Genomic DNA, 116644 nt, shown 5'->3' on the forward strand with positions numbered 1-116644 from the left:
CATGCTGCTGAAGGAGTACCAAATGTCCAGAGCCTGGAGATTCTCGAAACATTCTGAAACACATCAGCAGACCTCTGGTGCCACTTGGCCATTTCTCTTCTGACCTGAAAATGACAAGGCGTCAATTTTAGTGAACTCTAGGGAAAGGATGGGAGGACAAAAAGATAAGAACATTTTTGACCTCTCTGTGACATTTGCCTCATAGCCATATTCATCTTGAAATACATGTCTCTTGGTTTCCATGATGTCATAGAGCCAGTTCCTCTACTTGAAGCATATTTCTCGAGGATCCCTGGGTCCTCTTCCAGCCCCAAAATGTTGGTGTTCCGCCGAGGTCTTTCCTCCTCTCTCATTCTATCCTCTTCCTGGGCAATTGCACCTACTCGCATGTTGATGGTCTCCAAATTAATATTTTCAGCCCACGTGTCCTGCTCTCCACTGAACCGTTCCATAATGCCAAATACACATGTTAGAACTGCTGCTACGTTTATATTTGTCTTAATTTTGCTTTCTCTATCGAGAGGAATAGATATAGCTAGGGAGAGATTTTTTTCCCACCACATGTGAATTGATGTTTCCTTCAGCTTTTTATTATTTGCTATGTAATAAAGACAGGGTGCTTAGATATTTGTTTTGCTTCCTACTAGATATTCCTAGTTTAATTTTTACCGAGATCTCCATTGTGTCACTGCGTTTGTTCTCTCTTCTTTGTATATGGACTTATACAGAAGTTACGTATTTGAGGACCATTTGCAGGTATTTAGTCTTTGTAGAATGTTTATGTTTGTTGGTAGAGTCTTTAGAAAAATTTAGAAAAATTTTCTATAAAACTGATAAGGGCTGTCCTATTGGCCAAAACCAGAATAACGTGTCATTATTCTCTTGCGAATATGATTATTACTGGTGGGCCAGTGGCTGCTCGTTTAAGGGGCCTCCCGCATAATCATATTTGTTATCAGCATACCAACTTCATTAGCTTTTTTTTTTTTAACATCTTTATTGGAGTATAATTGCTTTACAATGGTGTGTTAGTTTCTGCTGTATAACAAAGTGAATCAGTTATACATATACATACGTTCCCATATGTCTTCCCTCTTGCGTCTCCCTCCCTCCCACCCTCCCTATCCCACCCCTCCAGGCTGTCACAAAGCACCGAGCCAATATCCCTGTGCCATGCGGCTGCTTCCCACTAGCTATCTACCTTACTACGTTTGTTAGTGTGTATATGTCCATGACTCTCTCTCGCCCTGTCACAGCTCACCCTTCCCCCTCCCCATATCCTCAAGTCCGTTCTCCAGTAGGTCTGCATCTTTATTCCTGTCTTACCCCTAGCTTCTTCATGACATTTTTTTTTCTTAAATTCCATATATATGTGTTAGCATACGGTATTTGTCTTTTTCTTTCTGACTTACTTCACTCTATGACAGACTCTAGGTCTATCCACCTCATTACAAATAGCTCAATTTCGTTTCTTTTTATGGCTGAGTAATATTCCATTGTATATATGTGCCACATCTTCTTTATCCATTCATCCAATGATGGGCACTTAGGTTGTTTCCATCTCCGGGCTATTGTAAATAGAGCTGCAGTGAACATTTTGGTACATGACTCTTTTTGAATTTTGGTTTTCTCAGGGTATATGCCCAGTAGTGGGATTGCTGGGTCATATGGTAGTTCTATTTGTAGTTTTTTAAGGAACCTCTATACTGTTCTCCATAGTGGCTGTACCAATTCACATTCCCACCAGCAGTGCAAGAGTGTTCCCTTTTCTCCACACCCTCTCCGGCATTTATTGTTTCTAGATTTTTTGATGATGGCCATTCTGACTGGTGTGAGATGATATCTCATCTCCCGCATAATCATATTTGTTATCAGCATACCAACTTCATTAGCTTTTTTTTATTAATCACCATTCTAAGCTAGTTGTTTACTCTCGTTTCCGAAAAGACCAGAAACTGAGGCACAGTTCTGTCTGGAATCCTGAACAAAAACTAAAGGCTACACTAGGGATGTCATGTACAGCATGGTGACTGTAGTTAATAATACTGTGTTGTATACTTGAAATTTGCTAAGAGAGTGGATCTTAAGTGCTTTCAACATATCAAAAAGCAAAACAAAGCAAAACAGTGATGGATGTATTAATTAACGTGATTGTATTTCACGTTCCACAATTGTATGTTAATTGGTATATGTATACTATTTCACATAGTATATATATACCAAACCATTAATCACACTGTATACCTTAAATATGTACATTTTATATTTGTCAGTTATCCTTCAGTAAAGCTGGAAGAACCCCTAAAGGATAAAAAAAAAAATCAGTCCTCCCACATTCCTCTGGGCCTCTTGGGATAGAAATATATTTCTACCCAGATTTCCATGTGGGGTGCTGAGACCCGTTAATCATACCAGGTCTAGCATCCCTGCCATATTTGGCCAATGTCCAAAATAGAGACCCCTCTTTTCCTGTCTTTCTATTCCCATACTGCCTGTGCTTCCTCTCCCGTGGCTCGTTTTCTGAGAGTTGTCTCTTTTCAAAATTATTCCCATGTTTCTACCTGGAACATCCCACTCCATGGGAAAAAAATTCCCCAAGTCTTCTTCAACCTGCTGTATCTGCTACACTGTCACCCGAATAATAGTTCAGAAATGCAAAGCTAATCATGCCATTCCACCGTCTGAGATCTCTTTATCTAGACAGGAAGAGTCCAAACCCCAAAGAAAGGCATACGAGATCCTTCTTAATTTGATCTCCACTGGTCTTATTTTTCGCATCCCTCTTCTTTGCTCCGGTCACACCAAGTTACCTGTAGTTTCTCTAATACACTACATTGTCTCTGCTCTCCTCTCGGCCTTAGCATGTGTTGTTCCTTGTGCCTGAAACGTGACCTCCCCATGGTTTGGTTATTTGTTCTTCCTAATTCAGCTCCAGTGTACTTCCTCTGTGAAGCATCCTTCTTCAGGCTGCTGGGAGCCCCTCTCTTGCCCTTCAGTAGCAACCTGTTGTCATCTTTGGCCTGAGTTGTCATGGCCAACACCCGTTATACTTTGTCTCCTTGAGGGTGGGGACTGTAACTTGTTCATCTCTTGCCCTAGACCCTGGTGAGTTCCTCCTTACCCTTCAATACCTTGCTCAAGTGTAATGCCCTCTGATGCCTCTGGGGAGTATTAGCTACCCCTCCTACACTGGCCTTCCAAAGCATCCCCTGCCTTCCTGGGCACGTACTAGACACCGTGTAAATGCTGAATGAAAGATTGAATTTATTTATGAAGATTCAGTGATTATCTGAAGATCACAGAACAATCCAGGAGTGGGGCTAGAATTAGCCATTCTTCTTTGCTTGGAGACAATTCTTTTGGGTTTATAAAAAGACCTAACCAGAAATCAACTCCAAAAATTAAAATTGCAGAGCAAGATGCAACTTAGTTCTTAAATGTAGCATGAAAGGAAGTAGTTTCTTTTTCCAAGTGTTATGTTCTTAATATATTTCCCCAAAAGAAGTCTGTTCTGCCCATATATGACTTCAGTTCTGGAAAATGCTTTGTGTCACCCTTACTGATCCCTTCCATAGTTCACCAGAAGCCAGTGTTCTGGCCTTTGAAAGTCTCATACGTGTTACTTTCTTCCAGAGGTTTAAGATCTGTTCTTTTTCTTACATAGCACCAGCATCACTTAGTTCAGCAGAAACAGAGGCCTAAGGCTAAGAAACGTAATCTAGCATGCTTGGAGTATTTGTTTGCTGGAATATACTGTTGAATAATGTATTACACCAACCTAGTGCTTTCCTACTCATCCTTCAATGCCCTGCTGAAGTACTATATCTCTGATCTCTTTGAGAACCTCAGTTACCTTTCTGCTGTGTCCTTCCAAAGCATTCTGTGCCCACCTGGGTGCATCCGTTGTATTCCCTATTGCATGTATGCCTGTCTACCATCCTCATTTAACTGTGAGCTCTTTGAAGACAGGGACTGGTCTTCATTCACCTCTCTTTGTATACCCCCTGTACCTGACACAGTACCTGGTACATACGAATGTTGGTGGCATGGAGATGAAAGGCAGGACAGTGATGTTCTTTGGAACATCCACATCAAACACTTTCCTTATATGGGGAGGTATGATTATTGGCACTGATTTCTCATCCGATAGGATAGCAGTCAGTGAAGGAGAGTCTTCCCTTCTTCTTCAGTCCCTCGTTTTGTAGCACCCTTCAATTTGTAATACACGTGCCCTGGTTCTGTAGTTATATTTTTATCTGTGTATTTAATATACATTTTATATACAGTATGCAGCCAGAGATGAAACCCACTGCTCAAGTCTATAATGTCCCTCAGAGCTGGGCGTTTATTTATCTCTTTACTCGCAGCACCTTACTGTTAAAGGGGAGTAGGTCTCTGCTTTGGTCTTAGGATTCTTTGAAATGAAAGTCAGCCAACAATCCACAAGAAGAAGGCATGTAACTGGTTTCTTTTCCTATAAAAAGCAATGTTAGGCTGACCTAAGATCTTCTCTTTTCCTCTCTTTATACAGCTGTGCATGAAGACCCTCATACAGACCCTCATTATAGACCCTCATAGTTAAGCTGGCCAGAAGAGTGTAGGGCATGTCTAAGAGACCTGCAGAAGGCCACCAAACCTGCTGGTGGTTGGCTGCCATGATTGTGAGTGCAGGGAATGTGTTGGGCTCAATCTTTTTTTTTTTTTTTTTTTTTTTTTGCCACACTGCACGGCTCATAGGATCTTAGTTCCCTGACCAGGGATTGAACCCCGGGCCCTCTGCAGTGAGAGCACAGAGTCTTAACCACTGGACCACCAGGGAATTACCCTAGGCTCAATCTTAAAGGAGAACGAACACTCTGAGATGACCATTGCTTGATACAGAATTATAATGGAGTTATATATATTTATTATAAACACCCAACTTTCCTTCCCTTTTTCTTCCCCCAAATGTTTGTCAAGCTGTGTTCTAGGCCACAGTCCCACCTCCACAGGAGTCATTGGGAACTCAGGCCTGCTGACTCGCGTTCCTTGCAACAAACCCTACTTCTGCTTTATCTGCAATTTTCCTACCGGGCTATCACGTCCTTCCTTTGAAGTGAGGGCTGGGCCCTGTGCTCTCAGCCTGGAGGCTTCTCCAGGCTCCAGAAAGACTTAGGTACCTGGCAGCCTTCTCTTTGTGTGTGCGGGTGAGCACTGGGGCAGCATAGCTGATCGAGTGCTGGAGGAGGGATCTGCTGCATGTCATGAGCCACGTCTTATAGAAGTGGACAGTGGCAGCTGAGTAACGGGCAGCAAGGAGAATGACTCACTCGGTGGATCTGACAGCTCGTAAGTGAAGAACTTACCTGGTACAGGAAAGCCATAGGGAAGCCAGCATGCTCGATTGTGAGGTCATCCTTCGGGCTTCTGGTTTCTAGAGGCATTTCATCGGGTGGATTACGATCTTTTCTTAGACCCATGGACAGTCTTTTTTTAAGACAAAAATAATCCTCTTTGGCGGCAGTAAGAGGTGGGGGTAGGAGATGGGGAATTCCTGCAGCTAAGGCTATGGCCAGCTGGATGTTTATCCCCTACCATTTGTGAAGTGGGATAGATGGAAATTGGGCCTGGTCACGTCCCGTTCTTCCTTCAGCATTTGAGGGAAGCCCTTTGTTTTTAATAGATAGTATTTCCTCATCCTTAACCATAGCCCCCAAATAAGATGCTGAGACACACGCTCAGCTCTTTTGTAAACTTAGGTTAAGGGGCAAAAGCTTGAAGAAGAGCTGCTGCATTTTGCACCAGCTCAAATTCTTTGACCTCCAGTTCTGGCAGGATGTCTTTTTTTTGCGGGGAGCGGGTAGCATATGAGTTTTGCTAAAATGATCTAAATTCCTAGTTTAGAGGGGGTAGCATATGAGCTTTGCTACAATGATCTAAATTCCTAGTTTAGAAATATGTAATGCTAAGATCTCAGTTGACCCCATGTAACTCTTCTCTTCAAATATTCAATGGGCACCTTCCCTATAGAAGGCCGATTTGGGTGTAGAACATTGAGAATAGAGCAAGTTCCTAGGACGATAAGCCATAAGGCGCATGTTGGAAAACGATGTCCAGACATCTCTCTGGTATACAAAAAGCCCTAGCAACTTTGGGAATTGAATTTTTAGGCTTGAGTTTGAGGGAATTTGTGGCTCTTTTGCCGGAGTGGATCAGGGAAGGGTATAATTATCACCCATGCATAGTAACAGCGAGCAGCTAGAACCCCAGAGACTCGAGATGTTGGTTTACCATATCCTGTTCACGTGGGCTGCTAGTCTGCATCTAATTTTTTCCATCTGACTGCTTCCAAGGATACTACATTCTCTTTTGAGAACTAGGAAATGTTCTATTACTAGGTTTTGCTTCCCTTTTCTTTTTTCCACACGTTTATTTGGGGCATCTTTTATTTTCTTTAACGCTTACAGAAATTTCTACCTCTGTTCTTTATGCATCTTATTTTCTCTTCTTAGAAGCATCAGTGTTGGAAATGAAAAGCTGAAACCTGTGATAATGCATCAGTTTGCAAATACAAACACAGGTCAGGTGATTGTTAGCATTTTCCTGGCATTGGCTCACGCAGCATACACAATACATTTAGAAGCTTAAGAAGTCATTCGAATGGGAACTATTTGCCCCCTATAATATATGCAGTGTATGAGGTCTGGATGCTGGGGTATACCTATCGATTACCTTATTTGCAACCTATTATTGAAATTTGCAACTATAATATGCTGGCTTATTGGATTTCATTACTGTGAAGTTCCTGCTACAAACAGTGGAAGCCACTCATAACAGAGAACAGGACTACAGCGGAACCGACCTCATTTGCTTGCGTGTGTGAGAGAGAGCATGAACGTATTCTGTGTGACCATGCCTTGTATGTGTGTCAGTAGTGAGCTATCTCTTGCAGGATCTAAGATTGAAATGAGGCGGCTGTAAAAAGAGCTAGTGCCTCCCTTACTTGTCCGGCTGCTTTTGCAAATCTGCCTAACAAGTAGCTCAGCAACTCCTGATCAAATGATCTTTGAAATGGCTTCCCTCCATTACACGCTGTAATGGTATCTCCCAGGCCAGGCTTTCTGAAACAGCACACCCCTGTCTCTGATAGCAGAGTTCCCTTGGTGAGTGCCCCAGAACAGACAAGCCCCAAAACAAGGGCATCTAAGAATTGGTCCTACCGGCCAACGAATCCTCTTGGAGTTCTGTCAGTAAATCTCCTAGCCTTGGGTCTTTGGATGAGACAAGCAGTTGAAATCGGTAAGTACCAGCCTGAAGTGGGTTGAAATGAAAAGGCTAGAACTGTCATATGAATATTCGGGGAGGATGAAAGTGCACATGTGAAGAGAGAGAATGTGTGTGTGTTTGTGGGTTTACTTGGGTCCGTATTGTAATGGTGTCATGGGAGGGGAATTGAGGAGAGTTCGAGATTCTGGTCTCAGTTCTTTCAATTATTTTGTGACCCTGGGGAAGTCGCTTCACCTCTATGCCTTGTTAATTCCTCACATGGAAAATGGGGATGGTGCTCCCTTCTTCACATGTTGGTGTCCGGCTCAAATAAGAGCAAGAGCTCAAATAAGCTCCTGGACACTATGAAGTCATATAGTAAAAAATGAGGTGTTGATAATCCGAGGGCAGCTGGCGTCTACGTGATGCCCAATTGCTTGGCAGTTAGACTAGTGCCAACATTTCCAAACGCCTTCTTAGCTCAGACCTGCTTGGAGTAGGCATGTAGGCTTATTCAACACCATGAAAAACTTACTCAGAGCTTCACCAAAGGCATAGAACTTATAGAGTTCCATTTCATTCCCTCACATGTGTATTTAATGCCTCCTGGGAACAAGGCACTGTACTAGGCAGTTTGAAAGCATTATAGTTATGACTGAGGGGTTCTTACCCTCAAGGAGCTTATGATCTAGTGAGGGGAATGACATGTTTCATGACTGTGTGCAATTTGAGATGAGATGGTGGCAATGCTAAGTTGGGCCCGTCTGGCTGACTATTGTTAGGGGTCGGGCTCTCATCCACCTTGTCTGGGAATGGGAGTGTGGGTTTAGGGCTGCTGAGGGACCCAGACCTGGCTCATTCTCCTCCCTATAAAATGAGTCCTTTCTCTCTTCTTTGGCATCTTAGCATATTATGGGAAATAATGTCTGAAGAGTTGCTAGAAATCTTCAGATACAAGTTGCTGTAAAAATGTAAAGCAAGGTATAAACATTCTTTCAAATGATAATACATTGTCCCCTTTGTAGAAGGCTAGATGATTTTTTCCTTTTTTCTTTTTTTCTTTTTTTTTTTTGGCAATTGAAAACAGTTCACTACATCTTCTTACACTGTCCGTCATAAGTGTCTGGCTGGTTGGTTCAGTTGCTAAGAATGTGTCCAAGATAAAGTGGGTTTAGTATCAGCATAGGATAGTTAGCAAAGCATCGTTTGTTTCCCCATCACAGTTTATCCCAGGAAGCTCAGCTAGCCATCTTGAAAATGTCTGCTTCTGTTTACAAGGAAGCCCAAGAAAGAACCAGCAAGTAACTCTTGGATCCTTTTTCCCAGCACCAAAGTATAATTCGGTGTATACATCATTCTTATAGTAAAAGCAGTAACCTCATCCTGAAATACGAAGAACAGTCCAATGTTGATATCATTGTCTAAGGAGACATTGGCTGACTTTAAATCTGTGTTTACTTAATACCTCCAAGTCTGGAAGCTGTCATTTAAAGTTCACTCTTTCTTGATCTATAGAGCTAATTCTTGTTAAAAAGATTTACCCAATTCTAGAAATTGGAAATGCTCTCATGTTCTGTTAATGTCTAAACGTAGTGAGAGTTCTTTGACTTGTTTACTGCATTTTTGAGATCCTAAAATCAGTCTTATTTCATGTGTGCTCTTGTCAGTTTAGCTGTCATCTCATCAGCTCTAGGTGTCTTGCAGCCAACCCTGTTCTTTATGTAGGTATCTCAGAAACATTAGGAAGTTCACCCTGGAAATTTCCCCTGGGCTACATCTCATTCCTGTGTTAGATCCTCTAGTTTGATATGACAGGGAGATAAGCGATATTGATATGCTCACCAATTTATAGTAATGGCCTTGTGTGGTTGGTGGTCTGGGAGCTTTACCTCTGGGTTTATTAGGTCATGGCTGTGCATCTGCCGGCCTGGGCTTTTGTTTTTGAAAGGAGACCATTATTAGTTTGTCTCTCATTGGGAAAATATGCAAATAAACAGTTATTTAGATTTTTGAAAGCAGACAGAATAATACAGACATATGGGCTGTCTCTGATGGTACCAGATCTGACGAAAATATTTAGTGCAGTTGCTAATGGCTTAATAGATGATCTTTGCAAGTTGTAGGGCCAGTATTTCTGGAGTCTCACCCTTCACACACCTGGGTAGAGCATCTGTGGCAAATGGGCACGATTGGCATTTTTGACTGTATCCAGTTCAACACATATGCCATGATATGAATTTTGGCCACATTAGCTAGAGTATACTTGAGCACCTGTCTTTCCCCTTGACTCCTGGAACATGCAGGCTGGCGGCTTTCTTTTGTAACCTACTGAACATTCTCTGAGGGTTTAGTTTGTCACCACATTAAGAGAATACATTTTGGAAGAATGAGAGAATAATGACAATTATTTATAATGCCTAATCATTTCATCTAAAGTTGCCATGCACCTTGATAAAAGTTTTCCTCTGAAGTACTTTGCAGCAAATCTCTGTGTCAAAAGGCAACTCAGTGAAGGGGTGTGTGTGTGTGTGTGTGTGTGTGTGTATGCACCTGTGTGTGCGTGCCTGCCCTTGCACTTGGGGGGTGAGGGTGGGGAGTAGAGAAGAGAGCGAGAGAAAAGGGAGATAAGGAGGGGAGGAAATAGAGAATTAATCTTTCTTAGTACTCTGAAAGAGGGGTGTTCTGGCTTCTTGGTTATCATGAGCCAAGAGGCTCATTTCTTACCGCTGATGAATTTCAATTGTAATTACAGAGCATCGGTAAGCCACATTCAGTCCCAAGGGCTGGACAAAAAGTACACTGTCCACAAAAGCCATTTGAATTCTCTCTGAAAAACCTAGTAGCCAAGTCTGAAAGCAATTTGTGAACAGATACAAACTGTTGCTGGTTGTCCATTCAGATTCCTCCTCAGTGCTAAGAGCCACATTCTAAAAGTGCAATGAAATGGCCTGTGGCTGGATCCAGCGTGACCTGCACTTGCAAGTTTCTGCTGTGTTGCAGAAGCGAACGACAACAGTTAAACTTTAAAGATCAACAGTTTTTCAATTGGGTTCCTGGAGAATAATGGCACTTTTGTACAATTCTTGAAATAGAGCCTACAGCCGCCCCAAACAAAATAGTCTCTTTCAAGATCTTGGAAATAATGACCTCATAGGCAGATTGAACCAGCAGTCCATTAATAGTATCCTTTGTAGAAAGCTGTCTCAGGGGAGGGACGTGGCTTAGTAAATCGGCATTGTTTACAAACATAACAGAATAGAATCCCCCTTTTTTTCCTACGTTTGTGGAATAGTCGGAGACACCTCCCACTTGGGAAGCAAATACATTAACAGCAAGGCTTCCTTACAGGGCCCTGCCCTTTCTCCATCGGTCACCGAAAAGTGTGCTTTGAAGCACTTGCTTTGAAGGTGAGTTAGAGATAACAAGAGTCTCCAGCCCTATTCCTTTGTCACCAGCTCAGAAGTATCTGGAATCGTGAGAAGAAGATGAAGATTGGTCGTGCCTTGTAGTCATGAAGAACTGACGTAATAGCAGGATAATTTGAGCAAAAGCATATCTGAAATGTCTAGGTAAACGCAGTGATTATTTGCTTCATGTTCCTATTGTGGAAGTAGATAAAGATTCTTCAATTTCATTAACATCTCTGTAAAAGAGGTTTATTCCAGCCCCTCTTATAATCCCCTGATAAGTTGAATGGAATTAAACCAATTCCAGTTTGCTGGGCAGTAGGAAGGTGGGCCATCTAAGCTGGGTCCCTTGCAGAATGCCTGTGATATGGGCCGCAGCGAGTGTGTGGTATTCAAATTCTGGGCAGGGATTTCTAGTCTACTATGGGAGAGTATAGTGTGAATTTTATATCCCAAGTAGCCCTTGTTTCCCGACCTGAAAAGAAACAGGGCATCTACCTTTTGAGTCTCTACCCAGAGAGAATATTTAGGAAGAAAAAAGGCCACTGTTACCCACACCTGATTATCCAGAACAAAGGAGACTAGTATTTTGGATTACGGAGGTGCACTAGAACCCTGACTGGCTCAGACTCCTACTTGCCTTATTGTGTAAGGTCAACTTTGTATATCATGTTAAAGAGGGTATGTATGTTTCTCTGACTTCTGTCATCTCAAGTTAACTAACATATCCTCAGAAAATAGGTATCATCCAGAATGTGGTGGCTTTCTGTTCCTGAGACACTTTTTTCACTATTTTCTAGGTATTATCTAGAATCCTCAGTTCTTTTGCAATAACCTTCAAACTTCATTATTTTTACCAACCTAGATTCTGTATATTGAGCTTTAGTTAATAATCACCACATATTCAGGCATTATTTTTGAACCCAGAAAAGTAAAACAGACAAAGCACACACAGAGAAAAAATTAGTGCTTTTGGGCTTCCCTGGTGGCGCAGTGGTTGAGAGTCCGCCTGCCGATGCAGGGGACACGGGTTCGTGCCCCGGTCCGGGAAGATCCCACATGCCAAGGAGCGGCTGGGCCCGTGAGCCGTGGCCGCTGAGCCTGCGCGTACGGAGCCTATGCTCCGCAACGGGAGAGGCCACAACAGTGAGAGGCCCGCGTACCGCACACACACAAAAAATATATAGTGCTTTTATTCTGGTGGCAAATTCTTTGTAGTAGCTAAATTAAAACCAAGAACCCGTCTGATACAGAAGACTGGTGAAGTCAGTCTTAAACTCACTTTTCTTCTGGAGAAAGAATGAATTTAGAAGGACCAAAATCAAAATGTGAAAGGGAATGTAGACCCATTAGCACTGATTTCATATATTTACCAGCAGTATCTATGAATATAATTGATCCTTGACAGCACAGCTAGGTTTTCATTTTACCTTGTGCTGTAGTTTCACCCGTATAGGAAAATATGAGACTTAATCAAACTGGTGGTGACAAAACATTTACTACTGATAATTTCACTGTCGTGATTCCTGAAAAAAAAAATACAGATTTGGTCTTAATTCATTAAGATAATGCAAGGCATGACACTTAGGCAAAGGAAAAGAGATCTCTTGTCCAAACCAAGGTCAAACCAATCATTGTTAGTTGGCAGTCACCTGTGCAGATGGGGAAACTTAATTGATACTCAGCTATTTTGAATACGTACAGGCTCTATATATTGGAGAAAATTTAAAACAGTAAAAATTTCCACATAACATAATATAACTTAGAATTCATTACTGAAAGTAATAAACACATTGTAACCACTGAAGGGCTGAAAAGAGTTAAGGTAGATTATTTCTCACTGTAGCAGGTAATGAGGAGACCCCTGTTTTTGTGGTTGTTGTACTTAGGGTGGTTAATGGTAAATGTTACTGGAATAAAGTGATATGCCAAGTTGTGTATGGAGAGCTCATACACTCCTAAATTAGTGCCAGTTAATACTTGATGGAATTACAGAGATTTTGTTGCAGTGGGATTTGATTTTCCTTGTATTCGAACTGGAGATTCACTTGGAAGGCACCCTTTTTCTTTTATATTGAAGTATAGTTGATTTGCACAATGTGTTCATCTCTGCTATACAGCAGAGTGATTCAGTGATACGTATATATACATTCTCTTTCATACTCTTTTTCCATGATGGGTTATCACAGGCTATTGAATATAGTTCCCTGTGCTCTACAGTAGGACCTTGTTGTTTATCCACTCCATGTACAATAGTTGGCATCTGCTAATCCCCAGCTCCCACTCCATCCCTCCCTCCCCTGCCCTGTCTCCCCTAGAAGGTACTCTTCATGCGTGACATGCATGGCAAGTGTCAGGGCCCTAATGCAAGGACTTGAATGAGAATGGGAAGACAGCTGGAAGCAGAAACATTTCCTTGTGGAGTCTGTGCTTTTCTAGTTCACTTAACCCTCCAGTGGCATGAAACCTGAATGTATTGAACCCTCAGCACAAGATGCTAAAGAAGAATGAAATTAAGAGCAGATAAGTTGTTAAAACGAGACTGGTTCTTACCACCCTGTTACCCCTGTCAACTCCCTTGTTCCCTGTTCCAGGACATAAAATATGACAAGGAGGAAGGTTATGGTGTCTCCTTGGACCTCCTCTTTGCGCATGGTGGCATTGGGCTCTGCTTTATCTTCTGCCCGCTCCTCGCAGATGGGGCATTTCTTCCCCTAGCAGTCCACCCCAACTCTGCTGAAACTACCAGGTTTACTAGATTGTTTCTCAGTTCTTTCTCATAAAACAGTAGGGTGTGTTTTGTTAATCAGGTGTACACAGGTTAAGAATCGGGCGCCAAAGGCATCCCAGTGTCAAAGCAACTAACAGATGACTGTTGTGGGCCATTTTGTATCAACAGCCAGGCCTGTGTCAATTCCAGACTCCAAGGAGGTTGTGCTACCTGACCATGATCATGAGGATAGAATTTTTAAAGAAGAAAGATTGGAAACTGTTCATTAAAAGACTGAGTGGACAGCAGAAAATAGAGTGTCACTGGGGGAAAAGGAAGGGACCTTAGGTGTTTGTGTCTACATATTGAAAAGCCATTCATTATTGCCTTCGCTTTCCTCTTTGGGAAATGGCATCGTTGGGTTTTAGGCAGGCAGCTCCCTTCCCTCTAGAAAAGAAACCCCTCAAAATGGTCAGTGCCAAACCTGAGATGACGTGAGATGAATGCTTTTGTTTCTAAGATGTTAGACTCCCCGGATTTACCACTTTGTCTTTTAGACCTCCCTTAACTCCTGTTTTCTCCTCCTCGTCTTTAGGAGCTGTGCAGTCAGTTGTAACTGAAAATGTCTGACGGTCTGGATAATGAAGAGAAACCCCCAGCTCCCCCACTGAGGATGAATAGTAACAACCGGGATTCTTCGGCACTCAACCACAGCTCCAAACCACTTCCCATGGCCCCTGAAGAGAAGAATAAGAAAGCCAGGCTTCGCTCTATCTTCCCAGGAGGAGGGGATAAAAGTAAAGTATCAGTGACCGGGCATTGAAAAGGGGCTAGTTTATTCTTTCATTGTCACTTTCTTTCTCGAGTAGTCATTTCTTGAGCGTGGGCTGTTCAGGGCCTGCCTGACCTTTACATCTACACCTTCGGAGGTTGCATTTTGTCAGAGGATAATGTTTGATTGACTTACTGTGGGTTTACAGAAAATACACTTATGCTGTGTTTGCCTTTCACATAGCCTTGAATTCATAGTGGTAAGCCAAGGGAAATCATAGCAACAGTACTGTCTTAAATATATGAATAGTGACTTTCTTTCTGATAACTTACAGGAGAATTTATAGTAAATCCCTTCCTAACTGCAAGTTGCCCTTATTGGGAATTTGAGTATAGGTGGATTTACTTCTGTATACCTTTTTGACAGCCATGAAAATTTTGCATTGAGTATACGGAAGTCAGTCCAAGTGCCCCATTATTGTCTCTCTGACTATAGCACAAGGTGGGAAGAAACTTCTGAGCTATTTTGTTTCCTCTCCTATTCTTCTGACAGTCCTCCCCTACACAATCAGCCCTTTTTGCACCGGGTATCCCAACAATATACTATCATTTATCCTTGTGTTGTTCATAATACCATTTGGTCCTTAAATGTCATACGCTGACACTTTGTAACATTGGGAGATATAAAATCTCTAGTAAGTAATTGTCAGGTTGCATTAATTAGCATAAAGCTTAAACATGGCTTCTATAAACGTGACTCTTGCGGCGGAAGAGAGAAAAGCCAAGTACAAGGACACTGGCACCAGAGAGAGTTGCTAAAGGGTAAGAGGGGTGATGTCTCTTGAAGAGAAAAGGGACGCTCTTGATCTTCGCAAAGGTAAAACAGATAGCTTTGTAGGTCGTTTATATGGTATTAAAGAATTCGTACCATAAGGAAAGCTGAAACTCTTATTAGGGCCAGTATCACCTCTTGTAGACCTGTGTCACTTAAGAGATGCTTTATCCCTCGTGACCCAAGGATGGAAAAGATGGAAATGACGTTAAACCTCTGGATGGAAGACAAGCAAAGGAATAAGAAAACACTTTCCATGCAAGGGACCTGCCATCATGCAAGAAGAATTTTCGAAGACATGTTTTCAGATACCGAAGTGGGTCCCGAGAAAAAGTATTGCCAGGAGCAAGGGTTGAGAAATGTATGGTGCACCATGACCCGGAGACCAAGTCACCTGATCCTGCAGCTCCCGTGTTGTATCTGCCACAACTGTAGAAAGCGACTGAAGAGGGGGATTATGTGCCTGCACGAGTCTTTGGTGCTGTCGAGACCGCCATGCTTTGGAAGCCCTTGAACGATCCCATCTGCCCTTTTGAAGAACACGAGCCAGCTGATTCTGACATGAGGTCAGCCAAAACAGAGAGGCTGGTGTTTCTGTTTTGTGCTAATACTTCAGGTGACCTCATAGTGAAACCATTACCACTCTACAGAAAACTAGGCCCATGTCTTCTCAGAGGAGAATCCGAGCTAAGTTGCCAGTATACTGGCGTGCAAAGAGAAAAGCCTGGATGACTCCCTCTCTCCTTAGGAATTGTTTGAACAGTGCTTTCTTGCGGAAGCTCAAGACTACTTACAAGAAAAAAAGTCTTGAATTCAAAGCCCTACTGATTCTTCACTGTCCTCTTGGTGCCGCAGATGCATTTGCCAATGTGCATCCTGATGTTAAGGTTGTCTTTAGAACCAGTTGCTTGTTTCAGGTCCTGGAGCGCTTAGATCGGTGTTTGATCCAGCCATTCAGGAAGACTTAGGCCAAACTAATGTATAACTTTGTGGTTCAGAATCTCACAAAGGTTCATCTGTCTGAAGATCCTAGTGCATGGGATTCCTACACCATCACCAATGCTGTATTCTTCATAAAATAGGCATTAGATAGTTTAACAGAGCCTGTCATTCATGTGATCTGGGAGAAGATGTGGCTAGAGATGGTGAACTATCTTTCAGTGATTTCTCCTGAAGACAAAAAGTCTTTGGATGAAACAGAACCTGTAGGCGAGGGTGAACATTTGGCACAGGAGCAGTCATTGGCCGAAGTTGAATCTGAACTGGTTGATGCTGGTTCACGTGATGTGCTGGGCTGGAGGATGACTCGGGAAGCTCCTGGGACTGCAGAGGTGATTATCATAAGTGATGATAAAGATAATTAGGAAGCTGTGGCACTGCAGACAAATACAATTACAAGCAACAGGAGAAAAATTTTAAGAACAAGATTAAATCCTCCCCAAGAAAGTAATGGAAAAATGGGTACCTTTACATGTCAAATCTTACGTGTTCAAAGCTTGAGTGATTTAGCAGAATTCAGTAAAGAGGTGACATTACGCCTTGCAAAAGAAATCACATTGGACAGAAACCATCTTCGGCAGAACTTAAATCATCAGATGGTACCGTTTAATACCATTGCTGGACAGCTGATAAGCTGCCATCGTACAAAACTTGAACGATTTAATTGAACTCCGTAAAGAGGTGGAGTCTTTCTACAACACCATGTTCGGAAGAAAGCAACCTCAGAGGAGCCTAAATCATCGAGTCTTGCCATTTAAGTATCTGTGTCAGACAGCAGCAGATAAGCTGCCTTCAGACAAACTTAAATGGTTTAATTTGAGCTCTATACAGAAGCGCCAAGCTGTCTTCAGAAAAGACTTGAGAAGACAGCATCTTCAGAAGAGCCAAAGTCATTAAGTCATGCCACTTAACTTCACTTGCTTGGTAGGGCTAAAGCCCCGAGTAAGTTGTTATAATCTCAGGACTGGACTTTGATGAAGACTCTGAGAGCACGAAGATCCATGATTTGGACTAACAGTCCACCTCTGTTCATTGCTTCACTGTCACCCCCATTTTCCACTGCCATAATGAGTGATACATCCTCATCACCTCTGGAAACCGTCTCAAGGTCTAAATGGAAACTCTACAGAGCCTATCACGTTTACTAATTTAAGCTATGTAAACTCTCGTTATTCTTTTTATGTAATGTACTGTTATTGTTTTACTGTGCAAAAAAATATTTATGAGGGCGTTCAAAAGTTTACGTGACCTCAGTTCCCCTGCCCTTTATTTCACCTCCTAAAATTATAACTTCCTCAGCTGAACTCTCCTACCTAGGTGGGGGGGTCATTCAGGAACTTGATCTTCATAGGTAAAGAAGGGTTACGATTTCTGTGTTTCTACCTCTTGGTGATTACTTGGATTATACCACAGTCAGTCTTGAATGAATGGAAAGAGCACTGGACTTACTTGGGTTCTGGAGACCTGCTTTCAAGTCCAGCTCTGCCACTGATTATTGTGACTTTGTGCTAATCACTTAGTTTTTTTGATCCTCAGTTTCATCACCTGTTAAATGAAAATAATAAGACCTGGCCTCCCTAGCAAAATATTTTTGATAATCAAATGTAATTCTAAATGTCAGAGTGCTATTAAAAGTGAAATTAAAAAGTGCTAAATAATTGTGAGGTGTTATTACATCTGTATCATTCTGGAACTTACAAACAAACAACTAAAAAACTAGGTTTTAGAATTCTTTTTTCTTTTTCTTAAGTAACTTTGTCCCTAACTAGAATTTATATGTCAGTTACAGGAAATTTTAAAAAGAAAGTTAAGGGCTTCCCTGGTGGCGCAGTGATTGAGAGTCCGCCTGCCGATGCAGGGGACACGGGTTCGTGCCCCGGTCCGGGAAGATCCCACATGCCGCGGAGCGGCTGGGCCCGTGAGCCATGGCCGCTGGGCCTGCGCGTCCGGAGGCTGTGCTCCGCAACGGGAGAGGCCACAACAGTGAGAGGCCCGCGTACCACAAAAAAAAAAAAAAAAAAAAGTTAAAATTACCCATAATTTCACAAGACAAAGATAACTAACTGGGTTGGTGTTTTTCCGCCCAGTTCTTCTTCTCATCATAGAGAAATTGTTCATCAATGATAAAAACTTGGAAAATAAAGACAAGAGTATAGAAACAGTAAAAATCACCCATATTCACCAATCTCAGAAACAATGTTAATATTTTAGTGGCTTCATTTCCAGACTTTTTTAAATGGCTATATATACATATACTTTTTTATATAGTTAAAAATCATAACGTATACAGTTTTATATCCTGCTTTTTCACTCAACATTTTATCGTGAACACTTCCCTATATTTTAAAAGAGCTTTCATAAATATAATGTTTGATGGTATATAACATTTCATCATATAGTAGCATCGTGGTTTACTTAACCATTTATTTTGTTCATTATTTGGGATCCCATCCAAATTTTTGTCATAAATAATGTCACATTGTCTATTTCCTTAGTTAAATACTTGCTTTGGTGACAGCAGAGGTTTTTGTTTGTTTTAAGGGGTCTCTTTAATAGCTGCATTTCATTGACCAAATGGAACTTCAAGAGACAGGTAGAAGAAAAACAAGTAGTAAAAGTAATTTCCAGATGGAGGACCTGTCTTGGTTGGAGGCCTTTCCAGGAGCTGAATCTTGGTGTTAGAGCAAAGTAAGAGGGACAGTTTGCCACGAAATTATGATGCTTCACCTTACAAAAGTTTTCAGAATTTAGACCAGGAAAAGGACATCCTGAACAAGTGGTTTGATGTTCCTTTATGGACCCTGTGAAGTGTGAGACTGATCAGGTTTCTCTTTTGTTGGCCACTAGAAAGCGTGGAGCCAGATGTATGGCCCCCGCCTAGCACTTGTAACGAACGGGCCTCTATGGTATGTATCACTTTGTATAGCTTTCTTCCAGGCTCCGTTTTATGTGCCTATCTTTGTTCTATTTTTTTTTTCCTTTCACTATATCGACTTTGGATTTCTGCTGCTATCATACTGTATTTTGTGTATTCTTGTAAGCCGTCTTATATCTATTTTGGAACAAGGTGGGGAATGAATACATGGATGGGTAAATAAATACATGAAAAAATACATGAATAAATAAAACAATAAGGCAAAGGCAATGAGGCAAATGAATCAGCCAGGACTCTGAAAATGGCGTAGTACCTCTAAAAATAATCAATGTTAAGGACTGGAAGCTTGGAAGAACATGTGGGAAAGAAGCAGGTGAGGCTGCCTTTGGAGGTGACGTGTCCTATGTGACGTCTGTGTCTTCTGAAGCGTGCTTATGCGTCTTTGTCTTGTGCTGTACTAGAGCATTAGGTGTGCTTCAGGGGGCATGCAATGCTGTATGAAGGGCCGTGTCTTTAGTGAGCACAGTTCATGTGCATTTTGTTTGTGGGAAATCGAGAGATTTGGGAGCTGGTGAGCCTGCAAATGGAAGTGAAGGCCCCCCTTCCTGGAGGCGTACGAGGGGATAGTTGGCTAAATCAACAAAGGACGAATAGGAAGTGATCTGTCATTTACCCATTAGTTCCTACGTGCCAAGCTGTGTGACGGGCACTTTATGTGTATTGAATCTTTGCATCCTTACAACTACTCTGTATTAACCCCTTTTTACAGATGAGGCCATTTAAGCTCAAAGCGTTTAAGTAGACAGCCTCTAGGGTCACATAGCAAATGATAGACGCCAGAAATCTCCCAGGTGTCTCTGACTCCACACCCTATGCTTGTGCTACTCTGTCACACTGCCTTGAAACAAGACAAAGGGATAGGTGGGAAACTGTGTTCCTAGCATCCAAAAGCCAGCAGTGGCTTTCATTTTTCCTTAAGAAGATGGCAGTGCACTTTGAAACATATCCGAATTTCAGAAGAGGGGACTTTTTATTGCCACTCAGAAAGAAAGAAAACGTGTTTTCATGTCTTTTTGGAAAGAAATGATGGCAAGAAAATATTCTTGACAAGAGAGATGTGGTTTGATTCTCATTTGGTGTGTGTACTTTATTGGCTTACATGTTGCTTACTTTAGAAGCTTGAGGTTCTAAACTGAGTGTGTTCATATATGTGAAAAAGTTCTTTTTTTTTAAATTTTACTGAAGAAAAAGTTCTTAAAGTGCCGTATAGTTTTGTTATTGTATTGCGTACACATTATTGTGATAACTCCTAGAGTATGTTATCTTCTATATACACTACACAGCAGGAAGCATCACTGTGCAACAATTATATTAAAGAAGACTCAGTTATCCTTTATGGTCTTGTTACTCAAATGTTTCGGTCAATACACGTTATTAACTTTCATCTAATTAATGCGCAATAAAAAATACTTAGTGTGATAACTAGACTGAACAGTATGCAGTCTTTCTTCGCTGATGCTGAAGACCCTTTGGGATCTTGCAGTAGCTCAAGGTTATTTTCCTTGCACTAACTATGAGTGGGAGTCTCAATTAATTGAGGGTTCTGTTAGCAGAAGGTCAGATGTCAGAGACCACTACATCCTGAATGGTGTTTACATTCCTCTCGGTTCTTCAAATGTAGACCATACAGCTCAGCGAAGAGTGCTCTTTGGAGGTCACTGCCTTGCCCTTTGGGGAGCGAAAGGGCACGGCATCTTGCTTGTCCTCCATGGTCAGTGCTCTGCCCCGGAGAAGAGCCTCCTGTACTACTCCTTTACTCCTAGAAGTCCTCTGTGTTTGAAATGGGAAGAAGGTGGGGTAAGGATGCACTCTATCTACTAGGACCCGTGTGTTTGAAATGGGAAGAAGGTGGGGTAAGGATGCACTCTATCTACTAGGACCCGTGTTTCTACTTCAAGGCCCGTAAACAGGGAAACTGGGCACAAATATGGTGGCCCAGTAGAACCAGCAGACAAATTCAAGAAAAGTATGGAATGTGGGATTAGGAGATAAATAGATGAAAGGAGAGAAGCAATGGGGAGAAATAGATTGAGAGAGGAAGTAGTGTATGAGAAGGAGATTAGGAGATGGAGAAGGTACAGGAAATGGATGAGAAGAGAGGAAGACAAGAGAGATGTATCAAACATCAAGATGAAGGGTTGCAAAGAGAGTGAATTTGACACCAGCTAAGGGATATGAAGTTGCTTTCCTCAAAACAAATGAGGCCTCCTCCACCCCTTTCAAACGTATTTTTGCCCTATATCATTATCCCCATGATCAGAAGTGTCCAGTTGAGGACATGGCCTCATATTTGCCTTTTGTTTTCCAACATTTTCCATTGAAATTGTTGCATGTGTGAATTGGGTGTAAATGAGAGTCGGAACCGGTGTGTGTTGCCTGGAAGAAGATAGGTAAGAGTCAAGTTCATAATGATTTGCCAGAATGATCACTTTTGCTGAAAGTTTTTGAAGATGATACCACTGAAGGTGATGGCTGTCTGCTTGTATGTGAGTGGGAGTCACTAAAAGGGCTCACATGGGACCATCATTTCCTTTTCCCTGTCATCCTCATGGAACACCCAACCTCTGAATTGGGCTTGTAGCTACTCTTGCGGAATTGGGTACCACTTTGTGTTTTTATCTATACATTAAAGGCTGCTGGTTTATGGAGAGCATATATTGTTTTTCATAGCCACTGAAGACCTGACAGGAGGAAATGGGCTTACTGTTCCACCAGAGGGAATGGAACTAGCCATAAAGAAATTCCAGATATGCCGATTAAATATTATGAATTACCAAGGGTGAAATTTTCTAGGTTCTTTATGGGGGGGGTGTCTCATGACTTTAGCAGGTTCTACCTGAAGGCAGGTGAAGGAACCTTCCACCATGGGCCTTCCCAACTATATACTTCTGGCATTTGCTAATATAATGAGAGACGTAAGAGCAGTGAATGTTTAAGATAGCCCAGTTTAATCTCCTTTCTTGGTAGTTACATTTGCAAGGACGTCATTCATAGCATGGAAGAGCTGGGTTTAAGAAGTGACAGATTACTTAATTCTCCAGCAAACACAGTCACCCTGCTAATACGTATATTCCTAGTGAGATGATGTGTTTGATGGTAGTTGTGGGGGTGTTACCAGCGTTCAATGTACTTTCATATCAATCACCTTCTTCAAACCTCCTGTGATGGGGGCAAGGTTTATCCATTTTGCAGAGGAAGGCAGAAGTTTAGAGAGGTTAACTGACCTCCACAAACTTGCCCCACTACTAATTACAAAGCAAGGCTGGCCTAGAATTTAGATCCCCGACTCCTGGTCCAGTGACGGTTGACTATTATACCACTTGCCATAAAATGAGAGTCACCTAACTTGTTTTGAAAATAGGTTTTGGCCAATGGAATATGCAGAAATGGAATTTTTATGGAAGCAGGTGAAACTTAGGTGAATCTAACCCATTTTCTCATTCAGCAGTTAACAACAGTAGTCATGCCTTTTTATAAGTTACACCTCCTGAGGGCCTAACTTGCTAGCAGAAAGTAACAGCCTTTGTAAAAAAAGAAAATAGTTAATTTTTTCCCCTGATTCCTGTGTTATTTTTTTTGCCTTTAAAATCTTTTTCTATTACAAAAGTGGTATCTGATATTATTATAATTAAAATAAAGAACTATATTAAAATAGAAGACAAGAGTCACCTCTCATCCCTCCCTCTAGGTTCATTCATAATCCAGTATTTAAGGATTTGGGCCCTTTTCCTCATTTACTCAACATCGGTTTCCTTTTCTGCTCAGAATCGGTATGTATTTTGCCCAAGATGCTAGGTTTAAGCAGAAATATATCTGTTATGTAGAACCTCTTTTAACTCTTTTACCAACCTTGCACTATCAATTTCTTTAAATTCTTAGAGCCAAGAATAAAATCTATTTTTATGCCTAACTTTCCATTGTAGTTACCACATAGTACTTTCAAGTATTTCCAATGGGAAAAATAAATTCTGAAGGTCCACAAAATGTCATTCTTTCTACAAAAAAAAAATAGAGGAAAACTAGATAATCTCTCCCCTCTGTAAGGGAAAATATGCACTTCCTGAATTCAGGAGGTGAGGAATTCCTGTGGGTCCCCTCTCATAATATGTCCTCAAACGGGATATTTGTTTATAGAGCAGGAGTGCCAGAAACTAGAACTGTCCTTGCAGAAGTCAGTCCCCCTGGAACTGTTTGCCCTCACAATGAACACTCGCCTTTTTGACACCACCTGCAGGGCTGCTGTTGCCATAGAAGGAACTGTTTCGGGATACTTATTCTTACCCGAATTATAAGACCTCGGACATTTTCCTGGCTGGGGGCTGGGTAGGCAGGCAGTTGTGGAACGGTGTGCTCAGTGACCCACAAAGCAGAGGATGGAGCAAAATGGCATTTTTTAACTTAAAAACACCAACTCCAGTGCTTAATTTACTTTCCTGGTAGTTAAGTAGACACTAAGGCATTTTAATTCTTGAAAGACCACAAGGGTAACATTTTGTAAACGATCTTTGTGAGGCACTGCCTCTTAGTAAATTGGAGAAATTATCGAACCACTGAATGCGCCTCTCACCCAGCTAAAGAGTGACCAAGTCACTAAGGATCGTCTATTGGGAAAAGTAAAGGTTGTCACCCATAGGAGATGAATGGCCCTTTAAAAATACTTCTGTATCCTTCCAACATGGCGTTCCCAGAGCAAAGCCCAGGAATATTGAGGTGAAAAACAAGTATTTTAGTATGAAGGATCTCTAACCCTGACACCCTCACTGCCCCTGCCAGAAAAGACCTCATGTCGGCGCAAGTTGTTTGGCCTCAGGAACACATGACACTGAGTACAGATTGCACCTGGGTAGGGGGAGCGCCACAAAGCGGGGAGAGGAGGGAGCGCTTCTAGTGTCAAGCTAGGGGTTGTAGGACAAGCGACCCTCCTAGGAGAGCTCCAACTCCAGAAACTCCAGTATGAGCCTCCTAGCAAAATGTTTTTTTAGACCTCCTTTGTCTCAAAGGAACTTTCTGGAAGATCACAGGATAGAGACGTGTGCAACCAGCCAATGCCTAAATCTGAGTTGCGTGCAGACTTTGAGCCCAGATCTAGTTTATTAGCTATCGCGATTTAAAAATGAGATAGAACAGAATTGGATGTTAACGTCGGCTTACCTGGAGCATCTTTTGTAGTTCACTTATATGCTTTACTCAGAAAAGATTTGTGCCTGGTTTTTATGTGCCTAGCTCTGCACTGTGTGTCGTGGGACGGGGAATACTACATATACGATAAGATTCCCTGTCCTCAGGTAATTTTCAATCTAGGTGCAGAAATCAGACACGCAGTTTATGCAGGAAATGCCCAGTAGGTGATCCTACGAGGCAACAGATGCAGTGGCAGATAGGTCCTCCCATTCCATCCCCACCATTCATTTTCCTCCTCAGTCTGTGTGAAACAGCGACCATTTTGAAGCCTGCCCCTACCATCCCACGTGTCCCTAGCAGGACAAAGCTACCTGGCTTCTCTTCCAGAAGACGCCTTTTCTATCATATCATCCACCTGCCCAAAGCCTTTCCCAGCATATTCGTTATCACTGTCTCCAATTTCATCTTCCTGATTTCCAAGACTACACCCTACCCATTTACCCTTCTGTCTTCTCGCTTCCTCGTCAATGTGCTCTACCCATTTCAGCGTCCAAGCTTTGCCTCTCCCGATTTTCCTGCTTGCGATGCCTTACCTTTCCTGCCTACCCATTACCTTTCCTGCCTACCCATTCTTTAAGACCCATCTCCCAAATCCTACCTCCTCTCCAGTAAGCCCTCACTCTCCGCCACAGTTTTCTGATCTTCTTTTATTTTGACCTGCTACAGCATTTATACTCTATTTTTCCCAACTTAGCACTGAATTTTCGTTGGTCTGGTAGTATCAGTTGTTGCTTCTTGTTTGCTAAGTTTATTTCCCCAATGAGATCACAAACTTAGAATATTACTTTAGTTCCTAATGAGTCACGCAACACAATCTGTCGCTACACTGATCCACAGTTCCATGTATACTGGTTAACGGCCCTACTGACTGGTTCAGAGGAAAAGGAAGCTGGGGCAGTAGCAAGAGAGAGTTGTTCCTCAGAGCCAGGGCTGTGAAATGCTTGCTGTTTAGAACTAGCCAGCCTAAGTGCTTTTTCCTTTGGAAAAATTGTTTCTGCATTTAAAAAATATGTTTTATATACTATTTTGGTTTTCTCTTTCTGTATTTATATGGCTTTCAATGTCACTTTTTTTTATTATGCCGTACACCGTAACTTTGCGTGCTTTCCATTGCTTTTTAAAAAATAATTATTGTTCTGTTCTTTTAGGCTAAATTTACGTAGGAAAGCATTTCTCTATGTCTGTCCCCTGTTATTCTTTTTCTTTTCCTGCATGCTCTGTTTTGAAGGAGCTAGAAAGTGTTCTAAAAAATAATTCTGGACGTGACATCCAATGAGAAGGCCCAACAAAACTTCCAGGAATTTTAGGGGAAGAAGACAAGTGGAACTCCTACAACAAGGAAGACTCAGGTGACAGATTTCTAAAATGCTTTCAGAAGGCAGACATAGCACCATCCTGGGATTTCATCCAGGGGAGGACTGGTTGCTTTGCTGTACCTCGAACCCTGCACAACTGTGTTGCCAACATATGCTTTTGGCCCCAAAGTGTCACCAGGCAAGAGATATACCTGAATGAGTACAGAGGCATCCCTAGTGCGGGGGAAACAGCAACAACGCCATCACCGCCAACTGCAACTATAACAACTACTCTAAAACATACCCTCCCACCCCCCAGCCTTCTTGGGGAACCTGGATCAATGTCTCCTTATCCATGAACACATAACGGCAAATAGGCATGACCTGTTTCCATATATTGGGTCTCATTTCATATAATGAAGGTCATTCATTCATCCATTCATTTGTTCATTTGCTTATTCATTAAATATCTATTGAATCAAGTACTATGCTAGATAGATGTTGGGGTACAGAGGTGAATAAGTCCCAGTTCCTGCCTTTAAGGAACTGATGGCCTAATGAGGGACGCAGACAAGTCAGTCAATGAGTAGAGATCAGCGTGGTAAGTGCAGTAGAGAAGTGAGCACTGAGATGGGGCGTCTATTGAAGACTGAGGGAAGGGAGCAGTTAGGGAAGGCTTCCTGGAGGAGGTGACCACTCAACTGAGGTGAGTCTTAATGAAGGAATAGAGCCAGCTAATAAAAGTTGGGTGGCATCCCAGAAACAAGGAGCAGCATTATGAAGGCAGTAGGCGTGACACACTATTAGTTGAGGTTCTATGACTGTAACTACAGGTTGTTCAGCATAGCTAGTGCATAGAGTGCTGGTGGGAGAGGCATGGAAGACAGAGCTGTGGAAGGAATTGGGGATCGGGTTCTGGAGGGCTAATATGTGCAATGCTAAGCACTTTGAATATGATTCTGAAGGCGATGCGGAAACATTGAAGCAGGGGAATAATAATCAGATTTGTGTCTCACAGTATCACTCTAGCCACAGGAGAAGAATGAATGTGGGTGGGGGGTGGGCGATGAAAGAAGACAAGTCAGGCTATGGGATTCAGGTAGGTGAGAAATGGCAGTGGCCTGGCCTAAGGGCCGATGTTGTAAGAATAAAAGAGGGCAATGCAGAGGGAACATTTATGAGGAAGAATTAATAGAACTAGGCAACTTATCAGATGGTGACAAGAGAAACTAGAGGAGGATGAGGTAGGGAACACAAGAGGAGTTGTAGTTTCTTATTTTACATGGGGAAAGGCAGTAGAGAATTCACTTTCTTTTGAAAATATTTCGAGTGAGGGGCCTATGAGTTATCCAAATAGAGGTGTTCAGTCAGGGGACAGCAGAGAGGTCAGGGCTGGGGATCCATCTGGGGAGTCACGGAAGTAGATAGTGATTGAAACCGTACAAGTAGATGAGGTGACCAAAGGGAGAGGTGTGTTGATGAGAAGAGATGAGGACCTAGGACAGCTCCTGGGGAATACTATTTAAATTGTCTACAAGAGACCCAGAAATGTAGGAATAGACTCCAGGAAAGAATTGTGTGAGAGATGGTGGGGAGAAGTTAGTTTCATGAAGTGCACGGTCAGCAATGTCAGTTTTGACTGAGAGGTCAATGGTTGTAAGGACTGGAAAATGGCCGTCTTCAGGGAGGAGATCAATTTGGGACCTCAGAGACTCATTGCCGTGGTTTGAAGAGTGAGGGTTAAGGGAGTCTAGATTGCCTTTTCAAGAAGTTTAAGCTAGAGAAGGAAAATTCGAGAGACTATAACAACTAAAGAAAGCTGTGTGATGGCAGGAGGTTTCAATTTTTAAGGACTAAAGAAATCTCAGCATGTTTTTTTAAAGCCAAATAGAAAATGTTAGTAGAGAGGGAGAGATTGAAGATATAAGAAGAAATAGGAGGTAATTGATAGAGTGAGACCCCTGGAGAAGTGAGAGGGACAGGGATCTAGAGCACCAGTGAGGGCATAAACCTCAGGTAGAAGGAGAGGACACTGTTTCCGGTAAGATGTGAAGGGAGATGTTACTGATGGAGATAAATTCATAGGAGCGGGACAGGAAGTGAAGTCAAAGGAGTTCCAAACTGATGGCCTCCGTTTTTCTCAGTGAAGTAGAAGGAATTTCTTACGCTGAAAGTAAGGGAGGAGAGGATGAAGCAGAAGTTTGAGCGAAGTTGTGAAATTCTAGAATATTCGCTAAGAGCAGTGGGAAAGGAAGTTGGCCAGGGTCAAGAAGGGTACTGCTCAGTGCCATTGATGACCCAATTCTGTCCGTGACCTTTATAGTAAGCACCAATCTGCATGGCTGTGTGATTCTTTTTGCCCCAACAACTTTTACCAGCTTCCGTATGGAAATGGAGATTTCACAGTTGGATTCTGTCAGGGTGAGGTTTTGTGGGAGAATTGCAAGAGGGGGTCACAGGAGCACAGTTCCCAGGGCACTGGCTTAAGAGTAGTTTAAATGATGGACCACGGAGTCTAGGCGAGGAGGAAGCTGAGAAATTGGCTAAAAATGGAAGGATCCTGGGATTGGAGGTTTTGTTGACATCAAAGAACAAGTCAAATAGGAATAAGGTCATGAAAGAGTGAGAAGGCTAGCAGGATGGGAGGCTGGGCCCAGAGAATGAGATAACAGGGTTATTTCAGAGAGTATTTCAGAGAAAGGGTCATTCTGGATAATGAAGAGGCCTGGGGTAGCTGTGGTTCTCCACTCTGTCTGCACATCATCTATGGCGCTTAAAAAAATCATTTGCCCAGGCCTCATCCTCAGAAATCCTGATATAGTAGGTTCTGAGTGGGCCCAAGGTGTCGGGATTTTTATGAAACTCTACGGGTTATTCTGATGAGCAGCCCTGGTTGAGAATCACTGGTTTAATGGTGACCATGGGAGTGGATTGAAGAAGCGGAAAGGAGATGAAGTTCATTAGAACTGAGGGAGGTCAAGGAGTTAAAAGGAGAGGGTGTGTATGAAAGAGGTGGCCATTTGTATATTACGTTTCACAGAGAGATGGCAGCACTGAGTGTTGGAAAGAATACTGCGAGCCAAAGTCCTCAGTGGATACGACGACTTGGCCAGGAGAACTAAAGGGCAGTAACCTCAAAGGAGGGGGCTTTGTAGGAAAGTGCAGAAGTACTGATCTCAAACAAACAATATGGAATAAAAATGAGGAAACTCTGCCCTTCTCCATTCCCCTGGACCTAAAGACTTGGAATGGGGAAGAACCGTCATCGTCCATCAGGATTATCTGAGGAAGTGATACCTTCGTTGGATAGTAGGGTTTAAAGTTATTTTTCTCAACCCCAGCTGCTTAATGGAAATACCGGAGGGCATTTAAAAATTAAAGGTGCTGAGGTCTACCCCAGACTAAATCTGAATCTCTGGGGGCAGGGCTCTGAAATCTCTCTCTCTCGCTTACTTTTTTGAAGTTTCCCACATGAGGGTGATGCACAGTGAAGTCTGAGAACCTAAGGCAAGAAGTCAACAGTGCATTTAATGAAGAGGTTGAAGTAAAGGTGTAGGGGGATTTTAATGGAGTAAGCCCTAGTCACTAGAGAAATGCAGAACATTGGGGTCGGGGTGTACAGGAGGTGACAGATGACTTCTCTTTCTTTAAAATGTAGTGGGGGGGCTTCCCTGGTGGCGCAGTGGTTGAGAGTCCGCCTGCCGATGCAGGGGACGCGGTTTCGTGCCCCGGTCCGGAAGGATCCCACATGCCGCGGAGCGGCTGCGCCCGTGAGCCATGGCCGCTGAGCCTGCGCGTCCGGAGCCTGTGCTCCGCAACGGGAGAGGCCACAACAGTGAGAGGCCCGCGTACCGCAAACAACAACAAAAAAAATGTAGTGGGATGGAGAAAGATGTGAGGATGAGAGATTCTGGAGAGATTGGCTGGCCCCTGGAGTTACAGCCAGAACCATGAGCAGGTAGAGGGTCCCAGTGCCAAACACCATTTGTAATCTGTGGTCTAGTCAGCGATTCGTGGCCTTCGTTCTAGGTTCCAATAGAATATGGTTGATACACTTAGAAAGTGGCACTCGTTCGTTCTTCTGCTCTCTGCAAATATCAACCCAGAGGTGATCAGGCCGCGTCTTATGAGCCCAAGATTCAGGTTAGGATGAGTCTTAATATAAACAGAATTTTCTGGGGGAGACACAGACATTTTAGTATTCCTTAAAAACAAAGAAAAAAGTTCTCAGCTAGTCTCCATTCAGTCAATAACCATTTACTGAAGACTAACGGCTCAAACCTATTGCGGTTTTCTTTTAATGTTACTGAGTAATAAATAGTGTAGCTATTAAGAGCTTAGGTTCTGTAGACACAATTGAGACCTAGGTTCAAATCCTGGCTCTGACACCTGCCAGCTGTGTAATCTTGGATATGTGGTTTAACTTCACTGAGTCTTACTTTCCTCATCTGTAAAACAATAATAATACAATAATAATGCCTGCCTTATAAGATTGTGGTGGAGATTAAACGAGATAACCCTAGAAGCACTTTGCACATGGTGAATATTCCATAGATGATAGTGATTACATGTGCAGACATAAGCCAGGTGCTAGGGAATGTGAGAATGAATAAGATAACAGTCTCTGCTGTCAAATATCTCAGATTTTAGCTAGAGAGATAGGTATGTAAAGAAGAAATGACAATTCAGTGTTAATAAGGGCCAAACTCAGAGTACACACTGGGTAGCTCTCTGGGAGCATGAAGAGAAGGGCATTCAACTTTGTCTGCAGAGGGAAGACAGGAAAAGACTTGCCAAAGGAGAGGAAACACAAAAGTGAGTCTTCAAGAAAAAGGACTGGGGCTTCCCTGGTGGCGCAGTGGTTGAGAGTCCGCCTGCCGATGCAGAGGACACAGGTTCGTGCCCTGGTGTGGGAAGATCCCACATGCCGCAGAGCGGCTGGGCCCGTGAGCCATGGCCACTGAGCCTGCGCGTCCGGAGCCTGTGTTCCGCAACGGGAGAGGCCACAGCAGTGAGAGGCCCGCGTACCACAAAAAAAAAAAAAAAAGGACTAATGGGCGCAGATGTGGGACGTTGAGAAGTAAGACTTCCCAGGCCTCCGTGTAGCATGCGTAAAAGCTTGGCAGTAAGAGAAAAGCTTGGCAGTTGAGGGAGCATGAAATGGGTATGGAACAGCGGGGGTCATAGCAAGAATAGACAGTAGAGAGGTACGCTGGGGGCGGATTAAGCAGGCCCTTGGCTAGCACGCTAAGGAGCATGAACTCTGAACTTCTGGGTAATGGGGAGCCATTGAAGGATCTTTCAGGGAGGAATGCGGGCAGATATATATATTTCAAAAGATTACTCCAGCCACAGAGTAATGAATTGCAGGGGGCAAAATTGGAGGTAGTAAGACCAGGTGAAAAATGCCGGTGCCTTGGACTAAGATGATGGTTTGTGGAGATGAAAGGAAGAAGACGCATCCAAAGTGAGTTTGGGAAATAGAACGCGATGACTGATTAAGGTAGAATTAAAGTAGGAGTCAAAGAAGCTCCCAAATTTATGATTTGGGCAGTTGGGCCAGGGCTGAAATAACCAAAAAGCCAGAGGAAGCATGTGCCTAAGGCCCAGCACGTCGGGGCTCCCAAAATGTGAAAACATTTTGATTTGGGATCTAGAGTCGTTTTTTAAAAGACTTAAGTTAATCATCATAGGAACATCAGAACTTTTGGGGCTTCCTTCCCTTTTTATGCTGTAGTATTGCTTTTATTTGAGAGAGGAGGTCGTAATCTTTTCATTGCTTAGAGCCTCCCAAAGAGGAGGGGTCCAAGGCCTTAATCCTTCTCTGATCTGGGTGGTGAGCGCTTATCATTTCATAGAGAACATGGACACTGAAGGAGGAGCGAGTTTGAGCTTCCTGCCTCTGTTACGCTTTGTCCTGCGTGAAGAGAATGGCATAATTAGGCTGGTAAGGGACTGGCAACCAGATGGCCTTAGAGAGACCCCATTAGGCTGATTCACATAGCTCAGCTCAAGTGGAGTGTTTACATCTAAGTCAACAGGCTTCAATTGTGCAGCCATTGCTAATGGAGAAGTAGGGAGAGCCTATTTGCTGGCAAGAGAGGTCATGGATGCAAGTTGATACAATGATTAGAGATGGAGACTAAGCTAGGGGTTCTTAACCTAGAGCCCAGGGGAATTTTGAACCTCTGAAGTTATATGCAAAATTGTGTATATGTGTGTATAGTGCAATTTTACAGACAGAAGTACCACAGCTTTCTTCAGATTTTTCAGAGTGATCTTTGACACCAAAAAGGCCACCAACCACCAGAGTACATTTACTATGAAGTGAATAAAGCTGCTTATTCAGAGTTTCTCACTTGCCTGGGACTCTTCCGAGGCTCTAGAAGAAGCCCTAGCAATTTTGTATTGTTTTTACCTAAAGGGAGCGTTCCTCTCAAATTACATAAAGTCTTTGGTCCCACAAAATCTGTATCTACCCCTGCCAACCGCAGATTAGGGAATTACCCAACATGAGTTAGTATCTGGGAGTGAATGCCATCCAAGAGAAATGAATGCCAAAGACTGCACCAGGAAAGGCAGAAGAAAGGATGCCCATCAAATGAAGAATGGTCACTGAGGGAGGAGGAGAATCAGACCACATTGTCAAGGAAGTATAAAGAGAGGCGGTTAGCCATGTCCAACATGGATGGGAGATCAGGAAAGAGGAAAATAAGAAAACGATTACAGAAGTGGCTGGGACATCTTCAGTGAAGTGGCAAGAACAGAAAGCTGATTGTTCTGTTTGCCTTTCTGGATAAGTAAAAGTGGTAGGTGAACAAGTATAAATGGTAGCTACAGTCCAGAAGCATGCAGGGGAAGTAGAAGTACCTACCCAAAACTCTAATGTTCAGTTAAAATGATAGGCGATAAAGTAGGCTCACTGTAAATGTGGAATCCATGCTGAACTGAAGTTAGGTGGCACATACATACCTTTCAAAATGAGTCCTAAATGTGTTCCATGGCCAGGCAAAGACTTTGAGTGACCCTTGTCCCCCCCCACCAACCCCAACCTTTCTTTCTTAATCCTGTATCTTAATCCTCTTACTACTTGAATTTCCATATTTCTGTCCCATATCTCTGTCCTCTGGCTGGCGGATATGGAACAGTGAGAGAGAGTAGAAAGTGAAAAGAAGCCATACGAATGACATTTGAACATGAAATGTTTTGAATTTAAAATTTGTCCTGGGTAACCCCCCAAACCAGTGATCCATTACGGTTAGTTAAATGTTGTCTGAAATTGAGGCCAAGGAAACATCTATTTGAACCAGAATGTTCTAAATTTGCCACCCTGGCAACTCTAAAGTTGATTGGTTTCAATGGGGCAAAACTGGTTCATGCTGACTTACGCAGTATTAGGGTGAGTATTATTTTTTTGACTGAAATGCAGCCATATCAGAGATACATGCTCAAAGTTGCTGCTCTGTCTATTATGGAAGCTAGGAAATGCCATTTTACAATGCTTCCGTAATAACTTCCTCCTGTGATCTCTTTTGAGATAGACTAATTTCATTACAGTTCCCAACTTAATTTCTTCAGTGATTATACCTTTAAAGGCTTTTGATTTATTAACTGTTGATGTATTTCTTCATAATTGTGTCACTATGAATAATCTGTTACTTGAGAACAATGATTTCGAATGGCTACTATGACAAAATTTATAGGGACATGGAAAAATAGCTACGAACCAAAATGACTAAACCAAGGAATTGGTTTGAGGTTTCTAAGAACTCAATAAAATTAATTCAGTAAAAAGCAACAATTTGTGTTTTGTTTTTTACTAGCAAAGTTATTGCTTTGCAGTAGTATTCTCATTGAAAGAAGACCAAGAGCCTATTAAACTACTCTTCATAATGTAAACGTGTAAATTAAAGTTCTAGTTACTTGATATTTAGCTATGGTTTAAAATAGAAACAATTCATAACACTTTGTAGATAGCTTAAGCACTTTTCTATTCTTTCTTTCTAATAGTAAGGCTTAGCTTGACTTGAGTCTAATGAATTTCTTCTATAGTATGTGGAATTTGATCCAACAAGACCAGTTAAACACAATATACCTAGATACCTGCTGATTACATCATCAGACTGGTAAAGGACATAAATCAGTTTGACTGCAAGTTTTGTTTGAATTGGATTTGGAAATTTGTAAATTATTTGGACATAGCATTTTGTCAAACTCTCAGCCATTTATTTAAATAAAATTATAAATTCTGGAGTTAAATATTGTTATAATTGTGTTGGACTCAATTGTCTTTCAACTTTGTAATTATTTTAATGAACCTAATTGTACAACTTATGGATGCCAAAACTGTATCCCAAATAAATACATGTTAACATTTTGCCTTTAGCCAATAAGAAGAAAGAGAAAGAACGCCCAGAGATCTCTCTTCCTTCAGACTTTGAACATACGATTCATGTGGGGTTTGATGCAGTCACCGGGGAATTCACTGTAAGTAAGCTCCTTATTTTTTTTTTTGTAAGGCATGAAAAGATTCCTTTGTGAAAATAGGTTTGAAGGAAGAATTGCCACGTCCCAAAATGTCAGACTTGATGTCTTTGGTGATTTCAAGGAAGATGGACTTTGCCTAGACAATCACAGATGGAACTAGAGAGTGGCAAGAGTATTGGCAAAATTATTTTGTCCATCTTAACAAAAACGTCTGATCGCGGTTAGCCTTCAACGTGATTGAAAATGCTAATTTACCATGGCACAGGAGATGTAGTCCAGATAGACTCAGCTTGAGCCTGTGCTTTAGCACTTGAAGTGAATCAGAGAACCATTGACTCAACTTGGCCAGTGAAGACAGTCTATCTGAATAATTCAGGCTTTACAGTGGAACCTGGATTACCCAGATAAGTTAACCACACTAACCAAAAATCTCTGTAAAATTGACCTTTTCTTCTCTTTGATTTCAAGAACATAGCTTATTTTTAGGCTTATTTACAGGTATATTTTGTAGACATTCAAAACAACAGACCCCATGTTTCAGGAAGAAATATTGATGGCTGTATCATATGCTTTAGTGGTTATATGTTTACTTTATATTTGTATATATGTATATATATATATATATATACATATATACAAATATAATATATATATATAATGCACAATAAATACCAGTAAGAATTCTCCAGAAAGACTATAGCTATAGATCCAGTCTTTCTTTGGATATTTTTAGTACTCAAATAGCACACGATCTCAGATCTATGATATTTTATACCTTTATTTTTTTTTAAAGATCTGGCATCTTTCTTTTAGATGGATGAAGGAAAAGATGTGGCTAGAAACATGTCCTCAGGAAGATTAACTACTTTTTTATACTAGTAAGGACCTCAATCAAAATGTGCATTCTGAGATAATGAGTAATTTTGAATGCATTCTGGAAAAATATTCTTTGATAGAACCATTACCGTTAATTCTTGGATTCTTAAACCAGAGAGAAATTTAGGTATTAAATAATTAAATTTCCTATTTCATAACATGATGGTTAGTGAGTAGACTGTGTCATAAGATTAAATTTTTAAAAAGAAGGAACAAATTAATTTGATTTGGAGAATCAAACCATGTTTCTGAACGGACAAATTACCTTCTTTTTTCAATTCCGGAAGTAAGCAGTGTGAGAATGAAATGGAAACTGACTAAACATCTTAGCCTTGTAAAGTGATGTGAGCTGATTGTATGTTCTCAGTAGCAAGCAGAAGAGAACGTTAAGAAGTGCTGACATTGATAAAGTTGAGATACTGGTTTAGCCAATTTCATCATTGGAGTCAGAGATATTTATTCAAATGGCCTTGAGTTTGAGCCCAGCCTCTGTTCTTTGCTGTATTTGAGAATATTCTTTTAGCTACACTTAGAAAATATAACCTCACTGTCACCACTACCACCACCATCATCACCACCCAAAACAAAAAGTATTTATATATATTTTTATAATCTGAACAAGTTTAGATTTTTAAAAAGTCATAAAGAGATGACTATTTTTTCTGATGTTTGAGACAGTAAAAGCACTGAATCATTATAAGTTTTATCTTAAAAATCTTCCCTTTTTTATTTTAAGAACTGTCTTTCCTGATTTGACCTTTTTGTTTTCCAAGTGCTTTTCTTCTGTTTAATCTTTTCTTGTTTAATTGTTGTCATTCCATATTTCTCTGTTCTTTTATTCTTCCTTTTTGTTTTCTGATGTGAAAATTTTCCCCTCCACTATTCTCATGTGATACTCTGGTTCCTTTCCAATTTTTAAATTTTTTCCACTCTTTCCTACTTGCTTGACATCTTCTGATAGAACTTCTCTATCTTTAGCCTTCCCTTTGTTCTTTATGGGTTCTGAATGGAAATGAAGGAAAGTGAATCACCATCATCTTGCTCACTGGAGACCATCCATTTTCACTTTGCTGTCAGTTAGAACCCCAAGAATCAACCAGAGAGGGGTGGGGTGGGATGTGTGATGGGCAATCTTTCCAATTGTGAAAAACATTTTGATGCAACTGAACCAAACCAAACAAGAACCTTTCCCCTCCTCCCAAAAACCTAATGTAAAATAAGGTGTTTGGATGCAATTGTTAGAAATCCACTGAATATATAGATGAGACGCAGGCTAAATTTGGAAATCTGATGTACTTTATTGTCGCTGTGATAATCTTTCATAACTATTTGTCCCCACGTTGTTTTCTAAAGATACCAAATTCTGCCTTTTTTTTTACTATCTTAACCTATGATTTATATTTACTAACTTTAAAAATACCAAATGATAATAAGCTTTTAAAAGTCATTTTATTGGTAGGATTTAGAATGGGGTCTTAATCACCCCAGTACCACTAATTGGTTGTGTGTGTGTGTGCGTGTGTGTGTGTGTATGCATGTGTTCACGTGGAGGGGGAGGGACATATTACTAAATTTGATCATTACAGTTGTTGAGGTTGAATTTTGAGCAATTTGTTGAACTGTCGAGTCCAGTTGTCTCACAAGGGCCTGTTATTTGGAATATTTGGACACTGGTTTGGTGTATTGCTTGGTGTTAACCCTTTGGCTAATTGGCCCATACAACCTTGTACACTTGGTCACACACTTGGACCCTGAGGTTAAAATTAGGTTGGGAGGTGAAATTTTGGGTATGAAACTACTCTAAGTCCTTACCCTTTATATTACCATTTTTGTCCCAAATACTTCAGAACTCCCCCTTCCAGACCTCTAGACCTGTGACGGTCGCTTCAAGTCAATCAGAGGGAAAAATGGTATGAGTGATATACATTATCATTTCTTACGATAAGATAAATGCTTGGCCTGTTGTATCATGCTGCCATTCTCCTGGGCTACACTGGACAATCCCCAGCTTGACGTACATCTAGCTGTTATTACATACATGGTCAGGCTTCTGATGCTCACACTTCCAGGTCTCCATTAGCTATCTGACTTTTGGGGTTTGTACCTCAATTTGGAGTAATGAGTTATGGCTTTCTGATTACATGCCTTTATGGCATACATTCAAATTTAAGGGTCAGGTTTCATTGATGAACCGGTTTATCTCAACTTAAAAAAAGAAAACAATTATGTCAGCAGTGTAGTCACGTGGTAAGTATAGTTGTCTGGAGGATCTTCTGCAATTGACAGCAGTTTTTCCTGCTGTCTAGTGATCACAAGACTATTATCACAAAAGTTTAGAAGTGCCATGAGTATGTATAATAACTGCAAATATTCTAATGATTATGGTAACGATCATGCCAGTGATGTCTGCTCTGTGGTTATGTGCAATGCCTACCTGGTTTTGTAACACTTAATAACTCCTTTGGCCATTACAGTATTAACCAAATGCTATTAATTGCACTTAGAATCAGAACTGGGATCATGCATGGGCTCCTGAGTTCAAATTTTTGGCTTAAGGCTTTAGCAGCAAATTGCGTGATGAATGCATGTAAAAGTGTCCTTTCACTGTGCTTGGAGTAACCCCAAATGCCAGGAATCAAAGACCTGTAACCCAAATCAAATCAATTGGGTAAAAGCATGTTTCTGTAGCATTGGAAATATCATCTTTATTTAGACAAAGCTGTTACCTTATATCTGATCTTATTTTGTGGGAAGTGGGACTTTAGAACTGCGGCATTAAAATGGAGATTATTCATAATATGGTTTGAAACAAAATGGTTTCCCTTTCCCTGGCCTAAATGTCTAAGAAATTCAAACATAGAGTCTGGCTGTGTGGGAAATCCTTAATCTAGTTTTCTCTAAGCCAGCCACGACTTCAGCTCCAAAATACAGAAGAATCACCTTAATGAGAACAGGTTAAATTTAGCATCACCATATACCTCTTCTTTGAATTTTAGCCATACAGACACTTCCAATGTGAAATTGAAAATGGTTCACCAGAATTGGGAACTGAAATTTGTAAGTTCATCACATGGCCATGGGCTACCTGTGATCACCCAGTCGTAAAAACAACTTACAAATTGTCGTTGAAGCTTTTCATGATGCCATCCTTCTTCCCTCCAAATTCATGTTTCTGCCTTTTAGTAATTTCTCCAGTCATTTAATGGTAATCCTTATTATTGCATATTTATGGAGGAAGCATCTGGCCAAAAGTGGAACTATGCATCCAAACTTTGGAACATCGTTGTTTTCTCTGTTTTCTTAAATCTGTTGTCCTGTAGCCTGTCCTGCCCCTGATTTAGTTAATACCTCCCTATTTTCATAACCGCCCCACTTTAGAAGGGATTAACCCCTCCCCATTCAGACCCATTGGTTTCATCTCCTCCCACCTTCTAAGTTGTCCCACATTCTGTTTTAACTTTCTTTTCTTTCTTTATTTACGTCCATTACAGCCAGATCTCTATGGCTCACAGATGTGCCCAGGGAAGCTCCCAGAGGTGCGTCACAGGCCCAAAAGAAGCTTGCATCAAAGTGCTTCTTTGAGATGTCATAGCACTGCAGCAGCAGGTTCATGTGTGTGCAGTAGAGTTGTTGCTTGGCTTATCTCACTTTTTTGTTGTCATTCCCAAACTCTGGAGGCCCACGTCACACATTGTTTTGCCGAGACTTCATAGGACAAAGCCACGTAAATTGTGTCTAGATGCACTTCAGGAAGAGTGTGTCTGTTTCTCGCTCCAAGTTCTCTTGGAGGTTGGTTAATTATGAAATGGGGACATCTGTAGGCCGAACGTGTAGGAAAGAGTGCTGAACGCTCAATACAAAGCTAACCTCTCTGTGTAATTTTTGCAATTCTCCTTGGTTAGATGGCCAAACACTCCCTCCTCTCTGCTCTAAACGCTTCAGATTCTTGCAAATTTTCAGAAGGCTTTGGCATGGTTGCCACTGTCCCCAGGTTCTATGCGGCCAATGAACGAAGTGGGGAGGAGGGGATGGGGGGGGGGAGAGGAGAAAGCTGCAGGGAAAATGTTACTATTTAGCACCCCTGTGGTTATTGCTCGTCCATGATTCTATTTTTTTCTCCTCTCAATCCCCCTTTATATTAAAGCTCTAGACCCCCCAAAAAATTACATTTGATAACCACAGAGTATGAACTGACCAAGGGTGAGGCTTTACTTTTATTCTAAAAGATATTCTGATTGCAACATGCCCAGAAACAGCTTCTGTTATTCCAGTCATATAAAATCTATTGATCTGCACTATACTATGCTGTGCACTAATTTAGAGAAGTCTTGCTATGTCTGCCCTGAGTCGCCAGAAAAAATAAGCTAAGCCGTAAACATCATTTCATGGATGAGCAGAGTTAATATGGAGGTGATTTTCATGCGCTTTTTTTTTTCTATCACAGTCATACTCCCACCCACCCTTTTTAAGTTGGATCTTAGTTTTACCTATGTGTTTTAATTAGAGAAGAGAATGATTGCATTATTAAGTTACTAACTTTAAATCTAGAGTGTAACTTCAGTTTCCCAAGTGTAATCCTACAGGTAGCATGGGCTTCTTGGTGAAGAACTTTACTGGAACATGAAAATGCAGCTGCCGAATGTTCTGAGCTTCCATTCTTTCCCTTTGGTTGTCCACAGGGAATTCCTGAGCAATGGGCACGATTACTCCAAACTTCCAACATAACAAAGCTGGAACAGAAGAAGAACCCCCAAGCCGTTCTAGACGTTCTCAAATTCTATGATTCCAAAGAAACAGTCAACAACCAGAAGTACATGAGCTTTACGTCCGGAGGTAAGAGTAAATCTAGGATATCAAAAAGTGAAGAAGTGGGACTTCCCTGGCGGTCCAGTGGTTAGGACTCTGCGCTTCCATGGCAGGGGGCCCGGGTTTGATCCCTGATCGGGAACCAAGATCCCAAAAGCTGTGCGGTGCAGCGGAAAAAAAAAAGGGAAGAAGTAATTCCAATCTCAGAACCTCAGGATTAGAACGGAATGCCTGGAGGGTATTCGAAGCCAGTTCAAGTTCCTTTTCTGAATGACTTCAACATAAATCAACCAAAAGATGAGTTGGAAGTTGAAGTTGATGTTAGGAGATTTCCAGTACTTGGGTGATTTTATAACTCAAATAAGGAAATTGTTCAGTGAAGCAGTAGTTGTCAGTTTGAATCAGCAATCACGATTGTTGTTTTGTCTCTTCACTGGCATGAAGACACTGAGTCACTTAGGATCAGGCCTTGTCATGCGTTTAGGAAGTCAGAGGTGTCTGGATCAAACCCTGGTCTCTTGAAATTTATTTTATCCCTTAGATTCACTGAATTGCATGCACCATGGTGACACAGCACAAATTTTGTGGTTGCTGGGTTATTTTGATCTGACCGCAAAATCAGACTTAAAAAAAGAAATCATGTCTTGGTATTTATAAGAGATTGACATGGCCACATTCCTGCCATATCTCGACTTCATTTGCTAGCCTGTAGACCCAGCTTTTGTTTGAAGGTTTGATGTCCAAATTTGCACTGTAAGCAACTGAAAAAATATACCAAGCAATTATTTTGCATTGTGAAAATGATGATCTGGGTTTTGTCTCTAAAACAATTTATTATTTTACATCTAAAGAAAGAAGAGGGGGCTTCCCTGGTGGCGCAGTGGTTGAGAGTCCGCCTGCCGATGCAGGGGACACGGGTTCGTGCCCCGGTCCGGGAAGATCCCACATGCCGCGGAGCGGCTGGGCCCGTGAGCCATGGCCACTGAGCCTGCGCATCCGGAGCCTGTGCTCCACAACGGGAGAGGCCACAGCAGTGAGAGGCCCGCGTACCGGGAAAAAAAAAAAAAAAGAAAGAAAGAAAGAAGAGAATAGTATCATTAGTGCTCCAGCTATAAAGAGCCCCTACCTCTTGGCATTGGTTTTAGTACAGGGCACATTTTCAGAATTTGTTCTTTATTCCACGTTGCCACTGCTTTTTTTTTTTTTTTTTTTTTTTTTTTTGCGGTACGCGGGCCTCTCACTGTCGTGGCCTCTCCAGTTGCGGAGCACAGGCTCCGGACGCGCAGGCTCAGCGGCCATGGCTCAAGGGCCCAGCCGCTCCGTGGCATGTGGGATCTTCCCGGACCGGGGCACGAACCCGCGTCCCCTGCATCGGCAGGCGGACTCTCAACCACTGTGCCACCAGGGAAGCCCTGCCACTGCTTTTTAACCCTTTTGTTTTTATGTGTCAAATTCTCTCAGTTTATAAAGATGAAATCCTGAAAAAACTATGTTAGAACTCGACAGTATCTGAGTTATTGCTCTATTCTGAAACTCACCATATGTTTTCTTTATGCTCTCGTGTTGAGGCTAATAGCCTAGGAGGGGAAGGGGAAAGGAAGGAAGGGTGGAAGGGAGGAAGGGAAATGAGGGAGGGAGGAGGAGAGGGAAGGAGGAAGTCGAGGAGAAATTCTGGATATAGACGTGTAAAGTCATACCAGTCAGGAGTAGGTTATCTCAACACTCCTCAGTATAGATGAGGTTCACTGGAGGCCTTCATTAAGATCTATAAAATGGGGTGGCGAGAATATGGTGATGATGTAAGGGTGTGAGCTATTTTAAGAAAAACTAGTCATTTGTCGTAGTATCTATTTAATACTGAATCAGAAAATTTCCTTCTGGTCAAACACATGCAGTTTTTTTAAGCATGGTCTCTAAATGAGGCAGTCTTTATGAAACAAAGGTAACATCTTTATCTTCACTTTTCAGATAAAAGCGCACATGGATATATAGCAGCCCATCCTTCGGTAAGTGAAAAATTGAAAACAGTTTTGTATGCTCCGTGTTTCCAGTGGTCCAACAGAATACAATTGTGCAGATCCTGTTTTTAGATACACATAGAATCCTTTAAAAATATTTTAAAGGTGTAATTTAGATACATAAAATTCACCCAGTTTTAAGTGTACAGTTTGGTGAGTTTTAGTAAATTTATACACCTGTGCTACCATCACCACAATCTAGTTTTAGAACACTTTCATCACCCCAGCAAGATCTCCCAGGTCTGCCTAGAGTTAACCCCCATCCACCGCACCCTAGCCCTAGGCTATCACTAATCTGCTTTTATAGATTTGTCTTGCTGGACATTTCAAATGTAAATGAAATAATACAGTATATGTCCTTTGGGGATTGGCTTTTCTCTCAGCATAATGCTCTTAGGATTCATCCAAGTTGTTGTATCAGTAGTTTGTTCCTTTTTATTGCTAAGTAGTATTCCATGGTATGGCTATACTGCTATTTAACAATTTACCCATTGAAGGGTTTCTAGACTGTTTACAGTTCGGGGCGTTTATAAATAAAGCTACTATGAAAATTCATGCATAAGTCTTTACATAGACAAATGTTTCTATTTCTTTTACATATAGAATCTTGAAAATAATCATCATAATGATAGAAACGTCTCTTGACTGAACAAATGTGCCAGGCACTAGGCTAATAATACTTTGTATTCACTTAACCGTTCCTACAACCCAATTAGGCAAGTCTTATCATTGTCTCCATTTTACAGATGAGGTTCAGAGAGGTGAAATAACTTGTCTAATGTCATACCACTACATCTTTCGGTGTCACCTGTTCCAACAAAGTGAGACTTTGCCCAAAGTCACATAGATAGTTTTATCAGAGAAGAGACTAGAAAATAAGCAACCTAGCTCAAGGGCCTTGGAAGTGCTATAGTATCTGAAAGAATACCCTTACACAGAAAACAGTCTTAGACAAGGCTTCCCTTTACATGATTTTCATTTTGATATCCTGATAGAAATTATCTCCTGCCTCATTTGCTTCCTTTGGAGTGAAATAATTAGCATTAGTGAAAGTTTCCTCTTATCCGCTTATTCAGAGTCATGGATAGTCAAGCTGATTCTTCCTTTTATAGAGGACAAATGCTGGCCTGCTTGATGTCACCCTGGGCAGCCAGTGTGACAGCAATAAATCATTGCTGGTAAAAACTAAAGGCTCTGAGATAATACGGCAGGGCCTCAAAAATTTAGAAGAGAATTACCACATGATCCAGCAGTTGCACTTCTGGATATATACCCAGAAGAACTGAAAGCAGGGTCTTGAACAGATATTTGAACACCCATATTCATAACAGTATTACTCATAGTAACCAGAAGGTGGAAGCAACCCAAGTGTCCATCAACAGATGAACGAATAAACAAAAGTGGTATATCCATACAATGGAATATTATTCGGCCCTAAAAAGGAAGGAAATCCTTACATAGGCTACAGCATGGCTGAGCCTTTAAGACATTATGCTAAGTGAAATAATCCAGTCACAAAAAGACAAATACCGTATGATCCTACCTGTATGAGGTATCTAGAGTAGTCAATATCATAGACACAGAAAGTGATTGCTGGGTGAGGTGGAAATGGGGTGTTGTTGTTTAATGGGTGCAAAGTTTTAGTTTTGCAAGATGAAAAGAATTCTGGAGATGGATAGCAGGGATGGGTGCACAGCAATATGAATATACGTAACACTCCTGGACTAGACACTTCCAAATGGTTAAGATGGTAAACTTTATGTTATGTCCATTTTACCACAACTAAAAAGAAAACTTACAAGAGTAAAGGCTCTGGGCGTAGGTGTTTAGTCTTATTCCTCCACTTACAAGCTGAGCCACTTTCAGAAAGTGGCTCAGCTTCTGTGACCCTCTCTTTCCTCGGCCTTTAACTGGGAATAATAACAGTACCTACCTCCTAAAACTTGTGTGAATACTGAATATGCTAATGCATATAATGTACTCAGTAATTACCTAGCACACACTGTGTGTTTATTAAATGTAAGCTACTATTGCTACCATTTGTAGATGGCAACAAAGACGAAAACTCATTCTCTCCATGCGTGAGACTTGTCTGAGGCCATGGTACTGGTGCCTTGTTCAGAATTCTCAGAACAGAGCCGAATGTCGCCCTTCTTTTCTCACTGGTCATTGCCCTCCTTTTGCTTCTTTGCCATGACAGCTTCCTGGGCCTCACTGAAAACAGCACGTGAAGGGAGATAATAGCAAACTGGGAAAGACAAAAATACCAACCTTCCATGAGCAACACATACCTTACCTCCCTTGATTTAATTACTGTCATTATTGTGAGATACTAGATAAGTACCTTGACAAAGAAATCGTTGTTATCTTTTCAGGTAGTCGGTTATTTTAAACACCAACCTGCTAGGATAGTCTGTATGTTGGTTTTCATTTTTGTAAACACCTTATAGCTCCTAGGATATTGGCCTTCTGTTTTTAGCTTGCTTCAGAGTAAGTAAGCTTGCTTTTGTTTTTAGCTTGCTTCAGAGTAAGTAAGACCTTGCAAGGTCTTACTTACAGAATTAAAACTAAATCTACATAATGTTCAAAATATTCCATCAGATCAGAAAAAGGAAACTCATGAACTCACTGTTTGGAGATAAAACAACTGGGTATTCACTTATTGAACATGTATTTATCAAGTGCCTCCTTATAAGCACTAGGAAATTTGGAGCTCAGTCTGGTAAGGGAAGAGAAGTAGGAACATAAAGAAGCACAGTACCATATGGATCATGTTACGTACCATAAAATATGTCCATGTGCTCTGAGGATTCAAAGGAAGGAGCTTACTTTTAGCTGGGGAGGGAAAAGGAAGCAGGCCCTCGTCTTCAAGGGCTTAAGCTCAGTGCCTAGTACAAAATAGGCACTTGGTATGTATTTGTTGAATTAGAAAATGCTTCATAGAAAAGGCGGAATTTGAACTAGATCTTGAAGGTCAGATGCGATTTGGATCTGTGAAGTTAAGGAAGGGCATTCTAAGCAAAGGGAAGGCATGATAAAGGGCAGGGTAGTGAAAAGAGCAAGGGGACAAGGGGGTATGGGTTTGAATGAAGACTGAGATGCAGGAAAAGGAATCATAGGAGTTAAGCCTTGAAAGTTAAGTTGGAGCCAAATCATAGAAGCCCTTCAATGGTATTCTAAGGAATCTGGCCTATGTAAGTGTACAGTGGGAAGCCCTTGAAGTTTTGTGGGGCAGGAGAGTTAGGCGAATAAAGTTTATGCTTTAAAAGAGTGATCTGATCGCAAATGTCCAGAGTGAATTAAGGACAGAAGGTAAGACTGGATGCAGGGAGACTGACTGGGGAAATATCGCAAGCATCCAAGGCCAGAGGTGATGAGGGCCTACGTGAGATAGTGGCAGTGGGAATGGAGATTAGATTTAAATTCCAAAGATGTTTAGGTTATTGATTAGATGTTGGAGGAAAGGTTGAGGTCAGAGATGATTGCAGGCTTTGGATGCTATGTGGGTGGCCAAAAAGATGAGGGTATTATCTTTCAGGAGATGCATATTTCTGGGAGAAGACGCTGAGTTTCCTATTGGACAGTTTGAGTTCGAAGGTTTAGCAAGACTTCCAGATGGAACTAATTGATTAGGCTACTTGAGGAAGGCTGGGTTTCTATTGATTGAATGAACTGAATTTAGACCCTTAAGGTCAGGTTGGGTCACTTCTCTGGGGCTCAGTAACTTGGGGAATTGCATCTTGTGTTCTCCTTATGGTTCTAGGGGGAGATTGCACTTCACACTGCTTGTGCTTTTGTTGCATTAGAAACACTCCCAGTAGACCTAGCTATCCTACAGGATGTGATTTAATGGGATTGACTACCCCTTCTCGACATAGCCTGAACTGCTCACAAGTTTTGGCATCTTCTAGTAGCCTGGGTGGGAATCAAAATAGAAACAATGTTATATTCACTAAATGTGTTAAACTAATGGCAATATAATTAATAATGAATTCAGCGATGCCTCTCATAGTCATACGAATCTGCTTCACTGCCCACTCATGATAGCTTCTTTGGTGTTAGTGTTATTAAACGCTAAATACTGTTCAGGGATCTACTCTTCAATTTGAGGCTACTTTGAAATTTGTGTATATTTATTGTACTATCGAGAGTGAAGTAATGCATTGAGAATCCTGAGCTAGTATTTTGAGTGGAAGGTAACAGCAATAATATGAATATGCCGTGATTTGTGCCTAGAGAAACTGGGTATACGTGAGACAGATGACACTTTTTTTATTTACAGTACTGGCTTATTTTGTTCATCTACATTAGTGCTTTTTAAAAATTTCAGTATGCATTAGAATTGGCTGGATAGCCTGTTAAAATGCAGATTCTAGGGCTCCATTCCCAGAGTAGAATGGAGCCCTGAAATCTGTATTGTAAACAAGCGACCAAGAGGGGCTCTCAGGCCACACTTAGCATTATCTGAAGTCTCCAAAGTCCTTACTTCTTCTTTCTTCGACCTTTAACAATTAAGCTCAAAGAAAGGAGAGTTTCCTAAGGTAGTTCCACTAGCTGGTGTATTCTCTAGAGCAGGGTTTACAACTTAGAGTCCATGAATGGGCTTCAGAAGACATATGAACTCTTGAAATTATATGTAAAATATGTGTCTACCTGTATTTTTCTGGGGAGATAGGCCAAACCCTATAGAATTGGAATTGAGTCCAAGACCCAATCAGGTTAAGAATAACCTGCCTAGCTCGACTGAATGTGTGGCATAATGACTGTCAAAAATACTTAATTTCAAAAAGACAAAAAATTCCTTACGTGATATCCATCTGTCTCTATTTTTACAAGTTTAGACATACTAGACATAGTAATCCTCAGCCCGGAAGGAAGAGTGTAGCAACATTATAACTTTGACTCCCCCAAAGGCCATCAAAAAAAAGCTGTTAATCAAGGAAAGCTAAGTTTATTATACTTACAGGAGCAAGAAAGAGCACTGCCAGTGTCTTAGAAACGGGATGTCAAGGGAGAATATCTATAGGGTTTTGGAGCACGGCTATGTGATTTTGAAGCAGGTCTCGCAAGACAAGAAAAGAGTTAGGATCCTGCAGTGTTTCTGATAAAGTAACTTTGGATTGGGGAATACAGCAAAGTGAGGGTCTTGAATAGAGTTTTGGTGAGCAAACTGTTGTTATTCTTAATAAGTAAATTACTTCAGTTGGTTCAGTCTTATCTTCCAAGAACAAGTATTTCTTAAAGTGAGAAGCTAAGTTATTTTTGCTTGTTCTCAGTATTGTGTAACATAAGAACAGGAAAATATGCTCCATCTTGATATTGTTTAACACAGGGAAAAGAAAGTATGCCCAGCCCCAGTGTTATTTACACAGGGATGGAAAATCTGTGGAAAAAATACACAGGAGCAAGAAATTATGTTCATTTCAATTCTTAGTACCAAGGCCTGGTATCTATGTGTAATGCTGGGTAGTTAATGCTCCCTGGCCCAACCAACATCCAAAACATAATGTCCACTGAAGGTCACACATTCTTTCCAACCAACCAACATGGCAGCATAGTGTTTGGTCCCAGATAAACAGACATGTATCTTCTTCCTGCCCTGTAAACCCTCAAAGGATGAAAATCTTTAGGTTTTCGAATAGTCCCTTAGTCCATCCTTAGAGACTGGAATGTCCCCCATATGAAATTAGGGTAGTGAGGATAGTAATGACTGTTAAGAATCAGTCCGTGAAATTTTGCAGGTGGATCTTCTCTAGTAAATTAGCGAGAACTGAAATGTGCAAGGCTACCTCTTGGCCAGTAGGCACTGGTTGGTCTTTGTACCAGTTTAAGGGTTGGGCCACTTTTAGATCCTCATAGGCTGTATATACACTCTCACTTATGGAGGACATGTGATGCATTGTATCAAATATATCAAGTATATTAAAGGGCCTCTATACCCCACTTTTTATTTTTGCTATAAAATTTTAAAAGTAATTTTTAAAATGTTAATTTTGAGATTATTTGATCATAAGTAGCACTTAATTTATGGTTAGGTGTAACTTCTTAGAAATCATTGTGAATACTCAAGAATTGTTGCTAAATAGAACAGCCTAACCTATAATTTGTTTTTTAATATAATGAAATTTCTATAAATACTAAATTTAAAGAACTAATTAATTAAGTTGACATATATTATACTTAACAGACATTTAATTAGACATTAACTGACAAATTTTATCATTTTCTTGTGGCATTTTGGAGCCGATGATTTATTTCTGAGTTCAAATATTTTCTTAGGCACACGTAAAGCTTATTATTCCTAGGCATGGTTCATATTGCCTAATGAATAAAATACCATTGTTTGCCATATAGAAACTAGTCAATTTATATGCAGGTTCTGCCCATCTACCAAGGAACAGTGATTAGTTGCATCCTGGATCCCAGCTGGCATAAGATAGAGTAGAAGTTTCTGGAACAAAATAATATCGAAGCAAATACCATTAATCCAAAGGCAACTTCTCCCTGTGCCCTGAGGTGCCCTGAAGAATTAGTCTTTCACAAAAAGAAACTGATTTTTTATCTAGAAATATAACGTCATTAATATATGTTGCTATCCACGCAGCCACAACCCAATGTAATAGCCCAGCTGTTTTGACTAAATTAAGAATAAATATGCTGTACACCTGAAACTAACACAACATTGTAGTCAACTCTACTCCAATATAAACTAAAAATTAAAAAAAATAGAAAAACAATATCAAATAAGCATATAAACTTCAATCTATAAACCACTCAGCGTATATATCACGCAATCAAATATTCTTTCAAATTTATAAATTCTAAGTTGTCTTGTCACAGTATGTAAATCTTGCTGGCTCCAATAAGATATATGGTTATACCTATTACACCACCGTAGGTTTATACACGATTATAGAAAATCCACAGTGAATTTAAATCACAGACTGAGGTCCTTTGATGTAACAGTCTATTAGTAGGCTGTCTGCATCTGCCTCAGGAACTTTGTCCTCGAGGAATGAAAATTCTTTCTAGTCTCCAAAGAAGATGTACAGATTGCCAACAAACACATAAAAGAATGCTCAACATCACTAATCATTAGAGAAGCGCAAATCAAAACTGAAATGACTATCACCTCACACCAGTCAGAATGGCCATCATCAAAAAATCTAGAAACAATAAATGCTGGAGAGGGTGTGGAGAAAAGGGAACCCTCTTGCACTGTTGGTGGGAATGTAAATTGATACAGCCACTATGGAGAACAGTATGGAGGTTCCTTAAAAAACTACAAATAGAACTACCATATGACCCAGCAATCCCACTACTGGGCATATACCCTGAGAAAACCATAATTCAAAAAGAGTCATGTACCAAAATGTTCATTGCATCTCTATTTACAATAGCCAGGACGTGGAAGCAACCTAAGTGTCCATCAACAGATGAATGGGTAAAGAAGATGTGGCACATATATACAATGGAATATTACTCAGCCATAAAAAGAAATGAAATTGAGTTATTTGTAGTGAGGTGGATGGACCTAGGGTCTGTCATACAGAGTGAAGTAAGTCAGAGAGAGAAAAACAAATACCGTATGCTAACACACATATAAGGAATCTAAGGAAAAAAATGGTTCTGAAGAACCTAGGGGCAGGACAGGAATAAAGATGCAGATGTAGAGAATGGACTTGAGGACACTGGGAGGGAGAAGGGTAAGCTGGGACGAAGTGAGAGAGTGGCATGGACACATATACACTAACAAATGTGAAATAGATAGTTAGTGGGAAGCAGCCGCATAGCACAGGGAGATCAGCTCAGTGCTTTGTGTCCACCTAGAGGGGTGGGATAGGGAGGGTGGGAGGGAGGGAGATGCAAGAGGGAAGAGATATGGGGCTATATGTATATGCATAGCTGATTCACTTTGTTATAAAGCAGAAACTAACACACCATTGTAAAGCAATTATACTCCAATAAAGATGTGAAAGAAAGAAAGACAGAAAGAAAGAAAGAAAGAAAATTCTTTTTAGGCTTAGCCTGAGCCATTGTACTCAAAGGCATAAACAAAAAATAAACAAGTACACACACACATGCACACACACACAACAAAAACTCAAAAACCATCTATAATAGTGCTGTCCAACAGAAATGTAATAAAAGCCATATGTGTAATTTTAAATTTTCTGACTTTCATTTTTAAAAGTAAAAAGAAATAGGTGAAATTAATTTTAATAATATATTTTATTTAACCCAACATATTAAAATATTTTTATTTCAACATACACTCCATATAAAAAGCAATAAGGAAATATTTTATATTTTTTTCTTATTACGTATTCAGTATCTGGTATGTATTTTTCACTTACACCTTACATCTCAACTCAGACTAGCCACATTTTGAGTGTTGAATAGCCATCATACTGAACAACAAAGACCTATATCATAGTTCAGTGATTTTTAAACTTAAGCAAGCATCAGGATCATCTGGAAGGCTTGTTATAGCACAGATTGCTGGGTCCCACCCCCAGAATTTGATTCATAGGTCTGGATAGAGTCCAAGAATTTGCATTTCTAACAAATTCCTTGATAATGCTAATGACGCTGATCTGGGGACCACACTTTGAGTACCATGGCCATAGTTATGTCAAAATCCACCTTTGGTACCATTTTACCCCTGCATTAATGTGAACGATCAAGAACCAACCCTAGATACTGTGCTTGCTGTCATTATTTTTGGTGTTATTGAAATTTTTCTCATTGCAAATCATCATTTACCTGTTGGTTGAGATTGACAATTATTTATGTAGATGAGCATTCCTTAAATCTTCATGTCTGTTATTCTCTGAGTGCTTCTTTCCAGGAGGCTGAACAGGAAAGAAACATTTATGGGCTTGCTTGTACTTAGTGAATATTTGCAGAGCTGTATTTATGCCATATGCATGCGCTGATCTTTAGGCACAAAATAGCCATTTGCTGGTTGACAAACTGTCAATCAACACATTGACAATCTGCCCGGTACCAATTCAAGGCGTTAATAGCAATTAATTTGCTTTTTAAAATATATTCATTGATTTCAAAAACACTGAACTTGAAAATGTTCAATGAATAGCTCACTGTTTTTGAGCTCAGTGGAAAATAAAAGGAATTTTTAAAATTTCATGGTGCTTAAATCCTGACCTGAATTTATCTCTGAATGTGGGCAGGTTCTGGCCACCAAATTGTAGATGGTTCTGCGCATTTGTAAAAGATGAACTTCCTTCCTATCCCTACATGCTTAGATATTTTATCTCCCTTTTCTCACTTCTGAAGAAAAACAATGAGGAGTTAAGGTCTGGTCTTTAAACTTTGTTTTTACCGTAAGAGTACAAAAACAGCATCAGAGCCTCCTTTGGCTCCCCCTGTGTCTGAAGAAGAAGATGAAGAAGAGGAAGAAGAAGAAGACGACAATGAGCCTCCACCAGTCATTGCACCAAGACCAGAGCATACAAAATCAGTAAGTCCCAAGTGACCGCGTTTCCAAATGATTCAACAGACGTCCTTTGGCATAGTCCTAGAGTCAGAATCTAGTTAATCACCTAGTATCTGTTGAGCATCTATGTTCCCGGAGCTAGAGTATAAGATAAAAATTTCACTGGGGTTGCTGTTTGAGGATGCAGATTAGCACATGACAATTAGAGAATAATACCAAGCAATATACAAAGAAGTGCTAAATTTTAAAACTGCTGCAGAAGTTAAGAAAGAGAACAAAAGCCATGGGAATCTGGTAGGAAGAATTGCATACGCAGAGGCACCAAGACCACAATTAGCACAGCATGTTTGGGGGCCTCAAAACACTAGCTCCTGAGAGCTTTCAAGGGCAGTGTACTTGAAGCAACTTAAAGATCTTTTCTGATAGAAATCACTTGTCTTTAAAAACTCATTAAAGGTTGAGGGGCGGGATGGAGGGAGGAATGAATAGGTGGAGCACAGAAGATTTTTAGAGCAGAGAAAATACTCTGTGTGATACCATAATGATGGATGCATGTCATTATACATTCATCCAAACCCATAGAATGTGCATTAAGAGTGAACCGTATGATTGATGGATTGAAAGTGATGAAAAATAGGGTACTTGAATATCATAATCCTATTGGTCCACTCTCTGTGTGGCCAAAAATACAACAGCCCAACTCTACCTTCATTATAGTTTGTTCCTCTAGTTCCTCCTACTTGACTTCTGTAGGTAAATACAGTTTGGTAAGTATCTCTACAGAAATTGACGGCCCTGGAGGCTGCCATCCCATATAAAGGATAATGGGAGACAGAAAAGGCATTTCTGAAAAGAAAGACTCAGAGGGGAAGGCCAAACATAAATTTTGAGAATTAGAAGAGAGATATCAGGCATAATCAGACCCTAAAACTTTAGGAAAGTGATTTAATTGTCTAAGGTCTTATAACTCTTTAGTTATAGAATTTTCACTAGTATCTGTATTACCCATACCCAATTAGTGATTTTGGATTCAAGGAACATTGAATTTATTAATGATCTACAAAAATGGATACTTCTGAAGTCGTTATTGTAAAGGATACATCTAATAATTATGAAAGTACATGATAATAAATCATTGTATGTGTAAAAAAAAAAAAGAGTGAACCACATGTAAACTATGGACTTTGAGTGATCCTGATGTGTCAATGTAGGTTCATCAATTGTAGCATTATTTTGGTCTTTAATCTGTAACCAGATTTTTTGTCTTTAAGATCTACACTCGTTCCGTGGCTGAATCCATTGCTTCACCAGCAGCACCAAATAAAGAGGTCACACCACCTTCTGCTGAGAACGCCAATTCCAGTACTTTGTATAGAAACACAGATCGGCAAAGGAAAAAATCCAAGATGACAGATGAGGAGATCCTAGAGAAGCTAAGTGAGTTGTTTTTTGTTTTGCCATCGTTAGTTTCTTCATGAGAGGGTTTCTCCACCTAGAGTGGGGATTGAACCTTTAAAAATTTGAACCTGTTTGCATGAACTCCAGGCTCCCTGACATCACAAGATGAAAAGTTTGAGACTCACTGTGTATTCCAGATCACCCCCTCCCTCATACTCCTAATTGCACAAAAACCAAGCATTTTCACTTGAAAAACATCAATCAAGGTGAAAACTTCACTAAATGAATTAAGTAGTAAGTTTTATTTTAAGATTTTACCCCCAAAGGGGATCAGTCTGACGAAAAAGATCTTATGATCATACCCCAGGGGCCCCCACCTGATCGATCATGATGGATAGTTCAACCTCAAAACCCAACACAGTCAATCAAAGTGGGTGGCCACGATAAAATTGCCTTTTCTCTTAATTTAGGAACATTGCTATGTGGACAGGGAGGCAGGGCCAGCAAATGCTCACAGCCTCCTTCCTGCAGTGTCATTAGTGTACCCAGTGTACCCAGTGTCATTAGTGTACCCAGGCTTGTGCATACACACTCGCTCCATTTTACAAAACACTCCTCTTCCACTTAGCTTTCTGAGTCAAAGAGATTTAAAAAAAAAATCCTCTGTTGAAAAGAGTCAAAGTTCTGTGAAGCACATTCATTAAACTCATACTACAAAAGCATCTAACAAATCACTAGTTATCTACAGTTCGTGCCTCCAATCTAACTCCTACTCATCCTTCAAACCTCAGCTCAAAAGACACCTCCTCAGAAAAGCCCTCCTTGTCTCTCTCAGTCTGAGTCAATGGACCTTCTTTTCACTGCCTTTATTGCAGCAAATATCACACTGTACTTGTCTGTCTCCTTCACTAGACTGGGAGCTCTTTAAAGACAGAGATTGTGCCTTCTTTTCCCGTACATCCAGCTCTAATAAAGTGCCTGGTACAGAGAGGCACTTAACGGATGCTTGTTGATTGAATGGGTGAAAAAATGAGCAGACAAATGCATCTTTACTGGGTTCCTACTTACATGTTCTATGCCAGAGTCTTTGGAGGAAACCACAGAAAAACAATTTCCTGATATTAAGAAACTTACAATTTTATTTGGAAGATAAGATTTAATAGTGTGATACAATGAGAGAATAGGAGGCCATCTTGTTTCATGCAACTGTCTGTCTAAAAGAACTCGGGAAAGGAAGAGAGCAGTGCAGGCTATAGGCCACAGGAAGACTCTGCAGAGGTGGTCGTAGGGCCGTTTTGCCCTCCAGGGGACATTTGGCAGTATCTGGAGACATGTTTATTGTCACAGCACAGGGAATGCCACTGGCATCTAGTGGATGGAGGCTAAGGATGCTTATAAACACTCTATAATGCAAAGGGTAGCCTCCTTCCTTTCCCCTCTGCGACAAAGAATTATTCAGCCCCAAATGTCAACAGCGCTGATGTTGAGACAGTCTGACACAGGTATTTGGAAAGGCAAAGGTTTGTGTTGCAGTTGTCAGCGCTCAGAACTGGAATTGAGGGACCAATTCAGCCAACCGACTTTACTGTACACGATCAAACATGCCTCTAGTGCTAATACCAACTATTTCCTTAATAACAACAGCAATAATTCCCATTTATTAAGTGCCTTCTCTGCTGACCACTTCACATACATTATCAAGTTTAATTTTCACAGTAATCCCTTGTGGTAGATTTTCATAGCCTCATTTTATAGATCAGTGAAAGTAAGCCTCAAAAAGCTGGAGTGACCAGATCACCAAACTAATGAGTGGCAGAGCCAGAGTTGGAATTCATATCTGTTTGCCTTCAAAGCTTATACTATTTCCATTACCCACTTTGCTTCTGCATTTGCCAGCTGTCTATTTGTGTAAAAGGGAAGGAATAAAGGAAAGAATTGCCTGGATAATTTCAGTTCAAGTATTCAGACCATTGCCTCAGTTTTTTTCCTTTACTTTACATGACCTGTGAGAAGATATCAGATTTTAAAAATCTAGCAGCCTCGCTTTAGTAAAATTGATTATTTGATAACTGTTTCAAGTCTCAGTAGATTTATTATAGTGAAAATACATTTATAGCTTTCTTAAGTTCACTGACAGAGAAACAGGCATTATTTTGAGGCGGGGGCAAGATCTTGTTTTGCTTGCAAACTGTAAGGGTTCTGGAGCTGTGGTTTTTATAATTTGTTGTTTATTCTGCCCTACACTGAGAAACATGATGAAGAGGAAAAAGCCATGTTTGATTGATTACATTTTTAATTAAGAATTAAGTCAGTTGTTTTCTCTATTGGAGAATGCTTGGGCCTAGAGAGAATCTTTTTCCCTCCAGCCTGTGGGCCACCTGCAACTCTCAACCCTACCTTGTGCTCACAGATGTCGGCAGGGCACACCTGCCAAGAAATGGAGGAGTGTTTTTCACGAAGCAAATCCAGGCTGAGCTTTACTGCAAAGTCTGCAAAGTCAGTCTTTCCTGCTTCTGCTTCACCATCACCCTCTCTGGGCCCTGTCTCTGCCACTTACTCGCTTATATAACCTTAAGCTAGTTATTGAACCCCTCTGAACCTTCATTTCTTATTGGCCAAATGGGGATGAGAATCGTAACTACATTTTAGGACTCTGTCTACAGGATGGATTTTACGTAGCCCAACCTATGGCTAAGAGGACAGGTATTGGCGTCAGAAAGGCCCAGATTCAAATCAGAAGCCCATTGCTCCCAGCTGTGTCACTTTAGGCAAGTTATTGTAACTTTTCTGGACCTCTTTTTCCTCATTAAGAAAAATGGGGATAATAATGGTACCAACCTTATAGCATTATGATAATTCAATGAGAATAATGTATGTAAAAACCTCCAGCAAGAGTACTTGGTACACAATAGGTGCTCAGTAAACGGTAGTTACTATTTTATTACATGAATATAAAGCCTTATTAAGATAATACAATAGGACAGACTTTGAAGTGAATCATAACTGAGTCTGAGTGAGTCATAGACCCAGACCAGCTGTGTGTCCTTAGACAAGTCACTGAACTCTTCTAAAATTTAGTGTCTTCATCTGAAAAATGGAGACGATTGTACTGGTATAATGGGGATTTTGTGAGGACCAAACGAGGCAAAGTATGTAAGCCACCCAGCACAATAAATAGTTGCTTAGAATTATTATGCTGTGTTTTCCACAATGAGAGCAACCGTATTTTTCACTATAAAAAATTCGGGGGCTTCCCTGGTGGCACAGTGGTTGAGAGTCCGCCTGCCGATGCAGGGGACACAGGTTCGTGCCCCGGTCCGGGAAGATCCCACATGCCGCGGAGCGGCTGGGCCCGTGAGCCATGGCCGCTGAGCCTGCGCGTCCGGAGCCTGTGCTCCGCAATGCGAGAGGCCACAGCAGTGAGAGGCCCGCGTACCGCAAAAAAAAAAAAAAAATTGGGGCCTAGGATCTTCAAGGGGACAGAATGTTTGAAACCAGCAATAATCCCAGATGTACGGGCCCTGTACAGAAATCACTGAGGAGAAGGGGCTTGGGGAAGGAGTAAAGGAGCCTGTACTAAGAGGCAACGGAGAGGGAAAAGGGAGACAGGGAGGTAGGAAAATGGCCTACGGCCCATACCAGGGTGGACCCCACCATAAGCGTGGGGAGGAGGGGAGGGCGGCCTCACCTTCAGTCTCAGGGATCTGATTACTATGACGTGGGCAGCCCAGACCACAGAGCTGTCAGGCTATTCTTCTTCCACACAGATACTGATTGTGGGAGCCAGACCATGGGATCATTAATGGCTGAAATGAACAGATCATCTTTCAGTTTTACACAGACAGATAGCCTGGGTCTGCCTTGTTCATTGTGGTCTGGTCTGAATCTGCTGGAAAATAAAGAAACCCCTACATTTTAGTGAAATTTTTCAAAAGGTGCTGACTGTCAGCAGAATTGTGCAATCACCTCCTCCTCTAGTCCCTCCCCTCCCCCAGCATTCCCCACTCAAAACTCTTTCTCCGAATCCCCCCTCAGATAGAACTAATATTAGTTTAGAGAGTTCTTTTGCTTTTTCTCAGAAATCAAAACCTTCATTATGCCAAACAGACAGTCTTTTAAAGCTTGGAGTTCAACTTAGTTTCCTTGATATGTAGGAGAACACACTGATGGGCTTTTCTGTCACTGAAACCACATCATGAAGCCTATTTTCAAATACTAGTATTTAGTGATTTCTTAAATCCTTGTACTTTAAAGTGAATGGTTTGTTTCTCATTTAGGAAATTGCTCTGGTTGGAAGTTGTTCTGGTATTGCCATCATTTTTTCCTTTTGATGTTGAGTTGCTGAATTTTGTCTCTTTATCCCTATTGTGTACCAATGTTTTCTCCTTTCTTTCGTATAATTTATGAACACAAATTAGAATGGCTCTGATGAAAGAGGTCACTGTAAAAGCTTGTTTTGTAATTCGGAATTGTACACAAGGCCTGCTGTTCACTTGCTTAGCATCAGTAGATGGCAGCACACACTCTCCTGTGACCGGTAATGGGCATGAGGACGCCATTTTATTAGAATAGCAGTTAAATTCAGAAGCAGAAGCGCATCAAAATGGTTGTCTTTTGGTAATCCTCATGAAAGGATTTATTCGCAGTTGTTGTTGTTGTTGTTGTTTTTATCCTGCATACCATGGAAATAAAAGTTGAATAATTTACTGCCATAAAGCCTCATTAATAGAGACACAGATGTAGAGAACAGATGTATGGACACCAAGGGGGGAAAGCAAGGCGTGGGAGGTGGCAGGTTGGATGAATTGGGAGATTGGGATTGACATATATACACTAATATGTATAAAATAGATAACTAATAAGAACCTGCTGTATAAAAATAAAATAAAATAAAAACCTCATTAACTAAAGCCTGCCAATTGGAATTGGTCATAATTCAGAAAGTGGCTTGGGGTGAAGCTTATTTGCTTTTGTTCAGTCTATGGAAAAGAGTTTGCTCAGCAACTTAATAGTATAACTTTCTTAGAAGACTTTAAACTGCTTAATAGAACTGTGGTTTCAAGTGACTTTAAAATCGTCATTTCATTTAAAAATTTTTTAAGTTCCAGGTCCTTACCCATTCACAGCTAGCTTGAAGGAAGGTAGTTCTCAGTGATGTAGAAATCTGTGAGACAATCTGAAAAATGAAATAGCAACTCAGAATTAAATTGGTGGTATTCTATAGAGATAGCTCAAGTAAAATACATTCTCTAACCCCTGCCTTAAAATACGGGGCATTTACTAAATGTAATTCCTAATTTTATTTGAGTTTAATTCAATAGACATTTATTGAGTAACCAGTGTATTTCACATACAGCATTATATGGGGAAGCACTGAGGATGCAGAGATGAATAAGACATGGCCCCTGTCCTTACGACACAGTCTATAAGGGGATGTCAAATACATAGATATAGATGGATGGTATATTAAGTACAGAGAAGGAGAGCAAGAGCAAAAACAAGAAAAAAAGCAAAAGAGGAGGCAGAAAGAGAGAGAGAGAGAGAAGGTACAATGGCAGTACAGAGAAGGCAAATTATTAATTTTATTCCAAAAACATCAGGGAAGCCTTCCTAGAGGAGGCATAACTGAAGCTGAGTTGAAGCGTGAATAAGGACTTGCCAGGAAGAAAACTTAAGAAGGACATTGCAGGCAGAGAATAGCATGTAAAGAAAGTATAAAAGTATATGGTTGGGAACATTAACTTATTCAGTGCCACTTGAATATATCAGTAGAATTGGTGGTGGATATGGGGACTGGAGTTTTAAGAGAGGGAGCCGAGTCGCTAAGCAGGATCTGATCATGAGCTACAATTCGTTTGTTATGGTGAGAGCATAAGGTTCTAGTGGGGAAGTGGGGAAGATGAGATGGAGAACGAGGCAAGAGCCGGATACAAAGAACCTTGCATTCCATGCCAAGGAGTTTGAGCTTTACCCTGTAGGTGTTGAGGAAGCATCCAGGACCCCTGAACCAGAGAATCACGTGATCAGGTCCGCACTTAGAGCATCCTGACATAGGTGTGGAGCCTGGACTCGAGTGGGCAGAGGCTGGAAATTCTGAATCCAGCTAGGAGGCTGTCGGAATAGCCCAAACAAAAAATGGTGAGGGCCTAACTAGAACAGTAGTAATGAGGAGACGACAGATTCAAAAAGTATCTAGGAGGTAAACAGATATAGGCCCAGGACTCAGTGGACAACTACGCACATGGGGAGTGAAGGTAAGGGATAAGTCAGGGTGACTCCCAGATCTCTGACTCGGGCTACTGAGTGGACAGATAGTTGTACCATTGACTGAGATTGGGACTACAAGAGGAAAAGAATTACGACGACTCACATATCGTGACTCTTATTTAACCTAACTGAAACATGGACTTCTCTTACGAAAAACAAACAACAACAAACATAACAACCATGGATGAATAATCCATGAATGAAACATTTTTTTTTCCAGGTATACTGTCTACTGGTAGGTCTGAATTAAGTTGTTCACTAGCCCAGAAAATAGATCATGTCTAAATTAGCACGAAGTATCGTCTGTAGCACACAGTTTAGCTCTTGAATACATATTTGCTTGTTCACATTCATTTAGTCAGCAAATTCAGTGGCAGCCACTGTTCTGGGCACTGAAGTTACAGGGGTGAAAAGACAAGCTTCCTGCCTTAAAAAAGAAGCATGTAAGTCTCATTAGAATGATCAGAGAAGAATATTGATATTACACTTAAATAATAAATAGGAATTCATGGGTTTGATAGGAAAGGGAAAGGGGGAGCATGTCTAAAGACCAAAGCCTTGGATAGTGATGGTGTTGCTAGGATATAAAGTCAGAGGGACGGAGAGGAAAGGAATAATAGGAGGTTAGACTGGTTAGGTAGGAGCTAGATGCTGCTGAATGGTAAAGGGCCTTCTATGCCAGACTAAGAAATTTGAAATTGATCCTGTAGTAAGGGGGAACTTTTGACGATTTATGGATAATGGAGTGAAATCACTCTGAAGTAGGCTGACCTCACATCTCAGTTTATCCAAGACAGTCTTCGTTTATGAGTTACATGGTTACCCTATTCCAAAGGCATTGTGGACAAGGAATTAGAGAAGGCAGAGTTTAGAGGTAGGTCACGACTAGCACAATTGTTTGAACAAGAGATGTTGAGGACCTGAACAATGGCAGTGGCCATGGGTATGAAGACGAGGGAATGGATAAGAGTGACAATTAGGAGATAGACTCCACAGACCTTCTCTTAATTAGTTCATGTGTATAAATCTTGTTATACTAACTGACTCTACACTTCTTTGAATAGGGGCCATGTTAGTAAGATATAACTTAAAGGTAATGATACTGATTTTTGCTTCCATAAGGAAAGAAGGGAGGGCCAGAAGGATCCAAATAAATGATTCCCTTCCAAGTAGTCCACTTGAGAACTTATTCCCACGATGCTGCCGTGGCACGGAATTTTTCTGTACCTATTTGAGCTTTGCATTGGAGAGTCGATGTCACTTCCTTTAGATTTATTCTGAGTGGTGGCAAGTATTGATCCTCTGAGTAGTGGACTGGAAATTTTGAAATTGCAAAAACCAATATTTTTTCCCAGAGCCAAACATGATAAATGAATGGTTTTCTTGTGTTGCTTGTAAACTTACTCCACAATGTTTGGAACAACCTATAGAAACAGAAAGTAGGTGAGTGGTTGCCTAGGGACGGGTTGGTAAGCAAAGAGGGGATCAAGAGTGACTGCTAACAGGTACAAGATTTCTTTTTAGGATGATAAAGATGTTCTAGAATGAGATCATGGTAAAATTTAGTAAATTGGCACAACTCTAAAAATTTACTAAAAGCCACTGAATTGTACACGTTGAGTGAACTTTATGGTATGGAAATCATATCTCGGTAAAGCTGTTAAAAATGTCTGGAGTGCTAATAGGGGCCTAGGTTCAGGGATGTATGGAGTTTTTTTTAGGATTTTATTTTATAATCATACAAATTTTTATTAAGGTATAGTTGTTTTACAATATTATATTAGTTTCAGGTGTACAGGGCTGTAAGTTTTTTTTAAAACAGTAAGCCTCATTACTTTATGATTAACCTTTATTCTCTATTAGAGCCATTCGCCATCCCCCATCGCCCTTAGTGCAGTACTGGGTGCATATTAATTGCTCAAGAGATATTTTTCCAGCAAAACTGAATGTACTGTAGCACTCGATTTCACTCCAATTCAGAGAAGATAGTGATTTTATTAAATACTATGTACAAGTCCTTAGATGTTTTAATCTCCTAATCTACAGTATCCTTTTATGGGAACTTTTTATAAATGTTGGGTTATGATCAGTCCTTCTTGTTCCCCAAACGTCATCAATTTTGAGTATAAGCATCTGGGTTATTACTACTAGTTTAATTAATATATTACTGTTTGTTACTTTAATAAAATATATCATTATCCATATAAATTATAGAAATCACATAAGAATATTGCTGTAATATTTTATTTGTCATTGACTCTGGCATCTTAAATTTTAATATTAAATAGAGGAAAATCAATCAATTTAAATCTCTCTCTCTCTCTCTCTCTCTTCCCTCCCTCCCCTCAGGAAGCATTGTGAGTGTTGGTGACCCAAAGAAAAAATACACAAGATTTGAAAAAATAGGTCAAGGGTAAGTGATTATTATGTGAACTATCAAAAGATGAGCACCAGAGACATATATTAAAGTGCAATAACAGCTTGAATTTCTGGTAAATTATGCTTCTCATTTTCTAGGTTACATTCATGTTTTGCATTCTTAATATTGGCCTTTCTGGCTGTCAGACTGTTAATTAACCTAGGAACATATCCTGCTGGAATCTGCACTATTGTTAGCTTAACAGTGAATTATTTACTGATGCTTTCATCCCATAGAGTTACACGATTCAAACCGATTCGTCTAGAAAAGCAGTAGAGTTATAGAAACCTCTAAGCCTGTATGAAAACCCCCTTTATCCCTGTCCCCCTCTACATCTGTATGGATGTTATGCTTAAGATCCTGTTTCATTCTCAGACTGTAAAGTGACAGAGTGATGGTAAGGAAGGTCCTGATTGAATGATCCGGAGGTGGGCAGAGTTGGCTATCTGAGTAAGGAAGAAATAGATCAATAATCCCTAAATGGGATGGACTGCATCATTTTCACTTAGTACGCTTGTAGGAATAGAGATTCCCAGGCTCCACTGCCAGAGATTTGATTCAGAAGTCTGGAGCGGGGCCCAGTAATCTGAACTTTGGAACAGTTCCTCAGATAATCCTGACCATCAACTAGACCTGGAAACCAGGGGGCTAGATCATTCACCAGAGCTAACGGTGGGAGTCACCAGTTCTACAAGCCAGCTGTAATTAGACATGTTTCTCAAGCCTTCACGTGAAACTAAACAGGAGTGCCTGAGTAGGCAACAGGGTTTGAAACAGGGAAATGTTTTGTTTAAAGAGAAATGAAGCGTTCTAAAGGGGTGTCCTTAAATGGGAAATGAGACAAGATATTTAGGTGTACCAACAACTGTATGTCAGGCACCCCAGAGGGCTCCTGACTGAAACAAGGGGCTGGGAAGAAAGGGATACAGCTAATGTGCCTGCAGAATTGTGCTAGCCCCTCAGCCACTGGAGTCTGTTTTCAGATAAGGGAATGTAGGATTTCTTCAAGCACCTCACTGCTTTTCCTGGGATTCTTAGCTTCAGAAAATTATAGACTGTATATAAGCTTGACTGTTTTTGTGATTTTTTATATTTTATTTCGTTTTCCCCCTAGCTTTTTTACTAAAGTTTCTTTTGAAATTGCCGACTTATCTCAGGAAATAAGGGAAAACATTCATTAGACATTTTGGCTAGAGGGTAAGAGGGACACTCTTGGGGACTGTGCCTGGTGGGAATCAAGGTGAGAAGACCCTAAGAAGGAGGCAGAAACTAAGGGAGAGATATATGGCCAAGTGTCTTCTTGCAGTGGAAACCGTAAGTTTGCTGCATTTAAACTTTCTAGGAGGGCAAAATATATACCTGTTTGTGCTCTTGCTTCTTTCTTTGTCATTTGCTGTCACTGGTATTCTCCCGTGCTCATAAATAAAGTTTTGTGGTCTCTGAGGACCCCTAAAACTTAACAAGTCAAATAGTATTTCTGCCCATTGCTCTAGGACAGTGCTGTCCCCTAGAACATTCTGTGATGATAGAGATGTTCTACATCTGCACTGTCCTATATGATAGCCACTAACATTGTGGCTATGGAGCACTTGAAATGTGTCTAGTGCAAATGAGAGACTGTATTTATTTGAATTAATTTATTTGTTCAGCGCACACTTATTGAACACCAACTATATGCCAGGCACTGTTAAACGCGAGAGAAGCAGAGCTCACTAATGATAGTGTGGGCCCTCAAGGAACTTACAATCTATAGTGATGAATGCTTGAAGAGGCTAAATAGGGTACCTTGGGTGACATGCTTACTCAATTCACCCAAGTGCAGGGTAGGGCTGGCTTCTGTAGCCATTATTTCACCTGGAGTTTTCCTCCTTAACTTCTAGTGAACTAGAAGTTCTAGTGAACTGGTTGCTTTACTTAAGTCAGGAAGCCATGCCTTCTCAAGTCCATGTACAAACCTCAGCTCACTTTCTTTTTGTCCAAAAGGTTAACACCACAAGGCAGGTTAAAAGAACACAGTATTTTGTACTAAGGTGACTTGGAAGGCAAAAGTTACCTTTTAGATTTTAGTTTAATCTAGTTGGACCTTTGATGGAGCTAACAATAGGAAGTGATACCCAATCCATAGAGAAGTAGCATTCCAGATCTTTGCCGTCCAATATGGTAGCCATGTGGTTATTGAGCGCTTGAAATGTGGCTAGTCCAAACTGAGGTAAGCTACAAGTATAAAACATGCACCTGATTTCAAAAAGTTACTATGAAATAAACAATGCAAAATATCATATTAATAAATGTTATATTGGTTACATGCTGAAATATTTTACATACATCGTGTTAAATAAAATATATTATTAAAATTAATTTCACCTTTTGAGCTTTTGAAAATAGAGTTTCCCCCAGATATAAAATATGGTTCACATTATATGTCTAATGGACAAACACGGCCCTAGTTGTAGGTTTAAATGGGAGCTATTTATTTACTCATAAAGTGTTTTTATATTCGGAGTTGTCTTTTGGGGAGCGGAAAATGTTATAATTTTGTTTTGATTTTGCTCATTCTCACTTAGACCCAACTGAGCCAAAAATATCATTAAATTCAGAAAAGAAAAAAAAAAGTAAGAGATGGTTTCAAATATCTCCCAGATACTAGGTAATGAAGCAAGACTGATTCCTCCAGGAACAAAGATTAGGCTGCCAAACAACTTGGCATACCAAAGAGATTTCCCCTCCTGGTTGTTATTTATGCTTCTGACCTCTGAAGGTGCAAGAGGAAAGTTCTCTATTTCTGCATACCTTTGTAAAGCCTTTGTAATCTACAATGAAAATTCAAAGGAGAAATCCTGCTTGCCGCTGCGGAAAGTTCTCTTTTATATTCCCAGCAAGTTCATCATTTTCAAGAATGATGAAACCAGCAGAGAGTTCACTCATAGACCCCCTTCAACTTTTAAATAAACCCTTAGAGGGTGGGGAGTCTTTTTGATTTATCCTTTTGTCGCCTTTACCGTCTAGCATAGTGCTGTTGTACTTGGTGGATGCCCCCAAAACAATTTTGTACAGTTTCGATCAACAGTCAGAGTTCATTTGGCCAAGCTCAGGGATTTACAGAGCTTCCCCTGTCTGCTTCCCCCATCTCTCTGGATCTGTTTTTGCCTCAATAAATATTTGTTGAACCAATGAAAATGTTTGTCTTTCTAGCTCTCCTTTTCCTCTGTCCTCTGTCTTTTCATGAGTATATACGTGTGTATCTTGCTCTTTCTGTCTCTGTTTTTTGCAGTGTGTCTTTAATTGTTTCTCATAATCACTAGATCAGCCTCACCACATCTGATTTTGTTCTCCTTTGGGTATTTGTGTGTGCTGCATGTCTGTCTTTTTCATCCATGTTGGCTTCACCTTCTGCCCATTTTCACACACCCACCCAACCAAAATGGTCATAAAATCAAGATGTAATTCTGTAGCTTTTTAAGATATAAGCTAGTAACTTAAATCTATTTATTTACTGTAACTCTATCATTTATTTAATTAACGAATTATTTTTTTTTCATTTTTGGTAGATTTTTTGTTCTCTGTTCTTAATTTTTAAAGGGATGAGCAAAATATTGTTTTATTTCTTTCTAGACCAGGAAAGAACCCACTTAAATTAATTTTTCTTTTATTTAAATTGCTCTCAATGGATTTTCCCATGAATTATTGACCAAGTTAGATAAACTCGTCTCTACTCTCAATTTATAGAGTTTTTTTTTCTTTTCCTTGATGGTGACATTCAAACCTATGTCCGTAATCATTTGGAGCTAGGAATAATCAGCCCCAGTATTCCATTTTTAGCTCCCTGGAGCACAGCAGCTTACTCTTGGGAGCTGGATTTGAGAGGAACCTCTCCATTAATCACCCTCATCTACTTGGAAAACAAAATTTTTCCAGCATGGGTTTCTGCCATCCCAGCATTCAGGCCTGGGGCCAGAGAATTGGGCTCCATTTTCCATAAATCAAATTCAGAATTGCATGTCTAATCATTTGAGGCCATAGCTGTGAGTGGAAAGCTAAAAATGACATTATTTCGTCAGGTTTGCTGTGAAAAGTGTTCTGTACGTGGCCACCAAATCTAAATATTTTGAGCAGATGTATGTAAAGTTTTAAAAAAAAAAACAGAAAGAAAGAAAAAGGGACTGGTACCCCCCAAAATATCATTAACTTGACCATATGAGTTTGTCAGAAATACATCTGGTGGAGACTTAAAGAATCATCACTCTTTAGGATAGTTATATAAAAGAACTTGTTTAATAAATGAGGTAGGGTGAGACAGCAAAATTAAATATTTATTTTCAGTCAACAGCTATCATTGGCAAACCTGTGTAATTCCTGAGTAAGCAGTAGCTATGTAACAGAGGGCTGAATTCACGAACATTGGCAGCTGTCCAAACATATTTCTCATTAATATATTTGAATTCATTTTAAGGTCTTTCCTTAAATGAGAATGCACTGAACAACAGACTCTTTTTCTCTTTGAGGTTTCCATTTGTTTTCTCTTCAACATTATAATAAAACAAATATTTTTGGGGAAGCAGCTCAGAGGAAATGGTTTGGATCCAGTTTAACAAATAACGTGTTTCCTTCAGCGAAATTTTGTTGAGGGCCTACTATGTGTAGTGCAGAGTAGTAGTTAAGAACCAGGTTCTGAACATTTGACGGGGAGAAACGGAAAGTTGTATCGAGAAATAAGCAGGTCCGCCCTACTCCCAAATGCGTGTACCTTTCCCCCCATACTTTATCCACACACTATCTTCACTGTCATCTCCCCCATGAATCTCTCTCTCTGGCTACCCCAGCCCTAACTCATCTTTTCTGTGTGTGTCCTGAGTCCTACAGCTTTGATCCATACAGGCATGTCTACACCACTTATATCTTAGCTTGTCTAGACATGTAAAGTTGCTTGAAACTTTGAAAACCATGATGGAATAAAGGGAGAATTTGGGGGAAATTTGAAGAGAAAGACAGAGTCCAGATTCTGAAATCAGAAGGCTGTGGGCAAGTTATTTAGTTTCTTTAAGCACCAGTTTTCTGTCATTGTAAGCAGAATTCACATACCTCATAAGGTTGTGAGAAATGAATGAGAGAAGGTATTTAAAGTGCTTTGCACAGTACATGGCACATAGTGAAGGACTCCATAAACGATAAGTTATTTTTAGGGGTAAAAGTCACACCCACAGTTACTATTATTATATAGAGCAAAATACAGTAAGTAATGTAATGTAATTATAAAGAGCTATGGGGTGGCTTCTCTGGTGGCGCAGTGGTTGAGAGTCCGCCTGCCAATGCAGGGGACGCGGGTTCGTGCCCCGGTCCGGGAAGATCCTACATGCCGCGGAGCGGCTGGGCCCGTGAGCCATGGCCGCTGAGCCTGCGCGTCCGGAGCCTGTGCTCCGCGACGGGAGAAGCCGCAGTGGTGAGAGGCCCCGTGTACCGCAAAAAAAAAAAAAGAGCTATGGGGACAGATCATTTATAGCCATGGAGGAGATATGATGAAGAACTCTTCAAGGAGGGTGCGTTTGAATAGTGACTTGAGAAGGTGTGGGATTTAACAAATTGGGATTATGGGAAGTTTCCGTTGAAGAAAACCAAATGAAAACTCACTTCAGACTGTAGGTTTCATTCATTTTGATATCCCTAGGGCGTGCAACGATGTCTGGCATAGAGTAAATACTCAGCAAGTATTGGATGAATGAGTATCAAAAAGACCAGAAGAATTAAATCAAGAATTCCAATTCTATAGACAGTCAAAGGTACAGTTTGGCAGGGGAATTAACAGGAAATAATGCTAGAAAGATCAGTTGGGGCTGTGTTATGGAACAAATTGAGAGATACAAGCAATACTGTGGGGTGTTTTATTTGTTTGTTTGAGTTTAATTCTTTTAAGTAGATAATACTTGGACATGGTATAACATTCAGAAGGTACAGAGGAGTAGACAGTGAAAAGTAAGTGTCCCTCCAACCCTTTTCCCTCAGCCTCCCAGTTACCCTGCACAAAGGAAACTTCCAAAAAGATGTTGTTTCTGGTTTCGTATGTAATATTTTCATAGAATCTCTGCGCACATACGCGGACCTACAAACACACACACATACACACGTGTGCAAGTGCGCTCACGCATACCATGTATGCTCAAATATTAGGTGGTGCACTGTGTTTTAACTCACCTAAATACACAAACTATCAGATATATGAATAAATGGTGAATGTCTACTTGTGATGTTTAACTTGTTAATTCACCCTTATTTACATATTTAAAACCACACATTGTATAAAATCATGTATAAATTAGGAGAGATTTTTCTACTCTCACATTTCACGAGCGGCATAATTCAAAATCTGCCTCTGCATCTGTATTGTTTTTGTAATCCCAGAGCCCCTTTTTGAGTCCCCCAGCAGTTAGCTAAGTACATCATCTGACTTCCCTCTAAGATCTTTGAGATAAAATATTTTTTAACCTACATATGATTCTGTGCCTGGATTTTTTTATTCCTAGTTACAATTACCCATTTATACAACATTCAGATGATTGTTTTCCAAATCTGTCCTGTAGGTGTATATTTAAATCTTCACAGCGTAACTTTCTACTATATCACTTTTTAAAGTTTCTGTTACAAATGTTCAGACTTACACAAGAGTAGAGAAAATAGTATAGGACCTCCCATATTCTTATGACCCAAATTCAACATTTATCAATGTTTTTAATATAATCACGATGCCGTTATAACGCAAGAGGGAAGAGATATGGGAACATATGTATATGTATAACTGATTCACTTTGTTATAAAGCAGAAACTAACACACCATTGTAAAGCAATTATACTCCAATAGAGATGTAAAAGTAAATAAATAAAATATAACGCATATATATAAAAATTTAACCTCTAACACCCAGTCGATAATCAGAGTTGTCCAGTTGTCTAAAAAATGCAGTTTGTATAGTTGATTTGTTCAAATCAGCATCCAAAAAAGATTCACACATCACATTTGGTTGTGTCTCTTAAGTCTCTGTACTCTAAAGCATCCGCCTTCTTTTACCACTACCACTGACTTACTGAAGAAACTCATCAGCATCTTGTAGAATATACACTTTCTGGATTTGTCTATTAGTTTCATTTGATGCCATTTATCTTGCTCCCATATTTCCTGTATTTCCTATAAATGGCAGTTAGATCTAGAAGCTTAATTAGGCTGAGGTTCAATTTTTGGCAAGGTTTCTTCATAGGTGGTGATGCTATATGTTTCATATTATATTGTATCAGGAGGTACAGTGTCTAATTGTCCCATATTTTAGTGATGAGTAGATTGATCAGAAGATTCAGTGGGTGATTGTCCCCTCCCCTGCAAAGTTGTCATCAGCCTTTCATCTAATGATTTCATCTATTGATGATTATTGCCCAGATCAATTATTTCATGAGGGGTTAACAGAATGGCAATTTTCTAATTCTGCCATTCCTTCTACACTTATCAGTTAAAATACTTTTGTATTTTAGGGAGTCTTTGATTACCCTGAAATATAGTTCATACAGGGAAATCAAGATAAATGCTTAATTTTTAAATTGCCCATTTTCAGTGTAAGATGTTGGTACCCACGCTACTTCCAAAAGTGTCCAATGAAAGGTGTTTTGATTTTTTTTAAGTGGGAGAAGAAGGCATTCTCTTTTATTTAAAAAAATATCTTTATAAACTCATGGGATTTTTATGTTTTCAATTTGTTTCAATTAATCTCATTTATTATTGTTTTTGATGGCCAAACTGTCCCATCTTTGGCTACTGGGAGCCCTTTTCAGTGCATTAATTTGAAAGTGACCTTTAAAAAGCTTGTTTATGATATCTAACACCTGCAGTTATGAGATCATACCTTTAGAAATAATTTATTTACATCATTTCTTTCCAATTCTGACAGATACTCTTTATGAGAGTCCAAAACTAGCATTGATTGAGACTATTTCAACCTAATGTATCTCTCCTAAACTGTACTTTATGGATAAAAATAAATGGATATGGAGAATTACTACATTACTTGAGCGATTTTATAAGGATTTGAATACAAGGCAATTCCCTTTTTCTCCTGAGGAAAAAATTGGGGGAGAGCCCCTTACCTTGTATTTGGGTATACGTGGTACATTTCTCCTTGTGTGTGTGTGTGTGTGTGTGTGTGTGTGTGTGTGCGCGCGCGCACGCGCGTGTGCACGATGCATGTATTTTTAACACAAATGTTAAAACGTTATATATCTCCTTTTCTATTATGTGCCTATGTCTTAGAGGTGGTTCCATGTTCATACCTCATTCTTTTTAACAGAGGCACAGTGTTTTGTTGTTTGGATGTACCATACTTTATTTAATTAGGCCCCCATCGGTAGACATTTAGTTTGTTTCCAATATTTTGCTGCTATAAACAAGGCTTCAGTGAAGATCCTGACAAGCCGTTTCATACATATGCGAATTTATCATTAGGATAAATTCCTAAAAGTGGAATTGTTACATGAAAGGATATGTGCATTTTTCATTTCCGAGTTGCCCTCCATAGAGGTTTTTCCTTTTAACACTCCCACCAGCAGTGTTTGAGGGTGCCTGTTTGTCCACACTCTCGCCAACACAACCGTGTTCAAATATGTGGGATTTTAGTACTATAATAAAAACTGTCCCCACACCGATCTTCAAAGGGGAAGGTGTTTAAGAAAGGAATTCTAACAAGAAATTTTGTGTCGAAACAAAAGGCTATCCTGAAGAATCCATTCGTCGATATAGCCCATGTTTGTATTACGCCAAAGTATCTTTTGTTGCATGTAGTATCTCTTCGTATAGATTAGATCAGCCAAGCAGCTAAATTTGTCAGCAGCTGACAGTGGGAGCATTTCCTGAAATCATTTTCCTCCTATGCATAAAGATATGTATCCGACCAAAGGAATTTTTATCTAACATCTGGGTCTTTGCCAATCGTATCATTATGTAGAATGATGATATGACCAACTCATCAGTAATGGCAAACAAACATTTTTTGGAAGCCCTCAATCCCCATCCCTCTAAATTAATTTTAGTTTTAGTGCTTGAGAAAGTAAATATATCATGTTAGGTATTTTTCAGACTTATCTCTGCTACTCAGTGAGGAGCCCTCTTTTTCTTAACTCTAACATGACGTTCCCATATGGAAGATGAATATTTTTGAAACTTGTTTCTTAAAGGACTTGATGAATAACAGCTTGTTTTGCAAATCTGACAACGTAGTGTACAGCATAGAACTCAGGGATAAGTGCTGAGAATAAAGTGCTCTGACTTGTTTTTCTTTGCTCAAGAAACTGTGGGCAAGAGCAGAAGTGGTGTCTAGAGTGCTTACAGAAGCGATTCTTTGGGTGAGACCACCCACCCCAAAAGTATTTGCTTCCTCATCAGATCTATTTTGGGCCGTACAAGGTAGAACACAGCTATGAGGCACTAAATAGATGTAGTCTGAGCTTCATAATAGGCTTTGTGATGAAGGGGATTGGAAATACATTAGCATTTGTGAAGAACAATGTTTATGGAGCAATGGAAGATGCTCTTTGTTCTACTTAATGCTCTTAAATGCCCTGTGTTGTGTGCTGTCCCTTGTAAAGAAAGATGATGCCACTCAGTCAACCACCATTAGCAGAGTTTGCACTTCAAGTTGTTTTTTCCAGCCATAGTAATGAGCTTGTATTAAGCCACCCGCCCCCCTTTCCTGTCTAGGCCCTCTTGAAACCAGTGGCACACACTGGGAAACAGCTGCTTAGACTTAATGTTGGAGCGAGTAGTTGAGAGTTAGCTGGCCTTTCCAGGGATTAAGGCCTGTAAATGTGGCCTCATTATCACTGGACTATAATCCACTGAGCTCCCTGGCACCACACCCATAATGTGTTACAGCTCTATTTAAAATCAGAGGATCATGAATACTCTGGGAAAGGTCATGCCCTAGCTAAAGAACAAAAAATTCCATTACTATTTATAATCCTAGTAGTTAAAAACTGTACCCCCTGACCCTCGCTACATTCTGCGTACTTAGAAAGGGACTTAGATAACATGATTTTTTGTGCAATTTTATTGTTTTTAATTTAGTGATAGGTTTTTTGTTTTGTTTTGTTTTGTTTTTTGCGTTACACGGACCTCTCACTGTTGTGGCCTCTCCCGTTGCGGAGCACAGGCTCCGGACGCGCAGGCTCAGCGGCCATGGCTCACGGGCCCAGCCGCTCTGTGGCATGTGGGATCTTCCCGGACCGGGGCACGAACCCACGTCCCCTGCATCGGCAGGCGGACCGTCAACCACTGCGCCACCAGGGAAGCCCGATAGTTTTTAATTGAGTGGCAAATTATAGAAAACACTCTGAATCTTTCCCTTTCTGGCAGAGTTATTGCAAGTAGTACTAACGCTGTTCCTCACCATTCCGGAGCCCTAAAGGACATATGTCTCAACAAAACAAGTAAATGTATGGTAGCATTGAAAAATATATCTGTATATTTTTATATCAAGTGAATTAATACAGTGAGACAGTTTCTACATAGGGGCCTATAAGGAGTAATTGTATCTTAAATACTCGGCAGAAGATAAAGTCCAGTCCTAAGCACTAATTCTGGGTTCACTTCACTCTTGGCCACGTGACCAATCTTAATTGATTCAGAAAACGGAAGAACCATCTTGTATGGTTATGCCAAAGGAATCAGACTTATCGTGCCCAGGGACAAACTAAATGGTTCACAGGGGGGCACATGGACTAAGCGAATAGAAAATTAGAGGCAAGAGAAATATTTTAGGGAGGTGGCTTAGCATAGTACATACAAACGTGGGCTTTGGGAAGTACCACAGTTGCACTTAGCACTTAGCATTGCTGTAAAAATGCTAAAGATCTATAGCAGAACATGAAATGGTGGTTAAGAGCATGGACTCAAAAATATACAGTGGAGAAAAGATAGCCTCTTCAATAAGTGGTGCTGGGAAAACTGGACAGCTACATGTAAAAGTATGAGATTAGAATACTCCCCAACACCATACACAAAAATAAGCTCAAAATGGATTAAAGACCTAAATGTAAGGCCAGAAACTATCAAACTCTTAGAGGAAAACATAGGTAGAACACTCTATGACACAAATCACAGCAAGATCCTTTTTGACCCACCTCCTAGAGAAATGGAAATAAAAACAAAAATAAACAAATGGGACCTAATGAAACTTCAAAGCTTTTGCACAGCAAAGGAAACCATAAACAAGACCAAAAGACAACCCGCAGAATGGGAGAAAATATTTGCAAATGAAGCAACTGACAAAGGATTAATCTCCAAAATTTACAAGCAGCTCATGCAGCTCAATAACAAAAAAACAAACAACCCAATCCAAAAATGGGCAGAAGACCTAAATAGACATTTCTCCAAAGAAGATATACAGGTTGCCAACAAACACATGAAAGAATGCTCAACGTCATTAATCATTAGAGAAATGCAAATCAAAACTACAATGAGATATCATCTCACACCGGTCAGAATGGCCACCATCAAAAAATCTAGAAACAATAAATGCTGGAGAAGGTGTGGAGAAAAGGGAACCCTCTTGCACTGCTGGTGGGAATGTAAATTGATACAGCCACTATGGAGAACAGTATGGAGGTTCCTTAAAAAACTACAAATAGAACTACCATACGACCCAGCAATCCCACTACTGGGCATATACCCTGAGCAAACCATAATTCAAAAAGAGTCGTGTACCAAAATGTTCATTGCAGCTCTATTTACAATAGCCAGGACATGGAAGCAACCTAAGTGTCCATCATTGGATGAATGGATAAAGAAGATGTGGCACATATATACAATGGAATATTACTCAGCCATAAAAAGAAACGAAATTGAGTTATTTGTAGTGAGGTGGATGGACCTAGAGTCTGTCACACCGAGTGAAGTAAGTCAGAAAGAGAAAAACAAATACCATATGCTAACACATTTATATAGAATCTAAGGGGAAAAAAATGGTCATGAAGAACCTAGGGGCAAGATGGGAATAAAGACACAGACCTACTAGAGAATGGACTTCAGGATATGGGGAGGGGGAAGGGTAAGCTGTGACAAAGTGAGAGAGTGGCATGGACATATATACACTACCAAACGTAAAATAGATAGGTAGTGGGAAGCAGCCGCATAGTACAGGGAGATCAGCTCCGTGGTTTGTGACCATCTAGAGGGGTGGGATAGGGAGGGTGGGAGGGAGGGAGACGCAAGAGGGAAGAGATATGGGAACATATGTATATGTATAACTGATTTACTTTGTTATAAAGCAGAAACTAACACACCATTGTAAAGCAATTATACTCCAATAAAGATGTTTAAAAAACTTTTTTAATTAAAAAAAATTTTTAAATACAAAAATAAATAAAAAATGAAAGCTGCAGACGAAAATAAAAAGAGCATGGGCTGTGGAGTCGAACCAATGCTTTTTTTTTTTTTTTTTTACAGTATATTGGGTTTTTTTTAATTTATTAATTTTATTACTTAAAAGTTCTCCTGTATTTTCTAATTGTACTAGTATATTTTTTTAACATCGTTATTGGAGTATAATTCCTTTACACTGGTGCGTTAGTTTCTGCTGTATAACAAAGTGAATCAGCTATATGTATACATATATCCCCATTTCCCCTCCCTCTTGCATCTCCCTCCCACCCTCCCTATCCCAGCCCTCTAGGTGGTCACAAAGCACGGAGCTGATCTCCCTGTGCTACGCGGCTGCTTCCCACTAGCTATCTGTTTTACATTAAACCAATGGATTTTTGAGCTCAGCTGCTGACTCTAACTGTGTAACCTTGGGCAAGCTACTTACCATTTCCCAGTTCCACTTCCCCCATCTGTAGAAGGAAGATAATAGAATTGGCCTCACAGCGTTGTGTAGGGTGAGCATTAAGTGAGCTCATGGCATTTACATAGAGAAGGCAGAAAGTGAGGCTCAATCAATGATACAACGTTTTCTCGCAGCAGCAGCAGTAGAAGCCAAAGTAGATGTAAAAAATAACCAACCTAAATGTGGATTAAATCCCTGACTGTGATCTCATTAGCGCCAGATTTATACTTAGGAAACCTTATACTTGAATAATGCCCTATCCTCTGGCTCTCTCCCTCTTATTCCCATGAGGCTCTCCTCGGACCCCGTTGAGCCCTCTAGTCCTGTTGCCCTTTCCTTTTTCTCCCAGACCATGAGCTTCTTCCTAGCCCCACTGGCCTGCCCTTCTTCCCCTCCTCTAATCTATCAATATTTCTATGCTGAAATCAGAGTGATTTATCTAAATTATAAGTCCTACCATGTTGCTGCTTTGGCAACTACTCATGATCATGGCTTGACATTGGCTCTGAGCGGGAAACATCAAACCCTGATGAAGATTACTGATAATTAAACTCACTTGTCTTGGGAGGCAAAGGGAGAAATAGTGAATTGTTTTGTTTCTTTCTGGGCCCTTTAGGCTAGATGCCAGTGTTTCCATTTGAATATTAAGTGCTTGGCCAGGTCAGGAAGAAACTGTTGATAAAGCATGTAGTGTGATGCCAGCAGTATACATCACGCTGTAATTGCTGATGAGGCCCAACGGTTGAGCAATCTGTTGGTTTAACATTCTTGAATCATAGTTCACTGAACTACGGTTGAATTGAATTGAATACTTGAATTCCTAGGTTCACCAAAAGATCTCTTGCTCGAAGTTAGGAGGTTTTTGTTACTTACTAGCTGTGTCCTCTTGGGCGTACCCCCCCAGCTCTCTGTGCTTCCGATTTTCCATCTGTAGTGAGGAGATTAAACTGGATGATCTCTATATTCCCTTGAGTCCTGATGAGGCATGATTTCTTTATACCATCTGAAGGACTGAGGTTTGGAATAAACAAAATCCCCATCATAAACAAATGTTCTCCCTATAGTAATTTGGCTTCAGTATAACTACAATGAAGGACTTCCCTGGTGGCGCGGTGGTTAAGCATCCACCTGCCAATGCAGGGGACACGGCTTCGAGCCCTGGTCCAGGAAGATCCCACATACCGCAGAGCAACTAGGCCCGTGCACCACAACTACTGAGCCCACGTGCCACCACTGCTGAAGCCCGAGCGCCTAGAGCCCGTGCTCCGCAATGAGAGAAGCCACCGCAATGAGCAGCCCGCGGTGAAGGATAAAAGGGATCAGTGTAATTAAATGGCATAAAAATCAAATTGACAGTCTTGACCATTTTAGCACACCATCCCCAATACACCAGAGAATTCGTTTTAACTGCCATCTTTGTTTGATTTCTGCCATCCTTACTGCCTAAAGTGCTGCATGGTACTGACTTTTTTCTATTAAAGTGACTAACAGATTTTATAAAGATACCCATTGAGATACTTCAACATACCCCAGCTGTAGCAAAACTTGTCTTTTGGGAATTACTGTGGCATCTTGTTGGCTCAAAGACTGTTTCTTTGGGAGTACACACTACTGTGCATCACCTATTATAAGGAGAGTACTTCCCACTTCCCCACCAAGGATTCCTTCAATTATTTGTCTTTGTGAACTCCATATTGTGAATAATAATAACTATTAAACTATATTTTATTATAGTTTACTTCCCATACTTTACTAAGCAAAAAAACAAAAACAGAAAACATATAACTGCTACTTAAAGAATTTGACCAGCATGAGATATGTATTGTAATCACAAGTTGATATAATTCTAGCTAAAAGGAAATATGTGTGATATTTTAATTAGCTTCATCTCAGGTAAATATCAAATTTCTGTTATGAATTTGAAACACCAAGATATCTTGGAAACCGCCAGATACTTAAAAAGATTTATAGTGATCCACAGATTGCAATTTGGGAACTTAATGAATATATTAGGTAGCAATTAACCTAATAATAATGATAAGTATTATTATTGTTATTATTTGTTAGGCAATTACTATATGCCAGAACTGGTTTTAAACACTGTACACATTTAATCCTCCTTTAATCCTGAGCCACAGAGAGGTTAAATTATTTACCCAGGATCACACAACTAGGAATTGGGTGGAGGATTTGAACCCAGGGAGGTTTGAGTAGATGGGGATGAAGCCTACTTCCTTAAGCCCTCAGCGGCCAAAAAGTGCTTTAATAGGTGAATAAGAGAACGAGAGAGATTCACATTTATACCAGTTGAATCTTAAATTGCTGAAATATGGACAGGCATCAGAACTGGGGTGCAGAGAAGTGCTAGGAGTGCTGACACTAAGTTCTACTCTGCGGATTCGTACCTGAGTTTGTGCATTTGTGTTGAGGATTCTACGACGTAGGCTGGAAGTTGGGCCAATCAATAACTTATTGGTCAGAGCAGTGAATTCCAAATGCCTAACAACATGTTTGGTGTGGGGATAGGCGGTACGAAGTGGGCTAGGGGAGGATATCACCATTATAAGACTGGGAACAAGAGTTGGGGGGAAGGGGGAAATGGTTCCCACCCAACAAGGGCATATATGCAATAAGGTGGAGGAAGGGGAAGTGAGGAGAAAAGCTCGTTTTTGAGTTAATAACCTACGTTCTAGAGTTTCAGGGTCTTTAAACTCCTGTGGAGTGGGGATTTGTGGCAATTCTATACCACAGAATGCCATAAAACCCTGGCTATTGGGATTCCAGGGTTAGTACTCTAACAATTTTAAGACAATGAAATGCTGAGGCAGGTGGGGAGTAAAAAACCAAGGATTTGAAAGGTAAAGCTCTGGAGATGCTAAAGACTAATCCCCCTTGTACTCTAAGTCAATCGCAATTTTAGCTCCTAGGCCAGTGGAAATGGACTTGGGGGTGGGGGGCAGAGGGGTTGAATAAGGGGAAGGCCACTTGGGCAGGAATTTAGAGCTTCCCTCCCTAGCTTTAACTTGAACAGCTCCCATTTTATATTGAGGGTTTCTGCGTGCGGCTTCATTTGATAAAGACATTCCATACTTAAAGAAAAAGGCAAAACCACTTTTCTAACGGGGGGGAAAAGGACGGAGGAGCTCCAGAAAGTGTCCAAATAGGTCAGCTTTGGCCTTTGTCCTTTTTGAAAATAGGGGCAGACACTAGCAAGGATATTTTGTCTGGGAGATTGGGAAGGGCCAACTAACGACTCAGTAAATGTCATCCTTTACTGTGAAACCAATAACAGCAGTGGCAGCGACAAATGATAATATTGCCATCTCCCCCCCCCACCTTTAGGAGTTTGGGATTGACATATACACACTACTGTATATAAAATAGATCATCAACAAGGACCTACTGTAGAGCACAGGGAACTCTACTCAATATTCTGGAATAACCTATATGGGAAAAGAATCTGAAAAAGAATAGATACATGTATATGTATAACTGAATCACTTTGCTGTACGCCTGAAACTCACAGAACATTGTAAGTCAACTGTACTTCAACTAAAATTAAAACAATTTTTAAATAGCAGTTACCCTATTAAGTATCAGCTCTGATCTGGGCACAAGGCTAAATGCTTATATAGATTGTGCCATTCGATTCTCTGTAGCCCAATGAGATAGGTGCTCATTTTGCAGATGCCATCAATTTTTTTGCCTCTGAAGGAATTGTGCAAGTTGGCTACAGATATAGGAATAAACCAACTAAAGGCATTTTTGAATCATTCTGCAAATAGATTTAAGTAGCTGCTCAGGGCTTATGCAGCTGAAATACACACCAGGTTGAGGTGATCTATTCCTTTGAACCCAGGCAATTCTGAATTCAGAAGGACAAATCACAAACTGGCCTCTGAAATCAGGAATGTCTGACAGCTTATCTGTAGATTTAAGTAGAAGAAATGTTTCCTTCACAGAAAGGAACGGTTTTATTTCAATTACATGTTGGCTTGCAAAGACTTTTATTAGTTTGTTCATTGAACAAATACTTCTTGAGCACCAAATATGTGCTCTGAACCCAGAATCTCAAACGTAAAATTGAGACTGATTTGTTTAATGTAAGCCTCGATCCTAAGGAATGTCTGAAATTACCAAATTTAGGTAGCATCTGTTAATTAAGTATGATTTTTCACTCTCGTTCCAATAGATATTTAAATACCCACACCGAGTGAGGAGGACAGTAGAGTTCTTAGATTCTAGACCGTGGAATAAACGAACCTTACAAATGAAGTAGCCCCTTTCCTGTATTTTATAGGTCAGAGAGTCAGCTGGACTTGGATTTTAAACTATATAACCTTGGGCAGATTACTTAACCTCTTTGAGCCTCAGGTTCCTCATGTGTAACATGGGGGTGAAAGCATTTGCCTTACAGAAACATGGTAAGGATTGCGTAAGATTAAGTTCTTAGTGTAGTACCTGACACGCACCACACGCTCAACACACGTTTACTGTTACTGTGATCACTGTATTCCAAGTGAGGGGACTGAAACCCAGAAAGGGGAAGTGACTACCTCAAGATCATATAGTTTGTTGATATTAGGGCAAACATTAGAACTCAGATCTCCGTTAGCCGTCAAATATTCCTTCTACTACGCCACCCATCTTATTCCCTAGGAGCAGGTAATGTAAACTTCCTAGGCCTGTGAGAAGTAGTTTGGCCAATCCAGGGAGAAGGGAGAAGAATAACAAGGAAATGGGTGACATAAGGAAAGACCTCCTGGACTCAGAAAACAAAACAGCAAGGGAGATAAATAGAAAGCAAAGGAGAAAATGCAATTACCAGAAAGTTTAGATCTTAACTGTAGCAGCATTACAATGCCTGCTGAGTCATAGAACTGATCTCTATCCTAATTCCTTTATTCACCACAAATGTTTCAATGCAGTTGACTAGGCTTTTCCTTTTTCATGGGGATGGGGTAGGGAGGTGGTTCAGAACGCATGTGCGTTTCACAGGAAGTTACTGTGAATTCAGCTTTACTAGACAATTTCTATTTTCAAAGCAAGGGAACCCCCAGTAACTGAAGTTAGAATAGAAGCATGAGTACTACTAAGACTTAAGGAATGATAGATTTTAAGACAATAGTGGGCTGGAGTGAAACCTAAGCATAGAAGCTGTTGCGAAATTTAACAAAAAGAACAAAATGGCTCAACAATAAAGCCACATTGTTATTGCTTTGTATAGCTACAGTGCAGGTAAGTGCAGTAAGTGCCTGTACTGGGAGTGATTCATTTAGACAAAGATATTCTTAAGAATTAGAAATATATGAAAAAAGCCACTCTGTCCATATGTTAAAAACAAAGATTAATTTACAGCTGCCTAAGCAAAAGATGATATAATCTTTCCTAAGGTATTTAATCAAGGACTGCAGGGTTGGTTGTGCAACGTCCAAGGAGTGTTCAAAATATTCCAGGAGTTTCCTGAAAGGAACAAGGCCATTTTGCTCAATTTATGACTGCCTAGTTCCGTGGCACACAGGAAATCTGATTGGAGCTCCTGGCCCACCAAAAGAGATACATCATGATAGTTTGGGGAGCAATTACTATACAAAGTGGTTGTTCCTTTTGTACTTCATCCTTCATCTTGAGTTTTCTGATTTCCCTCTCCTGAAAATGATTACATGTAATTCCAAATCAAATATATTGATAACACTTTGATTGCTTGTTCATTTGATCATTTTCACCTTCACAGGGCATCAGGTACTGTTTATACAGCGCTAGACATCGCCACAGGACAAGAGGTAAGTGTTAACATTCAATTCTGACTTCTACTTTCCTTTATTCATATTGATCAGAATTCCTCTTCGACGGCATCTGTGCCTGAAAAAACGGGTAGCACTGAGTTGACATATGTTTACTTCACTGGCGTCCAGAGTATCTGAAGTGAATGACGAATTCATGATTGACCAAAGAAAAGGAGCGTGGGTTTGTGGCATCGAGGAAGAGCTTAGTAAAATAAAGAATCTGTATGCCTGACACTGGTTCCAAAAAATATGGCTGTTTGTGTTTAGTCAGATGATGGTAATTCATTCTTGCGTTTTAATCATTATTCAGGTGGCCATAAAGCAGATGAACCTTCAACAGCAACCCAAAAAGGAATTAATTATTAATGAAATTCTGGTCATGAGGGAAAATAAGAACCCCAATATTGTTAATTATTTAGATAGGTAAGTGTTTTCTCTCATCATGTACTTGTTTTCTTTATGGGATATCATTTTCTTGGCCAATTATTTTTATTTAGGATCTATTCATTTAGCATCCATTCTACAAATAGTTCTCAAATGCTACAGAATATTGAGTATCAGATCTGTTGCTAAACTTGCACCCAGTTATCTGTGTCCACGCATTAAACATTTGAAGACACATTTTATGGTCTTGCTTCTAAACATGAGCAGTTTGTGTAATTTCCTTCTGAGGATTGTGACCCCCTATTGCCAGGAAGTAGGCTATTGCATATAGGAGAGAGCTGTGGTGTTTTAAACGTTTCATCAAGTGTTTGTTTGGAGTCAGTACAGTCTCTGGCTATCTAAGTAAAGGAGGCAGACTACAATGGCCCTGCTTTCATGGGTGTTTTGTGATGAATTGACAGTGAGGTCTAGGGAATTGAGACTTTAATCTCAAACCTTTTTCCTAGACCGGGTAATTAATGTCTCTTTCATCAGCGGTATTAGCAGTGGGTTATTAATAGGCATTTAAAGACAGCACTAACTCTTCAGTTGTGGTTTAACATCTGTCTCATTCAGTTTCAATAAGTGTTTGTTTAGCATCACTGTGCTGTGTACTCTGAGGGGATACAAAGGAAACAAGACCAGGTCTACAACCTCAGTGAGTTTAAGATCTTGCTTTCTGTGTTTTGTGCCAAGTAGACCAGTGAGTGGTACAGAAGGAGGCCAAAGGGGGGCAAAACGAAGGAGGGTCAGGTTTTATGGTCGAAATCAGGGTTTCATAAAGTGTCATTTAGGGACCATCTGCAGCAGAGTGACTTCACTCTACTTTTGTAATTTTGTAAACACCGCATTTCTAAAACATGCAGATTTCTAGGCTGTTCTCCATCACTAATGAGAGATTTCATTTTTATGAAATGAGCATTTTAATGACAAATTTCCTTTTGAACAAACTTCCCAGGTGAATCTTACGGGCGCTGCAGTTTGGGCACCACTGAATAGAAAGGCTTGCTTCATATTGATGTTAAGCTGGGGGCAGGGTAGAGTTGTCGGGGTCATTCCATTCACTGTGATTTCTCTCTCTTGCTGAGCAGGGGAAGAGCTAAAGTGCCTTCAGATGATCCCAGGGGTTTGAATTTGCCCACATTGCTCTGGTGGCCTGCCTCTCCATATTTGATCACTTGGGCTGTGTCCCTCAATAACTACTTCAAGATAATGGGCATGTCATAACCGACTTCTATCAGAACAGAGACCTCAGCCCAGTAAATCCATTGCCAACATGAGTCTCTTTGATTCAGCCACTACCTGAAGAGATTTCTGTAATTAACTGAGTAGAATCAAAAATAATGCTGAGATCTGAATAAATTATCCTGTAAAACTGTATGCCATGGGTCAGTTCAGTCCAAGAAATCAACACTGTGGCTTGAGTTATCCAAAAGGGCTATTCACTGATCCTGTTCATTGAAACTAGCTTTTTACAATGGAAGGATTGACAGTAGTCAGTCACCAGAGGCCTCCTTGCTCTTTTCCTTCCTTCCATGGTGCACTTTTATCTGATGATCCTTTGATTTCCATGCATATTCTCTTCTAATGTTAAGGAAGTGTCTCATACGCATTATTGATATTTTCCTCTTGTTATGTAATGTGCCCGAAAGCAGAGACTAACTGCACGTTCCCTTCTCCATGGAAATATAGAAGGGTCTCCACTTCCTTAGGCCGGAGTCAACGTCTTTTTCTTCTCTCGTTGTAGCTACTTAGTGGGTGATGAACTATGGGTAGTCATGGAATACTTGGCTGGTGGCTCTTTGACTGACGTGGTCACAGAGACCTGTATGGATGAAGGACAGATAGCAGCCGTCTGCAGAGAGGTAAGAAAATAGAACATTTCTCTGGTTGATGAGAACACCAAGATTGACAGTTTTTTATCCTTGATTATTCAGAATGTTTGTAACATCAAAGTAGCAATAGTACATCTTTTGTACTAAAAAACAATTGAAGAGCCTAACTCCAATTTAAATCCTAACCCTCCCTCCCCAGCCCCTTTGTTTATTTTAGCTGCTTTGCTGTGGATCTTTTTGAGTTCTATTATGCCATTCACGAGGTACCATATCTAAGCCGGCATGCTGGAGTCTTGGTGAATATGGAAAACAGTAACGTTGGCATGGAACTTCTTTCTGACTGGGGGGAATTTTTACATGACAGTTATTTTGCCTTGCACGTGCAATGTAATCCATGTATAACATAGACCACATTATAATCCAATCCTTTTCTAGAAGGCAGTTTAAACAAGGTCCTCCCTCAGTCCAGAAAGTAGTTGCTTTCACAGTACAATCTTCACCTCCCGTGGAGCCCTCCAGTGAGTCTGAGCGTCTGCCTCTTTTCCAATAACAGTGGCATATCCCTAGTTTAAAGCTAAACGAAGGATATTTTATTATATTCATTTTTTCAGTATTAAAAAAAAAAACACTCCTCATTGGAGTCTCATCTTGGGTGTTACCCTCTACCCCATTCGTTGAGGTTTTCTACAGACACAGGGAGGAGCTCTGACCCACTGAAACTTGAAAATCAATGATAGTAAAACAAAACCAAACACTTCCAGCTGGTCTTTTGTTGTTTTTTTATTTTAAATTGTTCACTTAAATTTCCTCCTTCCCAGTAGGCACACATATCCACCAAACACATATATTTCCTATTCATGCAATTAATCAAACTTAAAATATTCAGGGGATTCTTCAACCTTTAGCCTGTGGTTTCCGTCTTTTAGTATTACAATGCAAAGCCATTTCCAAACAAGTACCTATAGTTACTTCAGAGCCTAGAAGTGGTTCCCAGACCTGACGGTTGGTCCATCAGAAATAGCTTGGGGCACTTGTTTTAAATGCAGATTCCAGGGTTCCACTCCAGACCTACTACATGAAATCACATCACAGATGCAGATGCTTACTGTATCTGTAAACGACCAAGCTGAATCCACATCCTCCAGATAAGTAAGTCAAAGTATGATTATAGTCATTGGTTCCTGTGGCTGTATTAATGATTTAGTGCTACTTATCACACCATCACTCTTCATGTCCAAGTCTGAGTCGGGAGCTTTCACATGTATAACGCTAAGTTGCATCACTGATGTAAATGGTAACATGATTTCAAAATGGCATTGAAAACCTTTAGTAATTTATTTCACCCAACAACATAAGATTATGCCCTTGCCCGAGATTTATCTAGAAATGAAGCACATCTAAACAAATTTTTGTGATATAATTAGAACTTTTTTTTCCTGATTCAATAGTGCCTCCAAGCTTTGGATTTCTTGCACTCAAACCAAGTGATCCACAGAGACATAAAGAGTGACAATATTCTCCTTGGGATGGATGGCTCTGTTAAACTGAGTAGGTATTATGGTTCAGACGGCATTTGAGAGAGTGTCAGGGGATTTCTACTCTTTTACTGTCTATCTTGAGAAGAAAAGGGCTATTAAAAGTGATGGGTTTGAAGGCATTTAGAGTCCAGTTTGAGGTAAAGAATTTTTCTAATGTGTTCCTGTAGATCGTGACCAGATTTAGGGGGTTCGATAGTTCAGAATTTCTAATGGCTTCCATCTGCTGGATGACAAATACCTAATTAGAAAACGAAAAGATTCCATACGTTAGAGGGAACAGTGTGGGGAGGGAACCAGATTGAGGTCTAGTAAAAATGACATCACATCAGTCGGTTATTTCAGACCCGTTTGAAATCTGGACCAGCTGAGAGGTCAGGTAACAGAAGGATATGAGCCAGGCAGTTGTAGCAGCTCAGAGTCTAACTAAAGGAAAGTATGGCCATATCTGAAAGTGACCTCTTGTAAAAGAAAAATAATTTGAGCTGATTTTAACTGACTTTTCTTCTCTGCAGCTGATTTTGGGTTCTGTGCCCAGATCACCCCTGAGCAGAGTAAACGAAGTACTATGGTGGGAACTCCCTATTGGATGGCACCTGAGGTGGTGACTCGAAAAGCGTATGGTCCAAAAGTTGATATCTGGTCTCTGGGGATTATGGCGATTGAAATGGTAGAAGGTGAACCCCCTTACCTTAATGAAAATCCACTCAGGGTAAGTCGAAAGAAAACTCAAGTACTTCATCCCCAGGAAAGGGAAAAAGCCAAATGTCATTTCTTGTCTCCACTAAAAGTGGCCAGAATGGGGTCTTTCATGGGACAAGTGACCTAGAAGCTTCAAGTTATAATTTTCAAAATTACTTGGAGTTATTTCCTGTTTCTCTTAAGATGTCTCAACAGTTACTTCAAATGCTTCGATATCGCTATTTCTAATGCCAGGGGTCTTTAAAATTCTTTAGTATAGCTTTCTGCTGTTAAAAAAAATGTAGCTTTTTTTTCTTTTAAAGCAAGATGTGGGAAGAAAACAGTATTTTTATCACACGCCATGGTTAAATGATCTATCTAGGAAACACTTACTTTATAATTACTTTAACAAAGTAAATAAACACATTTCCAGAACAGCTATAATGTTTTAAATTAGATTTTGTTTCATTATCGGTAATGACTTATTGAGCAACAGCAGCGTGGTGGGTAGTGAATGGAACACAAGATAGACACAGCCTGGTGACATCACAAACTTTATTAGACTGTCAAGTAGAAAATGAATAGAAATCGTTTGTGTTGGGTAACTCAGTTTGCTACTGCAGAATCAGAGGTTGCTCAGTACAGAAGGGAGCCAGTAGCTGTTTTGTTGAATAAAGCCTGAAGGTGAGCCAGAAGCTATGTTATATACCCAATATATGAAGGGCATCACACTATTGAGAAAAGGAAATATGCACTCATTCAAATTCTGATCTCAAAACCCGTGCAGAGTGCCAGTGCCGAAGGCATCCTGCATACTGTTCGCTTCATTACCACTAAGCGTCTAAAATTGAATTTTACCCTTAGTATATACAAAAACCATTAGTAAATGGTTAAGTATTTACACGTTAAGCTTATAAGGTCCATATTCAAGCGAAATATATGTGGCTTTCTGTACATGTAAAGAAACCTACAGACTAATTATCTAGTTATTTTGCAGTTGAACATTTTGTAATTGGGAGCTGCATTCCCCATGTATGGAGAGGGGGACAGCCTCCTCTTCGCCCCCTTCTAATTTCTCTCTGGTACTTGGCCTCTTGTCCTAGTCCCGGCACTGATTAGAAAATAACAGATAGGAGTGAATGCCCTAATGAATGCTATGGGCTGTTGCTCTGGTCTCATGAAACAGTCTGGAGGTACGATGCGGCTGAGTGGAAAAAGAAGGGGCATTTTCCCACCATCTGTGGGTCAGCCCTCCATGAATTGAATCAAGCCCACCCCTGACCTATGGACCAGCGCATCAGGGTAATTACATGGGCTTGTCCTTATTGTTTAACCACCTTTGCCCATTAAGAAGTAGCAGTGAAAGAACACATCAGGTCTCTTGTTTCCATGGATTTCCTCCTCTAAGTCTTTGGAGTTTGGAGGCACTAAACGGATTATGGCTATTTTGCTTTCTGCCTTCTAATGAGTAATTTACAACCTGCAAAATTTAAGGATTAAATCAATGGCTCTGTAAAGCAAGTGGTCTCAGTAATGCATTTATTACCTTCTTCGTTCCCCAATTACAGTTGATCGCTCTTCAGCTAGGCTGTTGATCGTTAGAAAAAAGGAAACAAGTTTTAATCTTTATGGGCATCTTCTGGCCTAGGATTAGAGCTGATAATTAACAGCTTGTCTCTTAGGATCCACAGCCTTGTATCTAAATAAGTACTTGTAGATTAACAAACCACCAGGTTCAGGAAGCCTACATTAAGGCTGTAACACAAAGATTCGTCAGAAAGACCACCCGGTTGAATTCCACTGACAAAGATTTCCTCTCCGTGTGTGATCCACCTCCAAAGACTCAGTCACCAAGTCCGTATGGTGCCGGCCCTCTATCTGTCTGCCAGGCGCCACAAGGACCTTTTAAGTTTTGATTTTAGATATGTTGTCCTCACGTTCTCTTAAATAAAAGCCAGTGTTCCCGGCTATATGCCCTGATTTGGAATTTGAAAAATGTAGTCACTGAAACCCTGGAGAGATTGGACAGAAAAAGATATACCATGACCCTGTTGGAAGCCTGTGTTTTCTTGGATCCTGGTGACCAGGCCATGTGTGGGGAAATTGAAAATCGCAGAACTTTGGGAGAGGTATAAAAGAGAACTGGCTTAGCCCTTCTTTCTTTAAAATCCTTCCAAGACCACCACTCATCCACCTCTTTGGGCTTGGAGGAGGAAAAAAAGGAAGGAAGTGGAAGGGAGACAGAGTGGTAGAGTGAAGGCAAGCATGTTGATATGAAAAGCATTTGGCCCACAGAGTCAGGCAAAACTGCGTGGGTCTCGGCTCCACAACCTGCCATCTCTGTGACCTTCAGCAAGTCATTCAAAACCTTTATAAGCCTGTTTCCTGTGTGTAAAATGGGGACAATATCTCTCCTGCAGAGTTAGTGTGAAAACTAAATGAAATAATGCGTGTAAACACCTAGCACAGTGTGTAGCTCATTGTAAGGAGAACGGGGGAGGGGATTTATATATCAATAGAAAAGTGAGAAAGGGTCCTTTGAATACTTTTTACCCAGTCATGAAGGGAGATCGGATTCCCCACTTCCCCCAAGAACTTCCCTTCCACACTGACTATGCTCGCATCCCTTCGAGCAGTGGAGAGTCCTCCACCGTTTAGTATAAATGACCATGAACAGGTAACACTGAGTGGCAGAGGTTAAAGGTAAAATCTGGGGCTGTACATTCGAAGGCTGTTTGCATTTCACTGTGGCTTTTTTTGTGTCTTTGTTGCGTCCGTTGGAACTGAGCAAACCCTCTTGAAATATTGCCTGTTAACATACCACTGATGCAAGGAATTAGCGACTCCCCCCCGCCCCAGTTATAAAGTGGTTGGGATTTTTTTTTAATGTAAATTGCTCTGTACTAATTGACCTAATTTGCTCATAAAATGCCTTTTAAAGGTCAGAGAGTTATTAACTGTGCCGATGTTATGAGGTTGATACCCTTCCAGAGACAGAGAAGAGACAAGTTCCTCACTGCCTGAAGTCTTTGCACTCAACGTTAATTGGCCTTGGATGCCTCGTTCTGTGACCCACGGACATTTTTAGTGACGCCTCCAATAATAAAGTGCCTTGTTCTTTTTGTTTGCCAAAGTGACTGGAGTTAAAATCGAACTTTCCCTGTGGATATGCAAATCAAACGTTGGTACACTGCTCATCTCCCCAACTTTTGTGTTAATTTGAAGTTATGTTTTTATAAACCTGTGATTATAATGACCTGATTCTAAATAAGGAGGCACAATCATTTCCATAAAACAAATCTTGGGTTTGTCGTTGTTTTTATTCCTCAGCACTGAGAGAGTGCCTCTTTTTAACTTCGCATTCCACATAATGGGGCTGTTCTTGTCAATGGCTTTTGAGGGATTCTGGTGTTTGTGAAACGTCTCAGTGACATCCAGTTGAGGTCCCTCCTGGACCCTGTGGATGAAGCCCTTTTTCTGTGTAATTTTCCAGCCCTTTATCCTAGTTGAGATGAACTTTGAGTGTTCTCTTTCTACCCTTGCTTTAAGCATCTGTGAAACCGTATCAAACACGGGATCTTTGGAAGACAGTTATCGGTATCAGGAAGAGATTATCTGAAGGCTTAAAATAGTATTTAGGATAGTATGTGAACCGCCTATCCTGTACTAGCGGTTCTCCTCCTTGGTTACACGTTGGAATCAGCTGTGGAGCTTCAAGAACAAATGACGTCAAGTTCCCACGCCAAGGCCTAGAGCAGATACAAAGCTCTGTGGAACCCTGTCTATATTGAAAAACAGTTCTTCATCAGCCCTCTTTGAGCATGTTTGCTCAACCAGAAAAGAGCATGCTATCATTCTGCCTACATTTCTCCTTTCCATCTAAAAACAGTATCATGGGTCACTTTGTTGAAATCCTGACACACCCTGGCATTCTTTGATTTACCATTCCAGCAACGCTGTCAAAAAAGAAATGACATTAGTTCGGTATATACCTCTATAATATGCCCATTTTCTTTTTCAATTTCGCTTCTCCTGCAAACGGAGTCCATCATGACAATGTGCTAGCTGTTGTGTACATAACACATATTGGTGATAAGAAAGCCTTCAGTCTGGCTACTCATGATTAGGAGTGCCGAAACTGTATGGCCAGAGAGAAGGGAGGGCAGAAGTGTAAATTCAGACCTGTTGTCTACATTAAGTGGCTCCCTACTCCCCCTGTCCCCACACTTGAAGCACTACACATGTTAGTTTCTTCTTTTTTATTATAGAACCTGGGAAATTCTGGTTAGCTTGTATGTCTAGAGAAGAGAGTTAAGCAGAAGAAGAGAATCTCTAGCAACTAAAAAGCAGCAGCTAAGGGCCAAAGTGCTGGAACCTGTGTTGTGGATCGGAATGTCTGGGTTTGATGGCGGGTGCTCATTTGGAATTAAAGTCAGACATAAACTTCCTGAGCGCCAGAGAAGCAAGCATACTTTGCTAGCACTCAGTCAATATTGTTTTGAATGTATTTCAGGAAGAGCTGGGAGCATTCCCTTCTTTTTCCGTAAGCCACTATGGAGCAGCAAGGTTTATTGATGGTTTGTTGACACTTCTACTTTGAGGGCAAACCTATGCCTGAAAGGAGGGGTGAGTTGGGATAACTGCAACTAAAATAACTATAGAACAGTAACAGGGTTTCTTTTTAATCAGAAAAAAATATTGCCTGTCAAAAGATAGACAGCTCTTAAGAATCATTGGTTGTCAGGAATTTAGCATAGGAAAATGGGACGTAGCCATAGGAAAGCTGCAAGTCTCATTTAGATTGTACTTCAGAAGCAGACAGTTCAAACTGGTGAGTTATGACCCAGAAGACAGCCAAAGGAGAAATTGATTCCACAGCAAACGAAAATCTGAGACTCTGACCAGGCAAAGAGGAGGCAAAGAAAGATGACAAATGTGGTGACCAGGGACCTGCTGTTGGCCATGACTGATAGTCCCTTATCCTACTGTTTATTATCTTATCATTCCTCAGTGTCCTTAAAGCAAGGCTTGGGAATAAGCCAAGGGTGCATATGCCCATTGCCCTAATAGGTACCAGACCTATAACTAAGTAGTTAACTCCGTTGAAATCAAAGTTCATTCTAAATGGACAGATCACAGAGTGTGATGATGGACATTTGGCCCCTCAAATGCCCACTCAAATGCCCACTCACATGTTTATCCTATGGCTTTTTAAATCTGTGTTTTTGCCAGTGAAAAATGACTTCACCAAGAAAATTAGGGTTAGCTCGACAATTAAGATAATTTCTGACCTTTGTCATCATTTTGAAATATACCTTTTCCAACCTGGTTGCAACATCACTTTAGAAGACCCTTTGCATTCTGATAAAAGGATACTCTGAGGTGTCTTGTATAAGCCTCTCGGCAGAGAAAGTTAACTTGATTAAGGCAGTCTTAGCTCTGTAGCTGCAAGAGCCAACATCCTAACAGTATCACCAAAAACAGGCTGACCTTTTTGCTGTAACTTTCTTCCTCTCTCCCTCCTTCCCCGCCTCCCTTCCTCCCTTCCTTCCTTCGTCCCTCTCAACCTCTCTTCCTCCCTCTTTCTTCCTTCCTTCCTTTCTTTTTCTTTTCTTTTCTTTGCTTTCCTCCTTCCTCCTTCCTTCTTTTTTGTTTTTTCTTTTTTTATAGATTTCTTTCATTATTTATTTTTTGGCTGCGTCGGGTCTTCATTGCTGGGTGCAAGCTTTCTCTAGTTGCAGCAAGCGGGGGCTACTCTTTTTTTTTTCATATTAAACTTTTTATTAAAACTGAGTCTTTACAGTATATTTAAAATGACATGTTCCACAGGCTACTCTTCATTGCGGTGTGCGGGCTTCTCACTGCGGTGGCTTCTCTTGTTGCAGAGCACGGGCTCTAGGCGTGTGGGCTTCAGTAGTTGCAGCACACGGGCTCAGTAGTTGTGGCTCGCGGGCTCTAGAGCACAGGCTCAGTAGTTGTGGCGCACGGGCTTAGTTGCCCCATGGCATGTGGCATCTTCCTGGACCAGGACTTGAACCCGTGTCCTCTGCATTGACAGGCGGATTCTAAACCACTGCGCCACCAGGGAAGTCCCCTTCCTTCTTTTTTAAAGCATTGCCCCACTACTTAGATGGCAAAATCCATCAGCACTTTTCATCTCTGTGTGGCCAGTGAATGTGACGGGACCAGACAAGGAACTATCTAGTGTCTCAGCCAACGGTACGCATCATGTGAGTCAAAGAGTGAATTCTATTCCCAGGTCTGCCAGTCAGGAGCCCCCCTGACCTCGTATAGATTACTTCTTGCTGGACCTCCATTTCCTTATCATTTCAAACAAGTGGAATTCGACAAGATTATTGGTTACCGATGGACTCTACGAATTCCATGGACTCCTAGAATTCCATGGTGATCCTTGGGGCCCAGGGGGGAGGTCATGTGGCTCTCGAGTCCACCAGAATAGTTCCTCTTTAACTTGTTTTCTGTATCGAGCTTCCACATGAAATTCAGTTAAATAAAAGGGGAAACTCCTGGGTCTCTTACTCTGATTCTGTATTCTTAGGCTGTAGATAGGCTACAGCCTTCCCTGAGTGCCAGAAGGGCCAGGGTTTGAGTACGCGTCGTCTGTAGGAGTGCTTCCAGAGTTGTGACCTTCGGAAAGCTGCTCGGATACATCTCTGTCATCATCTCGTGACTAAATCTGTATTCCATAGAGTGGAAAAATCCCCCTTTCCCTACCAAGAAAGACACTTGATCATGATGCAAAGCATGCTGCATGTGGGACTGGGCAAGCCCACTCTGACAGGAATCTTGGGGAGAAGCCAGGGAAGAGCAAAAGAGTGATAAAGCTGTCGCAGGGACCCATGATCCACACTCTGTGGTATATCGGGAAGAATAGCATGTTACGGTATACAGAGCTGTTCAGCTGATGAACTGCATATAAAACGGAAGTTGAAACCAATGTATGTGAGCAGTAATGTATGTTTCATAGATCAGATCACAGTCCAGCTGGATTTTGATCCTAATATGGTAATTTGGAAAAGTTCCAGAGAATCAGGGACTTGGCCCCTTCCTGCTCCAATATTCTGAAGTGGGATAGGAACAAACGTATTACGGTAAACGGTATCTTGGAACCAGAAACTAGGTGTGGGTTGAAGAGAAAATGGGAGGTGCGGAGGTCAACATACCAAATACAGATGATGTTTTGAGAAGTTTTATGTGAGAAGGACCGGAGAAATGGGGCAGTAGCAGAATGGATCCTAGGATCGGGTCCCCTTGACCTTCCTGATTTGTTGAGCCTTTATCTTCATTTCTCTTCCTCTTCACTCCACTGACCACCTTCTCTCCCCATGGTACTTTGGCCCCAGTCCTTGTCCTGTATTTTCCTGCTCCCTCTGCTTCTTACAGCTTTTTTTCCCCTCTACCTCCTGCTCCATTTTGCTTTCCTGCTTTTCCATCTCTCTGCCCACCCCTCCCCCACTTCCAAACCCGCTGTGGTTCTCAACCTTGGGTGTTGCTTGGGCTGCCCAGGGTGGCTTCCTGAGCACACGTAGCCTGCTCCACGTTTCCTGACAAGCACTATTAATCCCGAGAGATTAGAATGAGCATGTACATTATCAGACTCATCTGGTCTTTATTTTCTGGCAGTGGCCAGTTTTTCTTTTGTTTTTTTAAAAATAAATTTATTTATTTTTTGGCCGTGTTGGGTCTGCTTTGCTGTGCGCGGGCTTTCTCTAGTTGCAGCCAGCAGGGGCTGCTCTTCGTTGCGGTGCGCGGGCTTCTCATTGTTGTGGCTTCTCTTGTTGCAGAACACGGGCTCTAGGCGCATGAGCTTCAGTAGTTGTGGCACGTGGGCTCAGTAGTTGTGGCTCGCGGGCTTCAGTAGTTGTGGCTCGTGGGCTCTAGAGCACAGGCTCAGTAGTTGTGGCACGTGGGCTCAGTAGTTGTGGCTCGCGGGCTCTAGAGCACAGGCTCAGTAGTTGTGGCGCACGGGCTTAGTTGCTCCGCGGCATGTGGGATCTTCCCAGGCCAGGGCTCGAACCCACGTCCCCTGCATTGGCAGGCGGATTCTTAACCACTGCGCCACCAGGGAAGCACAGTGGCCAGTTTCTTATGCTTGAAAGGAGCAGTCTAAAGCTGAGCCAAGACCTAATCAGTCAGAGGCACCCAATTACCTTTACCATCGAGCTATAAGGGACTCCTTTGGAGAAATGTGGTAACTTCGAAGATGGCCACTTTGATCGTTTCTAACCCAGGAAATTGACAATAAGGCAAATTGAATTATTCCTCCAACTGGGTAAAGTCGTTTTCTCTGAGTACTAAGGTAAATTTAGTTGCACATCAGGGGCCGCAGAAAACTGCAAAGTTTGTGTGTTATCGCCAAGTGATACAGAGTTATTAAAAATTCCGGAACGCCAGAAACTTCTAGGTAAGGTGTGTATCACAAAGAAGAGAGACACCATTTTCTGGCCAAAGGTTGTCTGTCTAACATTATAAATAAGGTCACAGGGCCTATGTTGCCTCACCTGAAGAATTAAACAGACCTCGTTTAATGATGTAGCTGAAGAAACATCAAGAGCTCCTTCTCTGTTCACGATCAGTCAGAGAAGACTAAGTTGCTATGTTTCAAGTTCCAGAGAGGACGTATTGTCTCCGCTTCCTCTGTGGGTTTGCCCACAGCAGTTCACCATGTCGTGGACCTCTTTCTCCAGTCAGAAGTTCCCACATTCCAAGCCTGTTCAACTCAGAAAGGGTGTTTTTGTCATTCTCTGTATATCTTCTTATATGTTTACTAGTTCACTTTAGGTTCTCAGTTTTAATACTTTGTAAAGTCTGTCATATTCCCAGCTCAATTCGATTTATTTATACATTTTGGCTCTCATTTCATTTAGCAACAAAAACATTTATTGAGCACCTATCTTGAGCCAGTTGCCATAAAATCCAGAGATGATTGTGATACAATTCCTACCTTTACAGTCTAGGAAGACAGACCAGTGAACAAGTAACAAGTATTCACCCTACAATGTGAAAACAGACATATAAACAAAGGGCTGTAGTAGCTTAAAGGAGGGAAGGACTAACTCTATCTGCACGGTGACCACCATCCCAGTTTGCTTGGCATTGAGGGACATAGGACCTTCGGTAGTAAAACCCAGGACAGTCCCCAGAAAATCGAGGTGGTTATTCACCATATCCATCTGGGAGCAATGGAGAAGACTTTAAAAAGGAGATGCCATTTGAAATAGAAATTTTAAGGCAAGTAGAAGTTTACTAGGCAGTTAAGGGAGCAGCATTTCAGGCAGATATAAAAGAGCATTTCTTACTATGGGAATGATGAACTAATTGGCATGAATAGTATGTGAGTTTTGGCCAATGTGTGTACGTATGGGGAGTTGGGGGAAGCAGGGCTCTAGGGTGAGAAGAGAACAGATGAGGACTAGAAAGGGAGGCGGGGCCAAATCATGGAGGACCTTCTATGCCATGCAAAGGAATCTTTACTACGTCCTGTGTTTTCAAACAACTATAGTGATCCCTTGGTTCAAATTACACCTTGCTGGAAGCATGCATAAATAAAGAAAAAAGAAGTACTTCTCTGATTGAAACACATATGGGTGGGTGCAGGGTCCTAGAATCCCTACATCCATCTCCCTCTCCCACCTCTTTTCCCACTTAGCTGCTCTTGAGGGGAGTTTTGGAGAGTCCAGTCTGAAAACCACATCTGCGGACCATAGGGAGCCACCAGAAATTGTGTTAGAGCAGAAAAATGGATGCCACGATGAGATTAAAGATGAGATAGGTTGTTAAGGAAGAAGGACTGAAGAATAAAAAGGCTTGAGTAAGAAAAAACCTATTGGGAGGCTATCGTGACAGTCTGAGGGAAGCCCAACCTTTAGCAGAGACAGTGGGAGTAGAGGAAAGTGCATGGGTATGAATGACATTTCTAAAGGTTGCATGAACAGAAGCTACTAGACTGACTAGAGTGAAGGCTGGGGGAGGGGAAGGTTTCCAGTTGAGGAAGGAGGAGAAGTCAGGTATGAATCTGGGTTTCTTACTCAAGGAGCAACCAACTGTAAAGGAAATCTCTAGTCTAATTTCTTTTTCTATTGAGGTATAGTTGATGTACGATATTATATGTTTCAGTTGTACAACATAGTGATTCACAGTTTTTAACGTTTGTACTCCATTTATAGTTATTATAAAGGGTTGGCTATAGTCCCCGTGCTGTACAGTATAGCCTTGTTGCTTATTTACTTTATACATAGTAGTTTGTACCTCTTAACTCCCTACCCCTATCTTGCCCCTTCCCCTTCCCTCTCCCTACTGGTAGCCACTAGTATGTTCTCTGCGTCTGTGAGTCTGTTTCTGTTTTGTTATATACATTCATTTGTTTTATTTTTGAGATTCCACATGTAAGTGATATCGTATGGTATCTGTCTTTTTCTGATTTGCTGGGTATTATGCTAAGTGAAATAAGTCTAGTCTAATTTCTCAGCCAGCCCATTTTCTTTGAGTTTTCACTAACTCAGATAAAACCACAATGTGATAAACTCGTGCCTAGACTGATTTTCCTTGGTCTTTCTTCAGCTAAGACTTGACTTCGCTAGGAAAATGCTTTTTGCTGTGATTGTTGTGTTGCCTACAACTGTTTTTGTCTCTCATTAGCAGGGCAGTCAGTAGCAATTTTCTTTTTTGCAAAGATAGGACCCAGCTTACACACAAGTTCATTTTTAAGTTAACTATTTGGAATTCAGAGTGCATTTTCCCGTAGAAACGGCATTATGCATAGTGAGTACGTTCCCAGGCCAGTCCACAAAGGCCGGTTTAGCCGTAATATAACTAAAAGTGTGGATCTTTGCAATAGAAATTAGTTGGAAATAATACTGTTGCAATTAAAACGAAAACAATAGCTGGAAAAGAAATCGTCTGGGTTTTTGTTTCCCTTAAGGGGTAGTACTTGATGAAAAGCAGGTTTAATCCTAGGAGGACAAAGAGAAATAGATGAAGATTGTTGTGTAAATTGGATGGTACAGCTCTTTAGATTTTATTTTGTAAAGAATTTTGGAGGGTTTTTAAGAATAATAAAAGCAGTCGCGTTGATTGTAGAAAATTTGGAAAATTGAAAAATATGTTTTAAAAAATTGTCACTAATAATCCTACCACCCAGAGAGAACCACACTGTTAACATGTTGGGGTGTTTCCTGTCAACCTTTTTCTTAGTACGTGGATTGAAGAGAGGTGAGAAGGACTTGGGTAGAGATGTGTATGTACTTGTGAGGGGCGAGATTATATGGAGTAGAATGTATTGAGCTAAGAATGGTGAAAAGAAAAAGAGAGAAAATGAAACAGTATGGCATGCGCACAGACTTAGGGAGAGTGGAAAGGGAAAAAAGAGATGTGTTTGTTTAGGACTGGGTTTGGCTACAGGGCAGAAAAAAGCCAGCAAAGGACGCAGAGTTTGGCAGAATTGTGGCCAGCTGAAATAAGAGAGTTTTAGGAGGAGTTAGCAAATGTAGTTTGCAGTAACCAATTTTCTTGTAATGCAGGAACAAAGATGGTTTGTGAGGACAGGTGCCTCGAGCATCAATCATTAAGCCCATTGCTTAATTGGGTGGAGTAAACCAGTTCTCAAAGTGTGGTCCTGAAACCAGCAGCTTCAGTATCACCTGGGAACTTGTTAGAATGCAAATTCTCAGGCCCCTCTGCAGATTTACTGAATCAGAAACCCTGGGGGATGACCCAGGAAATCTGTGTTTTAACAAGCCCTCTAGGTGATTCTGGTGCCTGCTATAAGTTGACAGCCACTGGATTAAACGGTCCTTTCTAACCCTTTCTAAAGTACGTCTCTGGAGGTATCTGGGAAGGAGGAGAGATGTCCTCACCAGCTGATGAAAACTGGCCTGAGAAAGGAGTTTGATAGAAATATTTATTTATTTATTTATTTATTTATTTATTTATTTATTTATTTTTGCGGTACGCGGGCCTCTCACTGCTGTGGTCTCTCCCGTTGCGGAGCACAGGCTCCGGATGCGCAGGCTCAGCGGCCATGGCTCACCGGCCCAGCCGCTCCACGGCATGTGGGATCTTCCCGGACCGGGGCACGAACCCGTGTCCCCTGCATTGGCAGGCGGACTCTCAACCACTGCGCCACCAGGGAAGCCCTGATAGAAATATTTTTGATAATAATATTAGGAGCCACGGTGGAAAAGGGGGCTGATAATTTGCTGCGAAGTTCAAGCAGGTTCAAGAGGGAGCATGTCTTCATGATAGTTAGGAGTCTGGTCACATAGGCAAACATAACCCTGGTGGTAATACCTGCAGGAAAACTCCTATTTAGCCATCAAGACCCTGTTCAAATGCCAAGCTCCTCTGTGAAGCTTTCTCTGACCTCTGGTGTAAATTGTTTCATCCTTACATTGACTTAGCACTTTCTGTGTTTCTCTATTAGCTCTTGTCTCACTATATGGTAGCTATCTATAAGTCTCTCTGTTTCACTAAATTGTGTCATCTTTGAAAGTAGGGCATTCTGTTATTCATCTTTGGATCTCCAGTGTTTAATACCTGATACATACTCAGTGCTCTAGAATAGTTTGCTTAGAGGAGGCATGAGGAATGGCCAGCTTTTTATGGCTGCGGAGCCTTTGAAATACGGGTTTACTTTTGTGAATTAACCATGGTTCTGGGTCCAGCTCTCAGCCTGGAAGGCCAGGGCCCTTGATTCTGTCAGCACACCATGAGTTGATATCTCTCAGTGGTGGCCTTCCACAGCAAAGATCTCAGAGATATATTAGCAACTTATTATTTTACAGTAGGATACAGGATTATTAATGTCAACTTTTCTTATATTTTCTCTTATTATAGGTAGACTTTCATGGGGAACCTAATTAAAATCTATAGGGACACATCTGCCACAGGATAAAAGTACCTGAGTCCTCGGGCCCCAAGGGTTACTTCTCATCCAGGCACTGCCATCTTCTGATTCTCCGTACTTCTCTGATTGCATAATGTAGTCTGTTCACCCCTGGTCGGCTCACAAATATTCTCCAATCAAGATAAACAGTCAGTAAATTACAATCACCTTGGCAACTGTGCCTTCCAGAGGTTATACGTAGGTCGACATGATTGGATGTGTGTGTGTTTCCTCAACTCTTTAGTCACAGATTCCTTGGTTTCATTTCCTAGGTGGTTAATCACACGTTCATTATATATGGATTTTTTTCTGGCTTAAGTCTCATAGGACAGCCTTATAACCTTATTTCCAAGCTTTTGGGGGTGGGGCACCTCACTGTCACCTCCGTTACTGCCAAGAGTAACCATCTCTAAATGTTACAGAAACTTTGCAGTATATGTCAGTGTCATTCTCTAAAATGGAATTTTTAAGACCCAGGATATAAACCAGAAGAAACTGGATTTGTGTCTTGTATGCCAGCTCGTGATCCTAACATGCATACGCTGAATAGATTTTTCTAATGTTTTTTTTTTCCATAGGCATTATATCTGATAGCCACTAATGGAACCCCAGAGCTCCAGAATCCTGAGAGACTGTCTGCTGTATTCCGTGACTTTTTAAATCGCTGTCTTGAGATGGATGTGGATCGGCGAGGATCTGCCAAGGAGCTTTTACAGGTGACAGTGAAACAGGACAGTTACAAAGAGAGAGTCATTATGTTGAGCTTTTCCATGTCAATGTGTGACAGTAAGAGCGCGCTATCAAAAGAGGTCTAGTTCGAGTTAGGCTCTAACCATTTGATTTGAGACCACAGGCACATAAGTATAGGCATGCATCTGATACGTGATTGATTGGCACGTTGCCTTTCTTCTGAGAACTTGGGAGTTCAATCTGTAACTCTCTTTTATTCTTCCTGGAGTCTTATTTTGCAAGGGAAATAACAATGTGAACCTCTGGTGTTGCTGTTTTGTTCTAAACTTTACTTGTGCCCCTGGATGTTGTACGCAGGTGCTCTTGGCCGGAGGTAATTGTCTACATAACTATGCAATTATTTCCATGGCATCTGCTACTCTAATGCTTTACTGGTCAAAGCCCCTTTGCTTGTGATGCCAAATGGCAGGCACCTGCTTGCCTGGGTGAGTACCATCCAGTGGTGAGTGCCTCTGTAACCATTTGTCCTTTTCATGGCTCTCAGGGATTAGTATACATGATGGTAATTAGTACCTACCTTATACCAAATTCTTTACAAACGTTATCTCACTTAATTCTTACAACTCTCTAGGATAGGTGTTATCATCCCCGTTGCAACTGTAGAAATTAGAACTCACACAGCTATTGAGTGGCAGAACGTGGATTTGAGCCCTGAATTGTCTGACTTTCTTCCACACAAACCAATTTAGAGGGGAAAAATGCATTTATATTGATAAAGCAATGCATGCCCAGGATTACACGTATAGCTTCACTGCTGGGGACTGACTGTTCCTTGGGGAACAAGATAAAGATCTGTAATTGCCAAGAAAAGTGATTGCTTGTTCTCCCTGACTTTGAACACATAATCCAGTTAAACAAAAGGCATAACTCTTGGTCATGCAGAGTGTTATTAACCATAGAGTCAGTCTGTTTTAGGCCAAACAACAAACAGTTCCTGTTGCTTCTGAACTCCCTCCAGAGACAGCCACACCCACGCGAAAATATCCCATCCCAACCCAAATCATATCTGGGATAAACCAATTTGGAGGAATTGGGGAAGCTACCCCTTGTCTTCTCTGCTACCTGTGAGCGTTTCACAGGCTGTCATGGGGCCCGAAAATGTCAGATCTGAAATAGCCCTTTATTAATCCTCCCATTAATACAGCCTCAAATTATAGATGAAAAACTGGAACTTTTGAATGCTTCTTTTCCACATCTTTTCACCCCTCCCACCACCCGACATACACATCCTGGTACACACTCCTATCATGTCTTCTTCCAAGGATGAGTGAAGATACAGGTTCTCTGAAGGTAGCTATACAGTTAGGTAGGTAATTGAATCAATTATCTAGTTAATTCCTTCCCCAACAATACTTTTATCTGAAGCAGTCAGATTTCTGATGCAAAATGATATTTTGAGAAAACTGAAGACTTTGTTGCATCTTCTCGTTTTACACATATGGGCTGTAATCTGTATATCACCTTAAGTCCATATAACTCCATTCTCTGACTCTAGCCCATTTTAGAGGTTAGAAAGGAGAGAGATACATGGCATTCACACCACTGGAAGGCTTGAGAAAAGACAGAAGTAAGTGGATTTTTATGGAGCAACTCCCTATTTGCAGGGCTTAAGTGCAGTGGGTGATACAAATCTGTTAAAGGCATGATTCCTACTCTTCAGAAGTTCACAGTCTCCTTAGGAACATGAAAAAAATGCAAGATTGTTTAGCGACTCAGTCAACCCGAGGCCGTTTAAACAGTAAATGTCACGGTTGATTAGAGACGTACTTCTATGGGCTATGGCATTCAGAAAATGTCTGCAAAAAGGAAAGAGTTCGGCTGGGCCTTGAAAGACAGATCCGTTTTAGATAGTTTGAGGGGAAAGGGGGAAGGAATTTCAGATGGAAGGCTGATCGCATGACCAAAGGCATGTAGGCAGGGTTCAAGGGAACAGAACCTAGACGGTGTAGCTGAAGTAAAGAGTTCCAGTAAGGAAAGCCGCAGGAGACAGGACGTAGAGAGCCTTGAACACCAGGCTAAAGGGTAGGGGCTGTAGGCAGTGGGGAAACACTGAAGATATCTGAGGGACACACCTGATGAAAGCTTTGTTCAGGAAGATGAATCTTGTGGTATGCAAGAAGAATTAGCGATAGAAAAAAATGGAGGCAGGAAGATAGGGGGGTTATTGTTATAATTTAGGATTAAGTTGATTAGGCCTAGGGAAAGCAAGAGATAATTGTAAAAGGCATTGAAAAGGAAGCACTTGGTAACTGATTGCATGTAGAACATAAGGGAGAGGAACACAAAAATGACCTACCTCAGAATATCAAACCAGTGGTAGAGTTCAGCAAAAGCAGAAGTGGTAGAGGATAATACTACAGTGGCTAACACTGATTGGCTTCAGTGTAGCTTACGAGGAACTGTCACTTACCTCATTTAACCATTGTGATAAGCAAAGGAGAGGATTGAACCTAGGTGCTCTGACTCCAAAGCCCCTGTAGCTTACATCACACAAGAGTACCGTTTGGTAGATTTGAACGTACATTTTTAAATGTTGAGTTCAAGGTGGCAGAAGGACATTCAAAAGGAAATAACCAGCAGGCAATTGGAGAAATAGGACCAGAATTCGGGAAAGACATCAGGTGACACAGTGGACATTTGGGAGGCATCTCCATAAAGCTTGATGGGAGGTTGGAACCATGAAAAGGAATGAGCTCTCCAAGGAATTAAATTAGAAAAAGAAGATGATGAGAGTCAAGTTCTGGGAGGTGGGAAGAGGAAGTGAAATCAGGGAGGAAGATAGAAAGGGAGGGAGTAGTCAGTGAGCATGTGTGTGGAAGAGAATCGAGACAGTAGAATGTCACAGGCCCCCAAAGAGAACATCTCAAAGAAGAAAGGGATATTCACTTGTTTGAAGCACTGCAGAGGGGCCAAAAAAGAAATGGTGGAGACACACTATTGGGTTTAGCAGTTAGCGGGCTATTGATTTCAGGGTCAAGGTCTTGAGTGGTCAACAGAATACACTTTTTTAAGGATGAGGGCTGCTCCACATAAATTCATCAATTTAAGAAAATCAGAAAGTTAGACCTGCAAACACAGCGAGATTTTACAAGACCCCTACTCTGAATTTCTAGCTCTGCCAGTCAGCTTCTAGAAGATTTCATGACACCGAAGACCAAAAACATCTGAAGGACAAAAGCTGGCACTATTTTTTAAATGATGTTTAATTGGATCCACAAAATACATCTTAATGAAAAAAAAAAAGACTCCTTGAAAGTGTAAAGTAATATACTTGTTGGAGGAAAGAATTCTAGTAATTCCTCTTTTTTTTTTTTTTCCTTTTGCAGCATCCATTTTTAAAATTAGCCAAGCCTCTCTCCAGCCTGACTCCTCTGATTATCGCTGCAAAGGAAGCGATTAAGAACAGCAGCCGCTAGGACTGCAAGCCTTACCCCACACCATCTCCTTCATGAGTAAGACTGAAATAAAACTCCACTGCAGGAAAGATGGAAGAAAAGACAGTTGAATGGGGTGGGGATTCTTTAACTTTCAAATGAATAGAAACTTCTTATAAGCCTTTTTCCTACTCCCTCAGATTATGTAATTTATTTGTAAGCCTGAATCGCAGCCCAAACAGGGCAGCAATGTCGAAGTGGCCATCAAGTGGTCACTTCTACCGTGAAGCGAAAGAGCCAGTAGTGAATCCCCTCATTTTGTGCATTCACTTTGAAGAAAAAAGATTTCTCAAAGATGCACACTCCCTCTTCATAGTGTTGTGTTTGTTTTTAAGTTAGAGAGTAGTCCCTCTTGCATTCGAACCTCCTTCAAAACTCCTTACCCAATGTGATGTTTTTCACTTGCATTGTCATTAGATGTCCAGAAAAAAAAAAAAAGATGTCAAAACGTTTTTTTTAAAAAAAAGAAAGTAAAAAACAAACAAACAAAAAAAAAACAAAAACAAAAAAATAACAAAAAAAATAACCCAGAGCAAGTACTGTGTGAACATGTGGAAGTCCATGCCCTAATAGAGTTGAAATTTTTTTATTCTTCTTCTATAGTGGTGGCTCGGTTTGTGTACCTGTTTTTCTGCATTTGTATTGGAAAAGGTTTCTTTTATGACATTTTCCAAAAGCAGAGAGGAATATGTGTGTTCAGGAAGGGCTTTTAAAAACTCAAAGTTCAAATGGTGAAATCTTATCACATTTTCATGATGATGTTTAAGAGGTAGTTGATTTATCATTTGTATAAACCAGCTCGTTCATCTTCATGATACCTGAAAAAAGACACACCGAAACTATGGCACTCCAGTTGGGTGAGTCCAGGTCTGAAACCTAGGAACTCCTGATAGGAGAAACCATACTTAAACAAAGACGGGACTTTCTCCAAGAGCCCAAAGGGAGATAATATAAGCATGCAATACTGAAATCCTTGTTGGACAGTAAACAAAGATAACAATACCTAATCCAATCCTGTCTTGTCCTTGTGGAATGTAGGTAACTGTAAAATAGGCACAACAGGAGGAAACAGACCCATTAACCAACATTTGCTGCTGGTAAAAATTATTTATCTTGACAATTTATAACGTTAAAATTGTTTTTAAAGATCTGGAGAACAGAAATATTGTAAGCAGTCAACTCTGTAAGAAATGGGAGGTCAGTGAAAACTACATCCCAGTCAACATTAGGCTCTAAGTACTTGTTGCCATTTTCCCTATGTTCACCAGTTTCTGTTTCTGGATATGGTGTGTTCATACTTAGCCCTTTGGGCTTTTGAATTTTAAAAACATGTCTGTAAAGATCTTGAAGTTCTCCAGTGAAAAGCATTTGGGCTTGCAATCATATACCCCAAGAAATAGCAGTCCAACTGAATTCCTTTTGTGGCTTGGGGAAAATATGAAAATTTGACTAGTATTTCACCGTGTATCAATTTATTAGAAATTCAACAGTTGCCACTTCCTGAATCTTCTGAGCGTAGAAAAATATCTGGAGGGTGTCTGCGTAGAAAAGGATATGCTTCTCTTTCGAGTGTATTGTCAATTTTATAAATTCTGCATAGTTGTTTCTCTAAGCCTTTGAAAAGCTAGCAGTTTGTGCAGTAGAAGGCTTCTTGATTTGTAGTATGTCAAGAATCTGAATAGAACCTATCTACATCCAGCAAGAGAGGGAAAGAGATCAATGCCGTGGGCCTCTCTCCTTCTCTGCCTAGGCACATCCGTCAATATAATCATCTATCCATTCCTTAAAATGAAAGCACTTTCTTTAGAGAGTTTCTGCTAACCATATAGTGCACGTGTTTATGTTTAGGAGATGACACCACTAGTGGATTTCCTATTGTCTTCTTTGACTATGAAATTTGGGAGGGGTTTGACCCCCCCAGCCCCGAAAATGTCCACAGTGGGATAAAACAACAAACATGAAAAGATCAAATGGTAATATTAATTTGAAGCATACTATGTTATACTTCACAAAAACGTGGCTGGGCCTGAAAATTTTAATGCCACACTGTTTTAATGAGAGAGAGAGAGAGAGAGAGAGAGAGAGAGAGAGAGAGAGAGAGAGACAGAGAGAAGCCTTAATTTTGATTTCATTTAAAATTAAGTATTTTTTTAATTTTTCATTCATAGTGCCAGGGAATTCAGTGAAATAATACCTGGGATGCAAATAGAATTCAGTATATTGATAACTATACCCTGCCAGGGGAGAGAGCCCCAAACCTGGTTGGGAAGCCCTAGTTATCTGTTAGCATCCCTTACATGTCATGAAGGCCTTTTATTGGTGGGGGGAGACCTGGACCAGTGACCCTTCAGGTTACTGTAGGCGGAGAAATGGCTGCTCTTTTATGCTTTCAATTCAGCATATCAACAACAAGAAGCCTGGTACTACTTCACCACAGCCCGTTATACCAAGATTTTATGGTAATATAATCCCAGTAGGCTTTACTCTTACAAACTTATATCTATGTAAATTTTAAAATGAGAACAGCTTCTAAAGACCCTTCCCCGCATTGGAGAGTTATGTATATTTCTAATAAGTATTAGGAAGAAGCTGCTTCTCCTGCCAAAACGATGCTGAAGGACTCCAGGTGGTTAATAGTTTATTCCCTCTCCCTGCATTTTTGTTTTTAAGCTCATCTTGACACAGGTGAGTCTATCCAGATCTTTGAAGTCGCTCGTGTGCCCTGAGATAATAAGGGCACATCGTCGAATGTCGATTCCAAAATGTCCTGAGATAGGGATAGGGCAGTGGGAAAGTCAGGGAAGGGTGAGAAGCACAGTAGAGATTATTTATTTAAGAAAGAAAAGAACATTAATGTTGTAGCAAGGATCCGGTACGTTGTCATAATCCCCTCAAATCAGTCACCATGTTGGGTAATGACTTCGTTCTTGCTGATCTCGTCTGTGTGTCATTGTAAATACTTGTGTGTCTGTGTTCCATTTTGGCTACTGGATGGCCAAGTCATGTAAGAAGATTTAACTCAAGTATTTATTCTTTAATTGTGTTATTCAGATTTCTTTCAGGCTTGTGAATTGCACCCCAATGTTTGAGTTTAACCACCTGATCCCCACATCTTTCCCTCCCCTGTGAAGCACATTCCATTGCAAAAAGAAAAAGAAATATGAAATTGCTTCATGTCATCTGTATAACTGTTTTGATAGTTTGAGATGTTTGTCTATAAAGGATATTTCTCAGCTCAAAGATCGTGTAAATAATTATATTCCTTTGCTCAGTGGGTTGTTTATTTCTAATGAGGCTGCCAGTTCTCAGAGAGAATCGATAAAATCACCTTTAAATAACATAAACAGGGAGAACAACCATGTAAAAATAAGTGTGCCTATGGGCACAGGCTGGGAACACAGACAATTGAAATCAGTTGTGTTAGGGTGGCGGGATTATGTGGAACTTTTTTTTCTTTTTAAAATTTTCTTTGATATCGTTCTAATGTTGCTTTATAATAAACATCAGAAAGGGAACTATAGAAACATAGAAAAGACGCCAGAAGCAGATGCCTTCTGGCCAGAGCCCAGAGCATGCAGGGCACAGATATTTGCTAGTTACAGTTATTCCATAGGCCTTATACTTGCCTGGGTGCCGAGGTTGCACACGCTTGGGTACGGCACGTGCTTTCTTAGGGGACCATTATCTACAAGTTAAAGCTAGGGAGCTGTCACTATTAGTACTCCAAACGCGTCCTTCTGCTTTCAGACTGGGTGCCCCCCTCCACTTTAGTATGGTCTTGAGGTTTCTGTTTTGGTTACTTTAGATTGGAGGGGTGACCTTTGATCAGCCCCCTTGATAACATCTGTTTCAAGCCATCTGTTTCAAGTATCGCCTTTCTGGATCACTTTAGCAGATTTTCAGGTTGAATCTTGGAAGGACAGAAGGATAAAATCCCCAGCTCCCACCATTTCCTTTTCCAACAGGATACACTATCATTCAGGTAGGATTTTCTTTTAATGAACAGTAGGCAAGTCCCATTGATTTCAGTAGAAGTTATGACTTGCGCTTAAAAGCTGACTGAAAACATTAAGACAAATATTTAGAACTGCCCTTGCCTGTTGGCATTCAGTCATACTCATACCTTTTAGCTTTGGCCTGAGATGGCAGCCTCTATGTACTTTCTGTCCGGCCTGATTATAGGTTGTATGCAGTAACTACTGTCATTTTTAAACAGAAAAGGGGAGACTATCTACCCAAAGAGAGGAATTTCCTTCTAACTCACCAAAGAAATTGTAGGTGAGGACTTTTATAATGCGGTAGTGGCCTCAGGTGTTAGTTTCACCAAGTGCAGACCTTATACCTAGAGAACCCACAGGCTTTTCTTTGGCCATTCTCAACATATAATCTACTTATGAGAGTCTTAACCCTGCCCTGCCCTGCCCCATTTAACCTCATGGTCCTTTTCTTAGCTACTTGCAGTTAATATTCGGTTAAACAAAGGCATGGCCAGTGATGCAAGCTACTCCCAGTCTCTGAGAAAGAGAACTGAAATTCAGCATTTGTAAATTGACAGTCTAACAGACCCGGGATTTTGAGTGAACTTAACACACAATTCTGAACATGTATTTGCATGTGGATTGGGAAGGAAATAAATGGGACCTTGGAAATAATGGGACTATTTTTCCTAAGAAAGAATTTTTTCATCAAAAATGTGTTTCTGATAGAATCTTTCTGTTGGCCAGCTTTAATTTTTTTCTGCTCCTTTTCTGATCCCACACTCCTTTAGGAACCAAATGAATATAACCCGACTCCTCATTCATCGGGGATGTCTGTTTAATATTAAACAATATCTAACTGACTCTGCAAATGCGGGAACTGAGATAATCACTTCCATGTGCACACTTCTGTGTTCAAGTAGACAATAATAGCGAGGAGCATTTACTGCCACATAATACAGTCACACTTGCAATATAAACTTACAGAAGCCGGTTAGTGCCCTCAGAGTCTCCTTTGGAAGCTGCCATCAGGTGAATGCTATCCCATAATACCAGTAGAAGGCAGGTACCGTGTTCACCTGATTTAGGACCTACGAGGAAATCAACAGCAATTAGAGAGAATCAGTCAGATGTAGTGGAAGAAGTACTAGCCTAGAAGTAAGGATACCTGGATTCTAATAAAGGCTCTATTCCTAACTTTACTATGTGACCTTGGGCAAGTCACTTAACCATGTTATGGCTGTTTCCTTATCTATAAAATAAGGGTATTGGACTAGATCTCCAAGGCTTTCCAAAAGCTACAACATTCTGTGGTACTGTAGATTGCCTTGCTAATTCATGCTGCTAAAGTGATGGCAAATACCACATGCTTCAGCCTGGGTCTCTTATGTTGCAGTTAAACAATAGAACTATGTAAGATGATGCCAAAAAAAAAGAAGAAAAAAACCCTCGAACAAATGAAGCGAATAATACTAGGGAATGTTGATAAAACTTGTGGCAGCCTTCCAATTCCTTCACAGTTGTTTTGTTTTTGTTCTAATGTTCCTTTTCTGTTGCATATTCCCAGTTTTCATCTTCCATACACTCTGTATGTAAAGTCTGGTTTTCATTAAGCTGTGGCCAGTATTTGCTACTAGAACAGAAATACACCGTCACACTTGCTAGAATAGAACTGTACTTGGGCCTCTTCTTTCCTACGAAGTGGTGTTGGGCTTTATAGAGTTTACTTCGTAAATGGCAGAAGATGTCAGAACCCATGCATTTTAATGTCTGGGACTACTGAGTGGGCCTAAGCATTTGCAGGTTGCAGAGAGAAAAAGGCAAAAGTGATTACATGCTATTAGCATTAAGGAGTGTTGGCCAATCCACTTGTTGGGAACCAAAGATAGCATTTCTGGTGACAACTCCCACAGGGATTGGCCAGTTGAATGAGTATGCTACTGGAAAGAGGATAAACTGGTAGTGGACAGTCCCAATGCCCTGACCACGGCAGTGCCAACCAGCCCTGAGTGTGAAATTCAAGTTCGGTGTGTGTGCTTGTGTGTGGTGTGTTTTATGGACCCGCATATACTATATTCATTAGTGATGATAAGACCTTTCACAGAATTCTGTAACCATTAGTGGGTTGAGTTTTAAATCTCAGTACATCAGCAAGGAAGAGACAGATCACAGGGTAGTGATGGCTACTGGGATTATACTCGTAATATCCAGACAAAACAAGTTAAGGAGGATCTGCATTTTCATTGTTTATCAGAATTGTTTCTCATTTGGCTGTGCTTTTGTTAAAATGTGTTATCTGTAAACCCATGTGTAGTGAACTTCTTATGTAACTTTGGATTAAAGGTATTTATGGTCTTTCTGTTTGTTTGATTTTTAAGTAAGTTATTTCTTTTGTAAACCTGCTGATGGTACGGTTCCATCCTTCTGACCTCAGCATCCGATCTTTTTAAGGACTTTTGTTTCCAATATTGTTATTTTAAATTGTGGTTGAAGCAATAGAAAATTGAAATATGGATTGTGCATGACTGTGTCTTGAGTGTAAAAATATTGCAGTTTGAAACTTGGACCTAAAGTATTGCAAATAAAAATGACAAACATCACTGAGCTGGTGCTCCTCTCTTCTGTCACTTTTCCACCCACCCCCTTGGCATTGGCATTTACCTGCTTCACGGGTTGGAGGGTAGCATTCTCCCGCAGGTATCAAGACAGGGAAACGTCCAGCCTTGTGAGCAATATGGGAAATGTCCTGCAGATCCTACCACTAAATAACTCAGGCCCAGAGTCTCCATCTGGTTTTTACATAGAATAGCTCAGAGAGACAAACGTGTAAACTCAATGCCGGGCAAAAGGTAGATGAAGGGAAACTGCCGAAAGAAACTGTATGTAATAAATAATTTGTTTTTGCTCATCTTTCTGCTTGGAAAATTCTGAACAAGTAAAGCCATCTCCATAATGTTTAGTTTTTATCTTACATGTAGAAGGGCCACAGTTCACAGGAGAAGTTCCAAAACCATGTTACTGAGAACATTCATTCATTCATTCACTCTTTCATTCAGAAAGGATTTATTGAGCTCCTGCTGTATGTCAGGCCCTGTGGACTTTTCTGAGAAAGATAACTTTTCTTTTAAAAACAACCTCCAAGTGTGACTAAATGACAGTAAAGTTCATTGAAAGCAGCTAAATGAACATATTGGAGTCAGGTTTGTCAGAAACTGAGTCTTCCCGACAAGCTAAAAACACCAGGGGTTTAGCAACCTGGAGGTTTGTTACCCTGGTAGTACTCGTACAGTGGGGCTGGTGTTCCTTCTGGAGCTTGTGTATATAATTTGATAACCTTTGTGTAAGTGGATACTTACACAGTGGTACTATATTTCCTTCGAACGTTTTATATATCTTACCAAATGCTATTTGGTTGTTTTCAGTTCACTGGATTTACACGCAAGCTTTATTTCTCTCACTGACTCGCTCCATGTTGAAAGCAAAAGAGACATTTCTGTACATGTGAATGGGCAACTAAGTGAGAATCCCAGTTAGCCTTTAGCCAAGCTCTCTACTGCCCATGCGCATGAATTCCTATGTTGCCTCTCCCACTATTAGCCTCATGGCCTTCCAACTTGGATTGACAGATTTCCTCCATTTTTCTATCCCTATTAAAGTAGAAATACTTTTTACGTGTTAGCAGGTTAGCAGTATCTTCCATCAGAAGAGAAAACTTCAAAGGCATTTCCCGTTTTCACAACAACTTAGAGGAACAGGGTCCCGAACAATGATAAATGTCTTACTCTGCAGCTCAGCCCTACTAGCTCAGTTGCTGGAACTCTAGCCTCATCTAAGTCCCTGACCTCCTAGTGAAGGGGGAGGGGTAATACCTGAAGAGCCTCCCACATCGTGGGTGTTCTCTACATCCCACGCAGCCCTGGCCTCCAGACACCTGGGTGGTATCTGGTGGCTTTCCACATACCTGCGTCAAGCACCACTGCTGTCACTGCCTTCTGCTAATCCTGTACCAATGCCACTTTCCCATTGCTACTGTGCTTGCCACTCTGCTGGTCTATATCTTCAATAGCCACACCAGTCCCTGGTGCTAAGAGCCTCTGGGGAGGGCACTGGCGTGACTCATCGACTTACTTGCAGTTTCATAGCAGGTTGCTTTTTACTGGGTTTCTTTTTTTTTAATTTTTATAGAAATATAGTTGATTTACAGTGTGTTAGTTTCAGGTGTACAGCAAAGTGATTCAGATATATATATATAATATATACATATATTCTTTTTTTTACATTCTTTTTCAATATAGGTCATTACAAGATACTGAGTATAGTTCCCTGTGCTATACAGTAGGTCCTTATTGGTTATCTACTTTATAACTTGTTTTCTTTTCTATACCTGACAGCAGAAGCCCTTCCCGTGAAATCAACTGATTCTGCTACATCTTCGGACCCCTTTGGGTGGTTCTTTTTCCATTTCTGTCACCTCACTGAACCAGGGAACAAGTCTGGCCTTCGTTTCCCCCCTCCCTTCTTGGGGCTCGTCAGGTCAACCTGTGCATAGCCTGGCCCCTTTCAGGCCCACCACTTTGCATGGAAGTTAATTCACAGCGTCTGCTGGAGACATTCCTTTATAAATTCACCATTTTCTTTCAAGCAGCCCTCCTTGGAATAAAAAGGAAATTGGCAGTTTGGTTCCATTCTACGTGTACTTTAATGTTTTCACTAGAGTACCCTCGTCCTGTTTCCTAGGGATATACATTCCCACAAAGTATGAAGCAACAGGCTCTGTTACCATTGGGGGAAAACGGGTAAAGCGTGCATAGGAATCTCTCTGTTTTAGTTCTTACAGCTCCACGTGGATCTGCAATTATCTCAAAGTTTCCAACAAGAAAAGCAACAAACTGCATGGTACCTCCCCCGTGACATTTCAGAGGTCATGGCAAGGAGATAGGATGCTGGCTGGATATCATGTCCCAATCCATTTCCGCCACCAGCTGCTAATTACCCTGGTATCAAGAAGTTCCTCCCTAACTTAATTCCACCTGTCCCTAGTCCTGCCCATCTGAGGTAGTGAGAATTCCCACTTTCTCTTCAGGCACTTCCGAGGCCTCCCTGGGGAAGCAGGGAACTCAAATCTAATTGCCTATGAGTTCTTCCCTGTGAGCATGGGTTGACCGGCTCCTCAGCCTACGGTGTCCCACGAGAACAGAATTCATAATGAGAAACTTTATTTTTTTTTCATAATGAGAAACTTTTAATTCTACAACAAGTAAAACTGAATTGCTGTGCTTTAAAATACAGGATGGGAATGTTATGTTCCAACAGTGTTATAGGACAGAATAAACCTCTTGATGTATCCTGAAACCCTGCTGTAGGCACAAATGAGAAGCCCTGCTATGTTTCCCACAGACTTTAGGTGGTTAAAATCTCCTTCATATTTAAATGGCTGTGTGACATAATTCCTAAAAAATTTGAATCTCACTTGAATGAGATACAGTTATTCCTCTAGCTATTCAAGTAGAGAGAAGGGATTACCAAAGTAGTCCCCTTCAAGACGATCTTAATCTCTGGTCATATCGGTCCATTGCTACCTTCAGCAATGACTGTTCTTCTAATTTTGGGTGTATTGTGTTTGGGAAGGTGTTTTTCACCTGAAGCACAAGTGCGTATGTCCTAATCTGCTTTCGGGGTATTCCTAGCATAAGACTTGACTGTGGAAAAGACAATATTGTCCCAGTTTGCAATATAGCCTTCTAAATCCTTTGGATAAATACTGTCTAGATTCCATACGTTATCATCAATCTCACCAACACGTCTAGCATCAAAACGATGCGGCTACCACACAGTGTGCAGACCCACGTTACCAAATCCCGAACAATAAAGGTTTTACCTGCCACACTGGGAGACAATCTATCTCAAGAGGTTCATGTAAGAAGCTACATTCATGAATTTTTAAAATTCCATCGAAGATACCTCTCCCGTGACAGAGTTACATGGATGTCACTTAGAGTGATGTGTTTATTGATGACACAGGCGTGTGTATTAATATCAGAGTAGCCTATGGCACCAGGATAAACATCTGGAATCTAAAACATTTCCCTTTCATAAGATGATGCTCGTAAGAGGATCAAAAAACATCAATTCCAGAATCAGTGAAACTCTTTTCGTTTAGCTCCACGGTACACTCCTATGATCTTTTCTAACTCATTGTCTGTATCATTTTGAGGGTTATTAACACCTACCTTAAGCCCTCCTTCAAACTGTGTATGGATCATAGCATTTTATAGGCTATTAAAGAAGTCAAAACCTTGATGTCATCTGCACTAACATCTGTACTATAAAGGATGCATTGTTGGCTGTGCTGGGCCTTTGCACTCTCTATGACCTTCTAGGAATCACTGTTCCTCAGATGAGAAAGCTGAGGCTCAACACATGGCCACAGGCTTAATGAGCCATAAGATGCCACGTGCCCACTTTAGTTTGCCTCACTTTCTCAGGCCTTCAGGTTTTCCACCATCTTTTCTTTCACCATCTTGGCCTCACAATCAGAGGCTCCCCACCACACACACACGCACAGACACACACACACACACACTATAAAGAATAATTCCCAATCACACACACACACACTATAAAGAATAATTCGGGCTTCCCTGGTGGCGCAGTGGTTGAGAGTCCGCCTGCCGATGCGGGGGACGTGGGTTCGTGCCCCGGTCCGGGAGGATCCCACATGCCGCGGAGCGGCTGAGCCCGTGAGCCATGGCCGCTGGGCCTGTGCGTCCGGAGCCTGTGCTCCGCAACGGAAGAGGCCACAGCAGTGAGAGGCCTGCGTACCAAAAAAAAAAAAAAAAAAAAAGAATAATTCCCAATCACACACACACACACTATAAAGAATAATTCCCAATCACACACACACACACGCACACACACTATAATGAATAATTCCCAATCACACACACACACACACACACTATAATGAATAATTCCCAATCACACACACACACACTATAATGAATAATTCCCAATCACACGCACACACACTATAATGAATAATTCCCAATCACACACACACACACACACACACACTATAAAGAATAATTCCCAATCACACACACACACACACACACACTATAATGAATAATTCCCAATCTCTCTCTCACACACACACACACTATAATGAATAATTCCCAATCTCTCTCTCTCACACACACACACACACACAACTATAATGAATAATTCCCAATCACACACACACACACTATAATGAATAATTCCCATCTCCCACCCACCCACACACACACACACACACACACACACACTCTATAAAGAATAATTCCCAATCACACACACACACACACACACACACACACACACACACTATAATGAATAATTCCCAACCATGTTGTTCTTCGTCATTGTCATGGGTGCCTGGCTACACCTGACGTGGCCCCTCCAGACCGAGTACAAGTTTTGCTCCTCAGACTCGAAGTGCTTAAGAAGTAAAGGAATGAACCCTGCCTGGAGGGGCACTTACTCTTCTGGCCGGCATGTGGACAGTGGCCCAGTGGCTTTCCCTTAATTGCCTATTGGCTGGAGTACACACTGTGACCCACTGTGATAGGTTCACCCCATTTTTCTCCCTGTCTATGGATAGGGCAACCATTTGGGGCTCACCAGGGAGGCCCCCGATTCTTCAACATCACTCAGCATCCCTTCCTGCAGCTCCTGTCATCATACTTCAACATTGCTCTGGTGCTTCTTCCATTCAAGGTTGCTGCAAAATGCCTTGGGGGGTGGTAATCTGCATGTTTCTAGTAGTTTCTACTTTAGTCTAGATCTATATCAGCTTCCTAAATTTCCATACCTTCCACTTCCTCCCCCATAGAAGTCTCTGGGTAGTGGGTTTTCCCACCAAAAATAAAATAATGAGAGTAACATCATCACTCCTAGTAGGGTAGCACCCCAGTACCAAGAATGTTCCATCCTGGCCCCCACCATGTCTTTTGCTCTTGCCGCAAATAGACTGGACCAGGTGCTGTCAATTCACTCGAATCTTATAAATTATGATCTCCCTGAGGTTGACATGGGATTATGAATTTAGATTTCAGGGCTACAATTGCATTTCACTTTTCTTATTTAAGTGTTAGTAGCAATTATAAAAATAGGATAAATATACATGATGGGGCTGTGAAGAATGAAGAAGTTGACATATCACAATGCTCATTTGGTCACAAAGTAGGTACTCAATAAATGGTAGTCATTATTATTATTATCCTTTTAAAATATCCTGGCCAATTGGAGCACCTTCAAGAGTAACCACTGCCCTATCTTCTTTATCTGAACCTAGGGGCAGGACAGGAATAAAGACACAGATGTAAAGACTGGACTTGAGGACACAGGGAGGGGGAAGGGTAAGCTGAGATGAAGTGAGAGAGTGGCATGGACATATATACACTACCAAATGTAAAATAGATAGCTAGTGGGAAGCAGCCGCATAGCACAGGGAGATCAGCTCGGTGCTTTGTGACCACCTAGAGGGGTGGGATAGGGAGGGTGGGAGGGAGACACAAGAGGGAGGGGATATGGGGATATATGTGTACATATAGCTGATTCACTTTGTCGTACAGCAGAAACTAACACACCATTGTAAAGCAATTATACTCCGATAAAGATGTTTAAAAAAAGTAATTAATAAATATTTTGTGGGGACACAATTTGAGATTATATAAATACCTGTTTCCCCACCAAACTTTCCCCTATTAGTTAAAAAAAAAAAAAAAAAGAGTAGCCACTGCCCTGAGTGAATTTCAGCCGGCAGTCCAAATGCGGAGAAGTATTTCTTCCATAGTGCAGTAGCCATTGTTAGAGACCTTCTAGTCCTATGTAGGACCAGACTGGGAGGGCCCTGGTTGGTGAAGTGTGTAGACGGTGTGAGTAGGCACCCCATTTTTTTCCCCATCTCCATCCAAAAGCAAGAAATCTTTGCTAACACTGGTGGCTTGCGTCTGGGGATAGCATCCAGCTGTGTGCCTCACATTTGTATTTCAAGTCCTTATCCATCTTTAGCTGAAATAACCAGTTCTTTAATAGTTACCAAATCTTTTCCCTTCCTATATTGCCAAATCCATTCCGTAATACTCTTAAAGCCATAAGACAATACTCTTGGGGAAAATCCAGCTATTTCGATTTATTTTTAGCCGGAGGCATTACAGCATCCATATAATACATTGCTGACCCATAACTGAACCATGCAATTAAAATTGGGCAATCTCATTGTATTTAAGTTATACTTCAATGAAACTGACTAAAAAGAAACAACAGATCTTCCTCGACTTATGATGGGGTTACATCCCAATAAACCATTGTAAGTTGAAAGCATTTTAAATTGTAAGCTGAAAGAGCATTTAATACACCTAACCTACCAAATATCATAGCTTAGCCTAACCTACCTTAAACGTGCTCAGAACATTTACATGAGCCTACAGTTGGGCAAAACCACCTAACGCAAAGTCTATTTGATAATAAAGTGTTCCAGGTCTCATGTAATTGATTGAATACTGCACTAAAAGTGAAAAACAGGGGGCTTCCCTGGTGGCGCAGTGGTTGAGAGTCCGCCTGCCGATGCAGGGGACACGGGTTCGTGCCCCGGTCCAGGAGGATCCCACATGCCGTGGAGCGGCTGGGCCCGTGAGCCATGGCTGCTGAGCCTACGCGTCCGGAGCCCGTGCTCCACCAAAAAAGAAAGTGAAAAACAGAATGGTTGTCCGAGTAAAGAATGGTTGTCAGTGTATCAATAGTTTACCTTCACGATCGCATGGCTGACTGGGGGCTATGGCTCACTGCCACTACCCAGCATCACAAGAGACTAGCCTGGGAAGAGATCAAAATTCAAAAAAGTATGATTTCTACTGAATGCATATTGCTTTTGCACCATCGTGAAGTCGAAAAATTGTAAGTGGAAACATCATAAGTCAGGTACCATCTGTATATGATTTTGAGTGTGAGAGTGTGTGTGTGTGTGTGTGTATTTGTGAATATATGTATATAAAATCTGACCACCTTTACCACAACCAACCTGATCCAAGGCATCTTCATCGCTTGCTTGGACTGTTACAGTAGCCTCTTAACTGGTCTCCTTGCTTCTATGCTTGCCTAACTATAGTCTCAACGGGACATTCAACATAAATCAGAACTCGCCAATGGTTTCATATTCCTCTCAAAGTAAAGACAAAGTCCTTATAATGACTTACAAGGCCCTCCACTGTGTGTACCCCCACACACACTTTTCATCCCCTTCTATTCTCCCCTTCACACGTTCTGCTCCAGGAACACTGGTTCCTTGCTAGTTCCCAAACATTTCAGCCATGTGTTTGCCTCAGAGCCTCTGTGATGACTGTTCCTTCTTATTGGAAAACACTTCCCTCAGGTAGCCACGCATCTCATGTCTCACTTCCTTTAGGTCTTTGCTCAAATATTTCTTTTTCAACGAGGTCTACCTGATTACCCCATTTCAACTGCTTTTCCCCCCACCAGAATTCCTGATATGCTTCCCCTGGTCCTTTTCCTCATAATATCTATCAACTTCTTTCATGCTCTACCATTTCATCTATTTCTTCTATCTGTTGTCTGACTCTTCCCAGTTGAATGTAAGCTCCACCAGGTCAAATATCTTTTTTTTTTTATTCCCTGCGGCATCCCCAGGCACACAGCAGTCATTCTATAAACCTTAGTTGACTCAGTGAATGTTGGCTGTTCCTTTCTTCTCGAAACCCTATCTTGTCTTGGTTCTGTGACCACTCTTTCCCGATCATTCTCTTACTTCTCTGTTTTCCACTTCTCCAGTTCCCTTTTCAGAGTCCTACTTCCAACCATCCTTCACATGTAGGTGTTTTCCCAGGATTCTTTCATGGTTTATTTTATTCACACCCAAGTCTCCTATCCCCACCTATATCATAACTCCCAAATTAATATCTTCAGCCCATATGTCTCCTCTACGCTTCAGGTCCTAATTGTAAATACATCTACCTACTTGAAATCTCCGCTAATGTGTCCCAAAGTCACTTGATACTCAAACTGTTGCAAACTGAATGCATTAGCTCATATTCACCATATCAGAGCCTCTCCCTGTGTTCTGCCTCCCATAATTACCCAAGTCAGAAATCTAGGCATAATCCTTGAGCTTCTCTTCATTTTTATTTACCCCTACTGTCTCCTCAGTTACCAAGTTCTTATGATTCCTCCTATTAAATACCTTTTAAACTATCCCTTACTCTTTATCCCCAATATTTGGGGAATATTGCAGCAAAATAAATAAGGAAGGCCTGAAGGAACCAGTCTCCTAGTTTCCATTCTTGGCACTCTTCTGATTCACACT

At 40.9% G+C, this 116644-nt stretch overlaps 1 protein-coding gene across 4 annotated transcripts; it reads left to right on the forward strand.

The window, feature by feature from the left end:
• Window positions 1-13984: 13984 nt before the first annotated feature.
• PAK3 (p21 (RAC1) activated kinase 3) lies at window positions 13985-101287 on the forward strand (the record flags this gene model as incomplete). 4 transcript variants are annotated; one of them, XM_082864936.1, is made up of 16 exons in its annotated part: window positions 13985-14159; window positions 33762-33862; window positions 36586-36648; window positions 38230-38274; window positions 39418-39571; window positions 41513-41550; window positions 50915-51046; window positions 52294-52459; window positions 61037-61100; window positions 79692-79740; window positions 80054-80166; window positions 81914-82031; window positions 83450-83549; window positions 84052-84248; window positions 97700-97837; window positions 101198-101287. In XM_082864936.1, 16 exons carry the CDS (start codon window positions 13985-13987, stop codon window positions 101285-101287), a joined length of 1743 nt encoding a protein of 580 aa, XP_082721062.1. The 4 variants fall into 4 exon arrangements, with proteins under 4 accessions (XP_082721062.1, XP_082721063.1, XP_082721064.1 ...); XM_082864937.1 differs by lacking the exon at window positions 38230-38274; XM_082864938.1 differs by lacking the exon at window positions 36586-36648.
• Window positions 101288-116644: the final 15357 nt, after the last annotated feature.

Source organism: Leucopleurus acutus (assembly GCF_964270905.1).
Source record: "Leucopleurus acutus genome assembly, chromosome: X".
NCBI classification, from domain to species: Eukaryota; Metazoa; Chordata; class Mammalia; order Artiodactyla; family Delphinidae; genus Leucopleurus; species Leucopleurus acutus.